Source organism: Nuphar pumila, chromosome 12 (assembly GCF_984573655.1).
Source record: "Nuphar pumila chromosome 12, dmNupPumi1.hap1.1, whole genome shotgun sequence".
Classification (NCBI taxonomy): domain Eukaryota; kingdom Viridiplantae; phylum Streptophyta; class Magnoliopsida; order Nymphaeales; family Nymphaeaceae; genus Nuphar; species Nuphar pumila.
Window position 1 is genome coordinate 6,213,171 of NC_143260.1, and position 144,179 is coordinate 6,357,349.

General features: G+C 38.8%; 4 protein-coding genes and 3 pseudogenes across 6 annotated transcripts; 1 reads left to right on the plus strand and 6 right to left on the minus strand.

The window, feature by feature from the left end:
- Positions 1-4,250: 4,250 nt before the first annotated feature.
- BIN2 (Protein kinase superfamily protein) lies at positions 4,251-11,099 on the minus strand. Of its 2 annotated transcripts, none has more exons than XM_089982362.1 (12): positions 10,960-11,099; positions 9,349-9,456; positions 8,544-8,603; positions 8,193-8,465; positions 8,031-8,105; positions 7,876-7,932; positions 6,814-6,954; positions 6,667-6,717; positions 6,505-6,600; positions 5,704-5,787; positions 5,047-5,148; positions 4,251-4,906 (listed from the first exon to the last, which is right to left on the minus strand). In XM_089982362.1, exons 1-12 carry the CDS (start codon positions 11,038-11,040, stop codon positions 4,811-4,813), a joined length of 1,224 nt encoding a protein of 407 aa, XP_089838488.1. In that variant the 5' UTR covers positions 11,041-11,099; the 3' UTR covers positions 4,251-4,810. The 2 variants fall into 2 exon arrangements, with proteins under 2 accessions (XP_089838488.1, XP_089838489.1); XM_089982363.1 differs by lacking the exon at positions 10,960-11,099 and adding an exon at positions 9,978-9,992.
- A 24,450-nt stretch (positions 11,100-35,549) lies between these two features.
- Positions 35,550-42,120, minus strand: LOC149819799 (putative serine/threonine-protein kinase PBL21). The gene is made up of 6 exons (XM_089983493.1): positions 41,928-42,120; positions 41,570-41,802; positions 41,361-41,496; positions 37,121-37,379; positions 36,476-36,608; positions 35,550-35,837 (listed from the first exon to the last, which is right to left on the minus strand). Exons 1-6 carry the CDS (start codon positions 42,118-42,120, stop codon positions 35,565-35,567), a joined length of 1,227 nt encoding a protein of 408 aa, XP_089839619.1. The 3' UTR covers positions 35,550-35,564.
- Positions 42,121-51,235: 9,115 nt separating this feature from the next.
- On the plus strand, positions 51,236-64,264 carry LOC149819800 (O-fucosyltransferase 8-like; annotated as a pseudogene).
- Positions 64,265-69,510: 5,246 nt separating this feature from the next.
- Positions 69,511-70,029, minus strand: LOC149819801 (nucleobase-ascorbate transporter 2 pseudogene; annotated as a pseudogene).
- A 5,209-nt stretch (positions 70,030-75,238) lies between these two features.
- Positions 75,239-80,653, minus strand: LOC149819802 (nucleobase-ascorbate transporter 2-like). Its single transcript, XM_089983494.1, has 7 exons — positions 80,459-80,653; positions 79,209-79,385; positions 78,995-79,095; positions 76,692-76,767; positions 76,030-76,089; positions 75,561-75,745; positions 75,239-75,380 (listed from the first exon to the last, which is right to left on the minus strand). The coding sequence occupies exons 1-7, from the start codon at positions 80,651-80,653 to the stop codon at positions 75,239-75,241; spliced, it is 936 nt and encodes a 311-aa protein (XP_089839620.1).
- Positions 80,654-87,182: 6,529 nt separating this feature from the next.
- On the minus strand, positions 87,183-110,247 carry LOC149819803 (uncharacterized). Its single transcript, XM_089983070.1, has 8 exons — positions 109,727-110,247; positions 107,972-108,032; positions 92,044-92,315; positions 91,608-91,809; positions 91,322-91,447; positions 90,997-91,115; positions 90,784-90,902; positions 87,183-87,481 (listed from the first exon to the last, which is right to left on the minus strand). The coding sequence occupies exons 1-8, from the start codon at positions 110,156-110,158 to the stop codon at positions 87,406-87,408; spliced, it is 1,407 nt and encodes a 468-aa protein (XP_089839196.1). The 5' UTR covers positions 110,159-110,247; the 3' UTR covers positions 87,183-87,405.
- A 17,316-nt stretch (positions 110,248-127,563) lies between these two features.
- On the minus strand, positions 127,564-131,129 carry LOC149819804 (calmodulin-binding receptor kinase CaMRLK pseudogene; annotated as a pseudogene). The gene is made up of 3 exons (XR_016426726.1): positions 130,636-131,129; positions 129,770-130,560; positions 127,564-128,272 (listed from the first exon to the last, which is right to left on the minus strand). The product of XR_016426726.1 is annotated as a calmodulin-binding receptor kinase CaMRLK pseudogene (transcript).
- Positions 131,130-144,179: the final 13,050 nt, after the last annotated feature.

A 144,179-nucleotide genomic window follows, 5' to 3' on the forward strand; every position in this document is an offset into this window, starting at 1 on the left:
TTGTGCAGAGGGGAGATGCTCATGGAAATAGAACTTTGACTGACCGTCTAGGGGCCAAAGCCCCACCCCCACTACACCAACCCCCCTTGGGGCTAACAAGTGTGTTACTATTGTAATAGGAAGCTATCCCAGTGGATGAGAGTGTGGATGTCAATGGATCAAGTTTTACCCGATATCCGATCGAATCTGAATCCATTCTATAAGATTTGGTAAGTCAAAGCAATATTCGATTATAATCAAATGAGGATATGGTTTTGATTTTCTGCTATCGAAAGCGACAAATATTCAGATTTGATGGATATCTGAATCTGATATATGTAAAAATTCAAATATGGTATGAGTCTCTCACCATCTAAATGGGATTTCAAATTCGTTCAGCCAACATCCGAATTAGTCGGATATGGAATTAACTACGTTGGATTGAATCCAAACTGTTTACATCACTAAGTGGTGGGAGGGCGTAGAGGTTTACATTGCGGCCAACCGAGTCAGGCCACAGTCAACATGACACTTCTTGGCATGTATTAAAGGAAAAAAAGTATCGCTATTGTAGGCTACCTTCAATTGAAAAGCACCACTCCACTGATCAACATAGTAAATGCACCCATTATATTATTTCCTACCTCCATAGGTCATAAATGATGATATATCCTTTTGTTAGGCAAGCTAGTGAACTAGGGCTTGGCAGAAAACATGCCACCAATTTTCACTGCTTATACAAGTAATGCAGGTAAAGTATGATGAGTAGTTGGAGTGAAGGACTGGTTGAGCTGCATCTTCGAGGGTCCACTCCTACCTTGCGATCTTGGTAGACATGATTTTTTCATTTTAAGTACTTGATCATGTAAAGACTGAACTATTGTTTTTATACTTTGATTTGAAATGAAATTAAAATTCTTCATATTTCAGTCTTATATTGTATGTGGTTTGAAATGTGTACATCCCGTACATTTTGATTTATTTTTATCTTTAGTGTAACCCTGTCCAAAGTCTTAATCATTTTTTAAATTTATTTTTGCATTATAAGATCTAATTTACTTATACTTATAAAAAAAATGATCTCAAAATGTTAATATTTGAACAATAATTAAAGTTAAAATTTTTTGGGCATTACAGGTATTGTTTCTTGGATTTGAACGTAGTGACTTTTTTGTTTGTTCAATGTGACAAATCTGAGATAACCATTATCTTAGTTTATGTAGATGATATATTTTTTACCGACAATAGTTGTGCTATGATTAAACAATTGAAATTCATTTTACATGTAGGTTTTATATGAAGGACTTGGGTCCCCTTCGGTTTTTCTTGGGTGTGCAGGTAGATCAACAACTATATCATCTTATTCTATCACAACAAAAATATGCTAGAGACATTTTTCACTCCCATAGCCATTCAGACTCAATTGGGTAACACTTTTTCCGATGATGTTGACTTTCTGAGCCTAAAAAATATTGCAACATTATTGGTGCCTTGCAGTATTTGACATTCACACATCCTGACTTGGCTTTTTCGATGAATCAAGTATCCCAAGCATTAGCCCAAAGTGAAACATATGAAAGCCATGAAAAGAATTCTTAGATATATTAAAGGTATTCTTTGGTATGACCTTATCTATCTCAAACCTTCTTCAGTGAGTACTCAAGTCTCTATTAAAGTTATTGCCTATTCCGATGTTAATTGAGCATGTGATCTTTTTACGATATGTAACTGTTTATGGAGTTTATCTAGGTACTCACATCATATCTTGGGCTAGTCAAAAACATAAAACAGTTGCCCGTTCTAGCATGAAAGCAGAATATTGGGCTATGGCAGTGGTTGTTGCATAGGTTGCATGGATCAAACATATATTATTTAGCTTGCAACAACATATATTCAGTTCACTCTTATACCGTGATAATTGAAGTGCGGTAAAATGAAACATGTAGATATTAGTCAACATTTTGTCAGAGAAAAGGTGAAAGCCAAAAAAATCCAACCGGTATTTATTTGAGGAGAGGACCATGTCCCTGATCTTTTCACCAAGGCTCTTAGTGTCCATCATCACTGACACTTGAAATCCAAACTGTTCATGGTCCCCAATTATGCTCACTTTGAGGGGGCATGTTAGAATAATCAGATCCTGATCTAGATCCAAATGTAGTTTATATTTTTGTATTTGTTCCATACACAAAGGATCGATATTGTAATCTCATGTAAGCCCTTATATGTATGAAAAGACATCACCCTAAGTGATTGAGATGTCTATTTTTCCTTGCAAAATTTCCTCTTTTCTATTTTCTTCTCTCTAGGTTTCTCTTGTCTGTATTTTACGGGGGCCTCTTATCTTTTTTTCCTTTTTGCTCTCTCTCCCCGCTCTTGCTCTCTTCATGCTCACACTCTCCATGCTCTCTCTTGCTCTACCTCTCCCTCTCATCTCTCGCTCTCCCCCTCTATCTGCATAAAAGAAGAAGAAGGTAAGATCTCATCTCTCTCACTCTCTATCTCTCTCTCGGGTCTTGGCTGCAGCAAAACAGTGATCCTGGGGAGGAAGGAGTCTTGTCCATCATCATCTACCAGCAGGATTCTGGGACCTATCCTGGCGTCAATCCTTGCACCATAAGTCTGGCATAAAATACGGTTTTGCATAATCTAAGTCAGGGTTTTTAGAGATAATGATTTTAGAAGTTCATTGAATATGAAATCGTAGATTTTGAGGCAGTATTGAATTTTCTAAAGATTTTTTTGTAATTTCTGGACTGAGGGTAGTTTTCAGACCAGATTTATAAATCTGATATTTCTGATATGGGTTTTTAATGTCACTTGTATTTGGGTGCTTTTCTAAGTCTAAAAGCTATTAAAATTGAGCTGATCATGGGTTTTGGTGTTGATGATGATTTCGTGATTATTTGTGAGCTCTATAATAGGTGGTAAACCAGTTTTGGCCTCTTTCGGTTATCAGTTAGGCTACTTTTATGGGATTCAGTTTGAGTTTGTTGCAGGTTCGGATTTATCTGGCTTCTGGACTGGTTCAAAAGAAGAAGAATGCTTATATTTTATTTTTTAGTACTTACATGAAAAGTTACATTAATGCTACTTTTACATGTTAATCTCGGTATTAATTTAAGATTTTTATTTCTTATTGGTTCTTGCTTTATCAATAAAGCATTTCTTTTATGTGTTTGTATTAGATATTTTTAAATGTTTTTTAAGATAAATTTTTTTTGAGGTTTGCCCCTTACGCCTTTTGACTTGTGCATTCCAAGTCACTGAATTTGTTGCACATCAATTATTGAATCTAGGTGCATGATGTGATGTAGGGATTATCAAACGGGAAGTGAATGTCAGAGTCAGCATCATATCAAAGGAGAAAAAATAGGATACAACACCAATCCACAGCTTAATGTAGCAATCGTCACCAGAAGAATTAAGAAAACAACTGAAAATAAACAAATCCAGGCCCAGAAAGAGGGGCAGAAAAAAGAAACCAGTGGTGAGCTAGCCACACCACAAAAAATAAAGACATCCGCCAATCTTAGCTACATACAGTTCACATGGGAGGGGGTCCACCCCTTATGTCCGAAAGAGACCCAAATCAGTCACATGTGGGTGTCTCCGTCGCCTCAGATCTGCTACCGCGGACCTAAGTGAGTTTTTTGGACCAGGAAAAGCCTTGCTGTCTTTGGGTGAACAAATATTAAATCAAAGAAACCAACCTAAATAGGTGAACAAGTATTCAGGCAAGCTCAATCAAATCCAGGGCACCATCTGATCTAAACGGGTGAACCAGTATTAGGCATAGAAGGGCCTCGCAGGATTTAGAGGGGTCATAACAAATTTCATGGTCGGAAGTGGGAATGATAAACTAAACAGGTTTAGTCAGCAAAGGCAGCCACACAACTCATGGTAGGGACGCATATGCCGGCGGGCGAATCAAGGACAGGGTTCAAGGTTGGATACATGATGGCACCTTAGAGGATTTAGGCGGATTATAACAAATTTCATGGTCAGAATGATGAACTAAACAGGTTCAGTCAGCGAAGGCAGCCACACAACTCATGGTAGGGACGCATATGCCGGCGGGCCGATCAAGGACAAGGTTTAAAGTTGGATACAAGTTGGCAAAACAAGGATTCCTTTTGGTTTGTGGCTAAGGTGGGTCCGACTATGTTCCTCATCGCCAGGCAGATTACAAGCACATACAAAGCATTCCTCATCAGAAAAACCCAAAAAGGGTAAAAGTAGTGAAGTAAATGCATCTTATCAGACCAGTAAATGAAAATGAAAATAGAATAACCTTCCAGATTAGTTTCCAGCAAACAATTCTAAGTAGATTTAAGGGACTACAGAACTGGAAATTAACCAGGCAAAACCTGTTTCTCCATTTCTTCAGCATCAAAAGTCACGATAAAAAAAACATTTACACAAATCGATCAGTAGTTTCAAAACCACACCGAGACTGCTACCCTATAATTTAAACTTTAAAAAAGGACATAATTGCGAACAGCACCAACCTTGATTTCAGAGTTCACCGTGTTGGCCTCGCAATCAGAACCCTTTTTCACTTCAAAGCTGTGATTTCTCTCCATCCGCATACAGCTTTTTCTAATCAGAAAACCTCTTCTGATCAGAGAAATATACAAAAGCCACATATGTTGGCAATCACAAGCTTCAGAAGGGTGGACCATGTTCCGACCAGAGGAAATGACCACCTTTAAACTTCGTCATATACGGGAAGCTGGTGCTTGCCAAAAGCAAAAACGTGCAATAGCCATGAGGAATTCTTCCAGCCTCAGTGGATGTTAGAACGGCAGAGTCGAGTCGAGTCTCCTCTCTACGTGCCAGTTGGGTGCAAGAAATTCAAACCAGATTGCCTCCTCACATGCTCGGGAAGAAGCTTTTCAATGAGCTCTTGAGAAGCACCATTCAACTGTCGCATAAAACTTTGTGAGTCAGTTACAAAGCTTAAAAGGAGATCTGCAGGCTACAGTTGAAACCAAAGTCCCACGCAAACCAGCAGGAGTTGAACATTCAAGAGTGATAACAGCACCAGAACCAAGGAATACATACCTCCTGCTTGAAGTTAAAGAGTGGAGGTAGAGGGCGTCCGTTTGGTAAACGAGCATTGGGTTCTCGAAGCTCATCAAAGAAGGGATGTGCACATGCTTCTAGCTGCAGCATCAAGGGATGTATATATAAAGAAGTTGCTTCATAAACAAATACAAAAAGGTAGAAAAAAATCATTTCACTAAAGCTATTCACCATCAGTCTTAGCAATACTAAGGTAATTTCTCAAGATAGTATAATATTTTCCATAAATCTCAGGAAATTCTCATTATTAAAAAAAATTTAAAAGTTAATATCATTGATAAGAAAGAATTAATTTTGCTAGCATATTTGACCAAGAAGTGTAAAGAAAAGGTACAAGAGTTTTTCAAACATAGAAAAATGATAAATAATAGATACAAATTCAACTTGTAGAAAACCCAAGATTAAAAAACATATCAGGATAACATTATACCATTTTTAAAGTTTGATTTGCATTTAAATCATGTTTCCTTTATACAGTAACAGATATATTCATTGGCAACAAAGTGAACTCCAAGGCTGCTTAGACAAATGAGCAAGAATATAAGCTTTTTCATAACAGACTGTGACTCAATTTATTTGAGAGAGATCTATATCTATCTTTGTCAAAGTAATAAAGCCAAAAATAGCTGAACTCACAGCAGTGCAGCGGAGATTGGGGGAGTACTGAAGTAGGCGGGAAGCCAGATCGATCGCCTCTGGTGGCATCCGTTTGTGGAAAACCTAATGCAAGAACATAGAAGGAAAAACTCAGCAATACTGAAAATCTGATAGAACATACAGGATCAACATATTAAAATGGCACAAAGAAGATAGCCATGATTCCCATGAACTATGAGATATTAGTAATATTGGCAAATATACAGAGGCACTCCCCATGCAACTCCAGTTTGTGTTCCTTATAAACTGTATGTACAAACATAATGCAGTTGTCAAGCTTGATACCAAAGAGAGCAAGCTGAGCAGAGTCAAATTGTAGCACAGGCTCAGATCAAGCTTGAGATAGACGGAACATGCACATATATAAATTAAAATATTTCAACATAAGAATGAGCAATAGATAGGGCATTGTTCCGTCCACAAACACCAGGAAATCAAGATGCTTGACCCCTTTCCCCACCTCTCATAACCAGTGCACCATACCAAAAAAGGGCACCACGAGCTCAATATAAAATTCAGCCAACCTGAGCAGAAGTGAAGACCAATTAAAAACCAAAGATCAATGACCTGAAGCCAAGCAGCCCAATACTCAGCTCAGTTCAGCCCAGCGCACCAGAAGAGGTGAATCAGCTCAACTCATACCCCCATGTGTTTACCGTTTCCATATCATTCTCTTCTCTCAACAGGAAAACTATTTGACCAGTACCCCCTCGATTGATGCAGATTGGACATTTCCACTATTTCACTGAAAACCAAGGCCATACAAATGTACAGTCATACCTTGTGCCAAGGGTGTGCTTTTATCTGTGGAAATCTGAATTCTGTATAATTAGGGTTCATGCATCGAATTTCCTCACGAGTTGGTGTGCCAAGTACCTGAACAAGTGTTCAATGACTGAGATAGGCTAAACAGAATATCAGAAAAGAATATCAGTTAGTTACCTTGATGATCTCAACAAGCTGGTCCACTGCACTCTCTCCAGGGAACAGTGGCTAAACAGATAAAAAAATCAAATAAATAAAGCTGTTAAGTGCTAAAACACAAAAATGGGTCGACAAGAACAAAAAATAAACAAGATGTAGCCTAACCTGACCAAGAAGCAACTCAGCCAAAACGCATCCTGCTGACCATATATCAATTGAAGTGGTATATTCTGTAGCTCCAAATATGAGTTCTGGAGCTCGGTAGTAACGGGAACAGATGTATGAGATGTTAGCTTCACCTCTAACCTGAAATGCAGATCAATTTCATCAAGAATGTGAAGCACGGAATAGAAGTTTGGCATTAGGTCATCACCAACACATCATAATAACGACTCTTAGAAAAGAAGACAAATCCTTCAAATGCAAAAACCTTCTAAAAATATTACATATCTATTAATATTCAAAATGCAAGAAACTTCAACATGACCCTTCAAAAAAAAAAGAACATAACTAAATTCTGCAAATACTAACATAAGTTAAAACCACTCATGACATGATACAAAATTGATCTGAACCTCGTTGCTTCCATCAGTACTTATCCAGGTCCCCCAACTCCAATGGATGTAATCGGGCAATTTCGGGACAAATATGGGGGCTTTGATGTCACAAAAGTCCACGTCGTGAACAAGACAAGTTCCACACATAGATTATAGAGTGGATTTCAAGTTAATGCATGGATGAACCAAGTAGAGATAGTGGCGTCGAGTGGATCGCAACAACTAAACAAAGAACCTCTGGGAAACTATCCATACAGTACACATAGGTCTACAACAAAGTAGAGCATTGAGTGAAGAAACTGAAAATAACAGACAGCATGGTACTAAAAAAATGTCACTGATAATACATTTTGGTTTGACATATGTATCAACAACCTTATGCAGTCAGCCTTACGTAAAATGCAGGGTATATACTTATAGCATTACAAACATGCAAGATAATAAGAACCATGTGGTTGCACATAGATCACACATATATATGTGCCACAGCTATTGAAAAGAAATATAAAACTAGGAAAACTACTGTATTCATCATGCCTTGTCCCATGCACAAGGGGCCAGCTGTAGTGAATATATTATACATTAAGATGAACATATTTTCTTTTATTCAACATGCCAGATGATTGAGTCAGAAAATACACAAGACAATAAAACAGAAGGCAGAAGTTACCAGAACTTTAGCACTCCCAAAGTCACAAAGCTTGAGCTGGTGGGTAAGAGGATCAACCTGAAAATAATTCCAAGGAAGCAAGGAAAATAACGTCACTGCTTCTCACCAGATACAAATGAATTCAGAAGAGATAACATGAAAAGAGGAATTCATACCAGAAGGTTTTGGGGTTTCACATCTCTATGACAAACTCCAGCGGCGTTGTGTATATAAGCCAGTGCCCTGAATATCTGGAATGAAGATACCAGTCAATAAACAAAACTAGAATCTGGTGACTACGTATCACAATCACAACAACATTGACAAAGTTAGCATACTTGGTATGTGTACAGCTTAACATATATAAGTGGCATCCTTTGGTTCATGTTACTGTAATGCCGAAGAACTCGATAGACAGTTTCAGGGATGTATTCCATAACCAAATTGAGAAAGAGCTCGTTATTGTTTGTTGTAGAGAAGAAACAGTGCTTCAAAGAAACAACATTAGGATGATCCATTGAGCGCATCAGCTGCAACTCACGGTTCTTGTACCGTCTATCCTGCAAGACCTTCTTTATAGCCACTGCCTCTCCAGTCTCCAAGCATTTTGCCTGAGCATGAATCATATCAGACTCAAAAAAGATGTTCCATCTCACCCTAGAAAGAATAAACCAAACTCTTTTTTATACCTGAAAGACAACCCCAAAAGATCCTGTTCCAACAACACGCTCTGCCATGTAGCTGATGGTCTGAAAGATGAGACAGCCAACAAAATTAATGTCCCTTTAACTATGGAAGTACATGAGCAATATCGTCCATAAAGCAAGAAAAAAAAAGTGTGTTCATAATTCTAGTTCAAGCATTTAACTAACTAGATATAGAGTGAAAAGGGCTACAACTATAAATCATTGATGAATTAGATTCCGAACCATCAATTCAAGCACCATCAACTTTTAACCCACAAGCATCCAAAAGACCAGATTCTCACAGCAAATAAAGACAGAAAAAGTAACCAGGAAACTGGAATTCAAAAGCCTCAAATATGATCAATTAGTCAAACACATATCAATCCTAGTTAATAGGAGTAGCACGTCTTAAGCCAAAAGATCCATTAATGGCCAAGAACAACTTGCATGAAATTTGACACCTTTGAAGTACAAACCAAACCACAGCCAAATACAAATTGTCCAAAAGCACCATGAAAAACCAAATCCATCATAATGGGCAAAATGCATGCCAAAAGATTGATTCAGCGAACAACAGCCATCAAGCATATTAAAACAATGATTTACTGTTTAGCAACTACACATGCCACTACAGAAATATAAACACCTGAATTGCAACCAGATATGATGTGAAAATTTGGGAACATTCAAATTTTTTTATATCGGCATATGTGAATGATCAACAGCCGCCAAGCTTACACCATGCAATACAAATGAAATAACTAAACAAAAAGGAGCAGTTCCGAAGAACACAACCACCATTACTAACCCGTTTCATTTCACCATTTTTTCCTCCTATAGTAGTTGAAATGATATGACCAGTGACTGCATCATTCCCCTCAACAACAGACATGGAGGCGGACAAAGCGGACAAATCCTGTATTTCAAATGTAACATTACCAACAAAAAGGTTAATAACAAAAGTCACTGAACAATGAAACCAAACGACTCATATATATATATATATATATATATATATATATATATATATATATATATATATATATATATATATATATATATATGAGACCTGAAAAGTGGCAAACGAGAAACATCTAACCAAAAGATTCATGAAATGAACAACTCAGGGCGCAATCAGGCATGTGTTCAAGTCTTAGTAACACTCTGAAAAACCAATGACACAGTAAAACTCACGCTGGAAATCAACGTATAAGAAGTTTAGAATAAGAAACACAAGATGACAGCATTTCGTGAGACATCTAAGACTCTCAAACATTCAGTAAATCTCACAAAGGTGAGGGATGATCCAGAAGAGAAAAAGAGAAGATTTGCCAAAGTGGACAAACAAACCATCCGGGAATTTACCAAAAGAATATTAAGGCCTTTAGAAAAAAGCAGAACAAAAAATCACAAATACGCCATTAAAAGAGCCCCTACCATTAACAAGGAACAACTGATCCAGCTAGAAAAGTAGAATCAGCCTTCCACAATATCTGAAAACATATATACGGGAAACAATGACCCGACCGGAAAACTACAGAACGCCGAACAAGTATTCTTAAACAAAAAGCGAGAGAATGCAAGAGAACTTAGAATGCACGAAAGCGAAGCATCAAAGAAAACTTAAAGCTACTGGAGAGCTCCATAGCGATTAGATTACCCCTGGGAAAAGAAAACCCTAAAGGAAACGGAACGAATCCCCAGATTCCCCGTCAGAAACGTCGAGCTGGTTCTTAACGAAGAGAAAAACTCGGATCTAGCCAAATGACGACCGTCGACCAATTTTCCGCCTCAAAACACTAAAGATTGCCAGAAAATCAAGCGAAAACTTTGCGTCCACTGCACGATCGACCACGGTACAAAGCAGGACCTAACATCTACTTGAAGAAAAAGACGATCGGCGGAATTTAAAGACGAAACCGAAATCGCCCCAACAGAAAAGCAAAACAAGAGCAAGAAAACCCCATAGTTACCCCAGAAACACCGACAATAGACTGAAAAAACGAAGAAATCGCCACAGAGCAAAAAAGAAGACAACGAGAGAGCGAAACGCAAAGCAGGCGCAAGGGAAACGGCCCAGATTGCCGGAAAACCGAAACGGAAACCGACGGCGCCAGCTGTAATCTCACGAAACCACACGGACGCCTAAATCTCAACGGCAGAACTCACCGACCGCTCTTCAAAAAACCTAAAAGATCAAAAAACACGCAAGAAAAAAAATTACCCGAAGCCGAAGCCAAACCTCTCCGGAAACCGGCATTCTCTAGACAGAAAACCCTAGGATCCACGACGGCAGATCAACAAACGGAAGTACGATCGGATCGTCGGAAGCTCCCAGGAAATGGAGCAAGGAAGCCCTCATCAGAATGAGGCGCCGGAATGAGAAAGAGAGGGAAAGAGAGAGAGAGAGAGGATTAACCTTTTGGTCGGCCATGTCCGGCCGGGCTGGGGCGGCGTTCAAGCCCTCATCAGAATGAGGCGCCAGAGGCAGCGAAGCCATGTGGTGGACGAACGAGTTTAGAGCAATTCCCCCCCTCTTCCTCCTCCTTCAACCAAACTTAAGGTACAAATTATATGAACATATCAGCTACCGCCCCTAACCTTTTCCAGCATTTTCCCTATTTTTCTCGGAAAATAGTCAACTTCTTAGTTATTACACTGAACCACCTGCTGCTATAAAATTTTAAAAATTATTTAATTACATAGTAACTTGGTAACTATTATTATTTACCTAATTAATTGCATTAATTTTATAAAAACTAAAAAGATAATTAGTTGGGTATATAAAAACCTATTAATTATTTATTATTTACCTAATTAGGTGGGTTTGGATCGAGTCGAATCGTGGGCTAAACAGAACCCGATGCACTTCACATTGGCCCATTGAGCTAATGAACCGGGTCATGGGCTGCTCTTCAAACCTGAGCTCATCTTTGAGCAGGGCCACACTTAAAGCTCGACAAGCCAAGCTCTAAACCAGACCAAGCCAGGCCGGGTCGATGCCCACCCATACACCTAAAAGTAAGAATTTTTTTAATTTGAACTCATAGTAGGTTGTTGTTTTGACCAAATTTAACCCCCATGAATTTATTCAGCATTATCAAAATAGTATGAATCAACTTTTAAACCTAGTTTTTTGGATGCAAAAATATGACTAACGAGGTTCAAAAAGTTGATGCGTTTGTAGTTCATAATTGATTTTTCAACTCTTGCAAATTCTTATGATGGAAACACCAATTTTTACCAACCTAAACATGTATCTAAGGGTCATATGTATATATATATATAAATTATTGCAATTAACAGGTTTCTTCTCCATGATGTTAGCAAACATTAACCCATTTTCTTTAATGTTTTTAAAATGCTTAATTTCACATACTAAAGCTTTATATTAAAGGCTTTCTTTATATTTCATGTTATAATAATTACGTAAACATGTTCGCTTGAAGATCAAAATAATATGTTTATCTCTTAATACTCAACTTATGCTTTTTAATTAAATAAGGAAATTACGAGGGCGTTTTAATCATTTTATTTGGCCAAACAAAATATCTACTCTAACAATCTGGTCTTTGAAACATTTTAAAAGAGTAGCAGGCTGTTGCTAAATAACCGAAAAGGTTGGGGCTTACTAAAAATTTTAATAAGTTACGCGTCTGCTTCTGTAAATTATTAGTAATTTTTACTTTAATTTCCTCGGCAGTTTTTTGCCGAAAGGTGACAAGAAATAAAATAAAATAAAAAATTGTCGAGCGCCTCAGGCTTTTAGTCAAGGACATCAAAGGATCGCAAGCGAAAATTACGGAAATGTACCTGACTTCCGGATCAGAGACGGGAATGGACTTCACCTGGTCTCCGATTCGACTGGTGCTTATTGTTTTCATTAGTAATGAAATTACGAGAGTACCCTTTTCACCTTTTTGGGTCCATTTGGACCCTGGGTTTTGGTCAAGGCTTCCCTCCTATTTTATTTTAAACCTAATCCAACGATCAATGATGTTTGACCAGGTTCAAGTGCAAACGAAGAGCACAACTCGAGCAATTAAGACGTAAGAGTTAAAGACTACACTCGGTCCTAGTCAAGTGGGTTTGAGCCATGGCAGCCATTTATGGTAAATTGAGGGGACCCATTTAAAGTCAAAGCCTTTTTCCTGCCGACCCTTTGATATAAAAGGGGCGAGGGAAAAAAATCATGTCATCTCGTAGTCAAGAGTCAAGAACACAGGAACCCAGAATTTCGTAACTGACATAAGCCAATGGCATCAGCGTAATTTTACGAGATGTGTGGGGGGTTTTAGTGTAATTTCTCCTATAGTTGACGGTTAATTTCTGAAAAAAGAGGCAGCCGAATTGTGGCTCTTCTCGCCAAAAGGAAACTCGGAATATATAAAAAACTGAAATATATATATATATATATAAGGAAAATATTTTCACAAATTGTGAGCCTTGATTTTCAGTCTCAAAAAATAAGATATTATGATTTTCAGGCTACCGACTGGATAACTTTTAATATTTACTTAATTAGTAGCATTAATTTCATAAAAACTTAAAAGGTTAATTAATTCGGTACATGAGAAGTTGAAAACTTGTTAATTATTATTATTATTTACGCATGAAATTGGATCAGGTCAGGCCAAACCCGACCCAATTCACATTAATCCGTTGGATTAATGGGTTGGACCATGAGCTGCTCTTCAAACCCGAGAGATCGTTAAGAACCCGGCCCAAAACCTGACTCATTAGTAAGCCATGCCATGTTCAGGCGGGGCTACACTTAAAGCTTGGCACGCCGAGAGCCAGACCGATGCCCACCCCTACCTACCAGTTATACAATCATACTATTAAGATTTGAACTTGCAACGTCCCGACATAATGTAACCTGCGCTCACTGCTCTTACCAGACAAGGGTAGCTTCCATTGGTTTTTTATTTTCTTGTGTTGTGTAGGAAGGCGTTATTTTATCTGCGTGTCCCTGGTGAGAGGAGCGGACACACTTGGACATGACCATTCAAATACCAACATGCATGCAGGACATTGTTTTAATTTTTAAAATAATATTTTATTGTACTTTTAATTTTATTTTAATAAAAATTATTTTTTTATTTAAAAAGAGTTTTATATTGATTGAAAATTTCATGTCCTCTTGTCCCCACTTGGGAACAAAATTTCAAACTTTTGAGACGAATCCAAATCCGACGTCTTTGAGGCCACAATCGGCTGGCAGGTCATTGGTTGTGTTATATGAAACGGGCTTGACTGCATGTTTTTCTAAGTCAAAATCGGCTGGCAGGTCATCCAATGATAGCAATTTGACATGTTTTTATAAAGTTTCAAAATCAATGACCTACAATGGTGATACTTTCTTGATTTTATAAAATTTGTATTTTTTTAATATAAGAACATGATTCAGAAAACAGTCTCTAATATTTTTGGACATGCTGAGATCATCATCTATGACGTTTGATTGGACGTGATATTTTCTTGACTCATAATTGTATTTTTGTTTTGTCTAAAAAAAATCATGGTATTTGGATCACGTTCAATTCATTGATGAGTTCTAATTGAGTTGGCGTGATTTATGGCTCATTTAAACGATTCAGTCAACATGATTAGAATACGGGAACTGACACTTTTTGCAAATCCAACTGCGTGGATGTGGTTGGCATGATGAATTTGCTAGGAATCAACCATTGCATCATGTATTTTCTATGAAAAAAATATGATTTTTGAATGTATGAATATTTTATAAAAAATATGAGATATTGATTAAAAAATCTTGTTTATGAATCAAGATCAAACAATTCACGAGCTTTTTCTTATAAAACCAATCATGCATATTCTAGTGAGTCTGACTACACAGGTAAGTAAACAGGATATATATATATATAAGAACTAAAACTATGAGCATTTTCAACACTTTTTTAGCAATTTCAACTATGTGGATGTGCTGGGAAGGGTGAATTTGCTAGAAAACAACCGTTGGTGAAAATATGCTATTTCTGGATGCTTGGATATTTATGAAGATTACGAGCCATTGATTTTAAAGCCTTAGAAAAATCTAGTTTATGCATCAAAATATAAGATGATTTTTATGGAACAAAATTCAAGAGAAAAGAACAAAAAACCCATGAAAATCGTGGTTCATATATTAGTTCTCATATTTTCATTTTCACACTAGAATATGAGAACTGAAAATATAAGAATTAATGTGTGAACCGTGATTTTCATGTTTTTTTTGTTTTTTTCTCTTGAATCCAACCTTACAGATGTGATCAACATGCTTTGTTTTATAATAACCCACTCTTGAATCATCCGATTTGGATGCATAAACGAGATTTTTTAAGGCTTTAAGATCAATGGCTCATAATCTTTATAAATATTCATGCATTCAAAAATTATATTTTTTCATCCTAGCAAATTTACCATGCCAAGCACATCCACATGGTTGAATTTGCAAAAAAAGTGTTGAAAATACTTATATTTATAGTTCTTATATTCTAGTGATTATATATATATATAGCACATGTGCTTATTACTGCTTCTTTACTAAAAAATTTGCTTTCGATTGATTTATTTCAAGAAAACACCATATTTTTTATTGAAAAATCTAGATGAATCATGAGCTATTGATTTTTAAGTATATATATATATGTTGCATTTTATTATTATATTACATGAGATTCATCAAATAAACTCCTAAAATCATATTTAGCAATCTGATTTAGAAAATATGTCATAATTTTTTTTTTATGATGAAGAACCTTTGCCGAAGCGAGGAAAACCCCAGGTGAGGGGCCATGACCACCCTGCCTGCCTTACGTGGCCCACCTTTGAAAGTTAAAGACACACCCATGGATAGGGATATGCACACCAAACCGAGTCGGCTTAGGCTCAACTCGAGCTCATCTGCTTTGTAAATGAGCTGAACTTGAACTAGCTAATGTATGAAGCTCGAACAAGCTATTGAGCTAAGCTTGAACGACCCGACCCCGATAAAGCTTGGTTCGTTGTGAACCCAATATATATAATATCTTTGCAAATAAATTCAAAAGTGCATTGTTACAGTAATGGGTAGGGTGTTAGTCTTTCTTCAGAACGTGTTGGGTTTGAATCCCGTCTTTTGTGTATTTTTTTGCTGAAAATTTTAGTATGTATAGCATTTATCTTAATGGTGGGTCACTTGGTTCGAAGGATCAAATCCTTCCTCCATAATTTTTTTTTTTACTATATCTTGTTGAAGCTCGGTTCCGCTCGAGCTCAAAACCAAGCCGAGCTCGGACAATGCCTTTCAAGCTTTGCTCCGAGCTCCAGACAAGCTTGGACAAAGTTATTTTGAACCAAGCCAAGTTCGAACAGCCCAGGCGCGGCTCGAACTGAGCTTGTCTTCATCTTAGCACCCTCACGTTGACCTCACTAGCCATGCAAGCAACCCCCGCAGTACTACATGTCATAAAACATTGAAAACTAAAATTGTTCAGGCTATCAAGTCGTCCACACCTACGAATTACCTTATATATACATATTGTTCACATTATATGCAACGTCGCTGCATGGTGGGCATGTAGCGATATGCTTGATATTCACCTATCTTGGCATTTCTCAATGATATAAGGTGCTCGCAGAATTTTTATACGGCGTCTTCATCTTGGCACCTACCTAATAAAAGCTTCTAAATTTTAGAAAAATTAAGCATTTTTTGTTCATCAGATATGATCTACAATCATTATTAAGTGAAAAACGAGTTTTGGACCATGTGATTATGACATGCAGTTTTTTTTTATGATATTTAAAAATCAACGGCTCATAATGTACCAAAATTTTATAACTTAGAAAACCTTATTTTTATATCCATCAAACTTTACCCAAAACATGATTCCTATCAAATCAACTATGTTAAGTATATTTATAAGGTCTGATTGAGAAGATGCAACCACAACAATGATTTCTAAGTAGGTTCGCATTACTAAAAATTAAAATATCATGTCATTTTAACCTAAGAGCTGAGAGAAGGCTTGATGGGACACAAAGAGTTTGGATATTGGTGGGGGACATGTTTTTTTAACTTAATCTGCCTACCATACTTGGGGTTTTGACAGTAGGGATGGCAGTGGACCGGGGGTAAACGGGGCTCACCCTGCCTCGCCTTGTTTTGGACTGGGGATGAAGGGCATGAAACATGAATGAAGGCGGGGATGAACTTACGCTTTCCCCCACTCCGCTCCATCCCTATTCCAATCCCCGCTTTGCCCCACCCCGCTCCATCCCCAATCCTTCTAAGGGATGACAATAGACCAAGGGGAAACCGGCCCCCACCCCGCTTTGCCCCCCATTTGAACTCGGGATGGAGGACATGAAGCGGGGATAGAGGTGGGGGTGGAGGTTAAAATCTATTCTCATGCAGGGATGGAAGAGGGGATGAAGGTTCGGATTTTGAGACGGGATGGAGGTGGAGACCTTGTCCCCCACCCCGATCCATAGCCATCCCTACTTGACAGTGTACCCCTTGCCCCCATGGACGTGGGGTCATGCTTGATAAGTGGGCTTAGTTCCGGATTCAACCTTAACTTGAATGTAATAATAAAGTCCTATATCAAAATCTGATCCGAGCCTCTATGGCAAGGGGTCTATCGAAAATGACTATGTGACCTTTTTGGATAATAATATAATAAAATGGGTCAGGTTAGATCACCCATATAGCACTAAATGAGCTTACTCAGATATGATTAGCCCCAGCCCTATTTATCTTCAACCCTGCTCTAGTTCTCGTGTATTATATGCTACACGGATCCAATGGTGATCCATGCCAAAACTCTGGCCCATGTGCATGATTACATGTACAGGCTATAGGGAAAGCAAATCAAGTGATCTGCTGATTTGGTATCCACAATGTAGGCAAGGATCATGAGGTCCTTGTGGGATAAAGCAATGGACTGTGAAGATGTCAAATCACTTTCTTAGAGGGATTTGATAGATCACCCGATCTACTCTAGGCTGTAAGGCCGAAGCTAAGGGCATAGGAATGACAGTGGACCGGGGCGGGGACAAAGTCTTCACCCCTGATCCGTCTCAAAATTCTGCCCTCCATCCCACACAGGTTTTGATTTCAACCTCCATCCACATTTCATGTCCTTCATTCCCAATCCAAACGAGGCAAGGCGGACTCCCATTTTCTCTCAATCCACTGCCATCCCTAAAGAATATTTTAGCATTTATATTAGGACTGATATATGGTTCCAATAACATTTTGTACTCAAAGTATGTTCGTGCATACGGGTCCTAGTCAATATATATCATTAAATCATCATAAGCATTTTTTCGGGTCTCAGAGTCGACTGGGTGCTTGTTCTGGTACGTGTCCTATCTAGCACGTGTCCCAGACATGTGTCGAGTCATAGCTGCTGGAAATGACTTTTTTTGTAAAAAAAAAAAGACGTGTTTGCATCACAAAACAAATGTTGTACGAACAGGACACACGGTCTTTGTCCTAGGCTCACCTCCTCCCCACACGGCAATGTTGAAAACACACCACACAAGATGCACCATGCCCTTTCGGATGTGTGTTGTCCTCACGTATCAAACAATGGACAACAATCGTCTGTCTCCTCTCGGGTGTGTCCTGTGAATCAAACACGCCCTAATGTCTCTTGAATTTTTTGGTGACTATTCCTTTCCTTAGGGTGTGTTTGCTTGTCACGGAATGAGACGCCGTGACACCCCTTTTGTGAATTCTTTTGCCGCGGAAACAGAATCGGACCCCACCCCCCACTGAGAACGCTTTTCGCAAAAAAGGGGGGTCCACCGTGCATTTTGGCACATCCGCCTATGCAAAATGGTGGTCCCATGTTTGTTTCAACATTTTGGGCCCCACAGAAACACAAACAGGTCGATGCATTTTTTGCAAAAAAGGAGAGTTTTTCGTGATAAGCAAATGCCCCCTTAGTGTCCACTTCAACAAACGTGGCCACTGGGCTGACTGGACAGCCACGACCCAGGCCTGCTGAAGCTTGACCCTACTCTTTTCAGGTTCATGCCGGGCCCGAAGATCAACTGGGTAGGATTGGGCATTTTAAGCTTCACTGATAAACAGGCTTGGTCAGGCTAGGCTCCATTGGTATCTTATTTTGGGTCTACTCAAGCCCGAGTCAGGTTAGGCCCAACTCGCATCGGGGTCAGCTTGATTATGGTTTTGAACCATAATACCATATATATATATATATAAGAAAGTTATTGTGGTTTTAAACCATGATACCTTAAGGTGGTACATACTCTTGTTCCTACAAATCCAACCGTCAAATGCTAGATTTAATAATATAGACGTGTTCAGCTTAATTTATTCAACATGTTAATAGCTATAATCATCTGTAATAGGATTTATTTTTCAAGATAGTAAAAACCAACCGCTCATAAATCCAGAAAATGAGGATTAATTAAAATAGCTAAAAAGACAGTAATAGAGTCAACTTTAATACACAAAAACAGTAAATACTGCATGGTAAACATGATCTAAAGGTTAGTATTTACTTTTGAAGATTAGATTTATACAAATCAAGAGTATACATTATAAATTTTAACAATAGAGGCAAATAAGATCTATAAATTTCAAATTGAATACCTAACATGATTTTAACAAGAGATCCACAATCCAATAGGGCCTTGTTGAAAAATATTATATTACTAGTATTTTTCAAAATGTACTTTTGTGAATTTATAAAAGAATGACTAGCCTATGAGCTATTTAGAAAAGCTGATATTCATTCATGTTTCAAGACAAGCTTGGTAACACGATGACTAATTTGTACCTGAAGTGAGTATTTGAAAAGCATTTAGATAAAGCAGGCAGTTTAATGTAATAACTTAAAACTTGAGTTCCTTTGTGTAAATTAGGTAAATTGGACATGCATTTTGGCCAGCATTTTAAAAGGAAAAAACGTTTCACTTGGTTTTTCGGGTTTTCAAAATTCTTATAAAAAAATGTGTTTTAAACGAAATTTTGATAGCTAAATCCAAATTTGATCTAGATTAGCTTTTTACCGGTTTTCATTTATTACAGTGGAACTGATAGGGATTCAAAGTGTTCGGATCTGGAGCAGCAAAATACATGAAAAATTCTCAAATCAGAATCGGACCAGGACCTGACCAAACCTATATAGGGTCCGGGTATGGTGACAAATAAGAAGACCTGATTAAGACCCGGGTCTAGACCCAAAAGGTTCCATTAATACATGTACCCAGTTATACTTTGTGAAATTTTATACTAGACCCAGGCTCAACATGAGTTCTGATTAAGACGGGCAATTTTTCAATATAAAAATGATACAAATTATTATTTTACTGTGTATGGTTCGGGTCTGGTTCATGTACTTTTTATTGGGTCCGGGTATGGTTTCTCTTATAGTAGACCCAGTTTCAGACCTGATACCGTACCCAAAAATCTGGTTCAAGTCTGGTTTCAGCTAGGGATGGCAGTGGACTTGGGGAAAGCAAATCCCCGCCTTGCCCCGTTTGGACCGTGGATGAAGGGCATGAAACGGGGATGGAGGCCGGGATGAAGGGTAAAATCCATCCCCGTGCGGGGATGGACTTATGCTTTCCCCCACCCCGCCCCATCCCCATCTTGATCCCTGCTTTGCCCCGCCCCAATCCTTCTAAGGGATGACACTAGACCGAGGGGAAATGGGGGCCCGCCTCGCCTCGCCACCATTTGGACCGGGGATGGAGGACATGAAACGGGGATGGAGGTTAAAATCCATCCCCGTGCAGGGATGGAGGTTCGGATTTTGAGATGGGACGGAGGTAGAGACCTTGTTCCCCGCCCCGGTCCATTGCCATCCCTAGTTTCAGCTGGGTCCAAACCAAACCCGACCCGTTGACACCCTACTAGCGTGCAACCTCGAGGCTGCCCCTCGCTCACCAGGGATCCTGCTGTTTTGGCCATGTGGCAAGGAACACGCACCTGGAGCTTCGAACTCTCGACGCCCACTGTGCCAGGTGTGCGGAGCCCTTGTAGTCAGATTAGCTTTTTACCCTTAATAGAGATGTAAGTATGAACATAAGCTAGATTTGGATATTACAGTTTATTATTTTTTTCCACTTTTGATTTGGATATGGATCACAAGGTACCAGATCTGATCATACGTAAACATTAGATATAGGATCTGAAAACTGGGTAGATGGAAACTGTCAGTAAGATATCCGTTCCAAGCTCAATTCGTTCTACAGACTTAGAGAGAGTTTGGACACGTAGGTAGATCCAGATTCTTACCGTGAAATTAGGATCCCAAATGAAAATCCTTGCCTGGTTCGGATCCATGATCAAGGACAAGTTTGCCTTGTCTGGTACAATATGGTTATCCTGTTCTCTGTCGATGTTAATGCATTCCCAGATTATAAAAGATGGGTCCAGATACAGGTCAGACCCAGTCCATTGTCATTGTTCAGGGTATCAATTGGTACTTGGGAGAGAGTGCATCTAGTGCTGTCAACGGGTCAACTACGGTCTGATTCATCTAATTGGATCCAGATGCAGGTGATACTATGGCTTGGAACAATGTGAAAATTTAGTGACTTATCCAATAAGTGAACTGGATCAATGTCTGGATCCTATCAAGTCTGACTATGTCAGGATGCAGGTGGGTCCAAGTCCGTAATACTATTAGGTCAGGTTTCTTATATGATCAGTGTCCAAGTGTTTGGACCAGCATTCTGGTAAGATTCCATATATATTTCAAATTTAAAAAAGATCCAGACCTCAAAAGAACGAGTTTTCGCTTGGTTCTGGTTCTACCGGATCCAACAGGACAAGGTTTACTACTCGTGTCCAAAATTAATTGGAACATTCCTGTTGAAAAGATTAGTGTGAATGACCAACTCAGAGGTCATTCTATTGGATATTAATTGATAAAACACACACATTGGCTTAGACCCGATTAAAACCCTATCTATTTATTAATTAATTGGGTCGGATCAAAGTTCAGTCCTTTGCCGTGGATGGGCACTAAGCACCGGCAACAATGAAAACATTGTGTCTAGAGACACATGGTATCATTTTGGATCCATGATCCAATCAATTATCCAATACTGCAAAAAATGTCCGAGACCTCGAGATGCTTATAGGAAAACCAACCGATCGACGATGTTGACCCATCAGACTTGGCCCAGTGCATGCACTTGGCTCCATGCTCTGGCTAAGCTAAATTGGAATCTGGCCATGAGATGGTCTGGATCCAAATGGATCCAAACCCTGTAACAAAATTAAGGAACTTATTTTGGTTGGGGACCAGTACTGTACCACCAGTATCTAATACCAATGAAGTTGTGGAGGAAAACCCCTTGGTTTTAAATGTAGGATGGTACAAGTCATGGCTTACTCCAAGGAATGGTTGAACAGTGTGCTCATGGTACCATGACTCTCGTGGCTCCTGTAGCACCAAGCTACAGAGAACTTGTTGCTTCCCCTTTAGGGTTAGGGGACCCTACTAGGGTACTTGTGTAAGGTTGGGGACCCTACTAGAGGTTAGGTACTTGCCTCAGTGCTATCAATTATGGATATTAGTTTTGGAACTGAAACAGTCTCTTTCCGTAGTGTGTCCATTATGTTGTTGGCCCAATTTGTGGGCAACTTTTGATGCCTTGTGCTTGCCAGAATTGGACAGGAGAGCTGCCCAGCTTCTGCCTATGGCAGCAATGCCCTGTTTGTGTTTGGCAGAACAATGTGTGGAATGTATAATCTCTCTCTCATTATATATATATATATATACCACTCATGAAGATCAACAAAATGTTGAACCCATGAACTGAACAAGAACAAAAGCCAAAACAAATAAAGAAAGCACAAGAGAAAAAGAACATTAGACAGATAAAATGGGCTCATGCCGGAGCCGCTTGCCCAGATTGCGACAAAGGATCAGGAGGGAGTGGAAGATCACTAAGATGCATACGCAAGATCGCATAAACATCTACCAAGATTTTATGCACCAGGTTTTGAATGTTAACTCGAATATGACGAAAATGAGCATCGTTTCTCGCCATCCAAACAAACCACCAAGAAGAGAGAGAGGGAGGGGTGGCTGACTACTCCGATCAGTATGTACCACCAACTTACTGAGTTTTTTATTTTTTTTCTCTGTTTCTCACAAATCTGACCCTTTAGATGTGTAGATGTGTTTTACATGCTTGATTTTATAGGAATGGACTCTTGGATTGTCTGATTCTGTCATGTAGTAGATTTTTATAAAGTTTGAAAATCATGGTCAATAATTTTTAAAATATTCAAGCTGAAAAATTCATGTTTTGCACCAAAATCCAAGTATTGTTTTTCTAGCAAATTAAACATGCTGAATGCATCGGAGGGTTAGATTTATGAAAAATACCCAAAAACCCCCGTTTGCGTGCATTAGGCTCCTAACTTTGGTAGACACTGTTGATTTGCGTGCATTAGGCTCCTTCTTAGACTGTTTTTTTTTCTTGTGCGTAGGTGCTGGGCTAAATATCCTTCCTTAATATAACCGTTACCAACCCAGCCTTAAATGTCATTTTAATAGAATTTTATTTCATACTTTTTGTGTTTCTCATGAGTTACAAGTCCGCCATTTGTGTAGCTCTTTGGATTCCTTTTGTGAGTCCTTATGGTCACATTGGATCAGTTACCTAGATCCAATGTGCTCTCTATGCCTTAAACATAAATGGTTAAAAAAGCCTATCTAAGAGTTTAATTAAGATGTATTCTGTATTCTATATAATTTATTATATAAAAAATATGCATTATATTTATTAGATGTGATTCTTTTGATGTTTAGATATGTGTCTAAAGATAAAAAATAAAAGCATTAGGCTCCTACTAAAACTTAAATGATGGGAAGAAAATTTCAAAGTTCCTAGTTAAAATTGATTTGATTCAAAGCATAATTTTTAGTAGATAAACAATGATAAACACATCTACATGTTTAGATTAAGCAAAAATATCTGTAATCATGTTTCTTATGAAGTGTTTATGATGCTTCTTCGTGTTAATGTGTTTGTCCTTTCACCATAAAGATAAAAAAGGAAAAAAAAATTTATTTATGAGGGGTCGGTAGATACTTGACAAGATTATCACCTTTCTGGTACAGATTGAATTGAAAACTCAGTGTATTCATAACAACATTTAGGCTCTGTTTGGAGCCTTGAATCAGAGGTGTGCTGCCGTTTCTTCCGGTGTTCTTATACTCTTTGCTGTTTGGGAGCAGTGGTACTGCCAAAACACTACATTGGAATGGAATTGGCAGCCCCAGTTAGGGGTGTAACTGGGTCGGGTCTTCCGAATTGAATCCAAAAGTAAGACCCAACCCTACCCAATCTAATTTGGGTTCAGGTGCCGCTAAAAATTATAGACCCATATGAGTTAACAGCGAGGTTGAGTATCTATCAGGTTGGGTCTTTAATAGACCCATTTTGATTTAGATCAGGTTTGGGTATGGGTATGACCGAGAAAAGTAGATTCATATAGGTTAATGAGTTCAGGTCGAGCTCAAGTCTTGATATGATTGGTATTCTAGACCTAAGTAGCCATCAATAAAAAATATGTAAATTAATAGAGTCAACTATTTATTAAGAAGATTATATGCTAACAAATGAGAAGTTCTATTCTAAATAATGCCAAAATTTAAGCATGCCAACCACTAATTTCAAGTTGAAATAAAAAGACATTAATGATATAACATATTCAAAATCTATGAAATTGAATGAGTTTTTGAGTATTTCTTTAGAATTGGGATTCACCTCAACCAAACAATTTTCACACAAAAGGGCATTAAGAAGTATATGAAAAAAAATGAATTAAAGTTTTCATTACTAAAAGGTAATGCATATTAATTCTAAGTTTATCAACATCTTTAAATATTTACTTGATTATATAACAAAATATTTACCAATTATTGTAGTTATTTCCTTATGCTACCAATTAAGAAATAGGTTTGGTACATAATCAGTTTGGGTTTGGGAACATAATCGGGTAGGTTCGGTTCTATAATATGGAGAACCATTTGGGTCGGGTATAAAAAGTGGGTCGAGTCCAAACGAGTTTGGGTCTTTATTTGCAATACCCAAGACCCAAACCATTTTAATTATAGGTCTATAGTTTGGACCCGACCCAAACCCATGGGTTCACTAAAATAAGGTTGAAAATACCACATTTCAACACCATCCACAGGAGTGTTTTTGGCAACTCCATCCTTATTTTACCAGATTTTGGCAACACATCCAAATGGTGTTTCCATCTCAATGCAAGGCTCTCAAACAGAGCCTAGGACGAGTGATTTGAATGAGAAGATTATCCTATTTTTGAATCACCATCATTAATTAGTCTTTATGTGGTGCAGTCTACAAATCTTATTTCTTCAATACTTTCTCTACAACGCTGAGCTTTGGTCAATCATGCAATTCCTAAACTTTGGCCTCCTGCCACCATCTAATTCTATACTTGAATCTGACCAACTATTCACTATTATATAAGATCAATATTTGATGGCAAAGAATCTTCTGCAAAAGTTTGATAGGTCAGAGCTACTTAAAGTTTTAGAGAGAGAGAAAAAAGCCTATATAGCACAGGCTCATCCTAGGCACACAAGCATTGCGTCAATGAAAAGGAAATTTTAGGATAAAAATAGTACAAGTAATGCAAAAAGAAGAATCAATAGCTAACCTTGATACAGAGGCTACAATCAGAACTTAGTTAAGTGCATGGTGACAAAAAAGGTTTCTTGACGCTATTCTATCCTTCATTATATTTCTGAGAATTTTACCAACTGAAATTTCAATTGGGAAATTCATTGCAAAAATAAACAAATTTAAATTATAAGAAAGAACGAAAATAAATACAAAGTTCATTCGAAATATTTCTTCTTGCATGAAAAATCGACAATGACTTCGAACACGTTGCGATAAAATCACAATATATTGTCTTCACATAAAAAATCTCAAGATTTCAGTGAACTGTTTTTGTTGGATTTTTTTTTTTACATCATCTGCCAAAATTTCTTTTTTTTTTTTGCAATATTTCAAAGAACCACGAAATTTATCGATACAGACTTGAACTTGTTGGATTCTGTAGGTGATACAAAATGAATCTTACCATGAATAAGAATTACCAAATTGTAGAAATAAATATATAAATATATGAATATAATCCATATATATGTATGTATGTATGTGACCAACAATTACTTCAAAACACAATATTGCTCACCGTATGCCCAATTACCATACACTCCTCCTTCAAAAAAAAATTTACCATTCACTCCAAGACTGGGTTCGGTAAATGATAATATACTACCACCAAACTTGTCGGAGACTGGGCTTGCTTTGTGTTCAGTTGATTCCGTACTGGTGCATGCACCTTAGCTTGATCCACCTGGTTCGAGCTTGAATGTGACCTCTCGACCGCTCTGGCTGTATGAATGCCAACAAAAAGTGAAAGTGTGGTGAACCTCCCTATAAACACTGTTGACAAATGGACACACTAGCAAATTATGAAATAAATAAATTATATATGTATATATGCTACAATCGATTATACTTACAAATTAACAACATCATTGATGTGTTTAGCATGGATGATTTAGTGGGAATTGATTTTTGGATCATGTTTTTTTTTTAATGAAAATAATGTTCTTCTGAATTGAGAATTTTGGTACATTTACATCCATCAAATTTTATAGTGCGGAATAAACTTATGCACATGATGGGTTCCAGTGAAAATAAAAAAAGGGTTTAAGTGTTATTCCTCTATCAAATTTTATAGTGCTTTTTTGGGATATTCCTCTATCAAGAAAGGGTTTAAGTGTTATGAAGCTCAAAGTCACACCTCGTATACATCTTGAGATGTTCAATTTTTTGAACACTAGTCGTATTTTGTCAACCCTATCACACCCTTTTTTTTCGATGAAGAGCCCAAACGTGAGGGGGAGTCAACCAATACTAGAATTGTGCTTCAAAATGTCCAACCCGAAGAAAATATTAACTATGTTGAACACAATATTCAAAGTACTCGAAATCAGCCCATCCAAGAAGAATCAAACCAAGGACTAGTTCAAAATCCTGAACCAGTTGCTCCTATTCAGAGATCAAGCAGTATGCTCCGGCGTCCAAACAGGTTTCAAGACTTTGTCACTAACCTTGCAGCCGACTCCACAGGTATATCTCATCCCATTCAAAACCATATGTCCTTTGATAAATTATCTCACACATATAGGGCATATGTGACCCAAGTATATTCTCAAGATGAACCCAAAATTTTTTTAGAAGCCCAACAAAATCCTAAGTGGAAGGAAGCCACGAGTGAAGAACTTAAGGCACTTAAAAAGAATAAAACTTGGGAATTTGTCGAACTTTCAGAAGAAAAGAAAACAGTGGGCTATAGATGGATTTACAAAATCAAGTTCAAAAGTGATGAAAGTATAGAAAGACATAAGGCAAGGCTAGTTGTAAAAGGGTATACTCAAGTTGAAGGGATTGACTACAATGAAACCTTTGCTCCTATAGCAAAGATGAATTTTATACATATTCTCCTATATGTTGCTGCAAATCAAAATTGGTATACAGAACAAATGGATGTAAAAAATGTTTTTTAAATGGCGACCTCAACGAGGAAGTCTATATGGATCCTCCTCCCAGTGTTAGTCCTCCCAAGAAGGGTATGGTTTGTAAGTTAAAAAAGGCACTCTACGGTCTAAAACAGCCTCCGAGAGCTTGGTTTACCAAACTAAAGAAAGCTCTCCTAAGTCACAGTTTCAAGCAAAGCGGGGCCGATTACACCATGTTTTCTCTTGTGTATGACTCAAGAACCGTAATTGTGCTTGTTTATGTCGATGATATTATCATTGCTGGAAATGACTTGGAGATCATACCCATGACCAAAAAAACTATAAATAAAGAGTTTGAATTTAAGGACTTAGGAAAAAATCAAATATTTCCTAGGCCTTGAAATTGCTCATTCAAAGAAGGGATTTTTTTTATGTCAACTCAAATTTGCTTTAGACCTCCTGAAAGAAACAGGATTGTTGGGATCAAAGCCAGTTGATACGCCGCTGGAAGCCAATCATCACTTAAGAAAAACAGAAGGAAAACCTATAGACGACGTCAACAGTTTGTTACACCACATTTATGGTGTAAAATTGAGTAAAAATGACTTGAAACAATGATTTCTCAACTAGATTTTACCAACAGGTGCTCTAGCAAATATATCCTGACTGCACTCAGCTTTGTACAATGGAAAAATAATTAGTGATTGTCCCTAGAAACCTTAATAAAAAAAAGTGAGAAAGATGGCTAATCTCGTTCAGAAAAAATCTACTGTCGAATAGATAAGGATACAAACATGGACACACACGAGATATGAATAGGTGATAATTTTATGAATAGTATGACAGTACAAGTATTTTTAAATCTATATATATGTATATTTAATTTACTTTATGTAAAAAATATATTTATCATACATAATATTAATCTTCTAAGCAGTGACAACTAGCTCCTAAACAGTCCTAAATGGCTTCAAAGAGAAAATGTCAAGTATTTGCTCAATCTGAACTCATAGATGTATTCTCTATACTTCATAGAAAACATGTATTACATTAGGCATTTTTCATGTTTAGATGTGTATTTAAAGCAATTGAAAATCAATGGGTCATACTGCACCAAAACTTGGTGAAATAGAAATCGAGGTTTTATCATAGAATGGATATGATCCAAAGCATGTTTTCTAGTAAATAAGCAATAATGAAAGTATCTAGATGTTAAGATTAAGTACAAAAAGTATATGCAATTATATATTTTTAGAAGTGTTTAGGACATATACTGCTTAAGAGATACTCATTACTCTCTTAGGACCTATATATACAGACCCAGGGTTAAAGTTAACATTACTAAGAAAAATACAAAAAATAATAAAATATATGAAAACAATATAAGAGTACAATTGGTACCAACAGACGTCCTAATATGTCACGTATCATATGCTGTCTCCTCTAGACACGCCTGTCCATATGACATAGCCAGTGGCAAAACAATGAACAAGAATGTCCTTTTAGATCCTTCGGACCAATTTCCTTCAAACGGAATGTAAAGAGATTGGTTTGTTGTTTTCAGCAAATGAACCCAGCAACTCATGGCTCGGCTTGCCGTGCACTCGTTCGTGTAGGTGATGAGTCGAGCCGCCAGCAGCTCTTTTTTTTTTTTGATAGGCAAGCTGGGGTTAGGCAGACTCCTAACAGATATCTCTTAAGCCCTATGTGGCAGAGGATTCGAACCTGGGCCTTCAGCTTGGCACATGACCCCGCTTACCACATGGGATACCACCTCGAACCTGGGCCTTCAGCTTGGTAAGCATAAACGAAGTGAGCACGAACAAGGACTGTTTGCGTCTGCTCAGCTTGGCTGGTGTAAGCTCGTGAATATATGTATAAACATTGCAAAGAGGTAGGTTTGTATAGTTGGTTAGAATTCTTCATGTAAGTGAGAGATTAGGGGGTTCAATTTGGTACCGATTTTGAAAATTCATTCAAAAAGTTTTACACGAGCCAGCTCATGGCTCGTTTCTCAGTTTCAGCTTGAGCTTGGCTCTTCTAAACATGAGCATGAGCTGGGTTCAATGGTAAATGAGCTGAGCCCAAACAAGCCATGTTCGGTTCGCTTTTCTTGGCTTTGTTCTATCATTTGGTTGCCACCACCATGTGGAATTGTTTCTTGATTTGCCACTTTGGTGTCAAGGGCATGGTAACCAGAAACAGGTGCAGTACTTGGTAATGGTATGTGAAGGCTTAAGCAGTTTTGAGTACATTTTTATTTAAAACACATATTGATACGGTTTTGAAAAATATCGCAAGTTTCTAATAACATTGATATGATTTCTAAAAGAATTGACACGAGTTTTCAAAAAAGTGTACCAAGTATATACTTTTATAAAGATACCTACAAATTAAATATTTAAATATACATATGCAATCAATTATTATTGTTCCTTCAAGGCATGGGGTAAGCCCACAGAGTTTCACTCTACCAAGACAGTGATAGTACGACAGAGGTATCTGATCATGGGGGCGGTTTCTCCATGTAAATATAAAATAATCAATCAGCATGATTTATTTATTTTTAAATCATAATGTTTAAGTCTTAATGTTTTTTTTTTTCTGATGTAACATGGAGAAACCATTGTTATGGTTAGGATGTCCAATACAAGCTTAGGGATGTCACGGAGTTGGTATCGGCAATGTGTTTCCATGAGTCCTCCCCCTGCCCACTGGGGATAGTTTCCCATTTGGCTTAGGCCTTGTGGCAAATGATGCTCACCCTGGGTATCGAACTCTGGACCTCCTTCGACTTGAAAGACTTGCGAGCGAGGTGCATAGTCAATGTAGGCAATATTTAAATCTTAATTAAAATAGTGTCTTTAAAAATTGAAATTGTTGTTTATATGAAAAAATGTTAATAGAAAAGCACTTGCTACTCATTTGTAATGTAACATAGACAAGCTTCTAAGGTAGATGGTACACATTTCTCCAATAAGTGCATGGGACAAGTTTTTTAAACATTTGATACTTCTATTTATGGTTTTCTGAAATGAATTTTGTATAGGTATCGGGCACGGGTACGCCTGATACGAGATTACGGTGGGGTGTATAAGTACCAACGCAACTATGGTCAAGCATTCCCAATCGAATCCATCAGGATTTTACAATTGAAACTAAAATGTTTAGATTAAGAATTTTACAATTGAAACTTGCCACAGTTATGTCTAGCTTTTGTTATCTTTTGTCCATGTTCCTTTAGTACTGCTATTAAAGGGAAACAGGTTGAATGGAGAGACGCAGAGTACCATTTGTTGTGTACTTCTTGAATACTTCACATATGTAACTACAATTAGACAAAACGATTAACCTGAAAAAAGTTGCACGTTATTGAATAGTTCCAGTGGAGTTTTACCAACCACGCTAGTGATTGGACATGGGTCAGAAATAGCTTTTCATTTCCTAGTTGTGTTTTAATTGCTAGTCTCCATTAGGCTATGATTTGTAAGATGAAACATAAACAATGAATTTATGTTGCAAAGATTCGTGGACTGAATGACACGGGATGCGGGTTCGAACTGGCAAGTTTGAAAAGTTTTTAAAAAAATGAGACACGAGGACATGTAAAATTTCCATTTTTAGTTACTAAAAAATATTTTTGATATTTTAATATTAAAAAAACATTTTTATGCAATATTATTAAAAAGCAAAACAAACTTATTACAACTATTAAAATAATGACTGTATGTCCAAATCAGCGTGTCACCTGGGACACAGCCAAAATGGCGTGTTCCCGTGAAGACAGTTTGCTATTTAGTCCACCAGGCCACCACCAACATATCATTACGCTTGGATGCAGTTTAAAAAAAAAAATTATCACTTCTACCAAAAAGAATAAATGGAGGAAATACTCACCATCACCTTTTACCATCGCACCACCCTAACAAGTTCTAGCCTGTTGGTCTCCTCGTAGATCACCCAGGTTGACGACGGGTCTTTTCATATTTTGTGCCATAAAGCTTGTTTGTTGAAATATTAGGGGCCTCAATTCTATCATCACTCTTGTTTTTGACGAGTTGAATTAGACCGGCTAATCTTGACCTGTTTGTCATTTGTAAAACTAAATTGGATGACATCTCATTTGCGGTCACTTCTTCCATTTGACGGGGTGGAGATTTTTTCTTTAAGCCAACGGTCAACTATGCCGGTGGTATCCTCCTCTTCGGTAAGAAGTCTTTAAATTTATCGCACCTGGACGTGGGTATCTACTCTTTGTCTATTGCCTTCACCATATAATCGGTTGGTCGAAGAGCAGTGGTGTCTGTGGTTTATGGACCCAACCTCGCTAACAGGAGGCTCGTGTTTTGGGATGATGACCTTGATAGGGTGATTATTTCTAATGATTTGTGTCACCTTATTATGGGCGATTTCAATTGTATGTTTTCTCCTAATGATTTCAATTTTATCGTCTTTTCTAATCCCTTTATTCGAGTTTTTTGTTCACCGACATCTTCTTTATCCATTTCCTCTTACCGGCGAGCGCTTCTCTTGGTCGAATAGGCGATCACACCCGTGTTGTCGGGTTCTGGACAAGGTATTTGTCACCCCCACTTTGTTGGACCTCATCCTTGACATTAAATGTGTCATGCTTGCGCCCTCTATCTCTCTATCTCTGACCATGGTCAGCTCATCACTCTTTGGGGGGATGAATTTTCCTTCTCTAGGCGCTTTGTTTTTTTAGCAATAGTGGCTTTAGGAGCCGGATTACAATTCAATTATTTCGGCCTCTTGGTCTAAACCTTCTGTCGAGCACTGGGCTGCTCTTCAGCTTAACAACAAGCTTTCACGTTTTGCTAAGAATATCAGAGCCTGGATCCATAATTGCGACGTTGTGAAATTTTAGCATTTGGATGCCTGAGAGCATGAGCTTTCTGAATTATACTAGTCTATGTCTTCTCCTGACGCTTTTTTTGAACCTCAACTTTTGAGTCTACAGGCCAGGTCCATTGAGCTATCTATGTCGTTGAATAACTAGAGAGTCATGGATGAAATCCATTGGAAGAAGTGATCCAGGTTGAATTGGCTCAAAGCCGGTGATGGTAACACTAATTTTGTTCACTCTTATGCGTCTCACCACCATTGAAGGAAGGCCATCCCTTCTATCTCCATTAAGAGTGTCTCTTTCTTTGATCAGCTTGTCAACCAGGCCATCACGCGTTATTTCAAGTCTATTTATGCTTCTTCAGTGGTTGCGGAGGAGAATATTGGGTCTGTCATGCTACGGGTGATCTCTCGTGACCAAGCCTGTGCTTTACAAAGAAGATTCTCGGATGTTGAGATCTTTCGTGCTATGAAGGATCTGTCTGGTTGGAAAGCGCCCGGCTTTGATGGGTTCCATGTTGACTTTTTCAGGATTTTTTGAGATTCTGTCAAACCGAACGTGGTTAGCCTTTTCGATGACTTTTATCGCAATTCCAGGCTGCCATACCCTTTTCATTTAGCCATTATTTTGCTTATTCCTAAAGACGTCGACGCTTCATATATCTCTCAGTTTTGCCCGATCTCGGTGACGAGTGCTCTTTACCGTATGATTGTCAAGGTTTTGGCAAACAGGCTGAAATTGGTAGCTCAGCAGATCTTCTCGGACTCTCAGTTTGCCTTCATCCATAATAAGAGAGCTCATCATTCTTTTATCATGGCAGCTGAGGTTGTGCACTCTTTGCATCTTTACGATCAACCTTCTTTTGTTCTTAAATTAGATTTTCATAAGGCCTTTGATTATGTTCAATGGCCATTTTTATTTCAAATGTTATCGAACTTCGGGTTTGGTCGTTGGTTCTCTGGTTGGGTTAGGGAACTAGTCTTGAATGCCCAGGCTATGTTGAATATCAATGGCACTTTTGGGGAACGGTTCAAGTTGGAGCGAGGTCTGCGTCAAAGTTGTCCTCTTTCGCCTTTATTGTTCAATGCGGTCGCCGAGGGTCTTATTGTGCTGCTTAAGCAGGCCGCTGCCTGTAGTGTCATTGATCCCTTACCGGTCCAGAACTTTCATGCTCATGCTCTTATTTATGTTGATGATATGATCATTTTCGGTCGCGCTAGTGTTCAACAGATGCTTCGGTTCAAGCTCATTCTTCAAATTTTCTCTCTCTTTATGTCCTTTCTCTTAATGAGTAAAGGTGTTCTCTTTCTATGTTCCACGTTTAGCCCTCTATGTTAGTTGCTGGGATGAAGATTTTTAATTGTGTTATATCTGAGCTACCTATGTTGTACTTGGGTTTGCCATTACAAGTTAAACACATTTCCTTTGTAGCCTGAGCTCCGACGCTTCTTAAAGTTAAGCGCAAATTACTCTCATGGCAAGCTTCTTATCTCTCGTATGTCGGCCACCTAACTTTAGTGAAACACGTTCTCTCGACCATTCCAGAATTCTTCATGTCCATATTTCTGATGCCTGTGGGTGTAAAAAAGCAGCTGACGCGTCTGCTGGCAGGATTCCTTTGGTCTGGATGTCATCTCAAGGGTAAGCGCCACCTGATTGGCTGGTGTTCGGTGATCTTGCCGCATTCTATGGTCGATTTAGGTGTTCCTGCGCCCAGACTCAGGAGTATTTTCCTGGTGTCTAAGCAATGCTGACTTGCTCACCAACCGGATAATCCTTGCGCTACCTTTCTTCTCTCTAAGTATGAGCCTCCTTCTCTCCTTCCAATTTTTCTACGCTCGCGGTGTGAAGCATTTTCCCATCTGCGTAAGTCTTGGTTGTCGGCTTTAGCGTTCTTCAGCAACAATTTTAAGGATCCCGTCGATATTGGTAATTGGGTGCATTGAGCTATTGCTTCTACCGAAAAGTTCCTGACCAACAAAGTCTATAGATCGTTGCTTCCTCCGAGGGCGGTCTGGTTGCCCAAATTTACGCTCTGGGTGAAGGTCCCTTCACCCCGTTCTTGGGTCTTGGCTTGGTTAATCTTGCACGATAAGGTCCAAACTCACTCTACCTTAAAGAGGTGGGGATTCCAACTTTAGAGCTGGTGTGTGCTTTGTCATGCTGTTGAAGAATCTTCGTTCCACCTCTTCTGGTCTTTCCCTACCTTTGTGGAGATCTTCCGTAGGACTTGGAAGCACACGGAGGTCCTGGTTATGGAGGAGTCCTTTGCGCTAGACCTCATCTTGGGTTCGGTCTGTCTTCGACGTAGTAAGCAGTGACGATTAATCTGAAGGTCGTGGTTGTTTACCACTTAGGCGTTCGTTTGGATGGCGCACAACGATGCCCTTTTTTGAGAATCTCCGATCGACATTAATCATTTTGCTCAAAAAATTCTAGTGGATGTTTACGCGATTTTGCGTATTCATCTTCCAGATCTAATGTTTCCTCCTGCTATCGCTTTGCTAACTCCGAATTTTATTGGTTTTGTGATTCCTGCGTGAGCCATTTTTTTGGCATGTTTGGCTCCTGCTTGTTTCTGTTTTTGTTTTTCTGCTTTTGTTCTTTTTGGGTTAAACTCTCTCTCTCTCTCTCTCTCTCTCTCTCTCTCTCTCTCTCTCAATGTATCGGACTTCATCTGATATCCAACCAAATTTGATTCCCTTTAGTTGCATTTGGTAAGCCAAAACCACATCCAATTATAATCAGATGCAGATATGGTTGACTTTTTGCTACCCAATCCAACAAATATCCAAACTTGACAGATATCTGAATCCATCCGGTTAGCTCCGCTATGAGCTTTTCACCATCCAATTTCGAATCCGTTTAGCCAACATCCGATTAGTCGAATATGGTGTTGGACACATCCAATCCGAACCAAACTATTTACATCCCTAGGTGGGGGTGGGGTGAGCGTTTCAATTATATGTCTACTGAATCAAGAATTTCTTGATTCTCAGCATTCATATTCCAGAAAACTGAGAGCATGGTATTAAATTAACCTAACAATGTCCTTAACTTCTCTGTGGAAAATCGATCCAATTTATGAAAATAATCCGTGTTTCCGTGATTCATCTTTTCAATTCCACAGGACAAACTTACTGTATGATGTTGACGAGTATGGAAAAAGGATCCTCCATGCACCATGTAGGCCCATATTGCATCCAACCAGGAAGAATGCCGCCCGTTGTAGCAGACCACCTTGGTGGCACCCACACAGGACATGGATGCATGATCATCATTGGACCAAGTAGGACCTCATCCACTTTCATCCATCCAACCCAAGGTCAGTTTCACAACTGGATGGCAGCAAAAGGCTGAATGAAGCAAATGGATCTAAAGACAACAGAGGGTTCTTGGGTTTACATCACATTAGGGGACTATATCAGGACACAGCAAAATGAATAGCAGAAGTTGAATGTTAAAACCACTACCATTGAAAAAGTCAAGCTACAAGTTCTAAGAAAAAAAAGAGAGAGATCAAGATGCTAGTTCTAGAACAAAATTTCATGATACAGAGCTTGATGTGTTCTAGAAAGGGTGGGTAGATATGAGAATCCATGGTCAGCTGAGATTATTAGAATCAGAAGCAACAGGAGACCTTAGAATATGAGGACCAGGTGAGTTCCCTACCTTTGATGTTGTTTTGTGATGCTTCACAAGTGGGACCAGTGACTGCACAACGTCTGCCATTAAAGGCCTGTAATCTGCTTCAGATTGCACGCACATTGCTGCAATGGCTGCCACCTGAATAACTTCCTTTAATGAATACTGCCCCACCAGTGCCGGGTCCATTATCTCTGCAACTTTCTCCCTGTCTGTGAGCCTTTGCAAAGCCTACACACACACACACACAGAGAGAGAGAGAGAGAGAGAGAGAGAGAGAGAGAGAGAGAGAGAGAGAGAGAGATGAGCAAATCAGCAACTTAGCCACCGGTTGCATGCACACATTCACGCAAGATGAAACCATTAAAAATGCCAAAATGCAAACAATAAAGGAAACTACAAACGGCAAGCAACATTTCTGATGGGTCGAGTAATAGACGAAAAAACATGGTAGAAGTCTTTAAAGAATTCACAGGAAAAGACCAAAAGAAATGTCTTATAAAGGTACTTTTACAGAGTGAACTACTTGTCCATCAGGGAAAAAATATGAACTGGGTAACGTCGCTAATGATAAAGGCATCTACCAAAGCAGCGCTTGCCTAGCTGAATATCCTGCCGTGCAACTGGTTTGTGAAGAATCAAGACTACAACCAAGTTAGATTGAGTCATCAAATTCATGAGATAGGTGCCAGGTCACTCAGGAGACACTGATGCTATGATATTCCACTTAATCATGCATGCTGTATTGCTGTTCCATGAATTTCTCATGGTTCAGGATGTATGCAAGAAAGCTTCCAAGATTTAAAACTGAAAGACAATTATCTTAAATAGTTAAATATAAAGTACAGCACAACCAGGAGGAAGCTCACCCATGAAACAAGAACACATTCCCCAGCAGCTCTTTTCATGTCAACAGGAACTCTTCCAGTCAAGAGCTCTAAAAGCACAACACCGTAACTATATACATCTGACTTGGTTGTCAAATGCCCGGTTAGTGCATACCTGGAAGCAAGCAATTGTTAGTGTATGTCTGGAAGGAAAAGGATCAACCAAGGATTGTGACCAGAAAAAACACAACTCAAGGATAAAAAATACAAAGGCATGGACATCATCATTTTTAGGGCTAAAACATCATAGGAACTTTGTTACATCAGGCCCCTAAGAATATATTCAGCCTTTCAAGAGGGCTAAAACATCATCATTTTTAGGCTCTTTTCTGCCTTAGCCAAGATTCCAGGTGCACTTTCACAATTTTGGTGAACTCAAAATACATTAATACAACATATTTTTACTACCAAGCATATAATTCTAAATTTTTTGGCAACTTTGCAAGCAGATAAGTTGAACTGATAATTTTCAACAGTATAAAGTTGTCTTAAGTCATCACAGAACAATTAACAAGGAAGAAGTTTGTCAAATCAAAGAAGAATCTCAATCATTGCATAAATCAAGCCACACGAAGCCAGATTTTGAAAATGAGAGAATTTGTTACTTAAAAGAAGGGAATGACTTACTCAGGAGCAACATATCCTTGGGTTCCTAAGACTCTTGTTGAGACGTGGCCTCCAGCTTTATCAGAACCAAGCTTAGCTAAGCCAAAATCAGAGACTCTTGCATGGAAGTTCTTGTCCAGGAGGATGTTGCTGCTTTTAAAATCCCTGTGAATCACAGGTGGATTGATGTGTTCATGAAGGTACTCAAGACCTTTTGCAGCTTCAAGAGCTATCCTCAATCTAGTTCCCCAATCCAGTTTTGAAATACCACCTCTGGAACCTGCCAATTGATAACAATGGTAAACTCAATGTGAAAATAAACAACTAGCAGCTATCACAAATTCATCCTCGTGCAGATATTCAACAAAGATAAAATGATGAACATCTAAGAACCTACTGGTCTACAATCAAGTTCTCCATATGGTGATCATGCATCATGTAATATTCTTATGAGATTCTTCCTTTTTATATGATTACCCATTAAAAGAGCTATAAATAAAAGATAGTTATGCTCAAACCAAAAGTTATACAGCTCTTATATGAATGTCAAAGACAGAATATCTCCTAATGTGCATTGAACTAAGCACATAATATAAATGAAATGAGTTAAATGATGCCTACCAAAATAGGAGTTCATTATTCTCGATAAAGAAAATGAGAAGAAACCAGAGAGAAAGTAGAATGCCGTAAAACAGAGTGAAAGACACCTCTTAAGGATAAGTGGAATTTAAACCAATGGATGTCACAATAAGTACAAGAAATCCAAGAAATTCTTGATCACTGGGTTTCAAGCTTCCTAATTACATATTCCTTCGAAGGATGTGAAAATGATGAATAATCCTATCACTATGGGTTTAACAATTTGCATTAGCAAACTTCCGAAGACATGAAGTCTGGGCAAGACTATTTCTGCATTTTCCTTCTTACAATGGTGTCCTGCAGTGTCACAGGCATTAGAATGTCGCAACTTAGTTCATAGATTAAGATGGATCCTCAACATACAATTATGGAGATTAGATGCAAAAAGAATGTAGAACAGTGGAATACAGGGAATCTATATTCTGCCATGCGTTACATATGATGCAGCCTCTTGCAGAATAATGACATAAATTTGTAGGGAGGTTCAAAATTTCAACTTCTTTCACTCATTATTTTCATCAGCAAAACTTCCTTGAAGACATGCAACGAGAGGTCATCTGTTATATACTTTCAGAATCTTTGGATACTTTGAAACATATTCATAGTCGCAAACCAAACCAGTCTACTTTAACCAGATTCACATTGACCATGCCTTGACTAGTGGATCCCTTGACACCTTAGGGTGAACAGTGAAGTAAATTTGATCATTGACCTAGCCTATTTGTTCAGCTGATTAGCAGTTAAAACCTGTTTAACACAACATGAAGGCTAGTCACCACTTAGCTAAAGGTATGACATTTTTTTTTCCTTTTGGATGTTTTGATAGGCAAGCTGGAGGATGACCCTCTCTTCACACCCAGCTAGGTGGGTCAGCTTAAGGCATTCAAGTTGAAGGATGACAAGAGTTCAATACCTGGGGTGCACGTCCTTTGCATTAAGGCTGAAGCAGCAGGACCGTTGGTGGGAAATGGGGCGGACAAGGGGTTTCAACCACTTGGAGGTGCGCCGTACAGCAGGCGTAAATCTCTTCCAAGTCCCACCACCTAAACCGGGGCTTACCAAGAAAAAGCTAGGGGATAACCCCCATGGGATTTGAACCTGAGACCCCTCACCCTCAGTTATAATAGTGTGGCCCAACCATCCAGCTATCTCATTCAACCCCTAGGTAAGGTATAACTTAGCAATTAAGAATCATGGGGCAATTGTTTGTTGTGTAAATAATTCGGACTCATGAACTGCCACAAGGACCATTATGTGGGGACTGTGGATCTTAAATGACTATGAAGCAGTACTAGACACTGCAACCTAGATTTGCAATTGAAGGCCAAGATAGCTAACAACCTTGGTGTCTATAAATGTCATCTTTTCCCCCTCTTTTTATCCCTAATAGTCCATCTAGATAAACAGGTCAGCTTAGTGCTAATTGCAGTGAAATGCCACCAGGTTTTGGATGGGGGGGGGGGGTGTTTGTGGGGTGGGTAGGGGTGTAGTTGGGAATCGGTGGCTAAGAATTTCTAGAACACCACACATGAGACAATTTATAATTGTACCCTCAAGCAACTATCAGGTTTGGCAGGTCAGACATGTGATTGCTGTTAAGTGGATGACCTAGTTGTATCCTGGAATCAGGTTGCCTATTAACCCCATCAGCTTAAACTTTCCCAATGGGACAAATAACAGACTTTAAAAGAGATTCTTAAAGCCATTTAAGCTTTATCATGGTGGCCAAAAATAGGTTTTTTGGAAAACCAAGATCTCAAGCCTAAAGGCACATTTTTAAGATCACGGTCTTTAGAACTTCAATCTCTCCACTTCGGGATTTCAGAAGATGCGAATTGGGTTTGTGCATAACTGAATCCTCAGGATACAACTATGCTTGGACCTCAAGAGTGTCACTGCTTCGCAAGACCAGGTGACCTCTCCCACACATGAACTTGCAAGCCAAACGAGAGCCAAAACGATAGAAAGTAAGAAAAGTTTAAGAATAAAAAAATCTGATGACCAAAAGGATGAAAATGAAAGGTTTTTATAAACTTAGGAAGGCTAACAACGTTTTGGGTGATAAATGAGATTAAATGACCATAAATCCAATGTTTTAAAAAATGGATGAAAATGACCTTAAACGGTTACCTGTCTTTGACCAACGGTCAAGGATCTCCAAAACTGGTTAACAGTCACAAAGCCTCATAAGCATAATTTAAATGCTCTTAAACAAGTCAAATCAATGAGAGAAACTAAAATTTAAAGTTGGTTTGTCAAAAAGTCAAGGTGGGCTTGGTTCAGTCAAAATGGACCTAGGTGCTTTTGAATGTGCTTCATGCTGCTACGAGCATGCAAAGTGAAAAGTGAGGCATCAATGCTCCTCAAGAGACCTTGGTCCCAAATGCCCTTATACACACACGCGCGTGTGTGCGTGGTACACACGTCCATTCCTGTGCATTGTGCAACAACATCCGCAAGCCACCCTAAGACACAAGGGTTTCCAAAGTATTAAAAATAGAAAAGAGACTATTTAAACCACCCATCTTAGATACGAGACTAAATAGTAAACATATTTCAAAGGATTTTGGTGAAAAAAACCAAATCTTTATAAAGAACAACTGATATGCTCTCTGATAAATATCGTGAGATTTATAAAAAATTTGCGATAATATCGCAAGAAATTGCCTAAAAGTTTAAAATGACAATTTATCACAAGATTTTCAAACCGTGACAAATATCGTGATATTTACGTTTTTAGTAGATATTTATCGTGAAAACCCCTAAGATTTTTATTTTTAAATGTGTTTTATTTATATTTTCTTATAAAATTTATTTTTTGATATTTTTAAATTTATTTTTTATTGCCGAGATTTTGCCAAAAAAATGCAAGATTTATGAAAAAATTCAAAATCTTCCGAGTTTTTTGACTGCCGATATTTTTCCGTTTTAAACTTTTGTCACTATGGTGATATGTACATACCCATCATAGAAAATAGTTTATTTTGAAACTTTTTCCAACACTTATTTCATTAGAACATTGTTTACAAACCAGGAATTCCAACATATTCTGACATCCTCTGCTCGTTAACTTAAAAACAGTTCTAGCGAAACTCAAGGACCAAAACCAACACAACCATATACCAAACAAGAACCATAGGTAACAAAAAAAAAGAACATGATATTCATAAAAAATCTTAAATTATTCTCTTCTTTGAGCAAAGACAACATAAAAACTTAGCATAAGAATCTCTTATAATTACTCTCTCAAGCAGGGAAAACAGAGGTTCTTATAAGAATTACATTCACCTTTTGATGGAAACAGACCACAACATTTTTCCTAAGCAACATAGTCCTCTCTGAACTATTTAGCCCTTATAACAGCTGGCTCTCGTCTGTTATACATGAAAATATAGTACCTTCCAACTCTTTTTTTATAGCATATACAAATATTCAGATAAAAAGAATAGTATAACTCCTAAGCTAAGTAACCATGTAGTGAAAAAGTCCATGCCCACCTAACCCAACAATTGCACACAAATGAAATACCACAAAACGATAGTTCTACATATATAAGTTAACCATAAGCGAGATTCCAGTAGGTAAAAAATACAATCAACAGAAACCCACAAGATGAGCATACCTTCAGTTGGATACAAATGCTCTTGCAAGCTCCCATTTGCCATATAATCATAAACCAATAATTTATGTTTGTCATCAGAACAGAACCCAACCAAAGCCAAAAGATAATGCGATCGGAGACGGCTTAGCAATTCAACCTATTACATTAACAACAGAATCAGCATATAAAATACCAAAATAAAGAATTTTAATTGTGAAAGCTAATCCAACCTCCATTGTGAACTCCTCTTCTCCTTGCTTTCCCGATCGATCCATCGACTTAACAGCAACCCTCCTCCCGTCCGGAAGCGCCCCCCTGTATACCGAGCCGAAACCGCCATGACCAACAACATTGCTGGTGCTGAACCCACCTGTTGCAGCGTGAAGCTGCTTGAACGTAAAGCTCCCTACGCCATTTTCTGAGATTGCTAGCGCATTGGCAGAGCACGCACCCTCGATTTTTCCTTTGACAATGAAGAAGAACAAGATTCAGTAATGTGGCCGAAAATGCGAGCCAACTGCAATGTGGTGGGAAATTCTCAATGAACTACAGAAGGGAAGGAAAAGATCGAACCAGGAACCAACTCACCCTTCTGGCTCTTACGCCGCTTGGCTACCTTGTTCCGAATGTAGCAGTAGTAGCTGAACGCCACGAACAATGAGGCTACCGCCAATGCGGCCGCGACGACGATGATGACCAGACCAATGCTCTCCTTCTTGCTGTCTACATTCTGCAGAGCAGGCGAAGGCGAGTCTAGGTTCTGAAGGAGACTCCGAGCCATTAAAACCCCGGATCTCCTTCAAGTATCCGACGAAGGAAGGGCGGAAATCAAATTCCCTTCGACCACCAAATGCTCAAAATCTGATGACCACGAAAACCTTTCAGACTAAAGAAAGAGGAAACTCAAAAATTTGCACTCTGCTAAAAAAAACGAATACCCACTTCTTTTTTCCCTTAAAATTTTTGAAGTTAGAAACCTCCGAAGCTCCGAGAAGCGAGAAGAAGGTTCAGGCACCTAAATCACAAGAGAAGAGAGAGAATAGAGACTCTGCAGCTCGTCCGCCATCGCCGTACGGTTCCGGAGCTCGGCCCACCAACGGTGGCGCCCAAGAACTGCACCAAAGTGCGACCTTTTTCTTTTCTCCTTCGAGGAGACTTAGGCGAATTCCACAAGAGGCTTAGGCTCCCCTCCGCCTAGCTCCCTCACGATTCCTCCACCGTATCACCCACTCAAACGCTCCTCCGTGGAGCCACAGCTAGTTTAAGAGAGAGAGAGAGTGTGTGTGTGTGTGAGTGGCAGGCATTTATACCTGGACATGACGCGGGCTTCAGGGTAGAGGTGGGTCCCACATACCATCGCACCCTGGAATTCCACGCCGAGAGAGAAAGGGAGAGAGCCGGGAAAAAAAAAAAGAGAAGTGGGGCCCGCTCCACGGCTCGAGCCATTCTCATTTCAAAGGGGTTTTGAGGGGGTTAAAAAACCTCAAACCCCAAACACCGCACGTGACTATTTTTTTTTTTCTTTCTGTTAATAGGATATGGATCCGATGGTCATCCAAACCATATCCAGTTCCAAAAGGTATCGATGTTATGGATTTACATGCAGTGGGTTCCGTTATACCAGTTCCAAAAGATGTTGATGTTTGACATGCCTTGGATTTGTGTGAAAACCGAGCAGCTCATGACTCAACTCGGTTTCATTCATTGCGAACCAGTTCATGAATCAGCTCATTTACCAGTCGCATCAGCATTTGACCCACCTGAAATACAAGAACCCACGTTGACAAACACATCCTAACAATTTTTTGAAGATAGTAATGCCAAAAGCAATGGGCTTGAAACCATAGTCACAAATCTAGTTTTCCAAAAAATATCGGTAAAGAAAAATCTAAGAATACTTTATTGTTCATTACTATCTCACACACACATATATATATATATATATATATATATATATATATATATATATATATATATATATATATAACTGAACATAGGCCCCATTTCTCCTGCCCCATTCAACCCTATAGACTTTAAGTGTTTTATGATAGATCTGAATCGTTAGATGTATTTTGCATGTTCAATTTAGTGGGAATCTACTCTATCATGTTTTTTGATGAAAAAATATATTTTTCTGAACCCCAAAAAACTGATACCTTCATAGCCATTGATTTTAGATCACCGAAAAAAACATGTATACAAGTTAGATTCCAGCGATCTAAAAGCCGATTCTGACTAAACAAAACTTATAGATCACATTTACGATATTAGACTCAAGAAAAAAATTACTTAAAACTATGATTTTTGAAGGAGCCTAACGAAAAACGGGCATATATATATATATGGTTGTAGTTGCTTACCACTTTTCTGACATTGTTAGTCTATGTAACTTCTGAAAGGTTTTTTCATGCTTTCCTTAAATCTAATTATAAACATGCTATCTACATGTTTCATTTTATAGGAATCTACTCTTGGATTGTCTTATTGCGATACACAAGTAGGTTTTTATAAGGTTTACAAATTAATAGTCTAATTTTTTTATAAATATTTAAGGCTTAAAAATTCATTTTTTTTTATCAAAAACCATGATCCAAGTGAAATTTCTTAGCAAATTTACTATGCTAAAGATATTTGCAAGGTCAGATTATGAAATGAAAACAGTCGTTTGCTTGTGGTAGGCTGTTGATAGGCAGCTACCACCTATTATATATATATATATATATATATATATATATATATATATATATATATATATATATATGAGAAAGGTGGTAGCTGACTACCACTTTATTGGCCTACCACCAGCCAATTGTAAGTGAATGGGCATTTTCGGGTATTTTTTTGCAAATATGACTCTACAGATGTATTGAGCATGGTAGACTTGGTAGGAGATGTTATTTGAATCAGTTTTTTTTTTTTTGATAAAAAAAACTATAGGAACGTATTTAAGGAAATCATGGAAACACCTTCAGTGATAGCTACCGCCTACTCTCTCTCTCTCATATATATATATATATATATATATATAGTAATGCTACGATGTTCTGGGTGAGTAGGTGTACTCTCACCTACTCCAAATCATACTTCTATGTTGCATCTTCTTAATCAGACCAACGTAAATTACTTGATAGGAATCATGTTTTGGATAATGATTTTTGAACATAAAAATATATTTTTTTCAGTTATAAAGTTTTGCTTTATTGTAAGCCATCAATTTTAAAGATTTTAAAAGACCTACATGTATGCCATAATCACATGATCCAAAACGTGTTTTTCACTAAATAATAATTGCAAATGGTATCCTATATGTTAAGTGGGCATAGTCAAGCTGAAGGCCCAAGATAGAATCCCTCTGTCACATGGGCGGCTGTTGTGCAGATCATATTTATAAGAATTTATCAACAAAAAAACTAAAAAAAAATTGAAGCATTTATTAAGTGGGAGTAAGTATTTCGGGAGCACCCTATCATATTATATATATATATATATATATACATGAGAAAATATTTGCTACTAATGAAGGTAAGAAACTAATTAGCTAACAAATTATAGATGCAAGTTGTATCGACTCAATCTAACTACATAGATGTATTCAACATGGTTTGTTTGCTAAGGATCCTGCTTTAGATCATGCTTTTCAATTTAAAAATGTGATCTTTTGAGTTAAGAAATTTTGGCACATTGTGGGCCGTTGATTTTTTGACCCCTTTAAACACCTAATTACTTGTCACAATTACATGATTCAAAACAAGTTTCTTACTAAACAAACCATGTAGATCACATCCAACTTGATCTACAAAAAATTGAAAATTTGTGAAGAAAAAAGTGAATTCTACTCCTTAGGTCTTTATCTTCATTAGTAGCCAATAATTATCCGATATAAAGGAAAAGTGGTAGCTGCCTACTAACAGTAAATAGGTGTTTTTGCTTCTTTTTTTTCGCAAATCAGATGTATTCAGCATAGTTGATTTGCTATAAAAAATGATACTTTGATCATGCTTTTTTTTTTGATAAAAATATGACTTTTTAAGTATTAAATAAGTTTTAAAATTGCAGATTATCGATTTTTTAATCTTATAAGAACCTACTGTGTGTCAAAATCGGACAATCCAAGAGTTTTCCATAAAATCAAGCATGTAGATCATATCTGTATGGTCAGATTTAAAAAAAAAAATAGAAAAAAACTATTTCAAAACCTAGTAGACCGTCTATAGGCTAGAAAAGTAGTAGGCAGTTACCACCTATATATATTATATAATGTACATAGAGAGAGATTGGTTCCTCCTACCATAATGGACTGTTAGGGATGTGATATACATGGTTTGTTTAGTGGGGATTGACCTTTGGATCATCTAATTATAAGGTTTTAAAAAAATCAATGACCCAAAATTTTTATAAAATTTTAAAGCTCACAAAAATGTAATTTTTTTTTAATAAAAAAAACACCATCCAACCTAATAAATAAAATATATTGAACACATCTATGAGGTCTAATTTGCAAAACTTTAAAATTTAAATTTATGCATAATTGTGACTACGGTGGGAACCAACTTGATGTGTCACGCCCTCTGCTAATATCCAATCTTATGGTTACAAACCTGTGGCACTACAGCTTGGATTGGGTTAGGTATCCAGCAAAGAACCGACCCACTGACAGCCCCATAGCTTGGGGGCAACCTTGACAGCGAGTGAATGGTTTGGTTTAGGTCACTGTTCATGAGTCATGACTGAGTAAGACATAATATTGGGACCCGCGTTTTAATGAATTGAGATCAGGTGCAATGTGATTGCACATTTTAAGTGTGCTGCTGCGCCTCATAGCCCATCATCTGCTGTTGGGCTCATTGAGGACAGGTTGTATCCCAAAGATGGTGAGTGATCACATCTTTGAATTTCGCTTTGTTATCTTGCAGTTTCATTGCAGCATAGTAATGTTATGTGGGGTGGACACTGGACCCGGTAACACAATGGGATTTGGAACAATGTTATCAGAATCGGCCCGAATTGGCCTGAATCTTACCTCACTTGTTCAATTGACAATCGGTTTAAAGCTCTTTTTTTAATAAATATGATATTTGTTTGCTATTATATTATTTAAGCATTGAATGCATATTTGAGAATTTGATTGAACATTATAAATCATCATTTATTTCATTAATGTATTCTCATTGTTTTAGACAATTCTTGAAATTTTTATTATTTTATTTTTTTAAAGCAAACTTTTAAGTAACCCTATGAAAAACAATTCCATTGCTTCTTCTGATCAACCAACTTGTAAGCATTAGAAAAATCATATTCAGAGGAGAACAGAAAGGTCATATTGTAAAACCATGAAAAATAGTGCATTAGAACTGGCTAGTCTAGTTTAGTTTAGGCTGTTTTGATTATTTGACTGTGATTAGTGGATATTTTGCATTACCTAAAACTTGGCCAAGTTCATGAACTCCCATGCCACTTATGAATGTTTTAATTCATAAAAACTTACAATCCCACTAGTGAATTCATGAATTTGTTGGTCCACTTAATTGCTCCAGAGCCAAGCACACCCTGACCATAATAATTTGTCATAGTTTCTACTTTAGTCTCACTGCTTTGCTTGTTTAAAGCATTTATCCAAGGATTATAATGATCTAGACTTTTCCTGACCCATTCTGGATCCATTGTGGTACATGTTTGCATACCTCCAACAGGAACTGGATTCACTAGCCTTTGCAGTCTGTCATGTTAGGACAGACTTTAACTTCCACAAGAAAAGACTTTTTTCTTTACATATCCAAACAGCCCACAACAGCTTGTTGGAACAGACTTTACCTTCATACTTTGAACATGAATTTCTGTACACAACAATAACCAAAGTTACTTTGGTTTACTGCACTTGGCTTTTTTCTAGAGTTGGTTACTGTGTAGAATTCCAACAGTGGAACTGACAACCACCATTGGATACTTTTAGCTTATTATATTTAACACGGCAATAGCTTTGATGAAGTCTGACAATTTTGTGGTGGCTTTCAAAGAGGACTGACGCCAAAGTCGCCTGTTATCCACAGTGCACTCTTGGGAAGTGATGTAAAAAATAAATAAATAAATAAATAAATAAATATATATATATATATATATATATATATATATATATATATATATATATATATATATATATATATATATATATATATATATATATATATATATATATATATATATATATATATCCCATTCTCAAGTGGTTAAAACCCGTCGGCTACGCCCCTTGTCCAAGAGGGAGTTTGTTGCTTGAGTGCACCTTGAGTACACTATGGATAACAGACGACTTTGGCCCGGCCGGTCATTGATAGGTGCCTTGACCAGGCCCAATGCCCACCCCTAATTAGGGGTGACAATGGGTAGGGTTGGATTTTTTTTCACCAAAAGAGAGAGAGAGAGAGAGAGAGAGAGAGACCAAAGTGCCATGATCTGATATAGAATAGTAAGAGGCCGACTTATAACAACACGATTCTTTTGGTGCTTTCTAAACAAATCGAACTGTGTGTTAAAAACTACCACTTTATTGCTGTTGTAGGCTAGGAATGAGAAAATATTCACCCACCAACTGGGGCTCCGCTTGTGTGGTAGGTGCAGCTAGTTCACGTCACCTTGTGTTGGGACGTTGCAGGTTCAAAACCCAATGGTATAGTTGTATAACTGGTAGGGGTCTGACTAACCCAGCTTGCCCTTAAAAAAAAAAAAAAGAGAAATATGTACTGGCAAACGAAAGCATGAAACACATCATGACTTTGCCACACCAAAATTTGCATTAAACTCTATGCATATCCCCAAGTTCGTCAACTATTAATTCTCATGTCTACCGAGCCATAACAGTAAAATCGGCTGTCCATCATCCTTTCTACCTTTGTCTTCTACTTTAACCAACCCACTTTAAGCTCTCTCCTTGAATCCAAACAAATATATGAAAAGTAATGTTAACTTACATAAAGGCTTAATGTAAATGAACATAAAATAAAGAAAAGTCGAAACTAATTAGAATTGAGAGCTGAAGGTGTGTGTGTGCGTGTGCGTGTGTGTGTGTGTGTGGGGGGGGGGGAATGCGGGGCCCACTGGTGGCAATGGAGGAACTCTTGCCAACAAGAGAAGCAATGACGAGAGCTTTGTACACCGTCGATCTCTACATCTATGTTATTACCTTGATAGCCAAAAAGGTAAAAACTATACATAAACAAATTTAAAACATTACTAACGAAATATTTTTATAAAGAAAATAAACATGATCCATCAAGTAGATATCCTATTTTAAATTAACTGCATGCAACATTTTGGAACCCTTTCCTGTTTTGTCATGATAGATAAGGAAGCAATGGTTCAACCACCCTTTGTTTATGCCAAAATATGGGACTAAGTTAAATATATAAAAGAATTCTACATTGACACATTGTCACACACACAGAGAGAGCCGAATCAAAGATATCAACATTACGACCGGTTCAACAGCCGTTGAAACCGACAAACAAGACAAAGAACACATAAGCCAAAAATAGACACAAAATACAGATAAAACCGAGGCGATCAGTCCGGATCCGGGGGAGGCCTTAGCAGCAAGTGGCGTTGAAGATCCGGAAGGCATATGCGTAACGATGCGTATACATCCACCAAAATATAATTTACTAACTTGTTGAAATTAACCGGGGTCTGCCTGAAAATAGCATTGTTGCGCGACATCCAAACGGCCCACCAGGAAGAGAGCAGCTAAGTTCTCCAAATGATCCGCCAACTTTTACATCTACGAACTGGCTGGGGTCCCCACAAGAGGTCTACAACGAAAGACTCCTGGCGCACGGACACGACCGGTTTATTCCAGGTAACCTTAAAGATATCTTGAAAGACCTGACATTCCCAGAATAGGTGCAACGCAGATTCCTCGGCCCTCTCGCAGAGAACACATTTACTCACAATACAGAAACCTATAGACTTGAGGAAGCTATCCGTCTGCACCCGATCATGGAAAATAAGCCAAGCAAGGAAGCACGCTCTCGGAGGAGGACCTTTGCCCCAGATAATTCTCATATGGAACCGATTCACAACTGCCGGAAGGAGAGAAAGGTAGGTGTCTTTAGTGCGGACGGAGCCATTCGGAGTGATCGCTCTACAAAGGAACTGGCTCTGAGCGACGTCGTCGCCCTCACCACCCCACACAGCAGACCAAGCTTGAATCCACGATCTCCGCAGATGCGAAATGGGCGACCTAATTGCGTGCTGACCCCCAAACAAAGACTCCACTGCTCCATATTTAGCCTGAAGGAAATTCGCACAAGGGGACCCCGATTGATGTGCAAGCCAACTTTGCTTAACAACCAGAACAATACTTCTTAACCTAGGGTCTGAAATCCCCAAACCCCTTCTATTCTGCGGTAGCCTTATCGTTTCCCAACCCACAAGGTGACGTTTTTTATTGTTACCTTGCCCAGACCACAGAAACCTGGTCAATACTCTAGAGAGCTTCTTATTTATCCCCACAGGCATAAGGAACATAGACATAATAAATTCTGGCATCGCATTTAAAACATGCTTGATGAGAGTAAGTCTGCCGGCAATCGAAAGGTAGGAGGCTTGCCAAGTCAAAATTTTAGTCTGAACCTTTTGGAGAGTGGCGTTCCAAGCAACTGATGGAATCCGTGAGAGCTGAAGCGGCAGACCAAGGTAGGAGAAAAACTTATCTGAAGTGGCACACTGAAAGATCTTCTGCCCAATGGCCTGCATATGCGGAGGAACATTGATCATGGACATGCAACACTTATCATTGTTTAGCAAGAGGCCCGACATCGATAGGAAGAAGAGGATGATGAGCCTGACTCTTAACATCTGTTCGATGGATCCAACGCCGAACACAATCATATCATCTGCGTAAGTAAGAATATTGCTCTGGAACTCCTGAACTCCTAGTGGCTTAATAAAACCACACCCCACGGCCCTCTTGAGCAAGACTACAATGCCTTCAGAAACGACGTTAAAAAGCAGAGGAGACAAGGGGCATCCTTGCCGAATACCACTCCCAACCTTGAACTGCTTACCACAGGCCCCGTTAATCTGAATTTGGGATTGTGCATTAGTGACCAACTCACGCACCCAGCTAGAGAAGCGCCGACCAAATCCAAAGTTCTCCAATATGTGAAAGAGGAAAGGCCAGTCACTACAAGAAAAATGTTAATTAGCGACGTAAATTTACGACGGATTTTTTCCGTCGCAAATTAGCGACAGATTAGCTAGAGAAAACTTTCTTAATGAATTCGTCGCTAAGTAGCGACAGATTAGCGATGAAAGTTGTTTCATCGCTAATCCGTCGCTAATTAGCGACAAATTAACGACAACAATTATTTCGGCGCTAATTCTCAATACAAGAAAAACATTTTAGCGAGGGATTTAGCGAGGGAATTTTTCCGTCGCTAATTAGCGACGGAAAAATTCCCTCGCTAATCCGTCGCTAATTTTCGATTTAAACCAAGCGCGAAATTTTCCCTCTCTCCCCGTTCGAAATTTAAATCGATCGCGCTCGATTTAAACCGAGCGACGTCGGAGTGCGCGTTGGAGAGCATGTACATGAGAGTGGAGGACGGCGACGCCGGAGGACAGTCGGCGATCGCTGGAGGACGTCGGCGCCGGTTCACGGAGGATGACAACGCCGATTCACGGAGGACGACGACGCCGGAGGATGGTCGGCAATCGCTGGATGATGTCGGCGCCGGTTCACGGAGGACAACAACGTCGGTTCACGGAGGACGGTGACGGCGGAGGACGGTCGGCGATCGCTGGAGGACGTCGGCGCTGGTTCACAGAAGACGATGACGCCGGTCTACGGAGGATGACAGCAACACCGGTTCACGGAAGATGACGGTGCCAGTTCATGGAGGATGGCGACACCGGAGAGCACCGATTCATGGAGGACGGTGACGCCGGTTCGCGATGAGGCAGAGCGACCGTTCTGTGCATGCAATGCCTGTCGAGTGCGGTATAAGTCCGGCTTAGTGCTGCCGGAATACCGTCCGACAAGGATCAATTTTTTTTTATTTTTATTTTTAAATTTAGCGACAGATTAGCGACGGATATTATCCGTCGCTAATCTGTCGCAAAGTAGCGACAGAATTAACGATAGATAATTTTTTTCGCTAATTAGCGAGCAAAAATTCGCGATGGCCTCTATCCATCGTTAATCCGTCGCTAAGCCATCGCTAAACAGTTTAGCGACGGCTTAGCGATGGATTAGCGAGGGATAGAGGTCGTCGCTAATCCACGGTTTTCTTGTAGTGAGTGCACCGAGTCATACGCTTTGTGGAAGTCAAGTTTAAGAGTAAAGAACGGCCTCCCACTGGACTTCATAGAGTGAACCACCTCTGTGGCCAAAATAAATGAATGTTGCAGCCGTCTATGGGGAATGAAGGCAAATTGAGCATCTGAAAAGATCTGATTAGCGACAGATCGCATCCTGGTAGCCAATACCTTGGCGATGATCCGATAGATTCCCCCTAAGACCGAGATAGGACGGTACCGCGCTATGTCCACCAACGTAACGTCTTTCGGAATAAGAGATACAATGACCAGATGATAGATAGATGGTAACCGACTTTTGCGGTGGAGAGAGAGAGTCATGAAAATAAATTGATCCAATAAATTGACAATATAGAATATTGTTTTCCAGCAAAAAATATCGTTCCCATTTGACTGCAGTCTCATAGGGAGAGTCTTGGAGAATCCGCAGGAGCTGCTCTCTCAAGTTGTGCATACCCTCCTTACCGAAGGAAGGAATCGACCTCTTGTTATAAAAAAAAAACTTGTTGGTTTCGCAACTTCCATATGACCCAAATGATGACTTGAAAAGAAGTTTTCCAGCTCTATTGCACTTCCTTATCCGTGAACCGGAAGCCGAACCACGAGTGGATGTCATTGATGAGATGGTGGGCTGGGCTCCACCGAATCCCAAACAGTCTCATAGGAGATTGCCATAAAAAAAAGCCACCGTGGGGCAGAGGAGGAAGAGGTGGGACGGGATTTCTGAGGCCAACTACCATATCTCACATCGACTGGGGAACTGAAAACCCAATTTTTGAAGTCTTTCATGTGTCAGGAGACGATCTGGTAGGGCTCATCAGAGTGTGAGAGCTGCCTTGGTGAAGAAGGCCTTCTTGACCCACATCATCATGTAGATAGGGTTCTTAGGGCCACTTTCTCTAATGGCTTCCCAGATGGCATGAGAGTTCGAGACTTTGGAAGGCAGTCATTTGAGAAGAGGGATGTCCATCAACCTAAGAGGCATGAGACTATGATACATGACGCATTGGGTGTTTGGGGGAAGCAACGACAACATGAGACCTTTAAGGGTCAAACCAAAAAGCAAAGTCTCCGATTTCCCATTGGACATGGGGAAGGATAGTAGTCGCCCCCACACTTGACACCCTTCCAGCCATGGGATCCTCTGCTAGGCCGTAGGGGCAACCAAATGGATTAAAGATGAAGGTATTTAGTTTCAATAATGGATGTCCAGAGGGCTGCACGGGTGACTACTTTTCAAGCCAGTTTTGCAAGGCAAGCTAAGTTCATCTCATAGAGTTTACAGATGCCTAGCTAGAACCCCTTTATCTCGGGGTTTACAGACTTGATCCCAGGAAACAAGGTGATGATAGTGGTGTGATGATGAGGAGTAGTCATCCCAAAGGAAATTAGACATTATCCTTTTGAGGATAAGAATGACACTCTTCGAGAGGAAGAAAGAACCCATCCAATAGAAGGGAAATGAAGAAATGACTGATTTTGTCAACACCACCCGGGCGGCCATTGACAAGTGTTGACCATTCTATGCTTCAAGTTTAGATATGAATTTAAGTATCAAGTGTTTCACACATGCCTTTAGTGAGCTTGCCTTTGAAGAGAGGAGTGCCCAGGTAGGTGATCAGGAGATCTTGTGTGTGCCACCGACTCTATCTTTGAATGATGTTGATTATTTTATGAGGGGACAGGTTACACAGAATAAAAATGGACTTTTAATGGCTAATCAGTAGACCCGAAGCTCCTTCAAAAAATTGGGAATGAACTGTCTATAATCTCTGATGAAAAACAAGGCATCATCGACAAAGGAATAGTGGTGCCAATATAAATCTCTTATAGAGATAAGGGCAAACAAGTTGTTGAACACCTCTTGATTCAAACGGTGCTTTAAGTCTTTCCATTACCAACAAGAACAAGGGGGCATGGGGTCACCTTGGTGGATCTTTCTGCTTTCCTGAAATTGTTTACTAGCTTCCCTATTGATGATGTCCCCATAAGGATTGGACTGGAAAAAGAAGTCAGGAATGTTGTCGGGGCCCAGGGCACAGACTGACACCAGTTCAAACACTGCCTCTTGATATCCTTCAAGGTAACCTCCTTGCTGAGAAGAAAGTTCTGCTGAGTGGATACCTGAGGCTCTCTCATTCCTATGAATGGGGAGGGAAGGACAGTAGATTTATGGAACAATTTAGAGAAGTTAATATCTTCAGCTTTGATTTCCTCGGATGAGATAATGGAGGTCCCATCCTCCCTAATGAGAAAACCAATCCATTTTTTCAAAATGTTGTGGTTGTACTACGAGTGAAAGTATTTAGTATTGTGATCTTCCTCCTAATTAAGTCATTTGCATTTAGATTTCTGCTTACACATCGATTCCTCTATATCCACTAAGATTTGGAGCTGTGGAGTTCTTTCGAAATATCATCTTGGTCCCCTTTTGCTATATCTTCATGACACTGTTTAAGTTATGAGGAAATAGCCTTGATATAGTCCGAGATGTGGCCCATTGATAATTTGGCCCACTTGGTTAAATTCTTCTTGACAAGGTCCAAGCGAAATAAAATCGCTAAAATTGTGTTTTCAACTAAAGTCAAGCATTGTATAATCATGTTTAATGGTGATTGAAAAAAAAAACACACAAAAAAAACATTTATTTCATTTGATAAACCAAAATTAAAAAAAACTATCTGCTAATTAAAAAAATCACAAAAAAACCTAACCCTAAAGAAAGCACGAGAAGAAGAAGAAGTGGGTTTCCTGCTGTGCTGGAGAGGTCGACAGACGGTGAACTTCTGACGGCCAGATGCAGGCAGGATACCTGAGGCCCTGACCCAGTCTAAACAGTGAGAGAGCAGATTTTTGGGTGAGAGAGAGAGACTTGCTGGGGTGCAACGTGCACTGGAGGCCACCGATAGACGGTGGTCCGACTGGTGGGTGGTGGTGTTTTGAGGAAAGTGAGGGAGAGGTGGGGTCAAGGTTATGGGTGGTGGTGGTGGTGGTATGTGTGTGTGTGTGTGGTGGTGTGTGTGTGTGTGGTGGGGGGGGGGGGTGTTGCGTAAAGAGAGAGAGAGAGAGATGTGGGGTCGGGATTAATAAGAGGGGGCACAGATCGTGCCCGCCTAATGCTCGTTAACTCAATACCCTTATTGAGAGATTTTTCAGGCCCTAACGTAGTCCTGCCTCTGGCTGGTGTCCTCAACTTGGAGTTCTACCCAATAGAGAGATGAGCCCACTAAGCGGAGGCAGGATCAGGTGCAATCACATTGCACAAAAGTAATGTGCCGTTGAACACCCTCCATCTTCTGTTGTCAGGTTGTCAGAGTAGGGCCAAATAATAACGAATGAATGGTGATCAAGTGCAGTGGCACATTGCATGTGTGCAATGTGATCACACTGGATCCCAACAGAATTAAGTGACCCGATTTTCAATGAGGGTTTTTCTTCTTCATCAAAAAAATTAAAAAATAAAAATCCTAGCAGCAGACAACATTCAATCATCAAAGTCAATTATGGGTCATCATTGTCTTTCAAATTGGTTCAAAGAATGAAACTGCAACCTTCCCTTGCATGTAAGGGTGCACATGAGTCAAGCTGGAGATGAGCTCAGGCTCAAAAAGGCTTGGCTTGAATTGAGCTCTCAAGTGGCATTAACTTACATTTAAAAAACAAAATAATTGTATAGTGGGCCAGATTTTAATTCACCTCACGCATACAAGGTAAACAGATTACCCACTTAGCTAAAGACACATTTTATGTTAGTCAACAAAACTATTACATATCCTAAAATTAGTCTCCATATAACTATTATACAAACTTAACCGGGCTAATTGAGCTTAATCAAGCTTGAACGTCTGACCAAGCTCGGCTTGTTTACTTACTCGGATGAGTCCAATTTGGGTTTAAACGAGTCGAACCTGAGTCTAGCTCGAGCTAGCTCGTCTGGTTGTGCAGCCCTACTTTTAGAGAACACATCAGGTCAAAGGCAGCTCTGAGGGTATACCACCACCAACAGGGGCTCCGGTTGTTTGGTAGGAGCAGTGAGTGCACGCCACCTTGTGTTCTGATGTTTCAAGTTCAAATCCCATTGGTACGGTGGTATAGCTGGTAGGGGTCTGTCTAACCCTAGCTTGCCTATCAAAAAAAAAAGTTAGTGGAGGCATACTTTTCATATTAGTTCATTCGGTTGGTGAATAACTTCAAAGGATTGTAGCTTGAATGGCCATAAGTGAATTATGTTTGGACAGTTATCCTAAAACAAAACATGTAATACTACCTTTGAACCATGGTTTTCCTTTTCACTTTCTCTTTTTTTCTTTCTTCTTTTTGGATGAAAATTTGGGCTGCAAGTTGTGGCAAATGCATGCCCCTGAAAGTTTAGCAGATTTTTCTCAGAAAAATTCCCTTATCTGTTTCAGTCTTAGAACATACTCTGTATTTCCGTTTAAACGTTTCATTTTCTAAAGCATAATATAAACTATGGAGAAACCAGTTCTAGAAAGGGTCTCTTGATGCCATATTTTTATTATGACAAAAACTATTAAAGTGCTCTCATATACCATGGACAGGTTATTTGTTGTTCAGTTTCTTCTTCTTTTTTTTTTTTTTTCTTAGGAATTTTCTTGGTAATGTGTGCTGTATAATGAAGAATAGGTTGCTTGTTTTCGTTTCAGAGTAATGGTAATAATTCTTGTGTAGAGAAAATTAATAATGTGCATAGCAAAATTCTGGTGCCGACTTTTGTGAGTTGCATTTGTTGCCATATTCATGAAGGATGATCAAGTTGGCCCTACGAACGAGTATAATGCATCAATCGTTATGTATGAAAGACTCCTGAATCTGGCATCCTATGCTCTTGTTGAGGTTTGTTTCTCTATGATCCAAGAACCATTTTGCTCTTGTATGTCACAATTTCTCAATATTCGTACCTCAATTTTCTACAGAATGAGCTTAAGCATGGATGACTGAAGCTATGGAAGGAGCCTTTTGTTGAGGCTGCAGCATGGAAACCTTGTGCTAATCAGAAAAAACCTTCAAGTTTAGGTTTGATTTAACTTTACATTAGCAGATCTATGGTTTCTTATGAGAACATTCTCTGTAGTAGGGAATTGAAGTGAACTGGCAAATGTTAATCTGGGAATTTAGTATCATCGGTCTTTCTAATGCTTCTGTTTCAATAGGGACGAGCACCACAAGAGCAAGATACATAATGGTTACTGCAAATGGGGGTCTCAACCAACAGCGCGTTGCGGTAATGTTTCTACATCAAACTTGGATTCCAGTGAATCTTGTAAGAGATGCGGAGGAACAATTGAAAGGCTTGAACCTTGATCTGTGAACTAATTTCTTATACATGAACCTAATGCCATGAAATGCATTTCATGCCCATAGGCAACAATTTTTTTCTTGAAATATTAGCTATTTTATTCCAAAATTGTTGTTTGATTATAGTCGCCTTTGTTCTCTTTTTACTTTGATCTGCTGGGAAATGTGCTGTACTCGATGAAATCAAGGTTTACTGGCCTTCAGATTCAGATTCGATGACAAAAGAATTGCTAGTGTATCTCAGGGCACCCAGTTTGGTCTCAAGATGTAGTGCACCTCCAAAATCATGCGAAGTAGAAGAAGGATGGTAAACTTCAGTTGTGTTAAAAGATTGTCATTCTACATATATAGGGATGGTGGGAAGTTGAGATCCTTGTAAATAGTTGTTTCATTTGTAAGTGGATGAAATTTATACAAGTGAGTCTTGCTAGGAGTCACTAGAATATGAGAACTAATGTGTGAACCACAATTTTCAAGAATTTTTTATTCTTTTCTCTTGAATCTGACCGTATGAATGTGATCTACATGTTTGGTTTCATGAGAACACTCACTTGAATCATCCGATTTTGATGCATAAATGAGATTTTTTTAAGGCTTTAAAATCATTGGCTCATATTTTTCATAAATATTCAAGCATTCAAAAATCATATTTTTTCATCGAAGATACACGATCCAATGGTTGATTCCTAGCAAATTCATTATGCCAAGCACATCCACATGGTTGGATTTGCAAAAAAAGTGTTGGAAATGCCCATATTTTCAGTTCTCATATTTTGGTTCTTATATTTCAGTTCTCATATTCTAGTGATTCGTTTTGCTAGAATATAAGTATATAACTACTTCAGGTATTTATCTTACCAGCTTTTAGCTCCATGTAGTTGCAAGCCTTGTCTCTTACCAACTGGGTATGAAAGTTGGAAGGATCTAAAGCTGGTAAAAGAACAAAAAAAAATTCCCTTGGTTGGTGGGGCTTGGGGGAGCATAGTTGATATATGTATGTGATTATCTTGAGTTGGTCCTTGTCTGTGCTTTGCCCATCCAATTTCACCTTTACCAGTCCAATTTCACCTTACATACATACACAAATACATAGAAACACACACACACACACACACACACACACACATATATATATATATATATATATATATATATATATATATATATATATATATATATATATATATATATATATATATATATATATATATATATATAAATGAGCAGAGACACATTGGGGCTAAGGTGGGGACGTGCCCACCCTGACTCTATGTATGGTTGGGTCAGGGTGGGCACACCTAGATCCAACCCACATGCCCCTCCCTCTCCCACATCCCTGACCCTGACTCTCTCTCATGCTTTGTCTTCCACTCCGGCGGCCCGTCCCCCGTCTGGCGGCACCAGCAACGGTGCAACCCCCCTTGAGGTTCTCTCTCTCTCAACTTTTCCGGATTAGGGTCGGTTGTCCACCATTCGGTGGCCTTTCTACCCTAGCCCTGGTGGCTTAGACATTGTCTCCTTCTTTCCAAACTCTTTTTTTTCAAAAGGATTGGTAGAATCTTTATTTCAAAGTTTTTTTTTTCAAATAAACTAATATATTGTTAGGGTTTAGGTTTTTTATGTAGTAGTTTTTTTTTGGAAATGCTATGAATGTTTAGTTAGGGTTTCTTGTGTTTTATTTTTCAATTAACATTAGGCATGTGTAATGAACACTTGATATTGGTTAGAATATTAGGGATCTTTTTCAATTAGCTTGAATCTATGATTTTTTTGGACTTTTGGGTATTGATTATGGTTTTCCCAAATGACTTGAATATGTATGTAATTAAGGTTTTAGGGTATTTTTGTGCTATTTTCTTTTCAATTATCATTAAGCATGATTCCATTAATGAAGGCTTAATTTTGGTTAGCAAATCCTTAAATCTTTGATTTTTTTTTTAAGAATTAAATTTTTTTATTTCCGTTTGTCAAATGACATAAATATTTAATTTGGAGTTTTGCATTTTTGTAATTAGCATATTTATGAATGATGTTTTTATATTGACATAAACGGATAGTTTATGGTTCTAATTAACTCGATGAATATTGTGTGATTTGATTATGGTTAGAATATTAGGCTTTTTTATTAATTAACATAAATCATAAATTTTTATGTTTGTTGGAATTGAGGTTTTGATTTGGTTTTTTTAGAATGACATAATATTTGGTTGTGGTTTTAATTTATGAAGCTTGTAGGATTAGAGTTTTGATTTGTTTTTTTTAAATATCATGAATTACTATAATTTATTAGTAATTGATTTTTTTTGTCTAACAATATTTTGCACAATCCTTGTCAATGTTTTGCCCATCCAATTTCGCTATATATTTGAAGCAATGGTCTAACAATATTTTTCACGATCCTGTTGACATTTCATACTTGACATGTGCTAGTCCTTCCAGGTGGATTTATGTTAGGTCTTAGGTCCCCTTCCTAAATAAAAATGTTCTACTTCCTTGATACAAGTATAGAACTACCTTAGGTATTTAATACAAAGATGCAAATGATGCCCTACAGGCATCACTTTAAGGTCTTAACAGCTCCATGCAGTTGCAAGCCTTGGTATGAAAGTTGGAAGGATCTACAAGTTCTGACAGTGCCAGAAATTTTCCCTTGGTTGGTGGGGATGGGGGAGCATGGTTGATATATGTCTATGTATTATATTTGAGTTGGATCCTTGTTAGTTCCTTGCCCATTTCACCATGCATAGCGTAGCTAGGGGGGGGCAGGACTGGGCTGTAGCCCAGTCCTGACTCCCGAAACAGTTAAATTTTTTTTTTTTAAAAGTCCAGTCCTTGCCCAGCCCCGATTCCATATGAAATAGATTTTTATCCATTTTTGTAGCCCAGCCCAGTCCTAGCCCAGCCCTGACTGCAGCAAATAGTTTGATTTGTCCATATGAAATAGATTTTTATTAATAATTGTAGCCATTTTTTATTTTATCTCAAAAAAAAATTTTTTCGGGGGCGCTGCCCCCGAACCCCCGACTATGGCACAAATAAATTTTTTTTTGCTACACCCCTATTTGCCCCCCCTTCACATGAATCCTAGCTACGCCCCTGTACATACATACATGTATGTATGTAGCAATGGTCTAACAATATTTTTCATGATCCTGTTAGGATTTCATACTTGACGTACTAGTCCTTCCAAGTGGATTTATGTTGGGTTTCGTTGGTCCCCTTCGTATACAAAAGTGTTCTTTTGAAACTGTGGCTTGGTCATTCATTCTGCTATACCATTGATCTTTATGATTGCATTGGGTCTCATATCACATATTATTGGTTTATTAGTAGATGTACCCATTCTTAGATTATTAATGCCTAGAACTTGAGTAATACATTGTAATAAGACCTGGATAACAATCCTATAGTCTGGCAGAATCATTAGGTTAAGTTCATTCACTTGCTTTACAAATAATATACATGTCCTTTTAGAACAAGCAAAAAGGAGGAAACAAACTTTTTTTGTGGGTTAAAATTTAATGAGTTGTTTGACACTTAAGAGCTCCTTGTTATGCACCATAATCTGTCATAAAAGTGACGCCCTGTGTTTCCTGGAGGAATTTTGAATGTTGAAGCTTCTTTCATGTACAAAACTGCAGGTTTGCAATGCTGTTGCTGTAGCTTCTTTGCTTAATGCAAGTCTAGTACTACCCAAATTTCTTTATAGCACAGTCTGGAAGGATGAAAGGTACAGTACCTCTATCATTTTGTTTTACGTATGGAATGTTATTTCCCGTTTCAGTTGGTTATGCTTTGTACATGTTTTTGATGCATACTTCAGTTTTGTTTATCGTTGCTTTTCTTTGATGAGGCATTCTTTGGCAGTAGTGCTACTTTTTCTTCTGAATGATAAAATGCTTGTAAAAGGTTTATTTGTATTTGGTGTTTCTGAGTTTTTACATGTCTATATTTTTCATTTTAATTTCATAAGACAAACTGTATAAATTACAAATAAATGCAAAATTAAGAGCCCTTCCCACTCAAAAAAAGAGGATAAATGCTATTAGTAGGTTGACTATTTGTGTATAAATCCACTGTTGCAATGCACAATCTGGATCCTTTCTCCTCTTCACATAGACGGGTCACCTACATGTGCAGACCCACACACAGATCAAACATGATCAATAAAAACACACACACGCTAATCAAACATGATGAATAAAGCTTAATCTCTCTCTCTAACGTCCCCATAGAATCCCGTGTAAGTAGCTTTCTTAATTTCTCTTTCAATTAAAATACATTTATACCACAACCAAATTAGTAAATGACAATAAAATTCTCAACTCTCACCTTGACATTTTACATGTTTCATGACGTCGGTATTCCTATAAAAACACAAAAGCATAAACAATTTGGTAGATTACATTCAACCCAAACCACTCCCCTTTATCATTTTTAAATGTTACAATACAACTCAACTTTGGCTCCCTAATGGCCTTTATAGCTTCTTTATAAATTGTATATAGATTGGCAAATTAAAAAGATTTTATTTGATGGTATGCAGCCAATTTGGAGATATTTATCAAGAAGAGTATTTCATTAACTTTCTGAAGGAGGACGTGAGCATTGTAAAGGAATTGCCTCCCCATCTTCAACAGTTAGATATTGAAGCAGTTGGTAGCCTTGTCTGTTCCTTCTCTTTTTGTAACTATGATGTTTTCATTCTTACAACCTAGAGTGATTCATGAAATGTATAATTTTTTGTCTTTTCCATTTAGTCAGATTACCGACATGGATATTGAAAAGGAGTCGAAACCTTTTTATTTTGTCAAAACAATACTTCCTCTCCTCCTAAAGAATGAAGTGGTCCATTGTCTTGGATTTGGCAACCGACTTGCATTTGATCCATTGCATCCCAACCTCCAGGTTTGCACACTTCACTTGTTGATTTATGAAAATAGACTAGAACTGTAAAGAAGCCAAAAGTAAATGGACTGCAAGGTACACACACACATAGGGGTGGCAAAACCTGACCCTGACCCGACTCGCCAACCCGCTTCTTAGGCGGGTTCGGGTTTGGCTTAAACGGGTTCGTGTCATAAACGGGTCGACCCACCTAACCCGTTTATTAAACGGTCCGGGTTCGTGTTAGGGGTATGCCAACCCGGCTGACCCGTTTAATAAACGGGTTAGGCGGGCGGGTCAACCTGTTTACCTGAACCCAACCCGCCAACCCGTTTACCTGACCCGCCCGCCAACCCGTTTACCTGACCCAACCCGTTTATTAAATGGGTTAAACGGGTCGTGTTGGGTTAACCGTTTAATAAATGGGTCGGGTTCATGTTTGCCACAGCCGACCCGTTTAATAAACGGGTCGGGTTCGTGTTGAGGTATGCTGACCCGTCAACCCAACCCGATTGCCACCCCTACACACACACACACACACACACACACACACACACACACACATATATATATATATATATATATATATATATATATATATATATATATATATATATATGATTGTTTTATGTATGAATATCATTTTGATGTGTGGAATTATGTTCGAGGAATTTGTGTTGACTTTATGATGCCATGTGAAACAATTGCAACACCATGCAGAGATTAAGATGCAAATGTAACTTCCATGCATTGAAGTTTGTTCCCAAGATTCAGATGACTGGTTCCTTATTGGTTAGAAGAATTTGGCAATATGATGCAAGGTGGAGCCCCTTGGATGTGAAGTTGCTTGGGAGATTCCTCCCTGGTGCTTATTCAGAAAAAGATTCTTTGAAAAAAACATCCAAATATCTTGCTTTGCACCTGCGGTTTGAAGTGGATATGATATCATACTCTCTATGCGAATTTGGAGGAGAACATGAGAGAAAACAACTTCAATCTTACAGAGAGATCCATTTTCTTGCTCTTGTCACGCGGACAAAGAATGCTAAGTATGTTTCTTTTTTCACTGAGCTAAAAGTTTTGCTTATATCATTGATGCATCAACCTTTACAACCAAGTATTTGAATGCCATAACTAGTGTATACAGCGCAACATTTAAAACTCATGGGTCTATCCTGGTGCTCTGGTGTTCTGGTCAACTTGGCCCAGATCTGCCCATGTTAATTTAGGGACTCAAGCTTCCTGATCCATTTATGTTACTTGGGCAAATTATCCTTTGAAGTTGCAGAAAGTTAGATCCACTGATAAACTCTATCAACTTTGCCAATTTATCCAAATTGGTCTAAGTTTCACCAAGTTGGTGTTGGACTATATGTCAACAAATCAATAAGAGTTGCAACTTATTGTCTGATCACATCCCATTTATGTGAATTTCACTATAATTCTTTAGTTCACTGATTATGGTTACAGGTCCATTTCTCCTGCAGCTCTGAGAAAACTGGGCTGGTGTCCATTGACACCAGAGGAAGCAGCTCTTATGCTTTCAGCTCTTGGTTTTAAATGTAACACCTATATCTACCTTGCTGGCTCTCATATATAATGGTGCGAAATCTAGAATGGCTGCCTTGACTAGACTATATTCCAACATAGTCACCAAGGAAGACCTCCTGTGGCAGCTGAACTTGCACCTTTCAGGAATTCCTCGTCTCAGGTAACTTTATCTGTACTCTGCACTGCTGAGTTTGACCATATTTGTCTTTTGTGGATATAAGATTTGGGTCAGTCTTGTATGCTCCTGTTCCAACTTTTATAGGTTTTGCTCAAGGCGCTTCAACAGTAGAAGATACCAACATATAACCTTGTGATCATTGTTTGGAGATAGACTGATCTCTCTACAGACCCACATCATCTGGCTTCAACTTGGAAAATCCAGCCAACTTTGCTTTTATGTGTGTAAACAATAATATTATCTAAAAATGTCCTTTTTGCTGTCTGCTGGGTTCATGCTCATAATGAACTGGAAACATGACATCTTTTTTTTTTCTTAATTGATTTTTTAGTGAGTTCAAGATAGATTATTGATGTTTTTGATGTGGTTGATGCAGTTGGCAACACTGGATTTCATTGCTTCTGCAGCTGCTGATGTATTTGCCATAACCGACTCTGGAAGTCAGCTTTCCTCTCTTGTATCTGGCAACAGGACTTACTATGGCAGTGGAAAGATGCCAACATTGTGCCCTAACAAGAGGAGATATGCAAGAATTTTGTCAAAAAATGGCAGCATAGGATGGCCAGAGTTTGAGGAAAGGGTGAGGAAGATGATTCAGGAAAACCAAAGAGTGAGGGTGAGACCATTTGGTAGAAGCATATATAGGCAACCCAGGTCTCCTGAATGTATGTGCAAGCCCTAATACAAGGTTGTCATCATTACATTCATGGAATTTTATCTTCTTAAATTTGTTCTTATAAGATGTAAAGCAAGGGGCAAATTGTTTCACGTTAAACTTTATGTCAAATCATCAAATTTTGTATAGTTATTTTGTACTATTGATATAGTCCAGCATGTTTGTACAGGTGCACGTTGTCAAAACTCTTCTTAGAAATTTATTTAATGATCAACCAACAAAGTGCTGTTTGGGAACAAATGTACTCGTGTAAAATAGCCAGTGAGCCTGACATTTAGCACTGAAAATGTATCCCAAAGCCAACAAACAATAGACAGAAATCAGACTGGTCTTTTGAGGTTAAGCATTTTGTTTGTTGAAAGTTTTTAGTATTTATTATAGAGGCTATTTTCATCAAATGAACCAATATGAGAATTTCGTTGGGGCGTTCCCTACTGAGCGACGCGTTGTACTCTCTAGGCTCGAAGGCAGTGATAAATGGGCAAGGGTTGCTAGGTCATCGCCCAGAAGCGACGCGTCACACCGGCGCCCGGGTGTGGTGTTAAATAGGCAAGGGTTCCCTCACTTTGTTGGACGGGTGGGGGTAAAGAAGTTAGTCCAAGACCATAAAATTAGGTTAGCCACTTGGAACATAGGGTCTTTAACTGGTAAGTTGGTAGAGTTAGTAGATGTTATGTGTAGTATAAAGATTGATATTTTATGTCTACAAGAGACCAAATGGGTAGGTGAGAAAGCAAAAGTGATAGAACCATGGGGATATAAGATTTGGTATACAGGAATAAATAAGAATAGGAATGGAGTAGGGATTGTTATGAGTCGTCAGTTTATAGATAATGTAGTTGAGGTCCGTAGGAAGGGTGATAGAATTTTACTTATTAAATTAGTATTAGGTACAGATATTATTAATATAATTAGTGTTTATGCACCTCAAGTAGGTTTAGATGATTCCATTAAGCATCAATTTTGGGAAGATTTAGATGGAGTAGTATAAGGGATATCTTATGGAGAAAAGTTTTTCATCGGCGGTGACCTTAATGGACATGCAGGCGTTAGTAGGGATGGATTTGAGAGTATCCATGGAGGCTATGGTATAGGAGAAAGAAATGAAAGTGAAGAAAGGATTTTAGATTTGTGTTTGTCCTATGATATGATCTTAGCAAACACTTGGTTTAGGAAGAGGGAGTCTCTCCTAGTAACATTTAAAAGTGGGGTTAATATGAGTCAGATAGATTTTTTCCTACTTAGAAAGAGAGATAGGGGTTGTTGCATCGATTGTAAGGTTATACCGGGAGAAAGTGTAGCTACACAACATAGAGTCTTAATTTTAGATCTTAGAATTAGACAATGCCGCAAAAGGGATAGATCCTAGAATTAAGTGGTGGGCACTGAAAGGAGCTAAACAAGGAATGTTTGTAGAGCAGGTAGTTAAGGAAGCTGATTGGTGTCTCGAGGAGGATTCAGAATCAATGTGGAATAAGATAGCGGGTGGCATGAGAAAGGAGGCTAAGGAGGTATTGGGTGAGTCTAAAGGCAGTGCACCGCTAGGTAAGGATACATCGTGGTGGAACGAGGATGTCAAATTAGCTATTAAGGTTAAAAGAGAGTGTTATAGAAATCTAAGTAAAAATCGTGATAATGAGAATTTGGAGAAGTATATGATAGCAAAGAAGGAAGCTAAAAAAGTAGTTCAGAACGCGAGGGATAAGGTATATAAGGAGGTTTATGACAAGTTGGATACCAAAGAGGGTGAGAAGGATATTTATAGGCTTGCAAAGATAAGAGATAGGAAATCGAGGGATTTGGGAATGGTTAGATGTATCAAAGATGAAACGCAAAGGGTTTTAGTCAAAGATGAGGAGATTAAGGAGAGATGGAAAGATTATTTTGATACGCTATTTAATGAAAGTCATGCTCAGGATCTTGGAGACTTTTCAATTCCTTTTCATGAGATGAATCGTGACTTCATGCGCAAGATTCAAAAGAAAGAAATTGCAGAGGCTTTGAAGAAAATGAAATCAAGAAGGGCAGTTGGCCCAGATGGTATACCTATCGAGGCTTGGAAATGCTTGGGAGAGAAAGGTTTAGAATGGTTGACAAATCTTTTTAACTTGATTTGGCGAACAAATAAGATGCCTAATGAGTGGAGGAAGAGTACTTTGGTGCCTTTATATAAGAATAAGGGTGATATACAAGATTGCACAAACTATCGTGGTATAAAACTCATGAGTCATACTATGAAACTTTGGGAGAGGGTGATTGAGTCTAGGTTGAGGAAGGTTGTCATGATATAGGATAATCAAATTGGTTTTATGCCTGAAAGATCAACTATGGAAGCTATACATCTTCTTAGACAACTTATTGAAAGATATAGAGAGAGGAACAAAGATTTGCATATGGTTTTTATTGATTTAGAGAAGGCATACGATAGAGTACCTAGGGACGTTCTCTGGTGGACAATGATGAAGAAAGGTGTTTCTCTCAAGTACATTAGTATAATTAAAGATATGTATGAAGGAGTAGTAACCAATGTCCGCACTTGTGGAGGGGTGACAATCAATTTTCCGATAACGGTTGGGTTACATCAAGGATCTGCTTTAAGCCCTTTCCTATTTGCGATAGTGATGGATGAGCTTACGAGATCAATTCAAGAAAATGTACCGTGGTGTATGTTGTTTGTTGATGATATTGTTTTGATTGATGAGTCTAGAGCTGGGGTTAATGCTAAGTTAGAATTATGGAGACAAACATTAGAAGCTAGAGGTTTTAAGTTGAGTAAGAGTAAGACTGAATATATGGAATGTCGGTTTAGTAAGCAACAAAGTAGTGATGGGAGTGTAGTGAAGCTTGGTGAGCAAGAAATACCGATGAATGATTATTTCAAATATTTGGGATCCATCATTCAAAAGTATGGAGAAATTGATGGAGATGTAAATCATAGGATAAAGGTTGGGTGGATGAAATGGAAAAGTGCAACTAGAGTGTTGTGCGATCGTAGAATGCCATTGTGGTTGAAGGGAAAGTTTTATAGGACGACTATTAGACCCACTTTACTATATGGTACGGAATGTTGGGCTGCCAAGAGACATCATATTCAAAAAATGAGTGTAGCTGAGATGCGGATGCTTAGATGGATGTGTGGTAATACAATAAAAGATAAGATTCGGAACGAGGAGATACGTAAGAAGGTAGGTGTTGCACCCATTGAAAATAAGATGCTAGAGAATCGTTTACGGTGGTTTGGACATATTCGGCGAAGGCCTAATGATGCTCCGGTTAGAAGGTTTGAGAAATGGGAAAATATATTAGTTAAAAGAGGTCGGGGTAGGCCTAGGAAGACTTGGATGGAGATGATAGGAAAGGATATGAATGCTTTGAACCTCACCGAGGACATGACATTGGATAGAAATGATTAGAGGAAAAGGATTCATGTGGAAGACCCAAAATGAATTTCTTTTTTGGTTCGTATCGTTGACCCCAATTGTTTTGGGATGAAGGTAGTTGTTGTTGTTGTTTGCTATTTTCATCAAATCAAGGATGTCTTTTGAATAATATTGTGCAGCGTAACATATGTGAAGAAAGAAAACACATCTCTACTGGCCGAATTCTCTTGGACCAACAATGTAGGCTGATTTCTTTTCTGTGCCGCTGCCTATCTTCTTAAATTTGTTCTTATAAGATGTAAAGCAAGGGGCAAATTGTTTCACGTTAAACTTTATGTCAAATTATCGAATTTTGTGTAGTTATTTTGTACTATATTGATACATATTGATGTAGTCCAGCATGTTTTTACAGGTGCACGTTGTCAAAACTCTTCTTAGAGATTTATTTAATGATAAACCAACAAAGTGCTGTTTGGGAACAAATGTACTTGTGTAAAATAGCCACTTTCACGTTAAACTTTATGTCAAATCATCGAATTTTGTATAGTGAGCCTGACATTTAGCACTGAAAATGTATCCCAAAGCCTACAAACAATAGACAGAAATCAGAATGGTCTTTTGAGGTTAAGCATTTTATTTGTTGAAAGATTTTACTATTTATTAACTTTTTTTCCTTGCCTTCAGAAAAAAAAAACATGTGAAAATTCTTTCCTTGCCACCCCTTATCTATGCTAAGGCTGGCTGATCGGTATGTTTAACCAAGTGATTGACCATTTCTATATCTAACCAATCTTTTAAGTTACCTGTATCATCTCAGGGTATAAATTTACCCGCAACGGGAAATATAACTGAGAATTTAGGCATTGTGAGAATCGGTAAAATTCATAAGAATTTAATCATGCACTTCTATGTACACTATAAACTATGTGTTTTCAGAAAGAATCAATAACAGAACTATCCTATGTCACCTGGGTACGGGTGCGGGTATGATACAACAATTCCAAAAAATATGGGTATGAGAATTTGGCTATATATATATATATATATATATATGTGTGTGTGTGTGTGTGTGTGTTTTCAGAAAGAATCAAGAACAGAACTATCCTATGTCACTGCAATTTCAAAAAATATGGGTACAAAGGACATGGCTATATATATATTGGCTATATATATGTATATATATAAAATATCACATAAATAAAAAATAAATTCAAAATAAACTGAATATAAATATATATGCTATATCTAAAATATATATTATATACTAAAAATATAAAGTTATAAACTGAAAATATAATTATAAATTATAAATTATAAATTGAATACAAACTTGTATTTACGGAGGGTAAAATGTTGTGTCCTGCCTGGTGTCGCTCACTCTTTAAGTGGATACTTACATATAAAGAGCTGGTCAATGGTGCCATAAAAAAACATGCACCTTACACAACATTTTCTGTTGTCATGATGGTCTGAGTTTCCCTTTAAAGCCATCTCTCTCTCTCTCTCTCTCTCTGTGATCAGCAGCTACCTCTGCTCCATGCAAGGAAACTCTAAATACTGTCCTCAAAATTGGACATGTTTCTTAGCATGGTGAAATTGATAGCAATGGGCACCCATTTTTGACATGGCATCATGGAGGTAAAAGCTACACACTTAAACAGTGTTTGAATACTTACAAAATTGAATGAAAAATGGGATAAAAATCAAAACGTACTAGAAGCTAATATCAATCTACCAAGAATTAGAAAACAACTTGAAACACTCAAATATACAATACAAGAACCCATCCTCACGTTACAAGATACATAACTGACGTCATTGAATGATGTTCTTGTCTCCTCTCCTTGTTCTTCTTTGACGAAAAGAGAAAATCTATGATGGAGGGAAAAACCGATTGAGGTTGAAGGGCAATGTGTAAAATTCCTCATTTCTGCTGTCTCCTTTGAATGTTCGGAACTTGACCCACCAAGGCATCCCTCTATCTTTGGCTGTATCTTTGTACTCTAGTGTGTTATCAAGAAATACAGCAACGATCATTGCAACCGTTGGTGGTGATGAAAATGTTGTGTTGATTAAGTCATTGAACTGCACCAATAAACCAAACAAAGAAATAACTGGTGTCACACTGTGGTCATGTTGAGAAATTGGTGGCACATTGTAGGTGGTGCATATGTGCAGATGAAAGTCATGTAATCATTTCAATGGTTCTATTTTAGGTGAAACTTTCATACTTACCCATACAGCCTTGGTGTGAGCAGGACCATGCTGGGCTGTAGTTGTGTACTCGAAAAAATACTGAGGAACAGAGAGCCCGAGGAATAAAGAAACACCAGTAATGAAGAGATTCCTCATTGAATTCATATTTGTGAATTGCAGAAATGACAGGCCCATTGATGCTGAATGATCAACAAAACCACAGAAGGATGAATGCAGGAAATACAAATGAACTTGAAAAATGAAAAGAACAAGAAAAGTTGGTAAATGCTCCATATGTTTAGTATTGGCCAGTCGGTACATAGTAGTTATGCCACGGTATGCATGAAGATACAAATGGTGTGTCTATATCCTACTGGTTAAGTACATATCTAGTTATGCCTGCAATATAATGTGCATGGAGGCATTTACCATAGTTCACAAAATGGAAATATTCTCAGCCTACAGTTGTTTTTTTTTTTTTTTGAGAGAGAAAGACCTCAGCCTGCGGTTTGAACAAAACCACAGAAGGACGAGTGCCTAAAACACGTATAAATATCAGCCTATATCTAGTTACATATCTAGTCAAACCATGCTTCTTCCAGAAAATTCCTTTTCCATTTTCTTTATTGCTAATATAAATATCAGCCTATATCTAGTTACATCTACAATATATTTACATGAAAGCATCTATAATGAGGAGTTCAAAATTGAGACTTCTCAGTCTGCTTGGGTTGCCACTTGAACACCTTATTCTTCTCCTGTAGAAACAATGGCTAAAAGCACTCATGTGTACATATAGGATGAGTCAAACATATCTTCTCAGAAGGTTTCTTTTTTCCCCCTTATTGGCAATACAGAATAAGTCTTGATCAGCAGATATAAACATATCTGTGCATATCAGGAATGTCTACATGAATTTTTTTTACCAATACATGCACATATCTGTGCATATGGATGTCGTGACAATATCTTGCATGTTTGTGTCAATGATATGATGCGTCCACAAGTGCAGTAAGATATGCTTGAAAGATTAACGTACCAACAAGTCCAAACAAAACACAGACAGCAGATATAAATATATCTGTGCATATCAGGAATCTACATGACAACTTTTTGCCAATACATTATGCACATATCTGTGCATATTGCATATGGGTCATGCATTAGCGACAATATCTTGCATGTTTGTGTCAATGATACGATGCATCCAAAAGTGCAGTAAGACATGCTTGAAAGATTAGCATACCAACAAGTCCAAAATAAAACACAGTAGACAGCAGATATAAACATATCTGTGCATATCAGGAATGTCTACATGACAATTTAACATATCTGTACATATGGATGCATTCACGACAACATCTTGCATGTTTGTGTCAATGATATGATGCATCCACAAGTGCAGTAAGACATGCTTGAAAGATTAACGTACCAATATCTTGCATGTTTGTGTCAATGATACGATGCATCCACAAGTGCAGTAAGACATGCTTGAAAGATTAACGTACCAATATCTTGCATGTTTGTGCCAATGATAACGATGCGTCCACAAGTGCAGTAAGACATGCTTCAAAGATTAACGTACCAACAAGTCCAAATAAAACACAGTAGACAGCAGATATTAACATATCTGTGCATATCAGGAATGTCTACATGACAACTTTTTGCCAATACATTATGCACATATCTGTGCATATTTCATATGGGTCATGCATTAGCGACAATATCTTGCATGTTTGTGTCAATGATACGATGCATATCAGGAATGTCTACATGACAACGTTTTTGCCAATACATTATGCACATTTCTGTGCATATTGCATATGGTTCATTCATTAGCGACAATATCTTGCATGTTTGTATCAATGATACGATGCATCCAAAAGTGCAGTAAGACATGCTTGAAAGATTAACGTACCAACAAGTCCAAATAAAACACTGTAGACAGCAGATACAAACATATCTGTGCATATCAGGAATGTCTACATGACAATTTAACATATCTGTGCATATGGATGCATTCACGACAATATCTTGCATGTTTGTGTCAATGATACAATGCATCCAAAAGTGCAATAAGACATGCTTGAAAGATTAACCTACCAACAAGTCCAAATAAAACACTGTAGACAGCAGATACAAACATATCTGTGCATATGGATGCATTCACGACAATATCTTGCATGTTTGTGTCAATGATACAATGCATCCAAAAGTGCAGTAAGACATGCCTGAAAGATTAACGTATCAAGTCCAAATAAAACACAGTAGACAGCAGATATAAACATCTGTGCATATCAGGAATGTCTACATGACAATTTTTTGCCAATACATTATGCACATATCTGTGCATATGGGTCATGCATTCGTGACAATATCTTGTGTCAATGATACAATACGTCCACAAGTGCAGCAAGACATGTTTGAAAGATTAACGTACCAACAAGTCCAAATAAAACACAGTAGACAGCAGCAAAGATTGTAAATGGTATGGAGGCAAAAACTGCACCAAATTTTCCTGTTCAAAATAGGAGGATAAAGTCAAGTTAGTGCTTAAAACATTAAATTGCAAGTGTTCCCATTTTGTTTTTTCATCATACCATATTTTTCTGTTTTCTATATATTTCAGTTATTTAACTTATTACATATATTTGGAAAAGCTTAAACTGGTGTTATAGAAAATCATCTTCTTACCTAAAATTGAGAAAAATATCATAAAACCAGCTGAAATTTGGATAATTCGACGACTGCCAACTCGTGTCATTCCAAGGAGACCCACATTTTCACTGCAAAAAGAAGGAAACAAATGAGGCAGTGGAGAAGAAGAAAGTGTCCATGAAAATTTTATCAAGGTGGGTTAGTCTTTAAAAAGTACTCATCGATGAAAAAGAAAATGTGGAAAAGCAGAAAGAAATTCTTACACAGAGACAGTGGAACCAGTTCCTGCTCCAAAGAGGCCATCAAGCAGAATTCCAATTCCCTGTTTTCCACAATTTTAAAAATGTTCAGATCAAGCTAATGGCATGTGCATGCATCATTAACCACAGAATATTGCAGCAAAATATGAGTTCATTCCAGTTTTGTTAACTACAAAAGCCACATTATGTATGAACGTGTCAGTTATTTTCATATAGTAAAGACATGCAAATCAGATTTGCCTGTTTCACATGCATGTTTAGTATGAAGAGCAGTGTTGGTTACTATATGTAAATCATTTTATTACCTTCCAGACTATGCCTGTTTGGCTTGTTAAGTTGCATGTTTAGCAAATCATTTTATTGCCTGCTAGTCTTACCTGCTTAGCATACGTTTAGTATGAGCAGCAGTGTTGGTTATCTTCATATATACCATCTGTGTAAATAATTTTATTACCTGCTGATCTATGCCTGTTTGGTACCCTGTCACAAATCTCAAGATTAAGAAGCCTGTTTTTTCCAAGGGAAATCTAGCATGTATGGTGTGTTAAACAAATAGAAAATATTAAAAAAGCTTGTTATTAGCATAATAATTTGATGATATTCTCGGAATAGGTATTATTTTGAAAGAATCATGATTTTTGGGATTTTATCTGCTTGTGAAAATATCGCTATATTTGTGACTATGGTTTACTATGAACAACAATGTTGGTTTAGTAAACACATGTAAAAGATTTTATCTGCTTTTGGAAATATCACTATATTTGCGAGTATGGTTTAGTAAGCACATGCATGTTTGGTACCATCCTATGCCGCGACTCAGGACATGTGCAGGAGGATTTTATCTGCTTTTGAAAATATCACTATATTTGTGACTATGGTTTAGTATGAACAACAATGTTGGTTAGTAAGCACATGGTAAAAGATTTTATCTGCTTTTGGAAATATCACTATATTTGTGAGCATGGTTTAGTATGAACATCATCATGCTGGTTATTTTCATACAGTAAGCATAAGTAAATCATTGGATTACCTGCCAGCCTATGCCGCGACTCAGGACATATGCAGGAGGTGGTGTGGCACTTGCAAACCTAGATGCTGCTTTGTAAGCTCCAGTTGACTGCAAATCAATAGTAACATAACATTACAGACCAAACAAGAACTCGGGCATTGTTCTCGATCTTATATGTGGAACTCAGGTATGTATCTAAGTGCATGTTTTGGTGACACCAAATCCTAGAGTTCCTGAATTTTTGGATTTCAAGCTATCAGCAGCAAATATCTAAAAATCCATGGAACTACTGGTTTTTGCTTTAGTGAAAATACAATATGGATTTTCAGTGTTCCTACAATGGTAAGAAATTTGAAGTCACAAAAGGTTCCAGATTGTTTACTGCATTGAAATTTTGAAATTTAAATGACATCAGTGAGCTCAATGAGCATGGCACGTCAACACTGTCAGGAATTCGATCCAACATTATTACTTAGATTCGATTACAAAATAGATTGGATTTGGAAGGCAACACACATACTAAACCAGCTAACTAAATAGGGATGCAAATTGGTCAGAGTTCCTACCCAGGTCTGAACCAGATATCCAAATCATATTGCCGGATCTGGGTGCACTCTGAATCTGGGTCAATTTCTGAACAAATAGTCGGGTCTAGTCAGATCCAAGTCAGAATCAGGTATTGCATCCAGGGTCAGAATTGTATGTACTGACCATTAAACCCTTTCCACATAAAATCAATAGATTTTATACCACAGGAGCTTGGATCATAACCAGGTCCGAGAATACACTGTGAAATCTGAGTTGGATTCACATACGGTTGTCAAAAGGTTGGATTTATATCAGTTAACCAACATAACCAGATTCTGAGTTTCTATGTATGGGTATACAAAATGATGCTGACCCCAAAAATATTCGGATCTACCCCAACCTGTTGAGTTATGATTTGTGTTTGCAACCCGGTCGACCCCCCAAGTATTTTATGCAACTGGAACCCGAATAGATCTTATATGGGTGACCCCTGATGGATCGAAATATTGGACCTGTTGACAGCTAAAGATCAAGATATGAAAATTGGACCCACTCAACTCTTTAGAATTCGGATACGGTGGTCAGGGGGGGCTGCCCCTGGCGGGGGGTCGTGGGGGGCAGCGCGGAAGAATTTTTTGGGGGGCTTATATGTTTTTGAGACCCGGTTTCTTATGGATCAAACCCGACTTGTAGGTTTAAGGTTGTCGCCCTTGCCTTATAAATTCTTTTTTTCTTTCTCTCTTGTGGCAGTTGAAAGAGCAATAAAGTTTTTCTCTGGGCAGCTGTGGTTTTTTATTATCTCGGATTCGAAAGGAGGTTTTTTCACGTAAATCTCTGTGTCTTTGTTATGTTTGGTTTGATCATTCTTGTTTATTGTTTCCTTGGATTGTTTCTTGCTTGTTGTTTTTCTAACACATTCATCTCTAAGGGTGGAGTTAGTAGGAGCCTCTTAAGACCCAAATCTAGATCCAATCTGGACCGATTTAGGAGTTACCTCCACAAGGGATGCCAATACGGCAGCCATCATCCCAAAGCAATGTCCAGCATCAAAGGTCGGTGGGCCCCACTGAAGCGGATATGGGATCTTTATCCTGAAAAGACAAAAAAGAAGAAGACGAGGGCAAATTAGGAACAAAAAAAGTGAAACCAAATGACAAAATTATCCTTGTAGAAAGGGCTCTTGTCCATCTCAATTTACAAAATGACAATTGCATCCCTAAGTTGTGAAGTTTAAATGACAGAAATATCCACTTATGAGATATTATATTCACCAGGGTGCAGAGGAAACAAGGTTGGCTCGGTCCGTCCTGCAATTCACTTGAGTCCTGTCCGGCCGGTGACTGTAGGCACCGCCCGCTGTCAGCACGTGCGCGTAGACCCAAATGATTGTCACCGATATCAGAAGCGCGAACCGTTCGAAAACCGGAAACCTCCTTGCCTGGATGTGCTTCAGGTACTGTAGATTCAAGGAAGAAATGGGAATTACAAGCACTTCATGATCGTTTATAGATGACTTAATTGTAGGGGTATGATTGCCATTTGACAGACATCTTTCATGGGCGTTGCGTTTAGAAAGCTTAATTGCTGTGGTAGAATTGTCATTTTGAAGGATGATGATCACATCGCTTGCATGAATGGAGGTTTCTTTAGGGGTAAAACTTGTGATTTACTGAACATAAATTTTAATATTTATAATGATAATATTGACGTGAAAAAAGGGGAAAAAATAAAATTATTTACCTGAGAAAAGGCTATGTATGCAATGAGCATGGGAACGCCGATTTCCACACAATTTCCCACCTGAAAAACAAGTGAATGGGACAATAAGCATAGCTTAGCCATAGAATGACATAAATACCCTTAACATTGACTTTAAAATTAAAGGGATACTTTTTGTCACTTTATTGTAAACGGCTATGATTCGGATCAGATGTGGCCAATGGACTAATTGGATGTTGGCTAAACCAATTTGGAATCAGATATCCATCAAATACTAATATTGGTCGGATTCAATCACAATTCAAAACCATATCAGAATTCGATTGTAATCGGATATGGTTTTGGCTTACCAAATGCAACTAAGCGGAATCATCGGACAAAATCCTATTCATTGGCATCCCTACACTTTATACACACTCAAAGATCCATTAAATGGATTTTTGGATTCAGATATCCATCAAATACTAAATATTGGTCGGATTAAATCACAATTCAAAACAATATCAGAACCGATATGGTTTTGGCTTACCAAATGCAACTAAGCGGAATCAAATTCAGTCGGATATCGGACAACATCGGATTCATTGGCATCCCCCTAATTTATACACAACTCAAAGATCCATTAAATGGATTTTTTCTGCATCCTGTATTTGAAACAAGCAATCCTATGGCATGAAACGTACCAGAGGGAAGCCTCTATTAAAGAGGCCAAAGCCAGTAAGAGCGATCACTGGAACCATGCCAAGCGGGCTAAAGAACCTGTTTCACAAAAATAAATGATGGAAAACACTCAGATTACTGCTTATGGAAAGGGTTATTAGACATATTAATCTGATTTTTTTACATGCAAATATCATATAGTGACAAAAGTTAAAACGGCAGGCAAAAAAAAAAACTCTTGGAGGTTTTTGAATTTTTTTCATAAATCTCTCCATTTTGGGGTAAAATCTCTGGAATAAAAACTAAATTAAAAAAATATAAAATTTTAAATTTTTATAAGAAAATATAAATAAAACACATTTAAAAATAAAAAACTCAGGGGTTTCACGATAAATATCTTTTAAAAGTATAAATATCACGATATTTGTCATGGTTTAAAAATCTCGTGAGAAATTGCAGTTTTGAACTTTCAGGCAATTTCTAACCATATATATCGGCTGAGACAAATATCTATTAAACCCAGATTTATCGGATGCATTTGGCACTTGGAAGCAAAGTTCGAAAACCATGTCCGAATCCAATTATAATTTTGCTTACCAAATACGACTGACTAAATGGAGTCGGAAATCAGATAAAAAACAATCTGTTGAATTATAATTCTTCTCCAAGCTTTAAATGAAATGTCTAAATGACAAATTTGGCATAGAGCCTAATTGCCAAAAATGAAGGTAAACATCCAGATTGTGTTTGAATGCTAACACCCACTTATCCGGCAAGGCCAACTTCTTCTTAATGTCTCTTGCCACAAAGGTCCAATGCTAGGTGTAACTCTCAGGACCTCAAACGCATGACATGGGAGTCCTGCCAACAGCATGACATTTTGAGGGCGGATCAGGCACGATCACATTTTGAGCTGCACCTGACTGCCTTTCATCTCGGGGATTCGGCCTGTCAGCTGTGGGGCCCAACAGAAGATGGAAGGCGGATCAGATGCATCAACACACTATAAAAGTATACAATGTGATTGCACCTGATTGGCATGACATGGGAGTCCTCCTGCCAACAGGTCTTGGCTGGTGCTGGTGTGGTGCAGTATCTAGGATATTTTGAGGGCAGATCAGGCGCAATCACATTTTAACATTTTGAACTGCAGCTGACTGCCCTCCATCTCTGGGATACTACTGCCTGTCAGCTGTGGTTCAGCAGAAGATGAAAGGCAGATCAGATGCATCAAAACAATGTGACTGCACCTGATTGGCATGACATGAGAGTCCTCCTGCCAACAGGTTGGCTGGTGCAGCATCTAGGACATTTTGAGGGCAGATCAGGCCCAATCACATTGCACATTTTGAGCTGCACCTGACTGCCTTTCATCTCTGGGATACGGCCTGTCAGCTGTGGGGCCCAACTGAAGATGAAAGGCAGATCAGATGCAGTAGCACACTAAAGTATGTAATGTGATTGCACCCTGATCTGCCATCGTGTCCAACGCACCCCAAAGGTACACGTATCTCTGCCCTAACCCAACCCCTCGTCCCAATTAGGCACAATCACATTGCACATTTTGAGCTGCACCTGGCTGCCCTTCATCTCTGGGAAATGGCCTGTCAGCTGTGGGCCCAACAGAAGATGGAAGGGGATAAGATGCAGCAGTACACTAAAGTATGCAATGTGATTGCACCTGCTCATAAAAGATGGCTACTTTTTTCCATATAACATAAAAAAGACAGTTTTTGTTCTTTACTGGGATAACTCGAGATATTGCACTATGAGCAAAGTGCAAAATCCCAAAAATTTCCATTTTTCCGCATAAGTGGGATATGGCTAAAACAAAGAAGGCTTGGGTAAGCATTCAAAACCAACCTGAATCTCAAATCCTCCAAAAACCCAAATCTGAGATTCATATTTTCAGTTGAACATATCTCACCAGATCAAAAGTGTGTGTGTGTGTGTACACGTGTGGTGGTGGGGGGTATGTTTTTGTGATTTGTCTCTATTAATCCTTGGATCTCAACAATCAGACACACCCAAAAAATAAATAAATTAGAAGGCCGACGTTTTAGCCTCCGTCATAAAAGATGGATACTTTCTTCCATATAACATAAAAAAGACGGTTTTTGTTCTTTACTGTGATAATTCGAGATATTGAACTATGAGCACAGTGCAAAATCCCAAAAATTCCAGTTCTGTACAAGTGGGATATGGCTAAAACAAAGAAGGCTTGGGGTAAGGATTGTCATCTTCACTGGGGATAGGCTAACCACTCCTTCAATATCCCATCAAACCATCCAATAAAAATTACCAAACTAAACTCGGTTATGCTCACCTGGAACAAATTCCCCACAGTTGGCTGTAGCCCAGAATTATCTGTAAGCTTGATGAAACAATAAGAGCTCCTTGAGTTGCTCTCATGGTTTGCAGAAATCTCTACAAAAAGAGAAACCAAACACATCATAAATGTAGATTTTATGGAATTATGGGCTCAACAAAGCATTTCCATCTTTGAATAGTGGCAATGATGTGAGAAGGAGACCACCAACCTCATGTCCGTCGGATATTCGCATCAAGGAAGGGTCATGAATTATGGAGATAATTGGGACAATGAAAGCATGGGAGCCCCCAACCACAGTGGGCAAACGAGTGCCAAACAATGTCTGAAGTAGTGTGTTGATGCCAGTCACAAATAGCAATGTCTGAACCACCCTCACTTTGTCATCCTAAATTTTTCATGTAACACAGACCAATATCAGAACCATGGTGAAACATGCTAAGTTGTTGAAGAAATTTGCAATAAAAACCTGTTCATGCAGAATTTAAGTGTATGGATCATACAAATTTCAATCAAATTGCAGCTCCTGAAGTTCTAAAGATATGTGATCAATTTCACGACAGAGAAACTCATGGAACCAATTCATGTAATATTGACAATGTAATTTTTGCGAAAACGAGGACATTTGCTAAAAATCCTGCAGCTGTCTGTTGTTTCTGTCAAGCTCTACTACCTTCCCTCAGGCAAACAAAATCAATATTATTGTTTTCTCCAAAAAATTCATAAAGTTCGCCGGCATTGTCAAACTACTTGCAATAATCACATTTACAAAAGCACCTACAATACTTGCAAAAATCTCCATGAAACTTGAGATAGTAACCTGTTTGCGGATTTTCTGTGAATGCTAAGTTTTGGTGGCAAAAGTATGCTATTTTATCGGGCCTCTGATATACAACAGAATAACTAAAGGGAGGTTAAAATAAAAAACCAAACAAATTCATTTTCTTGGCTGTATGATTGCATTGGGAACAAAAAGAAGATCCGCGGCGTCTTAAGCAATCCAAGAGAGTAATTAGAGCATTCTGTTGGGCAAAAAACTAGGTAGGAATGTAAGAGAAAAAACAGGAACACCAGAATACATAAAAGTGCTTGCAGCTTCAAAAAAATATATGAACAAGTCCGCATTCACATACATACATAACATGCTAAATATGAAAAGAGATATTCAGGACCACCAAGACCACAAATGGGAAAACTAGTATTTGTCCACTTCCTAAGAAGTTCCAGTGTCAAGTTTATTAATATTTTCAAACCTCAGCTGATTTTCACGTTTCCCAAGATAGCCTACTGAAACAGAAGTTACTACTTTCATATTTCCATTAGAAGTTGGGTTTTGTGGTACATGGAACCATCTAAGGAAATCAAACATTTGTAATAAAGATAAGATGGCTGTTATTATTTTGCAGATATAGAAACTACCGAAAGAGTTGCAGAATGGAAGAGCTAAGGCAGATGATTTACATCAGTTCCGCCCATCAAAGGCACCAAAAACGATGGGATCATAACTGCTGTCCCCAACGCCAAAATATAGTGTTGGAAACCCAAGGCAATAGCCTCCCCTGTCAGAAACACCATTACCCATGTTAGCTTTTTCTGGTTTGATGCTGGTATTCTTGATAATGATGGTGGTGGTGATAGTTCTGAATGATATAACATTATAGCTAAAATCTATGATGTATGTATGAGGATGATGGTGGTGAACATTGTAAAAAAAAAAATCTGAATAATATAAATTTACAGCAACAACCTGTGATGAATGTATGAAGAACCAAACTATTATGGTTGACGATTGCAGTGGTAAAAGTTAGAAAAGTCTCCCTTCGTGCAATATTCAAAGCTTTTGGAGTTCAGGACATTATGATGGTGGTGCTGGTGATTAAAAAGCCAAACCAAAGAAAAGTGGCATATTCAAAGCTTTTGGAGTTCACGACATAATGATGGTGGTGCGGGTGATTATAAAAAGCCAAACCAAAGAAAAGTGGCATACCCCAACTTGGATTCGAGTCTATACAATATTCAAGGCCTTGCAGTTGCTCCATGGGAGGATGAGTTATGTCTTCAGGTTTTGGAGCAGCCATGAAAATAGCACCTGCAACTCAAAACTCTCTTGTACAGAAGCAGCTAAACAGGAAGATTGGTACTAGAAGCAGGAATATACAGAATTTGCATCAACTAGAAGGAAACCAGCATCAGAATCACACCAAAACAAAACACAAAGCAAATCAAATAGGGAACAGAAGGAAAAGCAGCAAAGAATTATTGAATATAGGTAAAAGATGGCACAGGTGGTCAAAAAGGAAGCAAAAGGAGGTGGATTCACATGGGATGACTAAGAAAGAGAGATGCATTTCACGCACACTCACAACTTCAGCTTGCCTATTTATCAATTTTCATCTTTCCTTATTTTGAATGGGGAATTACCAATGTTTCAGTTCTTTTTTTAAGGACAGAAATACCCTTTAATTGACCGTTGCGGCTCCGGGACTATTAAAATATTATCACACATGTTATTTAATAGTGAGAGAAATAGTGTGCTGTGACCCTGCATCTTTCCCAAAATGACCTACAAATCCCTGACAGCTAGACATAATGGTGAACCGGATTAATTGACCTGATCATATTAAGATCATAGTTACATCTTAGTTTCATTTGTTTAAGTTACTAGTAAAGCATCGGTTATAATTTGATTATAGATAATGGTGTTTATGATCCAAAGATCATCCAACTCATTGAATCTACAAAGAACTGGCTCTGTAACAGTGAAATATCACCAACGATGCATATTGGTGGATTTCTTAGGAGATACAATGGTCTTGCAGCCAACACTGATTATGCCTTTTCTGGGCAAGTTGGGTAGTAGCCTTATGTCATTTGAGTTTTTCCTTGGGAAAAATAAAGTTTTGATAAGGAATTGCGTCCAATAGATTTAAACGGCAATATTTATCTTATCTACTAGTGGGGATTTTTTTGTTTTGTTTTGGAAACAGTTGGGGAATGATAGTAGTGAGTGGCAACGTTCTTCAGGAGAGTGAAGGTGTACAGCCATTTGTTTGGTAGCTTGCCACTCCTAGAAGCAAAAAATTGAATTCTGTCCCATTTTTTTATTTGGGGGAAAGGAGTAGGTGAATTGAAACCAGCAATTGAGTGAATAAAACTAAATGCAATGTTCAATGGTTTCTATAAGAAACAGGAACCTATTTTTCAATTAAAAACATATGTGCAGAGTGTTCTTTAACGGGCTTGTATTTTCAATGACCAAAATACCATGTGCTTTCCAATTGCTTTGCTTCACTCTTTGTGATCTCTCTGCAGAACTAGATGTGTCCATAGACCCAGTCAACTTAGTTGGTTCAAACCAAGTTGGTAGGGTCACAGAACCTAAAGGGTGGACTTGGCTCAACCTATTGATGCACATCATTCAAGTCCCATGAAATTTATGTATGAAAACAAGGTAGCCAATGTAACTTTAATTTTTATGAGAAGAAAAAATAAGAGATCATCATCTTGGGAGACTATTTGGAGTCATTATAGAAAGTCCTTGGAATGGAAGATAAAGGATGTTTTCTTGGTTTGGTTTTAGAAGGCAAAAAATATACTAAAAAGCAGTTTGTTTGATGGGGCATTTTCGTCATTTTGGTGAAAAAGTTGCTCATTCACCGTGTGTTTAACTGCGCTGACTCAGCTGCACCTGAAAAGGTAAAAGAGCAGAATCTCCAACGTCTCTTTTTTAAGAGGGCACTTCGTAATGTGGGAGTAATTTGGTCACCGTTTTCACATAAAATAACCAACCTGCCATCTTCCCCTCATGCTGTTAAAGCCATCTTTCCACTCTTGCTGTTAAAAGAATAGGGAGGAGGGATAAAAATAAAATAAAAACAGGACATTCATGGGTACACTACAATTTCAATAGCTTTTAAAAATAAAAAAACATTCTGGAATAATTTCTAAATGTATTTCTTAATCTTTAACGCAGGCCATATGTTTTTTTTTTCAGTTTCTTTATTACACAGAGAACCCCACTTTATTTTTTTTTGTGTGGGTGTGGGTGGAGGGGGGGGGAGATTTATAAGATGAAGAAACAATACCCAGCACCAAGGCCTGGTTGCGCTGGCTCAGCCAGACATACCTGCCAGCAACATAAAACTCTGAGGTTATGACCCCTGCCCCTAGGGCCTATGCTACATGTTGGTTTATGTAGAGGGGCGACGCCCATGAGAATCGAACCAGAACCCCCACTTAAAAATTGAGATCGAAGGATTGACTGCATTGTTCTTAACCTTCTGCACTTACTGTCTTGGCAGCCTAAAACTCTTTAGGCACCCCTCTCACCCTCAGGGCTCTTGCTTCACCTTGCAAAAGAGGACCACATGGGAATAAACTCGAATTTGAATTTGAACTTGAGATAGAAAGAGACCTTTCTATTCATACGCTCCAGACCACGTAGACTGACCCCTTGGTATTTTTTTTCCCTAAATTGAATGTGAAATATCCAACAGTTTCAACTCAGCAATGCAAAATATAGTGATATTGATGTCTAAAAGTTAAACTGTTTGCGCCCTTACGGAGTTTAGTGCAATGGAGGGGCCTTGGTCACTAGACTGGTGGTGGTTAGGGTTCCATTCCTATGAGTGTCAAACCCTTTGCATTAATGAGGGCAAGTGATAAACCCTTGCTCAACCAAAGTCTAGTGATTCCTTGGGGCAAGGAGTGCATCACGGAATTACACCGTTAGAAAGGCGATCATATCTTATCGGGTCCAGGTATGGTTTCTCGTATAGTAGACCCGATTAGACCTCAGGTCCGAACCCGATACCATACCTAAAAATCTGATCCAAAAGAAGATCCGCATGGGTCCCAACCAACAGGGTTAACACCCCTTACCAGGGTGATTTCCCCGTCCATGCAAAAAAAAAGGTTAGATTATTTGCTTCCCAATGAAGGAACCCTATTATTCTTCCACATTAAACAATGAATGACTAGACATGCCTGGTAGGTTGATTAGGAAAAAGTAGCATAGCAAGGAAAAAAGATAACTTGGGACACCATACTGGGAAACTTAATCAAAGACTAAGAGTATAGAAGAGACAGTACATAGCTTGACAATTATTTGACAGCCATACCCAATTGAACAATTTAGAGACTGAAAATTTTAACAAGAAAAACACATACCCCATTTATCCTAACCTGTTTCCCCGTACATCACTTTAATTCCTCCATTAAACTGCCTAAAGAATTGACCATCTCTCAGAGGCATGTGAGTCCAGATCGGGTGCACTATGATTGCACAAAATTTTGTGCATTAAGCACTCCATCGCCCTCCATCAGGTCTTGGGAGGACAGGTGTGAGACCCAAGACTTGATGGAGGGCGATGAAGTGCTTAATGCACAAATATTTATGCAATCATATTTCACCTGATCTTTTCACTTTCACGAGGTATGTACACTAAGGACACCGAATTTAGATAAGGTGCAATGTGATTGCACACCTTTTGTGTTGCGGCACCGAATCACCCGTTATCTGATGTTGGGCCCCACAGATGACCGGCTCTATGCTAAAGATGTTGCATAGAAGGAGAATCAAGTACAAACTTTTTGTGTTCTGCTGCACCTAATCACCTACCATCTGATGTTGGGCCATACAGTTGACAGGTTGTATGCTAAAGATGTTGTATGACAAAGGTGTTTAGGTGCTGCAGCACACAAAAAAATGTGCAATCACATTGCACCTGATCCTCCCTCAATGATACTTGGTAACTCAAAAATGACAATTACACCAATAGCGCCAAAGCAGAGGCCTGCCACCTTATTGTTGACTCAATGTGAGATAATATGTGGGGAGACCTTGAGGAGCGCAGAGCCTGGGTCGATGATTTTCTTTAATATGAAGTTGACAAAATCACACATTCGAGCTGCGAATACACCTGCTCGGGTCGCCGCGTGGCAACGGTCTTGGAGAGAAATTGACTTCTTCATCCTATGTTTGACTCTCATTGGGTGTGCCGATGCCTTAAACTGGTGGGCTTGGGTGTTAGTGACGCCACTCAGGGTTTACCTTGGAGGAGATGGGCCCATTAAGTGTCCCAGTCCTTGGTGAGAGTTCCTCGTCATATTAAAAAGAAAAAACTAGTTGCATTTCATGGTCTACTTATAGTCCCGGACAACCGGAATTGAAATAAAGTATGAGTTGTTCACTGGTCCAACTCTGAATCCAAATTCAAATCTGTTTAGCCAACATCCGATTAGTGGAATATGTTATTTGGCTACAAGCTCAGCATTACCATCTTGGTTTCAACCTAAGAACCATTTGCATCCCGCTCATCAAGCTCAGCAGTACCATCTTGGTATTAACCTAAGAACAAATGCAACACCACAAAAAAACACAGAGGGTGTGGGGAATACATTTATCAATTTACACGCAGAAGCATGCTTAATGCAGAGGCTTGTTCCTCATGCACCAAGCTCATATGTAATCCTTTTTTATACATCCCATAGATTATTGATTTTTTTTTTACCTACCCTCCCCTATCCACAAAATTCAGCATTGAAAGGCTAAAATCTTATCACTTGTTAAAGCTGATCCTGGTGCAAAGATTTTTTGCTTTTTCAAAAACAATACAAAAGAATGCAATCCGCATTCTCATCCTATCCGGTGTTTTGTTTTTGTTTGAATAATTTTCAGAAAGCCACCCAAATTTTAGGTCATTACATTTAACCTGCTACTTTATGTCAATGCATTTCAAATAATTGGCTATATAAAATGATAATTTTTTGACAACTAATCTTTTGTCATCCTTTAGTTTTTTGTTAAACAAATCAACAATGAGGACACATATGAGTTACTCTTTTTTACTGCATTAAAGTTAAACTGACTGATTTTAGGACCAAGTGTGTCATTGAAATATCGCCTTTATAAATTATAACCTACAAAAGATAGGGCTAGATGTAATAACTGAAATAAGTTGAGTTTTTTTTTAATTACTCTTTTTTTTTAAAGGCAATTATGGAGCGCTTTTGACCAGTAAAAGGAAAGATTTCATTGGGAGCAAAAAGGCTTCTAGTTTGATGCACCGAAAAAGGAAAACTCAACACTGGATAACAAACTCTCTATGTCTCTCTCATATCAGGTCTAAGTGAAAGGAATGAATAATGAAGCAAGCGACGGAAAGTCAGTGGGTGAGTGAGAGGTGGGGTCTGACTTTCAAGAGATTCTAGGGTTTGGTTGGCACTGATTGACGCTTCAAATACAAAAAGTTGGTAAACCTTTATATTTATATGCAAAGGATATGATATCCTGGTCTCTTTATTGTGGGTGACTGAGTATCCTCTTAAAAGGCAAGGTGTGCGGGTCCGGATACATGCAGATCAGATGTGTCAGCCCCCACATAGCACTTACAGCCCGAGAGAGAGAGAGAGAGAGAGAGAGAGAGAGAGAGAGAGAGAGATTCAAACCATGATACAAAGCCCGTAGTTACCAGGAAACGATATGAATACGAGAAGCAACACATTAAGCGGAAGCCGGATATGGTTGTAAAGCATTTATGCAAGCACATAAAAAATGGAAAAGAAATAATAGAAAGCAATATGAAGCGTAGGCATAAGCAAATAAGAAATGACATAAACACAAACGCAAATAGATATAAAACCAACATCCAAGCCTGTTATAAAAGAATTATAATTTTTTAATATGAAAATTATAGGAAATGAAGCGGGTGAAAAGAAAAAGCTTAAGGAAAACATTAAGGAAACATAAGAGAAACTACTTGAGAATAAAAAAGGAAGCAGACTTCTCACTAAAGGGAATTGATTTTCTCATATTTCGGAAGCCGGTTTCCCAAAGCTTCCCCTCCTTTCGGGGAAGGGAAGAGTTTTCCGCTTCCGAAGCGACAGCTTCCAGAGAAATGAATTTCCCCAAGGAGCAAAATTTTTCTGGTAACTGTGGAACAACCAAGCACAAATCAAACTTAAAATGGGTCTCATTAGAATGCAGTAAGGAGAGAGCAACAAGTCAAAGAGCACATAATCTAAAAAGAGAGACTTCTTAGATTGTACGAATCTCCACTCATAAACACCATAGAATGCAGTAAGGAGAGAGCAACAAATCAAAGAGCACATAATCTAAAAAGAGAGAGTTCTTAGATTGTACGAGTCTCCACTGATAAGCACCAGTGCCAGTGGGAGCAAAACGTTTGAAGATTTATAAGCATTTTATATTCTGGATAAACATACGTTACAAATGAGGATCAGAATGGAAAAAGGTGGAGGGGATTTTAACACTCTTTCAGACCATGAGCATTGAGCAAGTACAAAAGGTACCTTCTGAACTGAAATTATACAACCTTCCCCCCTTCCTCCTCGTCCTCCCTCCCCCGAACACCCCCCCAGCCAAAAAAAAAAAACTCTTTCAAAAGTCACACATACTTCCCAATATCTTTTCCAACTTTCTCGCTTGATCTTTTCTCTTCGGCTTCTTTTCTTTTATGTTGCCTGCAAACAGGAATGATAACAAATGAGAAGGTTGGTAACAACCAAGTTGGCAACTATGTCACAAGGACAAGAATGTAACTTGTACGAGTTTGAGACAAAAATAAACATTTTTTTTTAAATTAGACGACAATTTTTTTTTTAATTGATAAAATGATACATTTTTGACATTTTACTATATAAAAATCCATTTATTAATAAAGATATTAAAGTAATATTAACACACTATTAAAATATTGTTGAAGATGTCATGACGTGTAATGGAAATGTCCACAAGCTATGTTGTGCCCCCTAAGAACCTGACCCTAAATGGTGTGTCCCTATCACATAGGTTGATGGGTGGCTGAAACTAGGGGTGCACACGAGCCGGACTCGAGGCGAGCTTAGGCTCAAGAAGCTCGGCTCATTCAGAAAAAGGCATGTTCAAGCTCGGCTCGAGTTAAGCTCAAGTCTGGCTAGCATCGGCTCAAGCCAAGTTGATTTTTTGAAAAAAAAAATGTTTTCAATGGCGGGATTCAAAACACCCACCTCTACAAACGTCTAACATACTAACCACTTGGATGAAACCTTTGATTTTGTTTTTTGTCCAAAAAAATTTATACATATCCTAAACTAGCCACTGTATGACTATCAACCGAGCCTAAGCGAATAAACCGAGCTCTAATGCTTTATCAAGCTTGGATCGTTTATATTTAACAAGCTTAAGCTTGTGTTCAAGCTCCGCTTGTTTATTTACTCGGACGAATCCGAGCCAAGCTTAAACGAGTCAAACCAGAACCCGAGCCGAGCTCGAGCTAGCTTGGCTCGTTGTGCAGCCCTAGCTGAAACTACTTTACCATATACACCGCGAGTATCCTCAATGGTAGCACAAAGTCTTGAACCCATGGATTAAAACCCAGTTCCTGGCTCAAACTTAAAATTAGTTAGTTCTCTTTTCACAAGAGAAAAAAGGGATGGTCGGCCTTGGCAAAAGCAAACCCTAGTTTCAAACACAGTATCTGCAAACAAAGCTGAATGATTGAAATGGTCAGATTAATGTGAAGGATTTCAGCTCGCATGGCTGGAAGCTGATCCACAATTTTCATACATAAAGGTTAAACGCTCAAGAATTACTGAATCAGACAATAAGCAAAGAAATGATAAAATTTAGAGAAAGATGCTTCCCATCCATGGTTATTATAATGGTTAGCTCTTTAGTATCTTGCATTAGACAATATACAAGATCTATGAGAATTCTACAAAACATGTTCAAAGGGAAAAAACAGTATTCTCTTGTGCTGAAGACTTTAAATAAATCGATGAAGTGAGAAAAACATTATAAAGTTTGATAATTAGTATAATGTTTTTGTCTCTCTGCCATTGGCTATAGTTAAGGTGCAGATTGCAAGAGGCTCAACTGTAGTCTCTGTTTTTGTACTAATGAAGATGCTTCTTCATTATGAGCTTCTGCATCAACACTCACATTCTCATCATTTGACGCTGAGACTTGTTCATTAAACAATGCAACTGTTCGCCTATCAAAAAAAAAACATTGAAACTGTTCACTACTTATTTCAGTTAAGCTTGGAGACTTGGTGTGGTGGACACTGCATAAATATCCCTTTGACTCACAGTCCTTGGTCAAGGAGGAATCCGTACCAACTATCAAACTGTGTGACCTTTAGCCCTTCAAGATATCAGGCATTCACTCAACAAATGTCACAAGTCATTTATAAGAACTTCAAAATACTAAATAAAAAAGCATGTCCCTCTGAATTCATTTGCATATCCAGCTTGGCCAAGACCTACTAGCAAACTTATTTATCCTAGATTGAGAAAGATGTGAATTTAGAATAGGCATTCAAAAACCCACAGTAACAAATAGTTGGGATGCTGTCAAGTAATGCAAACTCATGTGTATATTCCTCAAGAGTAGTTAATGGCATATGATTTATCAGAACTGTTGTACAAAAGGCTCCAGTCCACAAATCAGTTATCTAGTTTACTAGATGCATCATTGTCAAAGTTGGTTCCGAATGACAAAAAGAATGTGAAGCAAGAAGGTGTGCAGTAAGTGTAATGAAATACCAGAAGTACAAAGAAATGCCTCTTAGGCACTTACAAAATATACAAGTAGGAACACCACCAAGAACCACTTATGGGTCAAGATACAAACACAAGCACAATGCCACTAATGGGCAACATAAAGAGCATAAAAAATATATATTTGTATTCCAATGAGAGATTGAAACAAGTATAATACAAGAAGAGGATTACTTCACTTTATATAGAGAAGAGAGGCCACTTAGAGCCATTGGGAACCACCCCAACGGTTATAAATATAGCTGTTGGGGAGGTCCCAACGACTGTAATTATGTCCTTAGCAAGAAATAAGAAGACAAAAATAGAAAAACAAAAAAATAAGTAAAAATACTAAAGTGCCCCTAATGGGCACAGCCTATTACACAAAGAAAATGACAAAAATACCCCTAATGGGTTTACCTATTACAAGCATAAGAAAAATATATATACATATTTATATGTATATATATATGTGCATATACAATCATATTATACACCTATATCAACAACAACTACGCCTTCATCCCAAAACAATTGGGGCCGGCGATATGAACCAACAAAGAAAATCATTATGGGTCTTCCACATGAATCCTTCTCCTCCATTCATTTCTATCCAATGCCATGTCCTCGGTGAGGTTCAAAGCATTCATATCCTTTCTTATCACCTCCATCCATGTCTTCCTAGGCCTACCCCGACCTCTTTTAACTAATATATTTTCTCATTTCTCCATCCTTCTAACTGGAGCATCATTAGGCCTTCGTCGAATATGTCCAAACCACCGTAAACGATTCTCTCTCATCTTATGTACACCTATATATGTACAATTTAACAGTAGGGCAGGCAGTGAGCAGAAATGATTCATCATGCTGCCATCACACAGAGAGAGAGAAACTTTTGAATTGAAATAATTATCCCTATATTAAATTGTACAGGGACTCATGTTTCCAGAAAAGTTGTTGACACCACGGAAGATTCAATGGGAATTAACCTGTAGTGATATATATTAAGGTGCTGAATGCTAAACTAGAATGCTTCCATTAAGGTCCCAAAATTAATAGCCAACAAGTAAAAACATGAAGCCTAGTTTTCCAGTAACCAATGCCATTGTTGACTATGCTAGTGCGGCCAACAAGTACTGACTACTAATTGCATCCTGGAATGATATCAAGCTTATTTTATGAGTTGTCTAATTTAAGTAGAATTCTGGTAGGTTTGTAAGATGCATACAAAATAGAGAACTTACGCAAAAGCAGTATATCCAGAACCAGCATTTGCAGCAGACAGCAATGCCGCATGTGCACCAATTGTTGATATAGGATCCTGTCCACCAGCAGGCATGGGAATTTTCCTATCACCATCCACCTGAAAAACAGGAGACAACATGCATTGACCAAGCTGTCCTAGAACAACATGCTGAGCAAATAAAAACTTTGGGTGGTTTTCAAAACATAAAAACCTTGTCCCATTTTGACTTTTTGTTCTGCCTAGCATCCTTTTGCAATGCATCACCAGTGGTAGGAGCTGGATGCAATGAGGGCAAATTTACAGCAATAGCTGATGCACTTAGGATTGGTGCTGAAGGCAACAAGAAAGGAAATAATGAGCAATAGGAGCTTGAAGATAGATGTTGCCAACAACATGAAACAGAAGATCTCCAAATCCTCAAATATTAAAATGTATGAAATGGCACAATACAAGCTGAAGAGTTGCAATAGCCAACAATAAGCCACCAAAAGTATCCAAAGCACAAGATCCTAGTTATCATGGCATCCTTCCATCACCTGTCACTTGTGGCTTTGGTGTTGGAACCACTGGTGTAGGTAATATGCCACCTTGAGTAAAATCAATCTTCTGGTTCTTCTTTTTCTCTTGTTCTTTCCTTTCCATTTCACGTCTCATTTCAGCCTCTTTTCGACATAGAGAACATGGGAAAAGCCAATTTCAGATATGAGAGCTAACTGTCCCTACATCTCTCACAACACAAACAAAGCAATAACAAACATGGATTCTACAAAAATAAAGTTTACAGACATTCTCCAGTGGGCAGCTAGAGGAACCGTCAATGACCTATTTCGTCATAATAGTCGCTTTTGTCATACCCATAAGGGTCAAACACATCTTTGCTGAAGCAGGTACCAAGCGGATCTATTTCTTGGTACCTGACTGCATGCTGCAAAAAGTTGGGGTTCCTATAACCCTTTGAATTGCGCAATTCTTCATTGAAGCTTCTGCCACTGCTCATAAGACCAAGAAACTTAATGATTTTGGCCTGCAGAAAACCTTCATTTTACTTTGTCAGATGGTAACAAACACTGGATCGCCTTCAAAGATTGAAGTTAAGAAACTAAAAATTCAAGTGAAAATGCCACTCAAAGAACTTTGCTGAAACTCCAGCCTTCCTGGAAAGGATAACATTTACATCACAAAAAAAAGAAAGAGAATTGCAACCAAGCAATCAAATAGCACATATCCTGGCATAAATGGCATCCAATCTTACACTTACCTGCAGCTCTGCTGAGCACTTGGCTGTAGGTGGTGGAGGAAAAAATATTTTCAATGGATCAACAATCTCTTTTAATGCTTCTTCTTCTTCTTCAGGCCTTCCGGTGGCTTCAGTGTTTTCATCTGCTTCAGGTTCTCTGGCAGTACTGGAGTTCACATGCGAAACAACATCAGACTTCAGTTCTTCAGTTTGCGGGACCAGCTGTGCAGTTTCAGTCTTGCTTGGGGTCATGATCCTAAAAGACCCAGGAGGTGTCCTGTACTGGTATGCCTCTGCCAAACCATGAGGCAGAGAAAAAAAAGAAATCTCTTCTTTACAGGCCATAAAACATAAAATAAACAAAACAGAAATTAGTACTCTTAAGAGACGAGCTCATGTCAGAGGTGTCCCTTGATGAGAGTTATGTACAATACTGTATTACTAATTGTGTGCTGCCCCTTTCTTTGTGGATTTACTTGTATATTACATTCTTATTAGGGGTATTCTTATCCATGTAATATTATGTTAGAGCCAACGGTTTTTGTCTTGTAGTGTAGGATGAGGTGACGCCCCTCTATATGGTTGTATATCTCTTGTTTTCCAAGCTATTGAAGTATTTAGTTCTTCCCTCTCTTGTTGCTTCTTGTTCTCCCTAATTTCCATGGCTGCTTGAGTTCAGATATGGTACCAGAGCCATAACTGAAGAAGAGAAGAGGCATTTGATCGTCTCAGAGGGACTGTTGCTTCATGCTGGTTTCGGGATTCTCACCCGTGTTGATGTCATCAGAGGAAGAACGACCATATGGTCAGGTGATCTGTTCTTCGATCTGATTTGGGGGTTCACTAGGGTTTGATTTTAGAAGTCTTTGGAATCAAACCCTAGTCAATTTGGTGCAGTTCTGGATTTTATTGGATTTTTCTGTATATTTTCTGCTGTGAGAAGGAATCTGACCAGATTTCAGAAATCTTGAAAACCTGATCAGATTGATGGTAGTTTGAGGTGTTGATTGATTGTCTTGGTATTGTTTTGATGTTAGAAAGTTGTGGACACTAATCTTTTCAGTGTTGTAAGTAACGTACTGTGATAGGTATCGTTACTTTGGGGAAGATCAATACAATACAAACCTGTATCTCAATATGGGTGTGCATCGTACCTGTATTGGGTGTATCTTACCTGTATCGGGTGTATTGTATGATACACCCTACAACATACGATACCCTACAGCATACGATACACCCGGATACAATGTGTATCTTACTATACACAATTAGTGCAGTTTATGTTGCACTTAACTCATTTTTTTTTAAACATATAAGACTCCTTAGGGTGAGTTTGTGTTCACTCCTAAAGAACTTGAGATTGATTTTTTGCAAGAAGTCTTCATTTTTGTTTGAACTTAAAAAAAAATGGTTATGTAAAATTTTTAGGTATTGAAAAACACTTTGGAATTTTGTTATTTTTACGTAAACATGCACTATTATGAATCTTATGACCTGTTAGCTTAGTTTTGTTGTTTATTATTTCACAATTTACATTTTTCTTATAAGATATGCATGTCGTTCATAGCATATTATCTTGATTATTGAATGTCTGATGTCTTATGCAGCTAATAATTGCTTGATATGTGATATTATGGTTTTATTTATCATTGTTTCTTGTGTTATGAATTTTTTAGATTTTTCCTATTGTTTTGGAATTTTTGGAGGTTTTCTATTAAAAATATGATTTTTTTATTATGTGATACGATGCGATACTTATCTTATTTTGGGCCCGGCCGATACAGGTTACGATACGCTTTTATAATATTGAATCTTTTGGAAAGTTGGATGGTATTTTGGTGGTTATATCGATTCTTGCAAGTATGGCTTGCATGCGATAGTCATTTGCTTGTGAAATTGAGTTCAACATTGACATTGGGTACCGATATTTATGAAGTTTGATATTCATAACTGGTTTTGAGTGTGTATCAGTGACGTGTTTGGCCTTGCTGATCACTTATTTAGTGAATCTTGTTTGGAGATTACTCTTGGCTGCTAGTTGTGGTGATCTGATTAAGGGTCTTGACTATGTTTCAGTTCGTGAGATTGCACCCTTTTCACATTGTAGTCTCTTTTGTGTGTGGACAGTTTATACTGAACTTATCAGTTCATATTGGCTTGATCTTTTGGGTTGTATAGTTGTCTTCATTCAGCATATCTGGTGTTGTTTTGTGGTATTGGTGTTTTGTGTGCAACCTATATTATAGTTTGAGGGTTGTGTGAGGTATGGAGCAGTTGCCAATCGAGGAAGCGGGAGCAGAAAGCGATTCAGGAAGCATAAGCGGGAAGAGAGGCACTTCTAAAATTTTAAGAAGCGGAAAGCACGGGACGACTTAGAAGCGAACCGCGAATCATCACGGAAGAGAGAAGGGAATCAAACCGAAAACGGCCTAAGAAGCGAACCGAAAACGAAGAGGGAAACATATTCGAGTGGGAAGCGAAAAGGAATCAAGTTTTCCTGATATTGGGCAAAAAAAATTTGTTAAAGGCTCTAAGCCCTCCAAAAAAAGAAAATGCACTTCCTGATATTGGGAAATGAGTAAGAAGCGATCAGGGAAGCAAAATGGAAAGTGTCGCTCCCCTACTCATTTCGGAAGCGACGCGTTTCGGGGAAGTGCGTTTCGGGGAAGTGATATAGCATTTCCGGTAACCTTGGCATGGAGAAAGAAGGAATTCAGATTGTCCTAATGAAGTTGAATGGGACAAATTATGCACATTGGATTGATTTCATAACAATTATAATTGTTGGAAAGGGACTTGGTGGCTATTTGAATGGGACCAAAGTCACCTGACGTCGATTATGAGAAATTGTTGGAAGAATGGATAGTAGACAATGCACGAGTAAATGCTTGGATATTAGGTTCAGTGGAATAGAGGATAGTTGTGAACCTCTCAAATTTCAGAGTTTGGAACTTTGGATCTGGATATGTCTAAATCAGGGTCCACTTTTTTTCTTGCTTCTAGGAATCAATGTCACAATTTTCCTAGCAAGAAAAGATCTTGAGATAAATTAAATGCCGAAAATAAAAAAATTCATGCACTTCCAAAAGAGAGAAGATTTTTTTTTTACAATTTTACCTATAGGACATGTGAAAAATTTCTCCATTCCAAAAAGGCGGAGAAACGATGGTGAAAATTTTCATACCCATGCATCCCATACTTAATGTGATACAATATCCATATTTTCTAAGAAAACTTTCCCACTTCCACACGTGCTTAAAACATTTCTTTTCTGAAATCTGAGGAAAAATCAACAACTATAGAATATTAAAAATATAAAAGCATATATAAGAGCATATTATAAAAGTTTGTTAAAGTGGTTCTTATATGTCATGATATATGACATTTTGAAAATATAGTGATATGTACAAAGTTATAAGGGTATCTAAAAATATCGTGATAAAATCGCAATATTTTCACACTATTGGAAATATACATAATGTACTATGTCACATGGGTGCGGGTGCGGGTGCGGGTGCGGGGATGCGGCAGGGGCAAAAATGTATATATATATATATATATATATATATATATATATATATATATAAGGGGTCCAAGGTTCCCCCGGCACGGGTCCCACTCCGCGGTCGGCGGGGGTACAATTTTTTTTGCTGGTGTTTGTTTGAAGACGGTTGTTGTTACCCACGTTCTGCTTGTTGTGTACTTTGGCGCAACTGGACAAAATTGATGAACCTAAGGGATTGGCAATCTGATCGACCCAGCCTGCTGTGTTCTGTTGACTGTCATGATTCAATCATGTCTGAAACTCCCTAGTCTTTACGGAAAAAAATATAAGCAAAAGGTTTGATGTGGTTTTTTGGAGAGAGTTTTCACGAGGCCTACAACTCCACTGCCACGTCACTGCTTGGGGTTCTTCAAATTTCATTGCATATACAGTTTCACACAGATCTCTGTTTGGATGACAGCTAAAAGAAATTTATTGGATTTGACAGGCAGAAAAAGAGAGGTCTACACCAGGCTACGGCTAGAGCACCCATCTCGTTCATCTTTCTAGGTCTCGTCCCATTGCCTCCCATATTCCCCATCCCATCTTCAAAATTAATTAAAATAGAACCAAGGTGTGAGAAATTAGTAGAGGAGAAAAGTGAATACTTATAGCCACCAAGGCTACCACCATCATTATCATTTATTATGGAGAGAGAAAATCCTTGACGAAGAAAGATCCGGATGGTTGAAGGATAAATCCAAAAATTGGGTCTGGGTACAAAACCCCAAGGCTCTCTCATCAGAGAAAAGAGAAGAGAGGGTGAGACAGTGGGTGATGGGGTCGTGGCGCCGTGAGGTGCCTCCCATGGAGGAGACGGTGCAGGCGTTGATCGACACACTGGTGTCCCCTCTCCTCCCTAGGCGTTCCTCTTCCAGAACTCCTTCTGAATCCCTCCAGCAGTCCGTCGGGAAGCAGGTTCCATCTCTATCTCTCTCTGCTTCTTGATTTTTTCCCTCTTTCTTGCTTTCTGTTTGAAACCAAAAGTTGGTGCCTATGAAACGTTCATTTTTTGTGATTTTTCCTAGGGACAAACGCATCTTTTTTGGTGAACTTGTTTTTTTTTCTGGGTTCGCATTACGCCCCCCTCAGAACATTTTTTTTTAAATGGACACAAATGACCCTGGGTGCAGTCAAGGCACTCAGGGTCTGGTTGACCGCACCGGGTGCCTCACCCGCATCGCATCGCGTCGATGCGGGTGGCACCCGGTTTGCCAAGTCCCTGTGACATAGATGATGTAGCTTCAGACTAGAACTTATTCAAGTACAAGCTTAGCTAGACTCGACTTCTGGTACATGGGAGTTTGGATTGAGTCCAGTTTGTTTTGAAAACAAAAACAAACTAGGACCAAATCGGCTTTTTTCTTGACCCATTTCATATTTTCAGGTTGTTATACAAATGATACTTGCGCTTCTTATCGGGCTTGGGTTTAGGTTCGGAACACAAAACTGGATCCAGGTTAACAGGCCCCATATTGACTAAGGAAAGAAACCCACGTTAAGGGAAATGGATCGGCCAGACATTAACTGGAACTGAATCCATTACCACTTGCAATCCCAGTTGCAATTAATCGACCGGAGCTGCTGGGATGAGCCCAACGAGTTCTAAAAGGCTAGGTTTGCTTCTGCTGCCTTCTTAGACAAACACTAATCCTTGACTTGGACTACCTCCAGTCAACGGTTTTCGATGGACTAGGTAGTACTCAGCTAGTTAAATCTTGAGTCGATTGAGCCCTCTGCATGTTGAGCAATTAACTGCATTTGCTATTTTGTGGCTAATGAAGTCAATGTGAGGCTCCTTCGTTGACTGAATTCGAGATTGGCCAGGGTCATGAGCTAGGTCCAAGCAAGAAAATTGGGCTAGGCAATACCAACTTACGCAAGAATTGAAGGCTATGCACTAAGGAAACAATTCGGTTGAGGAGTTTTACTCTGGCATGCAAAGAGTTTGGGGCACACTTGCACTCATGGAAGACCAAACCAAATGTGAAAAGTATACAAAGTGTGCAAAGTGTGAGAAGTGTACCGCATGTTAGACTTGTATGGGACTACTTGATCAACATAAGGAGACAACCAGACTTATCGAGTTTCTTATGGCACTTAGACCTGAGATTGATGGTGTGAGGAGTGTCATATTGCATTGTTCTCTATTGCTCTAAATTACTCATGTTTTAGTTGGGTTGATTACAGAAGAGACCAAGTTAAAGTCTCTTGGGACCTATTCATCCAGCGATAATGTTATGGTGGTTCCTCAATAGTTTGTAGCAAAGGAGGTGGGAGAACTGGGAGTAGAGGTGACATGAGTTAACTTCAATGTCACCATTGTAAGAAATATGGCCGCATGAAGAATTCATGCCCGTTACTAAGGAAGAAAAGAGGTGGAACCCTTATAGTTGCATCAGATGGAGAGGGTGCTAAGCCCAATGATAGTCTTGCTGACAGTAGTACTCTGAGTGTTATCTCATTTTTAGAGAGGTTTGTAGATCACTCAAGTGATAGTCGGATTCAGTTGTTGGAGAAGATGCAATAACACATTCAGCAATTGCAGGTTCTTGCTCAATCAGTCGTAGTCTCTTCTTCAACTACTGTTTATTCATCTGGTACTGCCCTTGCAGGTATCTTAAGCTACTCCTTTGGTTGGTTAATAAACTGAGGGGCTTCTTGTCACATGATATTGCCCTTCTTGGGTCCTCTTTGTATATAAACAGGGGATGAATCCCCTTGTATTTTTAATGCTTGTTAAGCATTTTAGCAAAAAAGACATTATTTTTTTATTTTTGCTCTCTTGTTGTTGCCACTGTTGGCCTTTGTATTGTCCCTTAGTGGACTTGTGCATGCGTGCTTTGTGTTTATGATCTTGTAAGCCCTTAGAGGCTCTTGCTTTGTATTTCTGCATACTTCATTACAGATATAACCCCTCATTCATAATGTTAGAAATAGGGTTCTCTTACACCTTTCCTTTTTCCCGCTACAAATCGGGTCCAACTCCAAAAACAAAAGAAAGTTTTCCCTCATCTATTCCACTCCTGAATCTTGAATTTGATGCCTTTAGCATGATTTGGCTTCAACTGAGGTTTGCATTGATGAGAACATTGTAATGAAATAAGCGGAAGTAACCAAGAATGCTAAAGCATTCACTATGTCCCACACGGACAAGTGCAACAAGCACAAGAGAGAAAATCCACTAAGGGATATACAAAGGGCCTTATAAAAAGGCTACACACATGAAAAATAATATCACTATTATTGAAGAGGAGCTCTCAAGAGCAATACAACATACATGGGGGGTTCCCCCTATTTATAAGAAGAGGAGACCAAAGGGGCTCCCAATAGAGTCGTTGGGAGCCCCCAACGGTCACATATGTGACCGTTGGGGGCCCCAACGACTCCATTGTGGGGCCCCTTTTCGGTATCCAAAAAATACAAAAATAAAATTAAAAAGAAAAATAAAAAATAGTGAAATACGAGAAACAAAATAAGTACCCCTATGGGGTACTTTGTGAAATGACCATAATACCCCTATCGGGTATTATGGTATTATTACATATGTTTTAACACCCCCCCCCCCTCAAACTTTACGGGGGAATGACCGAAAGTTTGCCAAGGAGGAACAAGAAGCGAGGAGCAGGCAGGGCTTTGGTGAAGAAATCGGCAAGTTGATATTCTGAAGTGACATATGGCAGTGTTACTGTCCCACGAAGATATTCATCACGTACATAATGACAGTCCATTTCAATATGTTTCGTCCTCTCATGGAAAGTGTGGTTGCTGGCAATGTAGATAGCACTTTTGTTGTCGCAACAAAGCTTCGAAGCCCCGGTAATTTCGACTCCCATATCTTGAAGAAGACTTCGAAGCCACACCAGCTCCATTGTAGTGGTTGCCATAGCCCTGTATTCTGCTTCAGTAGAAGACAATGAGACTTTCTGCTGTTTCTTGCACCTCCAAGCAATTAGCGAATCTCCTAGGAACACACAAAAGCCAGTAGTTGAGATTCGATCATTTGGGTTTCCTCCCCAGTCAACATCAGTATAAGCTAGTAAATCTAAGGAAGAGATTGAGGATAGGAATAGCCCTTTAGTCAAAGTATTTTTAATATATCGAATGATCCGGAGCACAGCACTCATATGCACAGATGTAGGAGCATGCTGAAATTGGCTTGCAGAGTGCACAACATGAGCAATATCGGGCCTGGTGATAGTCAGATAGGTGAGGGAGCCTATGAGTTGCCTGTAGGGCGTAGGATCGTCCAGCAGAACTCCATCCTCCAGTCGTAGTTTAGCATTGATAACCTCGGGAGTCTCCACCTTTTTATCATCTGAAATCCCAGATTTGGAACATATGTCGGCAGCAAGCTTCATCTGTGACAGTATATACCCTCGAGGAGAGTATGCAACTTCTATACCAAGAAAGTACCTGAGAAAACCCAGATCAGACATATCAAAATTATGTTTTAACATATTTTTAACTTTAAGAATACCGCTTTCATCATTGCCAGTGATGATCATATCATCAACATAAAGCAGAAGGATGATGATACTATTACCTGCATTTTTAACAAAAAGAGCAGTGTCAGTATAACATGAGCGAAATCCCAATTGTAACATGATAGCACTAAATCTATCATACCAAGCCTTAGGGGCTTGTTTAAGACCATATAAGGCTTTTAATAACCGAAGGGTTTGACCTTGGTTAACACTGATTCCCGGCGGAGGGTCCATATATACTTCTTCATTCAACTGACCATTAAGAAAGACATTTTTAACATCTAATTGGAATATAGGCCATTTCTTAGATGATGCTACCGCAATTAAAGTTCTAACGCTTGTCATGCGAGCCACGGGAGCAAAAGTCTCCTCATAATCGATGCCATATTCTTGTGAGTATCCCTTAGCAACTAATCTAGCTTTATAGCGCTCTAGGGAACCATCACTTTTTGTTTTGACTTTGTAGACCCATCGACATCCTATAGCTTTCTTATTTGGAGGAAGGTGAACTATTTCCCAAGTTTTAGCTTTATTTAAAGCATCTAGTTCAACTTTCATTGCTTCAACCCAATGAGGTATACTTTTTGCTTGATTATAATGGGAGGGTTCATAGTAAGAATGCAAGGCTATTAGACAAGCTCTATATTTAGGTGAAAGAGTTTCATATGAGACAAACCTATTAGGTGGAATTGATTCTCTAGAAGAACGCCTAAGGGAGGTTTCTTCTAGGGGTTCATTAAGCCGCAAGAATTTTTCTAAAGCACTAATAGGTTGGGCTTCCTCACGCCGAGTGTATACTTGGAGATTGTCACCATTAGTTGGTGATACATCATCATCACGAGAATCATGAGTATTTTCTAAAATTTCCGGATGACTCAAAGAGTCATCATTTGAATCTTCTAAAAGATCATTGATAAACATATAATCAATTTCATTTGATTTTTCCAATATGTCAAATCCATTTTCATCTTCTAAAAAGGTTACATCTTTGGAGACAAATAACTTATTGTTTTTATGATCAAAGCATCTATAGCCTTTTTGATTTTCACCATATCCTAAAAATACACATTCTATTGCTTTAGGTGACAATTTATCTCTTTTATGTAAAAGAACAAAGCATTTACACCCAAAAATCCGAAGACGATTGTAGTCGGGTGTCATATTAAAAAGTTTTTCATAAGGAGAGATATTATTCAATTTTGAAGATGGCATCCTATTGATTAAATAGGTGGAGGTTAACACGGCTTCGGCCCAAAAATTTTTAGGAATATTTTTAGAAATGAGTAAGGATCTAGTGGTTTCCAAAATATGCCTATGTTTTCTTTCCGCTAGACCGTTTTGTTGAGGAGTTCTTGGGCAAGATTTTTGATGACAAATGCCATGTTGTTTTAGATATGCTTGAAAATCATTTGATAAGTACTCTCCACCCGAATCGGATCTAAGAATGGATATTTGACTTTGAAATTGATTTTGAATTTTTGCATGAAATTCTTTAAAGAAGTTAAAAACTTCCGATTTAAAGTTAAGAAAATAAATCCATACATATCTAGTATAATCATCAATAAAAGTAACATAATATGAATAACCACCTTTAGATAGAACCGGAGATGGCCCCCAAACATCGGAATGCACCAATTCAAAAGGTCTTGTTGTCACAAAGGATCTAATAGGAAAAGGAGTAGACTTCATTTTGCCAAAAATGCAATCTTTGCAATTGATATCTTTTTCTTTACAAAACTTGTGTCCAAAAGGAAAAAGATACATTTTAGAGTAACTTGGATGTCCAAGCCTTTTATGCCAAGTTTCAATATTTTTGTCTTGGACATAAGTACAAAATGAGGTATTTGGAAGTATTAAATTATCCATAAAATAAAGGTCTCCCTTCCTATGGCCTTGCCCAATCCGCTTCCCGGACCGGAGATCCTGCACAAAGCACCCTTGGGATGAGAAAGATATTTCACATCCATGGTCGGCTATTTGAGAAACGGAAAAGAGGTTAAGATTTAATTTTGGAACTATTCTAACTTTTGGAACAAGGAAATTTTGAACATTTTTAGAATCAAGAGTTCCAACACCACTTATTTTGAGAAAAGTTCCATCGGCCGTAGAGACACAAGACATTTTTGAATTGGTGTGCACATTGGTTAATGCATTTTCATGAGGGGTCATGTGAAAAGAAGCTCCGGAATCTAAAATCTAAGAGTACGTACCGGGAGGTGATGATGAGGCAATGGCGGCACCGGAGGTGGAAGAAGTGACCTTTAAAATTTGTTGAAGAGCCAAGGAGATTTGTCCAAGAGTATCTTTGAGATCCCCGTTCTTGCCGTCATCTTCTTTGGTGGTGGTTTCTTCAACGGAAGCCACCTTTGGCTTGAATGCTCCATTTAGCTTTGGGCAAACGGGTTTAATATGTCCCGGCTCATAACAATGGTGACATATAATCATTTTTCTTCCACCACTCCCTTGCTTACCAAAATGAGGTGGTTTGTATGTTTTAACATGATTGTCGGGTTTAGATACGGCAAGAACTTCCTCTATGCTTTTACCCATGTTATGCCTAGTCTCTTCTTGAGTAATCTCGGCAATAGCTTCTTCTAAGGGAGGAAACGTGGATCTATGGAGAAGTGAGGATCTCACTTGTTCAAATTCGGGACGAAGCCCAAATAAAAATTGAAACAATCTATCTTGTTCCATTTGTTTTTGTCTTAGAACCACATCCTCCATAGATACCCATTTAGGCTCTAAAAGAGCCAATTCATCCCACAAAGGATTTAGAGCACTATAGTAATCTTGTATGCTCATGTCTCCTTGTTTTGTGGTTCTTACTTTTTCTTGCAAGAAATAAGCTCTTGCAAGATCCTTTTGGGTAAACATACCCTTCATAAAAAACCAAGCTTCATTTGCCCGGCGGAATTTTGCAATATTTGCACATACCTTAAGTTCGACATTATTCATAAACCATGCTAGGATTTTTGCATGGTTGCTCTCCCAATCTTCCATTTGATGATTATAATCTTCAATGGCCTTGAGACGAGCATCGCCTTCAAGTGCTTTCTCTTGATCTCCTTCCATCTTTGTGAGCTTAAGTTGGGGTTCCGGAACGGTTCCCATTACATAACCCCAAAGCTTCTTGCCTTTGAGATTATTCTCCATTGCGGATGCCCACATCATGTAATTTTTTCCATTGAGTTTGAATGATAGATCGATCTTGACTTCCATTGCTACACAAGGAAGATGTGAGAAAGAAAGGAAGTAGAGAGAGACAAGATTTTACCTTTAGAAGATCTTATGGCTCTGATACCATGTAATGAAATAAGCGGAAGTAACCAAGAATGCTAAAGCATTCACTATGTCCCACACGGACAAGTGCAACAAGCACAAGAGAGAAAATCCACTAAGGGATATACAAAGGGCCTTATAAAAAGGCTACACACATGAAAAATAATATCACTATTATTGAAGAGGAGCTCTCAAGAGCAATACAACATACATGGGGGGTTCCCCCTATTTATAAGAAGAGGAGACCAAAGGGGCTCCCAATAGAGTCGTTGGGAGCCCCCAACGGTCACATATGTGACCGTTGGGGGCCCCAACGACTCCATTGTGGGGCCCCTTTTCGGTATCCAAAAAATACAAAAATAAAATTAAAAAGAAAAATAAAAAATAGTGAAATACGAGAAACAAAATAAGTACCCCTATGGGGTACTTTGTGAAATGACCATAATACCCCTATCGGGTATTATGGTATTATTACATATGTTTTAACAAACATGTCATTATAGATTATAAATATGGCTAACTTTATTGTTGGTGTCATGCTGCATGTGATATTTTTTATTTTATTATTGCACCTTTTTGGCACATGTGCTTCCACTCCATGATGATGTACTTTTATTTCAGTTTTCGCAATTTACTTCATTTTATTGGTTGCTTAGCAAGGAATATGAATAGGTCGGACATGGGTTGGATCTAGGCATTGTCATGAAATGGCACAAAAGCCGAGGCACAAGAAGTACTAAAAAATGACAACATAAATGAAGTTCAAATGCATTATTAAAATGAATTTGACTAGATACAATAAACCACACATAGCCATCAAGAAGAAACAAGATATAAATTTTTTTAAAATATTTTATTAATGAAAATATACAAAAAATATACAAGAACACCTTCCTACAACACTCATGCACACACACTCTACATCAATGTTGTGAATAGTATTGAGGCATAGCGAGGCATAAGCTTCACAAAAAATACTAAAAAATTGAATAATTGGATATTAAGTGAAAAATCTAAAGTAAATTATATAACGAATTCCAAGCAACGACTACAACACAATACTTTAACTGATCCAACAAAGAAGATGTGATTATTTAACCAAGGAACAAGAGACAATTAGTATAAATACAACATAAAAAAATAAATGTGTGAAGATCAGCAGAGGGAGGAGAAGGAAAAGAAGAACAGAAGAAGGAGAAGAAAAAGATCGGCAGAGGAAGGAGGAGGAGAAGAAGAACAGAAGAAGAAGAAGAAGAAGATTGACAGAGGAAGAAGGAGGAGGAGGAGAAGAAGAACAGAAGAAGAAGAAGATCGAAAGGAGGAGGAGGAGAAGAACAGAAGAAGAAGGAGAAGAAGAACATCAACAAAGGAAGAAGAAGGAGGAGGAGGAGGAGAACAAAAGAAGAAGGAGAAGAAGAAGAACATTAGTGGAGGAAGAGGAGGAGGAGGAGGAGGAGAACAAAAGAAGAAGGAGAAGAAGAAGATCAGTAAAGGAAAAAGGAGGAGGAGAATAGAAGACAAAGAAGAGACGAAGAATGAGAGAGACAAGGTACGTATCGAGTACTGACCTTCTTCCTCTGCCGACCTTCTTCCAGGCTTCTTCTTCCTTTGTCACATGATAGAGAGAGAGGGGGGACTGCCCTATCGGGCCTCCCACTTTTTCTTTTAAAAAGAACATTTAAGGCGTGTGCCTCATCCTCAAGGCACGCCTCGCCTTGAGGCATACGCCTCAAGGCTCATGAGGCGCATGCCTCATGTTGCCTTATGCAACATTGGTATGCCTCGAGGCAACAAAGGCCTTGCCTCGCCTCGAGGCACGCTTTTAACAACATTGCTCTACATACATACATCCTCTCTCACTAAGACACACACATACACACCCTTTATATAAGGGAGTGAGAGAGAGAAAAGGAGAGGAGTAGCTTAACGGCTAGTTGTTGAACCACCCTCCAACTAGCCGTTAGGCATAGTCCTAACAGCTAGCTTGGTCAAATCAGTTTGACCCAAAAAGGAAAAATTAAAATTAAAAAATCTATAAATATTAGTCATTAAATAATGACTAAAAATAAACATAAAAATACAAATTAAAAATACCCATTCTAACCCTACAAGTATACATTTAAGTATACTCAATCTAAGTATTAAATACCTAATAGTTATACCAAAGGTATACCTAGAAATAAAAAAGGATACAAAGAAAACACTGATAAGTATACCCAAGTATACCTCGGTAATTAAATCACAATATTACATTAATCTTAACAGGAATTACCAAATCCAACCCTATCAGATCTAGCCTAATCAAATTTGGGCTCTGATTTGAAGACAGATGGAGCAAGATAATAATGAATCTGAATCTGATTAGATAGTCGGACATATTTTATAGGTAATTGGGACGGATAATCCAGATTCACTTCTGTTTTGGATTCAAATGCAAATCTGCATATGGAGTCTGATTAATAATTAGATCATGTTTGCTTTACTGAATATGACTGATCAGATTCAGATTTGGTAAGACATCCATTGACATCCCTAATTTAACTTAACCGATTTTCAGTTTTAAAGTATGATCTTTCACACATCTTACTCTATGATTTCTCACTGTCTTAGATAATTTATCCAACTCTGTTGAGTAAAGGGTTCAACAACTCAACGCGGGACTAGGCGGACTAGTCGGTACCCCAAATAAAAAAATTAAAAACACACACAAAATATGTGAAGTTTACATTGTAAACAAACTGTTAAAATTAATAACAAACATGTATACAACATAAAATCAATCAACAATAAGCAATAGACAAAACATAACACATTGGCGTACACTCTAAAGCAATTATATTAAATAATCTGCTCAAAAAAATGAAGAATAAATAAACAATTGAATAAACAAATCATACAACTAACAATGTGAATGAACAATATACAAAAAATAAAATCATGTATACAAAAAAATTAACAGGAAGAGGAAAGTATAATTAACAAAATCATGTGATTAGTTCATTGTGCTGAAATACAGTATATAATATATATACATATATATAATATAACTGAAATACAGTATAATCAACAGGAAGAAGAAAAAAAAAGAAAGAGGAAGGAAAAACAGGAAGAAGAAGAAATATGAAAAGGGAAGTAAAGGGAAAAAAAGAAAGAGGAGCAAGAACAAGAGAAAGAGGAGCAAGAACAAGAGAAAGAGAGAGAGAGAGAGAGAGAGGAGGGCTTACCTCTTGGTCATCTTCTTCTTCTTCAAAAAATCCGAGAGAGAGAATGAGAGAGAGAGAGGAGGGTGTACCTCTTGGTCTTCTTCTTCTTGCAAAAAGTTGAGAGACCATGAGAACGAGAGAGAGAGAGAGAGGGCATACCTCTTCTTCTTCTTGCAAAAACATGAGAGAGAGAGAGAGAAGAGAGAGGGAGAGTGCGAAAAGGGAAAAGGGAAAAGGGGGGAAATTAGGTCCCCTTTTATATGGGTTGTTTGGTCAACCAAAAAAAAAGCGGGACCAATCTAGGCTTAAGCTTAGGCGGTCCCAGCCTAAGCAAGCTAGGCGCTAAAATAGGACCCCACTGCCCAAACTTAGTCGCCCAAGCGATGGGGCTGCACCTATGTCGCCTAGGTGCCCCCTTTGACAACCAAGTTAGCTACTATTTGAACCTTAGATCATTTGCTTCATCTATGCTTAACTGCAAGGCTTTTGAACATTGCCTTCTTTTTACCATAAAAATCCACCTCATTCTTCTCATTGCTTCTTTGTTGTCCAACACTCAACACTAGATAACAGTACGTCTTACCGCAAAACTAAAATGCACTTCAACCTGAACTCTGGTCCTAGTGATGTCTTTCTTCATCAAACCCAACATCTTGTATAAAAAAAACCAAAGAGCCCCATGAGGTCTTCTATCTTAATCACCATCAGCAACATCCATAATAAAAGTTTTTTAACGATGCAGTTTTCGAGGATACATGTTCTTATGGAAATCTCAAGAGGATATTTGAGATTATGAAAAAGGAGAAATTTTTTACAAGATCGCTTACAAAAAAGATCAATTTTTATCTTTAGATAACATAAAAAATAGTGGAAAACATATGAAAAAAGGAAACATAGTGAATTATGGAAATAATCACACAAAAATATTTTGACATGATAAAAATGATTGATAAATATTGAAATAGAACAATGGGATATTTCCAAGGATATTTTTTACTATGTTTATTGAATTAAAGTTCTGGATTTGACCACTATTTTTTCTCTTGATGATTGATGTCTCTAACTAAATTCCAAAATATAAAATTTTGTTCTTCCTCTATAAGTCCAGTGACTTTTTTGTATGTTTCCTTTCGAAACATGCACTCCAAGCAACAGTAGAAACAATATTAAAGATATCATACTGAGAAAGCATATCAGGAAAAGGTACATGTTTAACTATGCAAAAGAATGATCATTTTGTATTGTAAAAAGATGCTCCCTATGGTGAATGCAATGAAAATCAAAGCATGAGACCAATGTCCATGCATATTCAGGATCAACGCTACAGTCCAATTCATTCATAATAACAGTTAGCAAAAGATATATGTCATGCAATCAGAAAGTGGAATTCAGAAAAATAGATACAAAAAATGGAGTAAGGAAGCTGAAGAACATACCATTGGAAGCTTGAAGCTCAGCCCCGAACATAAAGCTACCCATACTTAATATCTCACCCTCCTGTGATTCAAAGGAACAAAGGTAAGCAATTAATGGAAACATCAACAACCAAAACAAACACTAATAAAGGAAACGTCAAACTTAAAAGAATTGCAACTTTCAGCAGAAAACAATAGCCAACAACAAATGCAAGCAAGTTTCCAAGTGCTCATAAAAGCAAAATGTTAAAACACATGGGAATGGAGTTCAAAGTGTTATCTAATGGGTCTTTCAACTCAAAACCTTTTAACCAAATGTTCATTTTAGTTTGGTAATTCAACTTTCAGTTGACAGACATACCAAGCAGTATTGCAAGTAGCCACTTTTACATATTTCTCATGTGGACAGAGGGCCCAACTACTATCCTGTCAACTATGTCACATGGGTGCTGGTGCGGAGATTCGACACTTCCAAAAAACCTGGGTGCGGGGGTGCGGCAGGGGCAAAACTGTAAATATATATATAAGGGGGGTCCGGGTTCCCCCCCCCCCCCCGCGCGGGTCCCATTTCATAGGGCAAATTTTTAAAAAAAAGGACCGAAATGACCCTAGGTGTGGTCAACGCACCCGCGTCGACGCGGGTGTGGCACCCTGCTAGCCGAATCCCTGTTACATAGCCTGTCAATGTAGAATTTAAGGCACTCCATGATGTAATGAGCTCTCAATCTAAGAGTGTTAAATTCAATATAATTCAATACCTTATGTTAGATAGTTCTGCCAGAGCTCCCAGAATCAGATTGGGAAAAGAGCTCTCATAGTCAGCTCGTACTAGAGTCACTCACTTGATCTCTTATAGCATGTCTTTTAAAACGTCCGACAAATTTTTATCCTATAAATCAATCTGTTGGTGCCATGAAAAACTCAACACTATAGTCTGACGTTCCTTCCCAGTGATTCTCTGTTGGCCAATAGGAACCTTTTAAGCAACAAAGTGGATGAAGCATGTTCTACACAAGGAATGGATCTAGCACCAAGCATGCCCATCAAATTTACAAAGGTGAAGCCTATTGATATAAACAGACACCATTTTCACCTATAGAGATCTACACTAGAAACCTTCCAACATTCAAATCAATACCATGCACCCAAAAGACCAAACCATATTATTTTCAAATCCATATGAAGCATGATCTAATTAAACCCTAATTGTCCAATTCAAACTTAGTGCTCACAGAACCATAACAACATAAATCAATACTTACATCATCAAGTAGATTTCAAATTCATATGAACCATATCAGACAAACCTAATTGTTCAGCTCTAATGCTGACCAACAGCGAAGACCACCAAGCGCGACTATCATTAACTAATCTACATACCATTGACATCTAAAACTCAAACATTTACACATAAGAATATCATAACGAAAAAGTCATAATCTGAACGCTAATTGTTCCAAGAAACCCAATCTAACCATCAACCTGTTCCACGAAATCCTAACTCTAATCAATTTCAATAACAACCCACAAGAAGATACTAATAGCAAACAAATTTCACAGAAGACAACAATAATCAAATTAAACCAAGGCCAGATTTGAGTTCTAGTGGTCCAAACGTCAAAACACATTGAACCGAAACTGCCAAAACCCTAATTCTCGTCAACCACAAGCATAATTTGCCATCACGATCTGAACCACCAAAAAACAAAAAAGAAAAAGAAAAAGAGGGCCTCAATCTTCTCCCGAAGCACACAAAAAAAGAAGGCAGGTAATTACCTCCGCCTCAGGCGACAACGCGCTCTCATCGTGAGCATAATCAACAATCGCCAAATCACCACCGTTGATCGACCTCCTAACATCTGAATCCTCAACAGCCGCCGCAGGCGGAGTTGGCATTGTCGTCAGCGGCGACTTCGAAGGGCTCCTGAGGGGCAACCCCACGCTCCGAGCGGAACCCGCATTCTCGGAAGTCCTTAGAACCGGGGATTTCATCGGCATGGCAACGTCATCATCAACATCCCGATCATCGCCATCGTTGTCGTAGTCGCCGCGATCTCCGTCATCCTTAGCACGATCGTCCCCAGCGGCATCGTCGACGACGACGCCGTCGTCGTTAGGCTCATCGCCTTCGTCGTCGTCGGGATCCATGTCCTCGTCGTTGTACATGGAGAGGAGGGCGATACCCTCGGCCTCCTTCTTCCGCTCCATCGTGGCCGAGGGAGGCGGTTAGGGTTTGTTCGGGGAGTTCCCCTCTCTACCAGAGCCCTCGGGAAGGAGACGCCCGACGCCAGGAGTTTCGAACAAAGGAGAGTGTTTGGATACGGAGGATTTTTTAGGGAGGCGATTAGGCGGAAGATTTGAACAGCCAAGGAATTGAGACGGGCCGGGTGAGAAAGAGGAGTCTTACGTCGGAAAACCGAAAACCGCATTTTCCCACACTTTCCTTTCGCGAGAAACCTTCCTGATACAGGAAAAAAAAACCAACGTTCAAATTATTTGATTCAACCGGTTAGTTTATCTAAGGGTTATCTACAAAAACATACTTCAAAAAGCTTTATAATTATTAATTCAGATTCACACTCAAAGAAATTGGTAATTCAAACCCATACCTGATGTATTTTGCAGTTAGACAATGGCATAATGTCGGGGTTTTTTTCTCAAGAACAAGAGAGAGAAAATGAGAGAAATTCCTTGGCCATTTTTTTTCTTAAATATGGGTACAATTTGATTTTTCTGATTTTTTAATGTTATTTTATGTTTTTAGATTTTTTACTTTGTAAAAAAATTAAACTATCTTTTTCCATTTTTGTAATTCAACTTTTTTGCCTTTTGTAAAAAAAGTGAGATTTATAAGAAAATTCAAAAATATACCACAGCTGGCCAGGGGGTGATTGTGAAGGTGTTAAGTTGAAGACCCTGGATCGAACCCCGCTGCACCCCCTTTAATAAGGGTTCCTCGTCATAAAAAAATATCATGACATTTTGGCTGCCGAAATTCACCAAAAAACACGGTTTGTGCATGCCGCCACCAAGCTGAAAAAACTTTGCAAACAATTAGGATCGGATGTAGCCAATGCTAGTTTCAACTAATCAAATGTTGGTTAAAGTGATTTGAATTCGAATTCATATTAGGATGTTGAAAAGTGCATACCATATCCGGGTTTTTTACATGTAATCAGATTCAGATATCCATCAAATCTGGATATTTATTGGATTTGGCAGCAAAAAATCAAATCCATGTTCACATCTTATTATAGTCGGATCATAGATACCGAAAGAGCCCCTATAGGGGGAGCCCACTTCCCCGAAAGCACGCTTCTGAAGCAGGAAGCGTCGAGAGAAGCTTCCCATTTATGAGAAGTGTGCTTCCCACTTGTCAAAAACATTCTTCTCGCTCACTTCTCAAATAACTTTCCTTTCGTTTCTCACTCGCTTCCCCTCGATTCTTCCTTGTTTTTTGTATTTTTCATGTTGATATTTATTATTTTTCACTTGTTCCTTGCTTCTCACACGCTTTTCATTCATTCCTTTTATGTTTCCTTTTTTCATTTCTCACCCGCTTCTGAACTGCTTCACACTACTTTTTAACACTCACTTTCCCACTTCCGCTTCACGCATCGTATCCATTTTGCTTCCTGGTAACTATGAATCTCTTATTGTGAGTTGGGTTCGATCAGATATTGGGCTGATCCACTGACCTGAGAGAGAGATGATTGATTAACTTTTTAATTCAGATGAACAGGAGATCAATAACGGGATTCATCGAGTTCAGATCAAGGCTAAAAGTTAACAGTTTTATGTCAGTTTCACGTGTCATTGATCTTTAGTTCGATAAGTAATCAATCCTATACAAAAATAAGAATAAGATCTTGGTTTGGTTTTCTATATTCAACTCCTCAAAAGACAAGCTTTGTCTAAATAAACACTTTGAGCAAAAAACGAAAAGAAAAAAAACAACCTAATAAACATATATCCAAGATCCAGACGCAGCAAATTCACCAACTCACATCCAGTGTATCATTATCTTGGCAAACCATTTACATATGTTCCCATCTTGTAACTTTTGTATATCTACTTACCATGTATATCTCATATCATTCCTAAAATCATGAGATCCTCATTGTATACAAATATGTACTCCAGGTAGCAATACAATTGAGTCAAAAATTACCATTCACGTTTTTACTGTTTTCTCATGGTATCAGAGCAGACACGCCGATCCATCTGGGATTGATGTTTTAAGCTGCATTCTTAGAACGCAGTATTGGTGATAGATCTTGTTGTGGTGGTGGCCAGTTCTCCATCTTATGAGAGTGTATTCTCATGATCTGTTTCACTGCTTGGTCTGTCATCTACAACCAGATCTCATGGCTACAGTCAACAACCAAAATATCGAAGTTTCCAGTGGTGTTGATTCCCTTGAATCACCCTATTTTTTTTACATCATTCCGATAATCCAAGTGCAGTTCTTGTGTCATCCCCATTAAACGGTGATAATTATTTCACATGGAAGATAGCTGTGAGAATGACTCTCAGTGCAAAAAACAAATTCAGGTTTGTGGATGGATCTCTATCAAAACCCGTTGCGCCATCTTAAGATTCTCAAGCATAGGATTGTTGTAACCACATGGTCTTATCTTGGCTATTAAATGCCTTGTCTAAGGATCTCGACAACAGTGTCATATATATGTCGACACTGTTATAGAAGTGTGGGTCGATTTAGGAGAGCGTTTTCACAAGGAAACAATGAAAGGGTCTATCTATTAAAAAAATGATTTCTGATCACAGGCAAAATCAGTCATCCCTTGCTTCGTATTACACTACACTAAAGTCTCTCTAGGATGAACTAAACTCATATTCCCACATCCCAGATTATACGTGTGGAGCTTTCAAGGAATTGAATGAGTGTCAACAACAAGCGAAGGTGTATCAATTTCTCATGGTGGTTCGGAGCCAAATTTTGACCATCAATCCTTTACCAAATATCAGCAAAGTATATGCTATGGTCATGCAGGAAGAAAACCAAACAATGTTACAAACCAATCCTGTGATCATGATGGAGTCGGTTGTTGCCCTGGTTGCTAATGTTAACCCACGCAACCGAAGCAATATGAGATTCTGAAGCTTAGAACAAGGTTGAGGGCAATAACGGTGCGAGCATTGTGGAATGATTGGTCACATCAAGGCAGGTTGTTATGTGATACAAGGATATCCAGACAGCCATCCAAAGCATAAAACCAGTTTCAAGCTGAATCTTCTTGTTGCCCCAAACGTTGCCAATGTTTCCCAACATACAGCAAGAGCCTCTTGTCATACCCACTGCTGCGCCTATGGCTGCTCTTTCGACCTTGATGCAACTGACTGATAATCAAAAGAAACAACTCATATCATGGCTCAATGTTGATACTCAAGCTTCTTCGGCCAATCTTGCAGGTGATACCATTCAAAACACTTATTCCAACCTTCCTTAGATCATGCTTCAGATCATATACTTATTACTTCCCCATCAAAAATATGAGACTCGTCAAACTAGCTAATGGCCAAAGCATGAATGTAACTCACATAGGAAACATTAAAATTTCTTCAAACATTTGCTTAACCAATGTTCTTTGTGTTCCATCTTTTTATTTCAAGCTCTTTTCAGTTAGAAAATTAACACAGTCTTCTAACGTTGTTGCTACTTTCTTTCCATCCTTTTGTGTATTTCAGGATCATTCGACGAAGAGGCCGATTGGAACGGGTGAAGTTCATAATGAGCTCTACTACTATCTTCTGGCAAGCCTTAGCCATCATGTCATGACCACCGCAAGTAATTCCACTTCACAAATATGGCATTCACGACTAGCTCATCCTTCTAAGGACAGCTAAAGAACATTATGATATATTTTTTTATTTTGAACCACTATGTAATGTTTGCCATCGTTCCAAATAAACCAAATTTTCTTTTCCACATAGTACCAATAAAAGTTTTATTTTGCTTGATCTTATTCATTGTGATATTTGTGGACCATATCATAAGTCGTTACATACATGGGCTTATTATTTTCTTACTATGGTTGATGATTTTTTTGGTGTACATGGGTTTATCTTATGCAGTGTAAGAATGAAACTTTTCAATTCCTAACCAAGTTTTGTATTATGGTTAAAACTCACTCAATACCATTGTCAAGTGCAGTGTGTGAGCACTGATAATGGTATCGAGTTTTTATCACACATGATACAAGAAATTTTTAGTCAAAATGGAATAGAACATCAACGCTCATGTGTTCATACTCCCCAACAAAATGAGAGAGTATAGATAAAACAATAACATTTGCTTAAAGTCGCATGTGCCCTTGCTTTCAAGCAAACATGCTCTTAGATTTTTGTGGATAATGCATTTTGATAGCAGCCTATCTTATCAATCATATACCTACCCATATTTCTAATGAAAAACTCTGAATGAGCTCTTGTTCAATGTCAAACCTACTTATGATCACCTAAGAGTGTTTAGATGTTTATGTTACTCTTGAAACTTGGATTCCCAAAACAAATTCTTACCTTGTTCCACATGATGTGTCTTCATGGGAGATCCCTTTGGACAAAATGGTTATTGTCTATATGATTTGGAAACTCACTCATTTTTCACTAGTCGTGATGTCATATTTTATGAAAAACACTTACAATTTCATTACCAACACAACACATCAATTTGAACACCATGTCATACCTAAATCTATTCATGATTTGAGTTGTGAGACCCTTTCAATAGCACCGTCGAACACACCACCAATCGATACCTCGATCAATACGGCAAGTGAACCTCTCCTTGCATCTCACCACCTGATCCATTATGTCTATCAAATTGACCTCAAACCTGACCAAATTATCTAGCCAACTATTTGTGTTCTTCTGCCCAAGTCATGCCCATGACAACTTCATCCAATCCTCGACCTTCTTCAGGTAATCCATATCCCATCTCAGATTTTATCCCATGCCATAAATTTTTTCATACTCACCTTGCCTTTTTAACATCCACTACCTCATAGACCTCAAAAGTTTAATGAAGTTGTTAAGCATGAGCATTGGTGCAATGCAATGCCAGATTGAAGCCTTACCGAAAAATAATACAAGGGACGTATTTCTACCCTATGAAAAAAGACCGATTGAATGTGGTTGGGTTTATAAAATAAAGTATTGAACTGATGGTTTCATCGAGCATTCTAAAGCTCATTTATTTGTTAAAGAATATCCTCAAGCTAAAGGATTTGATTATCATGAAACATTAATGTGATGCTTATTAGCTCTATTAGGTGGTTGAAGGGGTTATAGAGCCTATCGAGTGGGTGAAGACAAGACTCCAAAGGTGATGATTCCTGCAAGTCGATATGCAAACCAAAGGCGAAAAATAGATGGTGAAGATCGAGGTAGAGAAGTCATATACAACTGGTGGAGTAGCTGCAACACCTGTTCTCGATTGATCAAAGAAAAGTGAGAGGGCACATCAGGCTAGTCCTGTGTTCTCACTCGGCCCCATATACGTGGCTAGTCCCCCTCTTATTTCACAACCCCTACTCTCACCCTTTTTAACGCATACCCCCACCCTCTCTTCACTCATTATTCCCCCCCATATCGTGTTCTCTCTCTCTCTCTCTCTCTCTCATGGGAAGGCGACAGTGGGGGTGCAGGTAATTGTATTGTCACTAGGAGATAGGAGAGGAAGAAGATGACGACTTTAGTCACCAACTGCTGCAGGGAAGACTCCAAGCAGGTGAGTGTTCAACAGTTCAAGCCGAGCATATCGCTGGAAACAGGGTAACGATGATGGTGTCACCGATTTAGTCTAGCGGTTCAGGTGGTTGAGGAGTGATGCGCTGGGAGGTTTGAGGGTGTTGCCGCTTTGGTGGCCTCAAGCGACAACAATGGTGGTGGCTAGTGGGATCATGAGGGTTGTCGGTGGTGGCCGGCGGGACTGCCACCTGTGTGTGTGAGAATGACATTCTTAGCAATGAAATATCTCAAAACGATTTCAGATTTTTTTCTTATAAAAATCTTTAAAATATCAGTTTCTTTAAAACATTATAAATAAATATTTAACAGAAATTTTGATCAAAGTTATGAATAAATATGTAACAACCAGCATTAGGGCTGGTAAACGAACCGAGTAGCTCGTGACTCGGCTTGGCTTGGCTCGTCATGAACTCGTTCATGATCAATTCATATAGTTGGCAAGCTTATAAGCAACTTGTTTAGCTTAAACGAGTCAAGCCTGAACACATGGTGTTCAGCTCGGCTCGAGAGAGCTCGTATCGATAAAATATATATTTTTATGTATAATATATATTTTAAGTGTAATATGTAAAAAATAAATATAAAAAGAAAAGGATGAATGAAAAATATATACATAAAATATGAACTATTAAGTATAATATATAAAAAACATATATATCTTTAAAGTATAATATATAAATATATATATATATATATATTTCATGTATAAATAACATGAAATGTTTTTACACGAGCCAACTCGTTTTGGCTTGTCTCATTCAAGGACAAGCCGAGCTCGAGCTTGGCTCGGCTAAACACGAACATGAGATGAGCCACTAACTCCACTCTAAACGAGCCTGAACATGCCCTAACCAGCATTGGTGGATAAGTACCAAATATGACTGCAGTGTGTGCATTAATGCTGAATCCACCACATATTTTCCCATATATATCCAAATTTGTAGGTTCCAAAAATGTAGAATTTGGATTGTTTTTTTAGGAGGGGGCAGAATTTCCATTGTTGCACATTAATGTTCTCAACCCCACCCTTGATCAACTGGCCCAAAATGATGAGTTCCTCAAAAAAAAAAAAAAACTATAATCCAATAAAAGCTATGGGGCCACATTGTAAGAAAAAAATAAAGGACAAAAAAATAAAAAAAATATTTCAAGGAACAAGAAAACCATGAGCTGAACTCTTGATACATCATCTTCTGCCCGTAACTAACCCTTTTATTTGTAATTTCATGAGTTTTCTTTTGCAAAATGGTTTTGCCTTGAGAGCGATTTGCAAAAATATATCTGTTTTAAGTGTTTTGTAAATTAGACAATTTTTTTGCCATTAGCTCAAACTAGCTCTTTTTTTTATTTTTATTTTTTTGTTTTACTCGGAAAAACCGCTACGGCCTCTGTCAATGTCAGCATAAAACTCTGAAGGCTTACACCTCTTGACCTCAGGGACTTGGAAAGCTTCGGCTTACGCAGGGGGTGACGCTCATGAGATTTGAACCTGGACTGTTGGTCAAACGGTCTAAACTCCATTCCACTACGTCACATCCTTTGGGTTCAAGCTAGCATTTTTTTCAAAAGGGTGTTAAGTTAACCATAGTCAAATGTTGACCATGGTTAGTTAAGTGGTCATATGAGATATGCATCATACCCTTGACATTTTTTAGACTTTTTTGCTTTATTTAAAAAGGTCTTTTTAAGTCAAGGTACTTTACAAAATAATGTCTACATTATTCATATTTCATCCAAGGCTGACCATGTGCCAAAGACAGCAATAACATGATTATATTGACTAGTCTATGGGTAGTTTAATGGGATATGGTAAACCTAGTGGCGTCAAAGGGCCTGGTTTACCCGGATCTGACCCGAAGCAAACCCTATAAGGTCGTGTAAGAAAACTTTATTAAGACCTGAGTTCAGACCGGATGGACCGATTAATAAATGGACATGGGTATAGTTTGTGAATTTTTTTGCCAGACCTGGACCTGACCCGAGTTTTGATTAAGACCCACAATTTTTCTACGTAAAAATGATAAAAAATATGATTTTCTCGGGTATGGTCCAAGTTTCGTTCATGTAGTTTTTAACAGGTCTGGGTATGGTTTTTTTTATAGTAAACCCAATTAAACTCAAGTCGGAACATACCCAAAAATCTGGTTCAAGTCTGGTTCCACCTGAGTGAGGTAAACCCGACCTTGACATCATCCATGAGATCATAAAAGCAACAGTCATGAAACATATCATAAACAAACAAGAAAAGTGAGGCCAAGAGAGCCTCATTTCGGGGGTTTCGATAGGTAGGAGTCTCAATGGATCGGCTTTGACTCGGACAGGCCCATACCATAACCAAGGTCTGATTCGAATTTGGGGCGAACTCGAAGGATCCGTTTAATATATGAAGGATCCGATTAATAATAACAATTTAAGGCTTGCTTGCTTAATAGCACGAGCCATTTTATTCATAGTTTAAAAAAGTTAAAAGATGTGGACCTCAATGGCCGTGGCACATCCATGCCAAACTCATACCGAGTCACAGTCTAGTTGAGCAGTCATAGGCGAGTTTTGGCTAAAACCGAGCAATAACTCAAAAATGGGTTCCATTAGAACCTTGAAAAAATCAGGTGCAATATGATTGCACAAATATTTGTACATTAGGCACCTGATCACCCTCCAACTTGAGGACAGGGCCTGTCAGGTGTGGGACCCAAAACCTGATGGAGGGTGATGGGGTGCCTAATGCACAAATTTCTGAACAATCATATTGCACCACCCTATCAGGACTCATTCGAACCTAGTCACTGAGACAGCCGGTTCAAACAGGTAAGTTTGCCAACCATGGTTTAGAGACCCAATAACCATTGTAAAAAAGGCAGCTTATCCTAGACATTCATCTCACTTTATTTTTTATATTTATACGAAGAAACTATCCCCAGGATCAGGGGTGAAAAGATCAGGTGCAATATGATAGAACAAATATTTGTGCATTAAGCACTTGATCACCCTTCATTTTAGGGACAGGCCCTGTTATTTGTGGGGGCGCAAGGCCTGATAGAGGGCAATCAGGTGCTTAATGCACAAATTTTGTGTCATGTGATTGCACCTGATTCAGACTCCAGACCTAACCGCGCTGGCTCTGCCTACTGTACTTGCGAAGAAAAACTTTATCACAAAACCAGTAAATGCCCCACAAATATCAAACAAAGATTAACACAGTTTTATCAATTTTGGAACATTGATGAGGTTATCGAAAATTGCAATCTTGTAGTTATGAATTTAATTTAATATGGCATAGCTTAGTCTTTATTGTAAGGAACAATCATATGAAAAATATCAAACAAATCCCCCAAATTCTATGGTAAAAAAAAAAAACCCATCACTCTCACGGGTCTACTTCAATAGGCCAGTACCACCGCAAGTCTTTCGGTTGCTCACTTGTTGTTGCAGAAGCTTTGATAACTGAGAGGGCAAGAGAGTGAGAGAATAAAGAGAAAATCGCAATCACAAGGAGGGTGAATAAAAGAAAGCTCACCGTATTTTACATTCATTAACATTTTTGCCCGATGGCACGTTCCAGCTCAAATCTACGGGCTGACCCTTGAGGGTATTTACAACCTGAACTAAAGTACATGAGTGGCCCAGAGAAAGTTGCAAGTGACTCGACACTTTACATCAAGACTTAACCAAAGTAAAACAGACTCTAGACACAACTGAACAAAGTAGGTCGCAGGGGAACAGACTCTACACTTCAGGTCATGTTCCGCCATCGATGCCATCTGCTTCGTGTTAGGCCCTGACTTCGACCAGATAGCAGCTCTTTATTCAGAATGTTGGCTTCTACGTCGGCTACATTGTCTCCTCCCACTACACCAGATACTTCTTCGCTTCGCCCAAGTAACTGACCTTGTGGCAAAGGATCTTGCTGAGAAACTTCTCGACCCGTTGTATTGTCGGGGCCTTTTGTAAGATAAGAGTGCATGGTGCAACATTACGTTTCGAATCTCTCTCATCCGCATGAAACGGTTTCAAGTTGCACATGTGAAACACCAGGTACACCTTAAAGTTTGGGGGCAAGTCTAGTTTGTATGTTAAGTTGCCCACTTTCTTGGTGTTGGTGAATGGTCCCTCAAACTTTTTGATCAGTCAGTGGGGTCATCCACGAAAGATGCCCATGTGATCTGGTTAAAGTTTCACCAACACCTGATCCCCAACACGGAACTCAACAAGATGATGGTGCTTGTATGCCCACTTTTTCATCTGCTTGGTCATTTTATACAAAAACGTATTCGCTAATTCGGTCTGCTCATGTCAATTTCGAACAAATCGATAGGCTAAGAATGGCCTTCCAATCTCCTGCGCAGATAGAGTGTGTAGGATTAGCGGTTGTTGTCCTGTGGCTATCTCAAATGGGTTGTAGCTTGAAGACTCACTCTTATAAAGATTGTAGCAGAATTGGGCCATGTCTAAGAGCTTTACCCAGTCTTTCGTATTTGTGCTAACAAATTGCCTGAGGTATTGCTCAAATAGTTTGTTGATGAGTTTTGTCTGCCCATCAGTCTGTGAAAGAAAATTTGTTAAAAATAGCAAATCGAAACCGAGTGACCGAAACACTTCACGCCAAAATTTGCCCATGAAGCGAGTGTCGCGATCACTCACAATGCTTCTTGGTACACCCCAGTGCTTTACCACATGCTTGATTAACAACTTTGTTGTCTTCTCTGAAGGGCACTCTTTGAAAGCTAGGATAAAGGTGGTGTATTTAAAAAAATGGTCCACCACCACTAAGATGGAACTGAAGCCATCTACCATCGGCAAGCTAACAATGAAGTTCATAAAACAATTTTTCCAAGGACGTTCTGGGATAGGTAGAGGCTCAAGGAGGTCGGTAGTCTTCTGGTTGGTTTCTTTGTCTTACTAGCAGATGAGGCATATTCGTACATACCCTTCTACATTGTCTCTTATTTGCGACCAATGGTAACCGCGCTCAAGGAGTGCTAAGGTCTGCTCCTGACCTAAATGACCTGCCTATAAAGTATCATGGCACTCCTTAAGCAATTCGCAGTGAGGGTTTCCCCACTACGACACGAAGATGCATCCCCACTTTGTCATGAGGAGGTCATCCCGTAGCCAAAATCAATGAGTATTTTCTACCTACACTAGAGAGACAAGGTGTTGTGTTGTTATCTCCTATTTCATTCATTCGCGGATGCGGTTTAATAATTCTCCCTCCAAGTGAACTTTGAAAGGCTCCGCCCACACAACCGTCAGTTTTGCCTTTCGACTTGAAGCATCAACAATAACGTTGGTCCCACCTTATACTCCAAAGCAAAGTCGAACTCAGCTAGAAACATTTACCATCGAGCTTGCTTGGGTGTCAGATTCTTCTGCGTCTAGAAATAGCTTATAGCGATGTTGTTCATCTTGACAACAAATTGGGCATCCAAAAGATAGTGTTGTCAGGTCTTGAGGCAGTGCATGATGGTCGTTATTTCACGCTCGTACACAGTATAGCATCTCTTGGCATCCTTTAACTTGTGGCTCTCATAGGCAATTAGATGGTTCTCTTGGAAGAGTACTAGAGCGTCAAAGGATGCTTTAGAAGGATGAATAATGTCTGCCTCCAACATCTCGTACAACTTCATGTGCAACTCCTTTAATTCAACTGCCCCCATGCGATAAGGGACCATGGCAGAAGGCTTTGATCTAGGGGTCAACTGTAACTTGTGGTCGACCTCGCATCTCGGCAGCAAACACTTTGGCAGTTTCAGGGGCATTACTCCCCGAAACTAAGCCAATAGTGAGGCAAGGGTCGACGACACTACTGCTTCCACATTCCCTTCTTCGGTACGCACGATGACTAAAAATGTTTGATCTCCACACTTGACACCCTTCTTCAATTGCATAGCAGATAGCATTGAAGACTTACCTCCAAGAGTAATGCTGTAAAACCCGTGAAATTTATGAAATTCTAAATGAATAAAAGGGATCTGTTATGTGAAATAGTAAGATTTTAAGTTAGACAGTACAATTTTTATGACTTGTGGTTTCTAGAACGAAACCGATAACAAACTCTCACAAATGGTTTTGGATCCGGATCTTGGCGAGATCCGATGATCCGACCCGGTTCACGAGTCCAAGTAAGGAAACCCAATGCTTTCGGGATGATAGCGTGAGATCCGAAGCACATTTAAAGTAAGTAAGTGCAAGTTTAAAACCAACGGGTGAAAAATCCACTTGAGAATTGAAGAAATCCATCAACAAGGAAAAACGTCCCAATATGACATAAAAAGAATATTTTCGCAAAAGTAAACAATAAGTGGTGAAGTGAAGTTATGGTAAGACGCACAGGGTTGTAGAGTTGCAACCTCAATTCAAAACCCCATGTGCACAAATTATTTTTTTTCACAAGAAAGTGATGTTTTCTACCTTGGTGAAAAGGGTAAAAACGTGGGATTATGTTAAGCCTAAATTTTTGGCTTTTCCATCTAGCTCTACCAAGGATTGAGGAGAATCCCAGGTGACATGGAAGAGGGGTACCCATAAAGCAAATAGTGAGGGAAGTTAGAGGAAATCATGCCAAAGACAGGAGGGGGCATTGTTGGAAATAGACATCACCCACCAAAAACGTAAGATTTGGGTGAAGTTTTAATGCCTTGAAAATTTGGTAACTTCCCCCTAAATAGAGGAGTTAAATGAGAGATTTTTGGTAAGGAGTTACATTAGACGTCTCTCTCTCTCTCTCTCTCTCTCACGGTGGTGGTCGACCTCCATTGGTGGACTGTGTGGACCTCCCTTGCTGAACGCGTGAACATCCATTATCGACGTGGGGTGCCGCTCTAACGAAGAGAAGGGATTGCAGCCTTGCCGTCGTGAGACTCCAAAGAGGTAAGGAGCATTGCTATTTGTATGTAAGTGGTTGATGCCTTGTTGCACATCTATGTTCCAATATCATAGAGTTTACGCGACAAGCACAACCTATATGTAGGTATGTTTAGGGCCTCGAAACCCAGGTGGCATGAGCTGAAACACCTACTCGCCAATAGGTTAATATGTAGTGGTTCAGCCAATGGTTCTCACCCTGGGCCAATGTTGGGGCACTGTGGTGTTCTTTGTAAGGGCATTTTGTTCCTATGTGTACGCCTGGTGATATGTAGTACTCATATCAAAACCTACAGTTCGAATCTATGTAGGAAAATGCATATATTTTTGGTGTGGGTGTTAGCCATGACGGATTCAAGATCGAAACAAAAATAAAGTAGGCAAATGGCGTGAAACCTTAAGTATCTCGGATTATTATTCATGAAATTATTGTTTGGTTGTATTTTCTTGTTCAATACACCTTTCATACTTTGTAGATTGAATGGTTTTAATCAATTCTGAGGTTATGTACACGTGATTGCTATTTCACATCATGGAAAAATAAAGATATATCATTCCTATTGGGTAATTCGATTGGATTTAATGTTTTTGAGTGTAGAATGCACTAATATCTATAGTTGAAATATTTCATATATTGAGGATGAAAGGGGTGGCAAAACAGTTCATTTAGAATGATTAAAAATGTTTGAAAAATAAAAAGATACGCCCTTTTAAAAGTTACAGAAAAACGACAAAATTAGTCGACTGGAACGATAGTTAGTCGACTGATAATATGTTCAGTCGACTGATAAAACCTTCAGTCGACTACTGCTAAAATTTCTAGGAAACAAACATTCTGTTCAGTCGACTGATGCTAAATTTTTTCCAAAAAACAGATATTCTGATCAGTCGACTGATAAAACCTTCAGTCGACTGATGCTAAAATTTTTCCAGAAAACAGATATTCTGATCAGTCGACTGATAAAACCTTCAGTCGACTGATGTTAAAATTTTCAGAAAATTGATATTCTGTTCAGTCGACTGATAAACCCTTCAGTCGACTGCTGCTAAATTTTTTCAGAAAACGGACATTCTGTCCGGTCGACTGATAAAACTTTCGGTCAACTAATTTTATGATCAGTCGACTGATAAACCCTTCAGTCGACTGCTGCTAAATTTTTCCAGAAAACGGACATTCTGTCCGGTCGACTGATAAAACTTTCGGTTGACTAATTTTATGATCAGTCGACTGATAAACCCTTTAGTCGACTGCTGCTAAATTTTTCCAGGAAACGGACATTCTGATCGGTCGACTGATAAAACTTTTGGTCGACTAATTTTATGATCAGTCGACTGATAAACCCTTCAGTCGACTACTGCTAAATTTTTCCAGAAAACAGACATTCTGTCCGGTCGACTAATAAATTCTTCGGTCGACTAATTTTACAAAAAAATAACGTTTTGCTTAGAAGATTTGAAGCCAAAAAGGTTGGTCGACCGGTGAGCCTATTGGTCGACTAATAAACATGAAAAAATTGAGTAAAGAGTTTTCTAAAATGATTTTCATGAAGGGTTCTTTTAGAAAAGTTTTCTAAAGACTTTTTAGGTGAAATGCAACTGAAATATCTATGAAGGAAATAGTTTTGATGGTAAACTAGATATGTGATTCACCTATGGACTTTAGGATTATGTCCAATACATGGAACACACATGATAAAGTTGGATAATGCCATGTTGCGGCATAACCAATGGGGGTACGGAACGTACACTCGAGCTCATAAACAAAACTGAAAATGCCGAATGTTTAAGTACTTGACACAAAGTTGAACCAGGATTATGAGAAATTGTGGTTGGTGCCTTTGAGGCATTCGATGGGTAATGTGCATATACTAAGATCAACCTGAGTATGAGTTGGGGTTTTGAAAATCCCTTGTGGTGCAATGACTTGCACATAAGAATAAATAAAATTAAAATTTATGCACACATAACCTAAATATGGGATTCTAGGTATACTTGAAAGATGGTATATGTTACTGGTTTCCTAGGGGTCTGGGTACATCTGAAAGAAGATGTATGTTACTGGATCCAAACAAACAAGAATAAAAATTTATACACATATAAATTAATTGTTGGATTCTGGGTATACCTGAAAAATGGTATATGTTACTGGTTTCCTAGGGGTCTGGGTACATCTGAAAGAAGATGTATGTTACTGGATCCAAACAAACAAAAATGGAAATTTATACACATATAAATTAAATATGTTGGATTCTGGGTATACCTGAAAATGGTATATGTTACTGGTTTCCGAGGGCTCTGGGTACACCTGAAAGATGGTGTATGTTACTGGACCCATGGTCTACCTTGGAGAGGGTAGATGGTACAAGCTTCGTGGACATTCTTGTTCTTGTGAGAGCTAGGCGTCTCACCCGGTCCCCAGTCCACGAAGTTAGGGGACCAGGACTACCAGTATGTCCTAGGTGGTAGATCCAAGTCTTCTGCAGAAGTACAGGGTGCATCCTAATTTTTGTTCTAGCCACTGGGGAGCTCTCTCTCGGTCACGGACCGTCCCCTTTGGATATCCGTACGGCTATTCATACGGGTTATTAAATAATAGACCCCCGTATGGTCTCGGTCCGCTACGAGATCTATGCCTGTGTGTACCCACAGGGTAAGAGTAAGATAAGCATTAAATAATTTAAGTTGACTAGAAACTTATCTCTGAAGAATTACATTTTGTTGAGTTGACTTTAGAAAAACTTGTGGAATATACAGCTTATACTAATGTGGATAAACATACCTCTAGTTCAGTCATCTTTTGCATTGTATCATGAATTAGAAAGCATAATCATCTTCTTAGAATGTTATAAACTTCCATGCTAGTTATATCTGCAGTACTTACACATATTTGTACACAGGTCACTGAGCACCACATATAAATATAATGCTTCTTACGCAGACAGGGGAGTCTGACCCTTCTGCTTTAAATGTTTTTCAGGTAGCAACTAATTGGAGCATCGGGGTGTCGTTTTGGATAAAGCCAAAAGATCTCATTTATTCAGTATTTGATGTTTGAACTCTGATTAGTAGATTTACAATTATGTTATGGGATGTAATTAATGACATTAATGAATGGTATGTTTAGTACTTCTCTGTTTTACCCTGTAATGCGCCCGACTTGTATTTTTCGCACTTCCGCTATTTCAAAAAAAAAAAAATTTTACTCCAAAATTTTTACTATAAAAAGTTGGGGCGTTACAAATGCACTGCACCGTGTGTAAAAAGTTTGACTGTATGATTGTCAACAAGTTGAACTTTGACAACATCATCGCATTCTGGTTGCGAAGAAACTTTATGCCCAAAATCATTATGAAGTCGTCCAGGGACACTACTGACAAGTTGGATTTGCCATCCCAACTCCCAATTTGGATAGCCACCGTCTTGATGGTCATATGCTTAGGCTTAGACTTCAAACTCAACTGCTTTGTTGATCGTCTGCATGACTCTCATCCTTAATTACACGACTTCGACATTACTACTTTCCGCCTGCATTGCATTCACCTGCATGTCATCGTTCACGAAACACTTTGGACATTGCTTAACAATATGTCTCTCACCACAGAACCAACAAGTCGCAATCGGCCCTTTATTGCTATTATTATTTTACTGTTTATAATTTTGCTTCTTGTCGATGACTCACCTTTATTGTCGTGTTGATCCTCCATCTTGCCTTCGTGGTCCTTTTTTTCAGCCTTAGTTGATGGAGTGAAGGACTTGCATTATGTGTCCACTAGTTGCTCGGTCGTCACATATGCAACTTTCAAAGTCTGAGGATTGCTTTTTTTCACTTCGAACTATACCCAAAGTTGTAGTCCCACAATACACCAATTGAATTTGTCCTCATCCGGCATATTGGGTACGTCTAGTGTGAGCTTCTGGAATGTCCCGATGTAGTCTTGCAGGGCTCCAGTATGCTTGAGTTCTACCATCATTTGATAAGCTTAGTGTTGTGCATTCTTTGGCATAAAGTAGTCTCATAGCTCACTTTTGAAGGCTTCAAAGGTATCAATCATGCAGTGGCCCCTTTTCATGTCGCTATGCTTCTGTCTTCATCAGGCTATAACATCTTTATCGAGTAGAGTTGTTGTCGCCTTCATCCTGAGGTCTTCGGCCAAACTTTCTGAATGTCCAAGTAGTCTTCTACTTGAAACATAAAGTTTTCTATGGCCTTGCTATATCTGGAATCATTGAACTTAGTTGGCTTCAATACATCTATCTTTGATGGCCTATCACTCTTTTCGCCATTGATGGTAATTGTCCGCTGTAAAGTGTGGTTATTTAAATGAAGCTCATCAACTTTTATCTACAGGGTGGTCACTATCGTAGTAAGCGAAGTAACATGTTCCATCAGCATGTTTACTTGCTTTCGCAGGCTCATCACTTCGTCGTTCAGTCTTTCGAATGACTCAACTACATGTGAAATCACTTTCTTGTGCGAAGTCACATAAACTACTAATCTATTGACAGTCGCGACCATCTACTCATGGCCCTGAGGTGAACTCATCTTCTTGGCCTCAACAATTGTCCTTCTTTTGGTGTTGCGTAAGTTGTAACGGTGTGCCACGATGTCTTATTCACAAATCATGGTTTATCGATGCATCTCTTGACACTGACTCCTGAGTCTCTTCCTCAACTCAAGAACGAGTGTTGGTACCACTTGTCACAGACATACTTCTTCAATAGGCCAGTATGACGTGACAGTTTTTCTTTATCGTCGCAAACCTTTTGATCGTTCACTTGTCGTTGCGAAAGCTTTGATAACTGAGAATGCAAAAGAGTAAAAGAATAGAGAGGGAGAGAAAATCACAATCACTCAAAATCAATCGCAACGAGGGTGAACAAAAAAAAACTCTTCACATTTACATTCATTCATATTTTGCCTGATGGCTCGTTAAACCCTTCAAAAGTATTTATCAACTTGAACCACAAACAAGTCCCAGTAAGTAAGAAGAAGCTAAGAAGAGGATGATGATGAAAGTCTTCATGAATCATGGCTAGAGGGGCATGGACGTATGTCTTGAAGGAACCCAAGAACTTGCTGCATCGTAGGCCGCTTCTTGCCTAACTCTGCCGTACATAGGTACCCGATCTGCAAGCTCTCGATCATAGCGCTTATGGACCCGCCCCGTTTCAGTTCCGGGTAGATCGCCTTGATTCCTTGCCTCTCCCGAACCAAGGCCCGGGCCCATGCCACCATCTCTTCTGAGCCAGCCCTTCCCGTCACCAGCTCTAGTAGGATGACTCCGAAGTTGTACACATCAGATTCTAGGCATAATGGATCGGATCCAGGCGCAGAATAGAGTGAATGGCGATAAGACCCACGTCGGACGATCTCCCTGACCCCGAAATCGGACAATCGGGGCTCGAAAGCTTCATCAAGGAGGATGTTGAACGGGCTGAGCCGGCCATGGACAATGGGCTTTGCCCCTGAATGGTGCAAGTAAGCAAGACCCCTGGCAATCCCCACAGCGATCCGGTGCCGGGTGATCCAACCCATTTTCTCTGCGGATACTCGGTCTCCACCAGTCTGCTGCTCCCACGTGTCCATGCTCCAGTCCTCCACGTTGGTCTCACCAGTTGGATGCTCATGAAGCCATTGATTGAGGTTCCCATTTGCCATGAATTCATACAACAAAAGCTTCTCCTTCCCTGCAACAAACATCACTATCAGTAGCAGGATTTGTTTTTCGTCAGGAAATTTTCTCGTAATAAATAAAATCTCAACAAAATATCAGCTTATTTAATATTGAACATAACCAAAATATATAAAAATATATAATATAAAATATAAAACACAAAATCAAAAAGTGTTAGTATCACAATAAATTCATGATTGCATTAAAAAGGTTGATATTTTTATGACATTACAAATTTTTGGATTTTCGAATGCAACAATAGATTCACAATAATTTCAAACATCATGATATATGGTTCAATATAATGATAAAAACCATAATAATTTAAAATCAATCCGCATTTCGAATTGTTATGATTTTTTCATTTTTTTTAATAGGCCATCATAAAATCGCTATTGTTTTCAAAATACCGCGCTCTTTGGGACCATGCTTCAGTCTAGTTGGGAAAAGAAAGGGAAAATGAATTCCACGAGCAACATTTTCCCACAAAGAGCTGAAGCCATGCAAGCCAAGAAAAATATAGTGTGTGTTTTCGAAATTGTATCAGTTTTTGTAAATATCACAATAAAATTGCAACATTTTTTTAAAAGTAGACGATATTTGTGAATGCATAAAAGCAAACACAGCCCCATATATATATATATATATATATATATATATATATATATATATATATATATATATATATATATATATATATATATATATATATATATATATATATATATATATATAAATATGATAAGTACTAAACGGGTTTTTCTTCCTTTGGTGTTTTTTTTTGCAGTTCCGACCTTATAAATATGCTAGGCATGAAAGATTTTTGCAGTGATCGATTAAAAAAATGATATTTGGAGCCTCAAAACTTTACAAAGATTTTGGACCATTCATTTTTCTAACCTTATAAAAACCCACCGAATCGACCACTTCAAGAGCTGATTCCTATAAAATTAAGTACATAGATCACATCTTTAGTCAGAATTTAAAAATAAAATGAAAAAATCCTGAAAAACTCATTTAGAACCTTTCATTTTGCACCTACTCATTAATATATATATATATAGAGAGAGAGAGAGAGCAATGGGTCCCTTCTATACCATTTGGTGTTAAACCGTGTGTTAAATAGGTTTTTTGGGCTTATTTTATTTTATTTTTAAATTCTGATTATATGATCTATGTACTTGATTTTATAGGGATCAGCTCCTGAAGTGTCTGATTCCAATACATGGGTGGGATTTTATAAAGCTCAAAAAATCAACAAACATCATTTTTTTCATCAAAAAACACATGATCCAGGTGTGGATTCTTAGTAAATTAATCATGCCCAACACATTTATAGGGCCCGAACCACATAAAAAGCACCAGAGAAGCCTGAAAAACCCATTTAGTAGACGGTTTAGCACTGACCCATTATATATATATATATATATAACAGCCCCACAAGTGTACATATATATAAAAGCTTCAAAGAATATGATAATGAAAATGACCGAAATACCACTCATCCTACCAGCGATGCAGTACCCAAGCAAGGGCAGCAGATTAGGGTGCTTGAGCCTTCCCAGAGCCTCCAACTTGGCCACGGCCTCCTCGGCTCCATCATCATTAGCCCGCTTCAGCACCTTAATTGCCACATGAATGTCCCCCGACAAAACCGCCCTGTAAACCGGTCCGCTCCGAGACTCGGGTAGCTGAGACCCCTTGCTGAACCCAGACGTCGCGGCGATGAGATCAGCGAATGTGAGGCTCATCAGCGGCTTCTCGAACATAACGACGGCAGCCGACGATGGCTGCTTGATGTCGGCGACCCAAGTGCCCGAATCGATCTGGAAGGAAAACGGACCCGATTCGTCAATCTTGATCGGGAGCGGCGGTTTCGAGACGACCGATCTCCTCCTGGACCTCCTCTTCATCATACACAAACACCCCAGCAGAATTCCCACCACCAGAATGAATGCAGCTGACGACGCAGCCACCATGGCGCCGGTTCTCTTCCCACTCCAATTGTTCTTTGGGTGAACCGGTCCGTCGGGGTGACCGAGAGCAGACTTGGGGATCAATGCCCAATTTCCTAATCTCTTCTCTGTCTCAGTGAATTGGTTGAACGAGATGTTCAAGAATCTCAAGTTACGTATCGGTGGAAAGTCTTCAGGGAACGAACCACTGAGATGGTTATCCGACACGTCCAAGTAGGTGAGAGAAGAGAGGAAGGAGATGGGCTTTAGGCTGCCAGAGAGACCACAACGGGAGAGATCCAGGTGAGCGATACGACTCGAGTTGTTCAGATGACTCGGTAGAGATCCGATATTGTTTCCCGATATCGAGACACTAGAGAGGTTGCCCAGGTTAAAGGCGTCGCCGATTACCGAGTTGTTGGTGATTTTGTTGCCCGAGACGTCCAAAACTCTGAGGCTTTTGAAGGGGGAGACCGAGATGCAGCCGGTGAACCGGTTGCCCGAGAGGTTGAGGCTCTGCAGAACCGGATAATGTCGAGTCGGATCGGAGTGTACAAAACCGATACATCCACTGAGTCGGTTACCGGCGAGGTTGAGGTGTACCAGGCTCGTGTTGGACCAGAACCCACCCGGAATGGACCCTTCGATGGAGTTGTTGGATAGATCCAACGACTGGAGTTGGCTGAGCTTGGAGAGGTACACCCAAGAGATGCTGCCACTGAGGCCCTTGGATGGCAGGATGATCTCCCTCATGGGGCTTGTGCAGTTGAGGGAGGTCGAGGGATCGAACCCTACCATGGACTGGAAGGCCTTCACTACCATCTGGTAGTCTGAGGAATTGCAGGAGTTGACATATTGAACCATTGAGAAGGACAAGAGAAGGAAGAAGAGACTAAGAAAATTTGGGGCTCCCATCTTTGTTTTCTTCTCTCTTTGTGGATGTGCTTGAGTGTCGGATCAATAGAGCATGATAAGCATGAGTTTTCCAATCTTGTTGCCTTTTCTTGGTGGGTGTCTAGATTGAGTGCAAAAACAACAGAGGATTTTTTTTCTTTTTCGATTTAAAACCAAACTGCATTCGGCACGAAGGTCTGGTTGCGCTGGCTCAGCTTGCTATACCTATGATCGTCGTGCCCGCAATGTAAAACTTCAAGGTAGAAGAAAGAGTTTTACGGCACCGGGATGGCAGGTTAAGAGCAGTACAACCAAGTCTCCAATCCTGACTGCAGTTTCTCTGTGTAATAAATGAAAAAATGAAGTCAATGAAATTAAGAAATTATTGAGGTTACCATCTTTGAATCTTCTCTTGGTGGGTGTATAGAGCTTGATTATAGAGGTGGGGGTGTTAATTGAAAGGCATAATGAAATCTAAAAATTGTTGGGTTTTCAACTTCTTTACCCATCCTTGTTTTGTTGTGGGTTGCATAGAAGCTTGACTATGGAAACAAGTGAGATGGAGGTGTCTAATGAAGGCATAGGTTAAGAAGAAACGTTTGGAGAGTTAGAGAGAGAAAGATTGATTTTGAGAGAGAGAGAGAGCCGAAAGAAGATCAACATTAATACTCATGAAGAGAGAGAGAGAGAGAGAGACAGAGAGAGAGAGATGTTTCTATGCAACTTTCAAAAAAGCAATGAGGTCGACTATCCAGGTTGTGTTTAGGCCTTTAGAGTTTAGACGTAGAAAGCAATGGTTGACAGGAGGAAGCACGAAAATGGGCATGGATCTTATAGAGTTTTGATCTGACCGTCGACCTCTTGACTTTGCTTCCAAAGCTGGAACTTTCTTCAAGCGTCGAACCTTTTATTTCTCGCCTGAAAAGGAAAACAGAGAACGGTGTGGAAGTTAGGAGCAGTGTGCTCTAAATGTCAAAATAAATATTGACCTTGAATTTTGAAGATCTGACATCCGAGATTTTATATTTCTCGTTAGGTACACGTCATGAAATGTGATTCCCCACGCTAATTAATGGCATTTTTAATTTCCAAGGTTGATGGCCTAGAGTTGTGCTGCTAATCTCAAGCCACCAGATTGAGCCTTTCCTGGTTCCTGCCTAGTTCAATCTTCAGAATTTAGTACACTTGAGATCTAAATTCAGAACTCTCTCTCTCTCTCTCTCTCTCTCTCTCTCTCTCTAATGTTCTTTTCTGGGCACGCGGCTATGGCGTGAGCCCATTTTATCTGTCTAATGTTCTTTTCTCTTGTGCTTTCTTTATTTGTTTTGGCTTTTGTTCTTGTTCAGTTCATGGGTTCAACAATTACTTTCGGCTCTCTCTCTCTCTCTCTCTCTCTCTCTCTCTCTCTTTCTCAAGCAAGCAAGCAAGCAAGGATCCAGCCACCAAACGCTAGAACTAAGTATCTAACCATACAGATGTGGGTAACTTGTTTTATTTTATTTACTATATTAACATCATCATCAATATATCATAAGGTCAATTTTAAGATGGTGAATAAAAAGAAAGGCTCACAATTGATGAACATAGGGATGGTTTAAGAATCGCTAAAAACATTGTGCTGAAGTCAATTATAACATATGAAAATAGTAAATAGAACGTACTGAATTTGATCCAAAGATTAGTATTTTAATTTTCGATATCAAATCTATGTAGATTAAGAGTGTACAGTGGTTCAGTACCACAGCGGAGGCAACCTCTGTGTCTGTGAGTACTCTGGTTCAGCTATATGTGGGAATAAAAAGGACACATTGGAAATAAGAGGACAAAAAGATGGTATGCATGGATCCTCTGCTATAGGGTCAGATGGGGAAAGGATGAAATTCTGTGTCTTTTCCCCTGAATTGCTAGCCTAATTACCATGAAACTCAAGCCAAGAAAGAGAATGATAAGATCACCCTCCACCTCTTCCGATGTCATTTGAACGCACAAAAGAGAGGAAATGTAAGCCAAGCCAAATTAAGATCAAGCTGGGACTTACCTCACAGACTTCATGGGGAAATTTTGTGTCTTTTTTCCCTGAATTGCTAGCCTAATTACCATGAAACTCAAGCCAAAAAAGAGAATGATAAGATCACCCTCCACCCCTTCCGATGTCATTTGAACGCACAAAAGAGAGGGAAAAAAAACAAAAGGCAAGCCAAGCCAAATTGAGATCAAGCTCGGACTTAACTCGCAGACTGCAGGGGCTTGGACATGCGAGGAGAAGGCGAACTCTAGCAGGTGCGTACACAGTAAGCAACACCCATTTCTTGACAACCCCACATCCTAAATCTTTTGTCTTTTTTTTGGAAATATCAACCAAGGTACGTACGCACTTGTTATTAATGAACAACGGAGGTAGGTGGGGAGGGGTGAGAAACTTCTCGCCCTTTTCATTTTTAAAATATGTTTTTATAGATTTCAAAATATTGGGTTTTGAAGACACAATAAGGATCCTTCCTTTCTACTGTACCAAACTGACCTAGCAATCTAGCATGCTAACTCGCTTCAATTGTTCTTTCTTATTTTCTAATAACCATCCTTATTAATCAAACTAAATTTATAAAATAACTAACAAGGGGCAACCAATCCCATTACTTCTCTCTGCCTTTGTTTCAGCAGCATCCTAGTTCACAACCCCTGGGTGTCACGGTTGTCGATGCAGTTAAGTTGTTGGATATCTCTCTCTCCTCTTCACAGCTGCAAGCTATAGTTGTTGATATGGATTGTACGATTTCAACTATTTTTGCGATTATTGGGGACTCTCTATGCACCTCCGGTGGAGCAGACTGCGAGCAGTTGGGCATTTTCGATGGTCAATTGAGGTCATCTGTCAGTGCGGGTGGTCAACGAAGAAGAAGGAGGCCTTCATCAATTGTTTCGGCTACCGATGTCAGGTCCCCAAGAAGGTCATCTCGGTGCCACCAACCCCAGGTTTTTCCAGATTTTGTTCCATGAAGACTGTTTGTTGGAATGTTAGGGGCTTAAATTGTCCCACTAAAAGCTTGTTTCTGGCTAATTGGGTTAGGGAACAAAAACCCGACATTCTTGCTTTATGTGAAACTAAAATGGAGGTCATCCCGCTCGTAGTCGTCTCTAGCATCTGGCAGGGAGCTGACTATTTCTTTAAGCCAGCAGTAAATCATGCAGGAGGTATCCTTATCTTGGGAAAGCAGTCTTTAAATTTATCTCAGCTGGATGTGAGACTTTTCTCTTTGTCCGTTGCTTTCAATTTCCAGGCAATTGATAGAAGAGTAGTGGTTTCTGTTGTTTATGGACCTAATCTCGCCGCCATGAGGCCCGCTTTTTGGGATGACTTGGATAGGGTTGTCGTTTCCAACGCGGATTGTCACCTTCTTATGGGGGATTTCAATTGTTTGTTATCTATCCATGACTCTAATAACCTCGTAATTCCTAATCCCTCTATGTGAGGTTTCCAAGACTTTGTTCATCGACATTTTCTCTACCCTATTCCTTTAACCGGGGAGTGCTTTTCTTGGTCGAATATGCGGTCTCGTCCGTGCTGTAGGGTCCTTGATAGGGTCTTTGTCACCCCTAATTTATTGGACCTCATTCCCGACGTTAAGTGTGTGTTGTTTGCTCCCTCTATCTCGGATCATGGGCAGATCATCACTTAGTGGGGGAATGGCTTTCAATACACCAAGAGCTTTGTGTTTGAAGAATGGTGGCTTCAGGAGCCAGATTGTCTCTCGGTTATTACTAATTCTTGGAACAAAACTGTTGATGAGCATTGGGCAGCGCTCCGGGTTCAAAATAAGCTTTCTCGTCTAGCTAAGGATATCAAAGCTTGGCTTCATAGTCGTAAGGTGGAGAAATTTCAGCAAATGGCCGCATGAGAGCAAGAGATTTCTGCATTGTATCAGTATATGTCTTCTCCTGACTCTCTTTCTGATTTGCAACTTCTCAGTCTCCAAGTCAGGTCCTTAGAATTAAATATGCTCTTGAAAAGCTGGAGGGTCAAAGAGGAAATTCGTTGGAAGCAAAGGTCTAGGGTGAAATGGTTTGCTGCTGGTGATGGCAACAGTAAATTTTTTCACTCATATGCTTCTCATCGTCATAGGAGGAAGGTTATTCCTTCTATCTCCATTGAGGGTGTTTCTTATATCAATCAACACGTTATCCCGACAGTCTCGCTATACTTTAAGAACTTATATTCTGCTTCGTTAACTGCGGAGGGTGTCCTTGGCAATATCCTAGTAGGCTCAATTCAGCCTAAGCAAGCCAGATCTATGCAAAGGAGGTTCTCTGACGATGAGATTTTTACGGCCATTAAGGATCTGTCAGGTTGGAAAGCGCCTGACATTGACGGGTTTCATGTCGACTTTTTTAGAATCTTTTGGGACTGTGTTAAATCAGACGTGGTGAGCATGTTTGATGAGTTTCATCGTAACTCCAGACTGCCTTATCATTTTCATGTTGCTATTATTTCTCTCATTCTGAAAGATGATGAGGCCGTTGATATTTCTCGATTCCGTCCAATCTCAATTATGAGTGTTCTCTATCGGATGTTTGCCAAGGTTTTGGCGAATAGGTTGAAATTGGTGGCTAACCAGATTTTTTCAGACTCTCAGTTCGCCTTTATCCGTAATAAGAAGGTACAACACTCGTTCATCATGGCGTTCGAGGTTGTTCATTCCTTGCAGCATAGCATTCAACCTTACTTTGTCCTTAAGTTAGACTTTCATAAAGCTTTTGACTCTAGGCATTGGTCATTCTTATTTCAAATGTTAGCAAACTTCGGTATTGGTCGTCGTTTTTCTGGTTGGGTGAGAGAGTTGGTCTCAAATGCCCAGACCATGTTAAATATCAATGGTATTAGAGGAGACCGGTTCAAGCTGTGACGGGGTTTGCGGCAAGGGTGCCCCCTATCGCCTTTGTTGTTCAATGCAGTTGCTGAGGGTCTTGTGGTCTTGCTTAAGCAGGCTGTTGTATCGGGTTTCATTGAACCTTTGCAGGTTTCCGACTTCCAGAGTCATATTCTTACTTATGTTGATGATATGATCATTTTTGGTCGTGCAAATGTTCAACAGATGCTTAGGTTCAAGCTTATCATTCAGTTCTTTCTCTCCTTATCCGGGCTTTCTCTAAATGAGACCAAATGCTCTATTACCATGTTCAATGTTAATGCCAATATGCTTGCAGCTGGAAAGAGAATTTTTAATTGCACTATTTCTGACTTGCCTATTATGTACCTGGGCTTGCCGTTACAAGTGAAGCACCCCAATTCAATTGCTTGGGCTCCGATGCTTCAAAAAGTGAAGCACAAATTGCTTTCGTGACAGTCGTTTTATCTCTCCATCACTGGCCGTCTAACCTTAGTCAGACATGTTCTTTCAACTATTCCAGAATTTTTCATGTCTATGTTTGTGATGCCTGTGGGAGTAGAGAAGTAGCTGACACGCTTGCTAGCAGGTTTTCTATGGTTTGGGTGTCAACTCAAGGGTAAGCGTCATTTGATTGGTTGGCGTTCAGTGGTCTTACCTCGGCGTATGGCTGGTTTAGGCATTTTTTTGCCCAGACTACGAAGCATTGTTCTTGTCGCCAAGCAATGTTGGTTGGCCCACCAACCGGATAACCCTTGTGCTAGTTTGCTTTTTGCTAAATATGGGGCTCTAGCTCTTACCCCGGTTCGTCTGGGAACCCGAGGTTTGGCTGTCTCGCACTTGCGTAAATCATGGTTGAGGGCTTTAGCCTGCTTTAGAGACCATTTTGAGGACTCTGAAAATTTTGGTCAGTGGTTGCAGTGGGCTTTGATGCCAAGCGGAGAGTTTCTCACAAAAAAAGTCTATAGATCGTTGCTCCCGTCGGGGGCTGATTGGTTGCCAAAGGATGTGCTTTGGGCGAAGGGTCCTTCTCCCTGTTCTCGAGTCCTGACTTGGTTAATTTTGCACGATAGGATCCAAACCCACATTAATTTAAAGAAGTGGGGCATTCAGCTCCCGAGTTGGTGCGTGCTTTGTCAGGCTGCTGAAGAATCTACGTTTCACTTGTTCTGGTCTTGCCCAATATTTGTGGAAATCTTTAGCAGGACCTGGAGGCATCCGAAAGTATTGGTTAAGGAGGAGTCTTTTGCGCTAGATCTGATCTTGGGGCCAGTTTGTATTAGGCGCAGCAAGAGGTGGAGGGGCTCATCTGGCGGACGTGGTTGCTTACTTCTTGGTGGTTTGTTTGGATGGCATGAAACGATGCTCATTTTCGTCATATTCCAGTTAACACTCATAAACTGGTTTATAAAATCTTCGTAGATGTTTATGCGATCTTGCGTTTGCATCTTAGTGATCTTCCGCTCCCTCCTGCTGACGCTATATTTCTTTTGCCGCAATCTGGGCAAGCGGCTTCGACGTGAGCCCGTTTTATCTGTCTGATGTTCTTTTCTCTTGTGCTTTCTTTATTTATTTTTAGCTTTTGCTCTTGTTCAGTTCATGGGTTCAACAGTTTGTTGATCTTCATGAGTGGTAATGTTGAATTACTTTCGGCTCTCTCTCTCTCTCTCGTGACAAGGAATCATTGCTAAGCTTTCCGACACTTTGCATGCAGAATGTTCAACATTCAAAAACTCTTAAACAACTTTACACAAATTGTGTATTGTTTGTGCTAAGTTGTGACAGGAAAAGATTATCCCTTTTCTTCACCTTTTTGGTTGGTGTTTATGCTGTATACTTGATTGGGAAGCAAGGTATTTATGTTGAGATCCAGGTACAGTTGCATTATAACAACAACAGCAAACACCGCCTTTCAGCTCTACTATTCCAATGGGTTAGATGCCAAGTTACCAACCGACTCCAAAATAGGAAATTGTATTCAGAAAATGACCAAGCAAACAAAATCCAGGAACTAATGCATCACTATTGGCATCAAACAATAAATCTTCTTTCTATTTGAAAGACAAACAATCTTCCAACCCAAAAAAAGAAAGAAGAAAAAGATAGAAATTATGGAATCGGCTAGAAGTAAATCAAGTGGGAAAATAAATTCCCATGTTTCAGAGAGAGAGAGAGAGAGAGAGGTTACCTTGGCTAAGACTGGACTTGGGTAGCTATGGATTTGTAAACGAGACCTGCCATATCTTGTGCCAACCAGGCCTATATTTCACCTCATGACCAAGAGACCCATCAGGAAAACACGAGGAAATGGGTCAGAATCCATTAGCAGTAGCCCCATCTTCTCTTTATATTTATGTGAATGCGGGACTTGACGGTATCAGCACACACCCTAAATTTTATGAGCCTAGATGCTATATGTAAAAATCTACAAAATTTTGATAATTATCAAAATAAATAAATGTTAAAATTTTTTAAAATAAATATGGTAACATGATATGGATTTGATCCAAATAGATCTTGAATCCAAACAGGGTCAAATAGATCTAGTATTTGGATTCGGATACGGTGTATGGATTCAAATCTTGGATGAATCTGAAACCCAATCAAAATTTCATTGGATCTTAATGGATCCAAATATGGTCGAACTTCAATCAAGATCTGAAATGTAGTTAGAAAGTTTAAAAGATCTAAATATAACTTTCGATCTAACTCGTATTTGAGATTCGTAAAGAACCAAATTCGTATATAAACGAATTAAACAAGACCAATATTATAAGGCAACCTGAGTTCAAATCTCATTAGCCATATACATAGATTTTTGAAAGAGAACGTGTTTGTTTTTGTCAAAAACGTCATTTTGTAAAACTCATCAAAATATTAAAAGAGGATAAATAAAATAATATTGCAAGAGTTTGCATTGAAGTAAGCTATAGCGCACTAGTGAGGCTTGTTACCCTTTGGGGAGGAGATCCCTGGTTCAAATCCCCTTGTATGCCAAGAGAGTTTTTTTTTTTAAATGACCTTGAAAAAAAAACATACATTTAATATCTTTTGAAAGTAAAAATGGCTATAATGAGGACTTAAATGAGGGGGGCGACCTTCAAAGGAAAGAAGGCTGGGCGGTTGGGCCACATTGGAAACCCAACCGTCCAGATTGGGAAGAGCCTCCCTTCCACAATTTCGAAATGGAAAGGAGGAATTTCAAGAAGGAGAGTAATGAAGGCACATTTTGGGAAAGAAGAGGGGAGTTATGAGGAAGGTTTCAAAAAGAAAAAAAAAATAGAGACTTTACAAAAACCGGTGGAGGGGGGGGGGGGGGGGGGGAAGCCTTTCCTCTTCTTTCACCAAACTTCTGTGTAACCCTCATCCCTCTTCCCAAACCAGCGATTTGTGGTGTCCGGAGGTGCTAGAACTGTCCCTACTCTCAGCTTCATCGGAAAAGGAGGCAAGGCCGAGTGGCGTGGGGAGCGAAGGCTAATATCCGATCAAGTTTAGTGGATTTCGTCTTCAACAAAGGTAAGGGCATAGTGACGATATGTGTGAGCATGGTGCCATGGGCACGTATAAGTGTTAGACTATCCGGTATATACATAATAATGTGTACATTAAGCCATGCGTTTGAGCCATGGCTAACATAGGTATCCTCTAATTTTTTATTTGGTGTACATCGATCTACTGAGCCATGCATACATTTTTTTTTAGCATATTCACATGGCTGAAATAGTGTGTAAGCATACAGGTCTAGCCGTGTGGTGAATCTGCATATTCAGGTAATGTATGCATGTAACGTGACTTTGAATCTACATGATTAAATAGATTTATGTATATTCTAGTATAGACGTGTGATGGTAAATGAGGTTTACAACCATGCTGACATGAATAGGCAGATCCAGGGATAACCATGAATCTGCATATTCATACGAACTTGAATAGGAGGTTGCGAACTATATTGGGGTAAATTACCGATATGGATGTGTGGTTCTGGGAATAACTGTAGTTTTGCCTATACATTTAAAGATGGGTAGACTCAGGAATAACCATGGATTTGCTTATTTTTATAAATCTGAAGATGAGTTTGCATTTATATGCACTATTAGAATCTAGATTTGTTTATTCATGAAAATCGATTGCGAATTTGCATATGTTTTGCCATTGGTTTATAAATTTATATATGCATGTAACCTGATCACGAATGTGAACGTTCATGTAAAGGTATTTATCAAACATGATTGTTAGTCCACATATGAATATATGTTTATAGATTCATGTATAGGTCTAAAGAGACATGAATATGATAGTTTAGGATTTGGGATGCTTAGTGAATACAAATGGTATTCTTTTCACAATACATGCTATCTTTTTTTTTTCTGCATTAGCAACTATAGGTTGTTCATACCTAATCTATGTCATTTTCTGCATCACCAAAGTATAGATTTTTGTTTTTATACTTTACTCTTGTTGCAGCTCTGTGTAGGAGAATTATAGACTATAGTCTTTGACTACAAGTATGCACACAAGCACTATGATTATTACGTTGGAAGTCCGGAACGAGCTGGGGTCAACTTGACCCCAGCCAACGACCCTGCTGTAGTGGCAATATTAGCCCAATCGATTCTTTTTGTTCGGTCTTGATGGGCCTGGTTCAACGTTATTCAGCCTGAACCAGGAAGGCGTGTATGACAAGACACGCAACACCCTGTCAGTGATGTTGTTTCACTGTCATGATTTAAGGTACAACAGATCGAAGGTCTGCCTATGTCCCAATTACTGGTTACCATTGAGGGTAGCTGATAACTATGGTATGATGTCGGTTGGATACATCTCGATCTCAGCCATTTCCAGCAGCTCAATAGCCAGCACTACTATTCATAGCAGGTCAATTGGGGATGCCAACCTAGCCGACTGCAGGGGAATGGTAGCATAGACGTTGCCCTACTGGTATACAACCATGGTGGCTGGTTGTGCCAGACAGGCTTGTTCGGTAAGAGCAGTAGTTGCACGTCACATTGTGATGGGACATTGTCAGTTCAAACTCCAATGACATGGTTGCATAATGGTTGGGGTATGTCTTACCCCCAACTTGCATTTCAAAAGAAATTGATATTGGGCGTGTATGCATACCGAAGTGCACTTTGTAGAATTCATGTAAATTAAATGTTATTAAAATATAGCAAGAGTGCATTTAACCCACTCAATACTATCGACCAAACATACATGCTCATAGTTTCGCAAAAACACAAATTTATCATATTGCTTGTCATGCACACCATAGGTTAGTTGTTTGAAAACCGGTTAAATGGTAAAGTAATGCTTATTTCATTATTCTGGTTATTAGGTTATTGGAAAGAGTGTGCATGTATATATCCTCGCAAAGATGCATTTTTTTAATCGCATGCATATAAAATTACAATTATGCTATTACTGGACTTTGTGAAAGAAGATATGATAATGATATTTGTTTCACATATAAATTTGGTATATGATTCGCGTATGAATGTCATAACCATATTCAGGGTATATGTCTATTATTAAATGCATGTATTTGATATTTGCATAATATGAAAATTTAAGAGTCAGGAGTATACTAAAGCTCGAAATTAAGTATGTGGTTTCACATAACCTTTATAGTGTCACACGAGCACTTATGAGATTTATATGTGTGACATGTTATGCATTTGTCATGATGCATTGGTGTGATACCTGTACCTGTGAGTTTTACTCATGACTGGGTATGTAGTCGAAAAAAACCAATGGGGCACAATACGTACACCTAGACTTATAATATTAAATATTTCATGCACTGGTGCTCGACTCATATATGAGCCTATGATTTTGAGAATTTCTGGTTGGTACCTAATGTGTATTAGGTTGGTATGTGCATACACTGGATCACCCAGAGTGTGGGTTTGGGAATTTGAAAATCCCTTGTGGTATCATGACGCGCATTAAAAAATAAACAAATTGTAATATATGCACATATAACTTAACTGTGAGATTCTGGGTTTTACCTGAAAGACGATATATGTTACTGGTTTCTTGGGATACTGGGTATACCTGAAAATGGTATATGTTATTGATTTCTCATGGTTCTGGGCACACCTGAAAGACGGTGTATATTACCAGACCCATGGTCTACCTTGGAGAGGGTAGACAGTACGAGCTCCGTGGGACAGTTTTGTTTTGTGAAAGCGAGGCCTCTCACCCGGTCTCCAGTCCTCGGAGTCAGGGAGTCAGGACTATCAATATGTCCTACGTGATAGATCCAAGTCTTCTGCAGAAGTTACAATGTGCACCCTAATTTTTGTTCTAGCCATTAGAGAATACTTTCTCGGTCGCAAATTGTCTTTTTTGGACCTCAGTACAACTAGTCATATGGGGCATTAATTGAAAAAGCATAATAAACCTCTGTGTGGTCTCGATCTGTTACGATGTCGAATGCCTGTGCGTACCCACAGAGAAATTAACAAGAGAAACATAAAGTCAAAATACCTTTGAAAGTCTTCAAGTATACTCATAATGCTTGATGTTGCATTTGTTAGAATATGTTTGTGATTCACTCATGTGATGCATAGCTCAAATCTGTTTTCCTTTGTATGCAATAATGTGAAACTAAAATGTGGTTCATTCATGTGATGTGTTATTCATTGAGGTCTTTCTTTTATATAATAGATCTTGAAATGCTTGAATTTAGTGAATTGTACGTGCAATATTGGTTTAAATGTTTGTTATTTCTATATAAACGTGTTGCACATATACTTATACACATGACACTGTACACATTCATATAGATATTATGTTTCTTACTCAGACAGGGTAGTCTGACCCCTTCTGAATTAATATTTTGAGGAAACAGATAAAGACGAGCAATTGCGGTTGTCGCTGCGGGCAGTGTCATATGACTATATCTTCTACGGATGTCCTGAGGAGCTCTGACTTTAATAATTCATTAAGTTTGTAATTTATGACTTTTAAAGAGTTTAATTTGCCTACTGTTATTGCTTCTGGATTATTACTTGTAACCCGCCCAAATAAATTAACTAAACATTTGAATAAAACATTTCTGCTAATGTTTAAAAAAAATATATTCTAAAATTTTCAAGTTAATTATTTGGGGTGTTACACTATCTGACTCGTGTGTTTATTAATATCCATTCTACCAGAATGCCCGTATCTTTATTTAAAACTCTTATGCCCTCAATGTGGGTGATAATAAAGATGATGTGGGTGATAATAAAGATTATGCATGGTTTATAAGTAGGGTTGAAATCATTGTCAAGTTTAGAACCAGACGTCAATTGGTTCCATAGAGATGGGGTTTGGGCTTTGAACCCTCCTCGCCTTATTCGCAATTCTTGGCATGGACTTTATTGGCTGGTCATGAAAATACTCTTGACCATATTAAAAAATTGTGGTTGCAGTTTTCAAATCGTTGTTCTATGTGTGAAAATGACATGCAAACTGTAGCATTTGTTTTGGTCTTGCCTTTTCTTCCATTCGATTTTCAAATCAGCGTGAAGGATCTAAACATTGGTATGTTGGCGCTTAAGCCGCAGAGATCTGGGCCCTCATTTCATTAAGTTTTCTAAGAAATGGCGATGAGGTTGGAAATGTTGGCTTTTATAGGCCATAGTGACAAATATCTCGAGATTTATGAAAATCTCGTGATATTTCAGGCAATTTCTTGCGAGAATTGCAAAATATCACAAGATATATGAAAAAAGCATAAATACTGTGATTTAAACGCGATATTTACATTTTAAACTGCTATTTATCGTTAAAAAACCATGTATTTTTATTTTTAAATAACTTTTATTAATATTTTCTTAAACAAAATATTTTTATATCTTTTAATTTATTTTTTTATTGCTGAGATTTTGCCGAAAAATGCAAGATTTATGAAAAAATTTCAATTTCTCATGAGTTTTTGAAAAATGAGATTTTGCCGATATTGGTGGCAGATTTGGAAGGAGAGAAATGGCCGATTGTTCAAGGGTACCAAAAACGATGTGGGGCGCGTCATCCTAGCCATCCAATCTGATATGTTTCACTCAGCCCAAGCTGCATGGCTGAATCAGGACCTCACATGGATTGGGGCTCGTCTTCTGGGTCCATTTCTTTCGTTGAAGCTCTTCTAAATTCTTCCCATTTATATTTATTTCACCTGAATTCCCATCTGTTTCCATATCTG

Bases quoted from the DNA above. Each gene is read 5' to 3' on its own strand.
- LOC149819803 (XM_089983070.1), bottom strand. From the start codon at position 110,158: ATGGAGCGGAAGAAGGAGGCCGAGGGTATCGCCCTCCTCTCCATGTAC. The intron at 108,033-109,726 runs GTAATTACCTGC...TTTGAATCACAG, and splicing joins CGTTGTCGCCTGAGGCGGAG to GAGGGTGAGATATTAAGTAT. The intron at 91,810-92,043 runs GTAAGTGTAAGA...GGTTTTCTGCAG, and splicing joins AGTGCTCAGCAGAGCTGCAG to GCCAAAATCATTAAGTTTCT.
- BIN2 (XM_089982362.1), bottom strand. From the start codon at position 11,040: ATGGCTTCGCTGCCTCTGGCGCCTCATTCTGATGAGGGCTTGAACGCC. The intron at 7,933-8,030 runs GTATGAATTCCT...AATTATTTTCAG, and splicing joins TGAAACCCCAAAACCTTCTG to GTTGATCCTCTTACCCACCA. The intron at 6,955-7,875 runs GTAACTTCTGCC...TCTGCATTTCAG, and splicing joins TTGGGAGTGCTAAAGTTCTG to GTTAGAGGTGAAGCTAACAT.
- LOC149819802 (XM_089983494.1), bottom strand. From the start codon at position 80,653: ATGTTATATCATTCAGAACTATCACCACCACCATCATTATCAAGAATA. The intron at 76,090-76,691 runs GTACGTTTCATG...CTTGTTTTTCAG, and splicing joins TTAATAGAGGCTTCCCTCTG to GTGGGAAATTGTGTGGAAAT. The intron at 75,746-76,029 runs GTAAATAATTTT...TTGAATCTACAG, and splicing joins CATACATAGCCTTTTCTCAG to TACCTGAAGCACATCCAGGC.
- LOC149819799 (XM_089983493.1), bottom strand. From the start codon at position 42,120: ATGGCTCGGAGTCTCCTTCAGAACCTAGACTCGCCTTCGCCTGCTCTG. The intron at 41,497-41,569 runs GTTGGATTAGCT...TTAATGTAATAG, and splicing joins AAGAGGAGTTCACAATGGAG to GTTGAATTGCTAAGCCGTCT. The intron at 35,838-36,475 runs GTGAGCTTCCTC...GTGTGTGTGTAG, and splicing joins AATGTGTTCTTGTTTCATGG to GCTTTGCAAAGGCTCACAGA.